The sequence below is a fragment of the Lissotriton helveticus genome, chromosome 7, assembly GCF_964261635.1.
Source record: "Lissotriton helveticus chromosome 7, aLisHel1.1, whole genome shotgun sequence".
NCBI lineage: Eukaryota > Metazoa > Chordata > Amphibia > Caudata > Salamandridae > Lissotriton > Lissotriton helveticus.
This window is the reverse complement of record NC_136068.1, coordinates 1035015199-1035159377: the sequence shown is the minus strand read 5'-3', so window position 1 is coordinate 1035159377 and position 144179 is coordinate 1035015199. Positions and strand designations below refer to the sequence as shown.

General features: G+C 46.1%; 1 protein-coding gene across 1 annotated transcript; it reads right to left on the bottom strand.

The window, feature by feature from the left end:
* Positions 1–31543: 31543 nt before the first annotated feature.
* On the bottom strand, positions 31544–140627 carry PYCR1 (pyrroline-5-carboxylate reductase 1). The gene is made up of 8 exons (XM_078653792.1): positions 140499–140627; positions 120215–120336; positions 110964–111034; positions 110513–110692; positions 102583–102804; positions 45102–45194; positions 44836–44999; positions 31544–33635 (listed from the first exon to the last, which is right to left on the bottom strand). The coding sequence occupies exons 2-8, from the start codon at positions 120279–120281 to the stop codon at positions 33473–33475; spliced, it is 960 nt and encodes a 319-aa protein (XP_078509918.1). The 5' UTR covers positions 120282–120336; positions 140499–140627; the 3' UTR covers positions 31544–33472.
* Positions 140628–144179: the final 3552 nt, after the last annotated feature.

The following is a 144179-nucleotide window of genomic DNA, read 5'->3' as shown; positions in this document are numbered from 1 at the left end:
TGTTTGACTGAAGGCTGTAAATATTTGTCCAGTAATTGACCGATGGGCTCATGTAGGCTGCCTCTTGTGGAAACTATCGGCCGGAGTGGTGGGTCCAATAAGTTCTTGTGGATTTTTGGAACCATCTGTAGAGTTGGACTTCTGGGATTGTCTTTAGTCAGGAATTTCCTTGTTTTGTCGTTAATGATCCCCATGTCATATGCTTTGTCGATGATGCCTTTCAGAGTTTGCATGAAATCAGTCGTGGGATTTCGCTCTAGTTTCATATATGTATTCTCATCCAAGACATGTGCCTCTACTTTTTGTTCGTACATCCTTCTGTCCATTACAACTATAGCATCTCCTTTGTCAGCTTTGGTGCAGAGAATATCCTGGTTTAGAGACAATTGCCTTAGGGTGTCACAATCTTTTTGTGTTATGTTCTTTTTGCAATGTTGTTGACATTTGATTTTATTGAGATCCTGTTTAACCATTTGTTCAAATATGTCAAGGTCTTGTGGCTCACTGGTGCTTGAAATGTACTCGGGGATCTAAGCCCTTTTAATTGGTCACTTTCCACCACTGTTGCTTTTGGCACTATGTTGTCGAAGTAATGCCTTAGACGAATTTTTCGCATGAGTTTAAAGAAGCTAACCTCTAGTTCTAGATTGTCAGTGTTGTACGTTGGCACGAAGGAGGTTCCCTTTTGTAGGAGCTGTTACTCGTAGTCACTGAGCCACAAGACCATTGACATATTTGAACAAATGGTTAAACAGGATCTCAATAAAATCAAATGTCAACAACATTGCAAAAAGAACATAACACAAAAAGATCGTGACACCCTAAGGCAATTGTCTCTAAACCAGGATATTCTCTGCACCAAAGCTGACAAAGGAGGTGCTATAGTTGTAATGGACAGAAGGATGTACGAACAAAAAGTAGAGGCACATGTCTTGGATGAGAATACATATATGAAACTAGAGCGAAATCCCACGACTGATTTCATGCAAACTCTGAAAGGCATCATCGACAAGGCATATGACATGGGGATCATTAACGACAAAACAAGGAAATTCCTGACTAAAGACAATCCCAGAAGTCCAACTCTACAGATGGTTCCAAAAATCCACAAGAACTTATTGGACCCACCACTCCGGCCGATAGTTTCCACAAGAGGCAGCCTACATGAGCCCATCGGTCAATTACTGGACAAATATTTACAGCCTTCAGTCAAACAGATGAAAACCTATATAAAGGATACCACAGACTTTATACTCAAACTACAAATGATCAACATTGACCGTGAAGAGAAATTGATATTATGTACCGCGGATGTACGTTCCTTATATACTGCAATACCACACGCCCTAGGCATTGAGGCAATAGAGGCAGCTCTAATGGACACTGATCTAGACGTCACCTTTCAAACATTTCTAATGGAGCTGATGATTTTCTCCCTCTATCAGAGTTACTTCAAGTACAATGAAACTTGGTACCAGCAGCTCGTGGGCACGGCCATGGGAAATTCAGCTGCCCCGGTATACGCTAATCTTTTTATGAAATCTTATGAAGAAACGCACATACTGTCTCAAACCAAATGGCAAGACAACCTAATGTTATTTATCCGTTATATTGACGACATCTTCATTATCTGGAAGAGTTCAAAGACAGAGTTAGAAACAGCGCTCACCGAATTCAACAATATTGATGAAAGAATCCAGTTAACATGGGAAATGTCAGAAACAACAATTACATTTTTAGACGTCAGAGTGAATCGCACTACCACAGGTCTTGAAACTGAGCTCTATACCAAAAGCACAGACAGAAATAATATGCTATACTACTCCAGTTTCCATGAACACAGTCTGATAAAACATCTACCATTTTCCCAAATGGCTAGAATAAAAAGGATCACATCTACCCCAACAAAAATGGAACAAAAAACTTTGGAAATGGGCACTAAATTCAAACAAAGAGGGTACCCTCTACAAATTATAGAAGAAGCAAAACGGAAAGTCAACCAGATAAGTAGAGACAAACTGTTACAACCAAGCATTTCAGGATATTCTCTGCACCAAAGCTGACAAAGGAGGTGCTATAGTTGTAATGGACAGAAGGATGTACGAACAAAAAGTAGAGGCACATGTCTTGGATGAGAATACATATATGAAACTAGAGCGAAATCCCACGACTGATTTCATGCAAACTCTGAAAGGCATCATCGACAAAGCATATGACATGGGGATCATTAACGACAAAACAAGGAAATTCCTGACTAAAGACAATCCCAGAAGTCCAACTCTACAGATGGTTCCAAAAATCCACAAGAACTTATTGGACCCACCACTCCGGCCGATAGTTTCCACAAGAGGCAGCCTACATGAGCCCATCGGTCAATTACTGGACAAATATTTACAGCCTTCAGTCAAACAGATGAAAACCCATATAAAGGATACCACAGACTTTATACTCAAACTACAAATGATCAACATTGACCGTGAAGAGAAATTGATATTATGTACCGCAGATGTACGTTCCTTATATACTGCAATACCACACGCCCTAGGCATTGAGGCAATAGAGGCAGCTCTAATGGACACTGATCTAGACGTCACCTTTCAAACATTTCTAATGGAGCTGATGATTTTCTCCCTCTATCAGAGTTACTTCAAGTACAATGAAACTTGGTACCAGCAGCTCGTGGGCACGGCCATGGGAAATTCAGCTGCCCCGGTATACGCTAATCTTTTTATGAAATTCAATTTCAAACAAAGAGGGTACCCTCTATAAATTATAGAAGAAGCAAAACGGAAAGTCAACCAGACAAGTAGAGACAAACTGTTACAACCAAGCACCAAAAAGGAACAAACAAGGATAGTAGCAGTATCAAAATACTCAACATCAAGTGATAAATTCAAAAAAACCATACGAAAACATTGAAGAATGTTAACGTTGGAGCCAGACTTTAACAATTGCTTTAAAGACCCTCCGCTATTTGCCTACACCAGAGCGAGAAATGTGGGAGAAATGATCAAATCTCAGACTACAATCATTGAAACATACAGAGGAACAAAGCCATGTCTGAACTGTGGACATTGTAATAATGTACAGAAAGGAAACAAAATAAACCATCCAATGAGAGGCAACAGTATCAAACTTAAGGTGAATGGGACATGTGACACTCCCAATGTAATATATGCTTTGAAATGCCCTTGCGGGAAGATATACATTGGCAAAACAGAACGTCGGATAAAAGTGAGAATCACAGAACATAAGTCCAACATCCGATTGAACAATGCCAAATCATCGGTTGCAACACACCTCAAAGAAGCAAAACATAATATTTCCCAACTCAGATTGTTAATTTTGGAAATCATAAAGAAAACTGAAGGCAGAGACAATTCTAAACAACTCTTACAAAGAGAGAACTTTTGGATATACAGACTCGGAACACAGAAGCCGAACGGATTAAATGATCGCATTGAATTTGCATGTTATCTATAAATTGCCCTGTACGTGCCACATGGTACAACTGTGCCAGTTCACAAATAATAATGTTATAAGTATGGTCAGTGATACCCTTATGTTAACCAAATGCTCGTAACAGCTTAGAGGTTAGAAGCATAGACTCCCAACACATCAACCTAAGGGTTCGAACCCACCCTCCGATCTTTCACAGTTAACATGCGCCCATATTTTGCACATTGAGTTTTATTTCTACATTCACAACATTACTTATTTTTTAGCCGACAACGATTTCGCACACTATCTTTAGAATATTAATCACTATTCCCTGGCAGAACACGAATGAATTAAACACCGGCAACACACACCATAACGGCGTTAGTCTGTCTTCAGCCTCCATTGATCACATGACCGCAGCCCGATCATAAACATCACAGTCTAATGGCGCGCACACAGCCGAGTGGCGTTTTCCGAAAAACGAACCCGATGGAAGCGAAGTAAGACCATCCAGCATGGTAATCAGGTCAGTTGAGCCAGAGACACTTATTGACAAGATCCCATGTGGCTGATGTCAGCACCAAGTTACATTTTTTGTTCGTTTGTTTGTTTTTACCCCAGCGGTTAAACTTCACAAGAAGCAACTCAGGCATGTGAGTGACCAACCTCTTATTTTCTTCTTTTTATAAAAACAGTTGAGGCATCTTATACTTCTAATAACAGTCTAGCTGGGTAGGACACCCGTATAACGTTTTGTTCTAACATCAGAGCACTATTTGGTCATAATAAGAGAATGAGATAGAATGACAGAAGGTATTTTTCAGATCATGTATATAAACCAGCTACATTATTATTTTTTACAGCTATGTCATTCCCTGATGAAGGGCTATCCTAAAGCCCGAAATGCATTGGATATATTAACCAAACATTGATGCCATACTGATTCATGAATGAAATGAGTTAAAAATGAAAATCGAATTGGAATTGAACTTATTTTGAATAAACGTGTTATTGAACATTTATGAACTTTGTTGGAAATCCTTCTCACAAGGAGACAGGCGAGTTCTCTTAGGGATGGTCCCAGTGGCCCACTGGTACCACGTGTTGGAATTATACTACAAGGCGTATTAGGGGTGAAGACGCCACCTAAGTTGAACCAATCAAATACTCTACAAACTAGAACACATACAAGCTGTGCATCCTGCCAATCGACCTTCTTCAAATCTCCATACCTCTCTAGGACGGATAGCACGCACACATCACAACATGAGTAATTACGATGAAATATCGAGAAGCACAGAGGCCAGAGCCTCCACATTTGCATTCAAATCTGAAGAAGCAGACAGAATTTATGCTTTAATCAGGGATGAACTCTCACAGGAGTCCAACGTACGTACTGAGGAGCAAAGTATAAGACATCTAATCTACCTATTCAAAAGGAAGATCAATCAACAAATGCATGCAAGCACATTGATAAAATACCATAAAAATTTGCGCATACCACGAGGCTTAAGAATCGCCCTCAAACCGTCCCTATGTAAAAACTCAAAGAAATTCCAGGAAAAATGGTACGAAATCTTGAACAAGTGCTCACTTGATCTTATCCTCTTGATCATAGAGGAGCTATCTGAAATCTTAGAGGAATTGACCAAGGAAATACAGGAAGTTTCCACAGAATTGTCCGGATTAATGTCCAAAGAAGAATTGACCAAGACACTGGATGACATTCAAACCCAAATGGACAAACACACTAGGGACATAAATGAGAGAAAGATTCGTAAATATAAAAGAGACACCTTGGATTACCGTCTAGGAGAAGTATATACATGGGCAGAGATATATGCCCGCAAACGAGTAAACAAGACCTACACATCACACACTGAGACCTCTTCATCTGATAGCGACTCCACACAAAGAACAAGACAAGTACCAAAAACAACTAAACCCACGGAACAGCCCACTACAAGCGATATACAACCAGTGATAACAATAAACGTTGACGAGACTGAGCAACCAACTACTATGACACAAGCAGCAACGAGCCATTTTTTAGACCAAGGCCAGTCACAAAAAGGCGACCCAGGAGAGGAAAGAACAAAAGAAAAAGAGAGGGAAAAGGATGCGCCAACCACGAGGAGCACATCAGGTGCCACGAAAGACAAGGACAAGAAGAAGACAGTCAAAACCAACTAGTGATCAACATCAGCAGCCATCAACTCAGTGACTACGAGAAACAGCTCCTACAAAAGGGAACCTCCTTCGTGCCAACGTACAACACTGACAATCTAGAACTAGAGGTTAGCTTCTTTAAACTCATGCGAAAAATTCGTCTAAGGCATTACTTCGACAACATAGTGCCAAAACCAACAGTGGTGGAAAGTGACCAATTAAAAGGGCTTAGATCCCCGAGTACATTTCAAGCACCAGTGAGCCACAAGACCATTGACATATTTGAACAAATGGTTAAACAGGATCTCAATAAAATCAAATGTCAACAACATTGCAAAAAGAACATAACACAAAAAGATCGTGACACCCTAAGGCAATTGTCTCTAAACCAGGATATTCTCTGCACCAAAGCTGACAAAGGAGGTGCTATAGTTGTAATGGACAGAAGGATGTACGAACAAAAAGTAGAGGCACATGTCTTGGATGAGAATACATATATGAAACTAGAGCGAAATCCCACGACTGATTTCATGCAAACTCTGAAAGGCATCATCGACAAGGCATATGACATGGGGATCATTAACGACAAAACAAGGAAATTCCTGACTAAAGACAATCCCAGAAGTCCAACTCTACAGATGGTTCCAAAAATCCACAAGAACTTATTGGACCCACCACTCCGGCCGATAGTTTCCACAAGAGGCAGCCTACATGAGCCCATCGGTCAATTACTGGACAAATATTTACAGCCTTCAGTCAAACAGATGAAAACCTATATAAAGGATACCACAGACTTTATACTCAAACTACAAATGATCAACATTGACCGTGAAGAGAAATTGATATTATGTACCGCGGATGTACGTTCCTTATATACTGCAATACCACACGCCCTAGGCATTGAGGCAATAGAGGCAGCTCTAATGGACACTGATCTAGACGTCACCTTTCAAACATTTCTAATGGAGCTGATGATTTTCTCCCTCTATCAGAGTTACTTCAAGTACAATGAAACTTGGTACCAGCAGCTCGTGGGCACGGCCATGGGAAATTCAGCTGCCCCGGTATACGCTAATCTTTTTATGAAATCTTATGAAGAAACGCACATACTGTCTCAAACCAAATGGCAAGACAACCTAAAGTTATTTATCCGTTATATTGACGACATCTTCATTATCTGGAAGAGTTCAAAGACAGAGTTAGAAACAGCGCTCACCGAATTCAACAATATTGATGAAAGAATCCAGTTAACATGGGAAATGTCAGAAACAACAATTACATTTTTAGACGTCAGAGTGAATCGCACTACCACAGGTCTTGAAACTGAGCTCTATACCAAAAGCACAGACAGAAATAATATGCTATACTACTCCAGTTTCCATGAACACAGTCTGATAAAACATCTACCATTTTCCCAAATGGCTAGAATAAAAAGGATCACATCTACCCCCAAAAAAATGGAACAAAAAACTTTGGAAATGGGCACTAAATTCAAACAAAGAGGGTACCCTCTACAAATTATAGAAGAAGCAAAACGGAAAGTCAACCAGATAAGTAGAGACAAACTGTTACAACCAAGCACCAAAAAGGAACAAACTAGGATAGTAGCAGTATCAAAATACTCAACATCAAGTGATAAATTAAAAAAAAACCATACGAAAACATTGGAGAATGTTAACGTTGGAGCCAGACTTAAAAAAATTGCTTTAAAGACCCTCCGCTATTTGCCTACACCAGAGCGAGAAATGTGGGAGAAATGATCAAATCTCAGACTACAATCATTGAAACATACAGAGGAACAAAGCCATGTCTGAACTGTGGACATTGTAATAATGTACAGAAAGGAAACAAAATAAACCATCCAATGAGAGGCAACAGTATCAAACTTAAGGTGAATGGGACATGCGACACTCCCAATGTAATATATGCTTTGAAATGCCCTTGCGGGAAGATATACATTGGCAAAACAGAACGTCGGATAAAAGTGAGAATCACAGAACATAAGTCCAACATCCGATTGAACAATGCCAAATCATCGGTTGCAACACACTTCAAAGAAGCAAAACATAATATTTCCCAACTCAGATTGTTAATTTTGGAAATCATAAAGAAAACTGAAGGCAGAGACAATTCTAAACAACTCTTACAAAGAGAGAACTTTTGGATATACAGACTCGGAACACAGAAGCCGAACGGATTAAATGATCGCATTGAATTTGCATGTTATCTATAAATTGCCCTGTACGCGCCACATGGTACAACTGTGCCAGTTCACAAATAATAATGTTATAAGTATGGTCAGTGATACCCTTATGTTAACCAAATGCTCGTAACAGCTTAGAGGTTAGAAGCATGGACTCCCAACACATCAACCTAAGGGTTCGAACCCACCCTCCGCCCTTTCACAGTTAACATGCGCCCATATTTTGCACATTGAGTTTTATTTCTACATTCACAACATTACTTATTTTTTAGCCGACAACGATTTCGCACACTATCTTTAGAATATTAATCACTATTCCCTGGCAGAACACGAGTGAATTAAACACCGGCAACACACACCATAACGGCGTTAGTCTGTCTTCAGCCTCCATTGATCACATGACCGCAGCCCGATCATAAACATCACAGTCTAATGGCGCGCACACAGCCGAGTGGCGTTTTCCGAAGAACGAACCCGATGGAAGTGAAGTAAGACCATCCAGCATGGTAATCAGGTCAGTTGAGCCAGAGACACTTATTGACAAGATCCCATGTGGCTGATGTCAGCATCAAGTTACATTTTTTGTTCGTTTGTTTGTTTTTACCCCAGCGGTTAAACTTCACAAGAAGCAACTCAGGCATGTGAGTGACCAACCTCTTATTTTCTTCTTTTTATAAAAACAGTTGAGGCATCTTGTACTTCTAATAACAGTCTAGCTGGGTAGGACACCCATATAACGTTTTGTTCTAACATCAGAGCACTATTTGGTCATAATAAGAGAATGAGATAGAATGACAGAAGGTATTTTTCAGATCATGTATATAAACCAGCTACATTATTATTTTTTACAGCTATGTCATTCCCTGATGAAGGGCTATCCTAAAGCCCGAAATGCATTGGATATATTAACCAAACATTGATGCCATACTGATTCATGAATGAAATGAGTTAAAAATGAAAATCGAATTGGAATTGAACTTATTTTGAATAAACGTGTTATTGAACATTTATGAACTTTGTTGGAAATCCTTCTCACAAGGAGACAGGCGAGTTCTCTTAGGGATGGTCCCAGTGGCCCACTGGTACCACGTGTTGGAATTATACTACAAGGCGTATTAGGGGTGAAGACGCCACCTAAGTTGAACCAATCAAATACTCTACAAACTAGAACACATACAAGCTGTGCATCCTGCCAATCGACCTTCTTCGCATGGAAAGTGACCATAACCCTTTGAGTGCAAAGTTCAATCTGGGTATTCATATAGAGGCCGATCCTCATGTAGGGCATACTCACCCGGATTTGGTCATGGCAAATGATGAGCACCACCTTAAATGGTGTCAAGTCGTAGAGCATCAGGAAATACTTAGCAATATTGAGGGAGACCTGGAAGGGGCCCTAAAGGCTATGGAGGAAGTCACCCGGAATGGATCTCCCCCTTATCTTTTATTAGAGGCACATAATGGGCTCTTTGTAAAACTGAAAACTTACTTCTGTAAACCTAGCTTAGGAAAAAGAAGAACTCAAACTAAAAAACCAGAAAGCTGGTACGATGGTTCCTGTCGCCAAGCTAGGAGAGAGTTGGGTCTAGCCCTAAAGTCCAAAGATATGGGTACAATAAGACTGGCTCGTGCGAACTATAGGCTCAAGGAACATACTGCTAAAAGGGATTGGAAGAGTGCCTGTGGCAGGACTTGAAAGTGGCGTGCTCTGCTAAGAATCCCAAACTTTTCTGGGAAATTTTTTAATGGGATTGGGGAGGACATCAAGAGAGCCCCCATAATAATGTTGACCGTAATTCTTGGGTTGACTACTTTAAGCCCCAATATGCTGCTATTGCTACTGGTATTAGCGAAGGAGCTTTTGTTCATACTGTGTATAAGGAGCCTATCTTCTCTCTGAGTGAAGTGGATAGGGCATTGGACCAGGTCACGGAGGGTCGTGCTACCGGCATGGATTGTGTCCCCGCAGATTTATTTCTGAACATCAGAGGGCGTTGGGGATTATATATTTTGTATGTGGCAAATGCCATAGCCCAAGGGATGGAAGTACCTACCTCATGGAAAGGGGCAGAAATAGTGCCGGTGTATAAAAAGGGTGACAAGTCGCTCGCAGCCAATTATAGACCAATAGGTCTAATTGACTGCTTACAAAAAATCATGGGACGGCTGGTTTTGGGCAGAATCCAGACCTGGATGGATAATGACAATATTTTGAGTCACCTACAGGCTGGTTTCCGCCCCAAAACAAGTACCATAGACCAGGTTTTCCGGTTTATTATGTTATACTGGCATACCGTGGTCCTGGAAAAGGGTACCTTGTATGCCGTTTTTGTTGACTTAAAAGCCGTAATTCTTGGGTTGACTACTTTAAGCCCCAATATGCTGCTATTGCTACTGGTATTAGCGAAGGAGCTTTTGTTCATACTGTGTATAAGGAGCCTATCTTCTCTCTGAGTGAAGTGGATAGGGCATTGGACCAGGTCACGGAGGGTCGTGCTACCGGCATGGATTGTGTCCCCGCAGATTTATTTCTGAACATCAGAGGGCGTTGGGGATTATATATTTTGTATGTGGCAAATGCCATAGCCCAAGGGATGGAAGTACCTACCTCATGGAAAGGGGCAGAAATAGTGCCGGTGTATAAAAAGGGTGAAAAGTCGCTCGCAGCCAATTATAGACCAATAGGTCTAATTGACTGCTTACAAAAAATCATGGGACGGCTGGTTTTGGGCAGAATCCAGACCTGGATGGATAATGACAATATTTTGAGTCACCTACAGGCTGGTTTCCGCCCAAAAACAAGTACCATAGACCAGGTTTTCCGGTTTATTATGTTATACTGGCATACCGTGGTCCTGGAAAAGGGTACCTTGTATGCCGTTTTTGTTGACTTAAAAGCGGCTTTCGACCTGGTCCTTCGCAATATACTATGGAAAGTCGTAGCGGAGCTGGGGATGGCACCTGAACTGCTGAGCTTGATTGTCCGCCTGCATGAGGACACCTTCGCTCGGGTCCGGTGGGGTTTCCAGGGGGAGGTTACGGAGCCCTTTCCGGTGGAGCGTGGAGTGAGGCAAGGTTGCGTCATGGTGCCAACCTTATTCTCGCTCTTTGTGAATGGGGTTGCGGATTTCCTCTCCCTGGTCCCGACTGATGCCCCTGCGATGTCTGGCGAGCGGGTCCCGATCCTCATGTTCGCGGACGACACCCTCATCATTTCAAAGACTCCGAGTGGACTCCAGCAAGCATTGAAGCGGTTTGAAGATTTGTGTTCGAATAGGGGCCTAGAAATAAACACGACAAAAACCAAGTATATGGTCCTGACCGGCCGTAAAACGTGCGGGTCAAATAGACCTTTCAGAGGACTGATCAATATGAACGGTTGTCCGCTGGAGCGGGTAGATGCTTTCACATACCTGGGGGTTACCCTTCAGAGAGACTTGGGGTGGTCTAGTCAATTGGACATTGCGGTGCTAAAACTCCGCCAGCAGGAAGGTATCCTTTTGAAAAAAATCACCTCTTCAACAACAAAGCCTATTAGCCCCTTATTGGAAGTATACGGGATGAAGGTCCTAGGCTCGGCCCTTTATGGAGCCGAACTTTGGGGTTTTGAAGATCTGAGAAAGCTAACGCTAGCAGAAAATGAATTTCTGCGAAAAGCTACTAGCGTTCCCATAAGTACCCCGTTAATACCGCTAATGTGGGACCTTGGAAAAAAGGCGGTCCAGGATCTTGCCTTTCTGTGGCCATTACTCTATTGGCGCCGTTTATGGACCACAAAAATATTACAGCACTATGCCCAGGGACTAAGGGAGATAATGGCTAAAGACCCGTGCCATAGAATACATTGGCTGAAGGCCATTAGATCGATACTCTTCAAACTGGGAATGAGGGAACTATGGGAGGACCCGGAAAACGCCCAATTCCCCTCTAAAAAATCTCTAAAAGAAAAGTATTGGGAGATGGTGATTGCAGAAGAGAGGTCAGAGGGTCTCTCCTCGCACTTAACTGGTCGTTTCATGGATATTAAAGCCCAACCACAACTGGAACAATATTGGGACATTATTGGTAAACAACAGGACCGTAAGCTTTATTTCCAGCTTAGGGTAGGATCACTACCAGTAAGATCTTTTACAGTAAAATGGGCAGACAAAAATGGTAACGGCAGATGTCCCAAGTGTGAGGAGGAACAAGAGTCATTAAGTCACTTTTTATTTTTTTGTCCTCTGTATACTGCCCCCAGAACGATGTGGATCAAGCCTATATGTAAACTGCTTGGGATACATAGGCATGGTGAGGCTCTGAGAACTCTATCTACAGACCCGACGCCTAAAATTGCTGTTGTCGTGGCTAAATTCTTGAGATGGGCTTGGGTAATCCGCATAAAATATACAGCGGTAACTATATGAAGATTAAGCTGTTTTCGCCTATGTATACTAGGGTTAACTCTCGTGAATTTCTGTGCAAGTCTCCTCGAGACAAATGTATATTGATGAAATGATTTTAAGACTTTTTTAAATTGTAATTCGGCAATAGTCTATTGTAGTTTAATACTCTTTTTAAATATTTATTGTATGGCTTTTTTAAAAGATTTTTTTAATTAACACTTGTGTATTTTATGTATACTTTTATGACTTAATTGTCGAATAAAGTTTATGAAATGAAATGAACTGCCAAGCCATGCCTTCCAGAGCGCAGCGATTCACGTCAGAACCTGATGGCGAAAAAAAACAATCTAACAATGGAGTCGATGCCCATGCGCACTATTGCCAAAAGGAGTTAGCTACCTGGTGCCTGGAAAAGACTTCTTCGAAGGAAAACAAAGTGCAAACATCCGGACCCAACACTAGATGGCAGGCTTATGCAAAGCATGTGATGTACAGCTCACATGCCTCGAACAAAATGTTTATTGTTAAAATTTGCAAATTATGCAGCAGATGATGGATTATGTGGTAAATCAATAATTATGCGAAAATCGTTGATCCCGCACAATCGCATAATTCCAGTGGGCTGCCTATGTTGAATCTGAATCTGCTACAATGTGGGTGCCTACACCACCGATCTTTACAAAGCATGTGTGCTTTTTCTCAAGTTTGCTGCTGTCAAGAACATTCAATAACTCTCTCTGGCATTCAGGACATCAGTACACTCCTGAGCATTCTCATCACTTGATATATTATCCACATTAGCCACACACTTCACTTTAGGAACACTGTTTGTTCAAACACACATACCCACACACACACACACACACAATGTCCAATTCTTCCACACACCCCATTATGTTTTTTCCAAAGCCCGGCATTTTTAATTTACATCAAGTGATTTCTACTGTCACACCTATAACAATTTCTTGCTTACCAGTTTGTTTGTCCCTCCTCCCTTGTTACCCTGCTTTGAATGTCATAAAGACACCAGATTTGTCCGAACGCACTTAAGTAACTGTCTCTTTCCTTCATCGTTTGTTAGAGCGATTTTCTCTTGATTCGATTCGGCTGTTGGGCATGGGCAGCTTGTGTTTTGAGCTGTTTTGTGTGCTTCCTTTTCTGAAAATGTAATTCAATATTGTAGGGCGTTGGGAGGGTTTGAATTAGCTGAAAAAAGTAAATCTATTCAAAGCTGTTCCAATAAAAGGAACCCTAAAATAAGTTTTGGCCAGACCCCAAAAGTCTAAGATGGCACTGGGTGGTACAGGGTGATCACTGTCCACTGGGAGTTTAAGATAATGGTTCCCCATTGCTCAGCTATACTGTACTCTATGGGAAGTTGGTGTGTGTTGCATGTCAACCTTCACTAGGTGTTGAATAGTTACAGTCAAACATTGCCCTGTTTGTCCTATATGTGCCCCTCCCTGCACTTACAACCATACTGTAAGATGGCATTTTCCTCATGGTTTCACTAGTCTAGAGCTTTAGGGCCATGCCTCAGTGTTTCCTCCTTCTGTGGGAGCCTAAATCATCTTCCTTTCCTGCCTTTACGTCTCCAGCATGGACGCAAAAGCATCTTGTATGCCACTTAGACTAACAAGCATGTATCTCTGCATTTTCAGAGCGGCAGTGGAACAAGTAACAGAAAAACAGAATAATTCAGGTCAGATTTTGGTTGAAAGGTATGTCTTTTTGATGTTTAAATCAGTACATTTATACAGGAATGGTTGAGCAACAGAGCTATGTGTGAAACAAACCAAAGAACATAAGTCTATTTTGACCTGTATTTGTGTTGGTCACCTATTAACTTATACTTGTATCGGTCATCCATTTAACTTATTTTTATATTATTGCTTGACCAGGTGGATTTGTCAGTAAAATTGACTTTTTCTGTATAATAATTAGTCCTGAATTGTGACCCTTTGTTCTGCATTTTAAGAGTCACTGCCCAGAATTTACCTCCAAGCCAAAATTAACAAATACAGAGAGAGACAAATATTTGGGCAGTGGCACATTGACATTTTTCGGGTGTGGCATAGTCTTTAACACCAGTGTTGTTGAGGGTATTATCTCTCAACCCAGCCAGGTTGCAAAAAACCCTAATAATTACCGGCAGGTAAATAAACATTTTTCATTAGGAGGCCATTGTCTTAAACACAAAATGTATGTAGGTAAAACGGGGTAAGACCCTAAACGATGGTCACTTGAACGGTATGAATACATAAGGTTTGCAGATTACTCCAACTCACTAAGGACACAATGCTTCTTCAGTCGTAGGCTTTCCTTCATCAGACCATGTTGATATAAGTTAGAACTACAACTACCAGCATTGATCTATGAACTAAATCGGAGAGATTGTTGTCCAACGTTACTCTTTTTCTAGCTGAAGCAATCAACATTTATGCCATAACTAAAATTTCAACAAAAGCGATATTTTGGAATTTTCGAGAAGGTCCTTGCCTTGTCACCTGGTACATTTTTTTTAAAGGTTTTATATAGCACGAATAAGACTCTTACGAATATCAGAGCGCTTTACAAGACAAATGTAAACAAGCATTTACAATGCAATGGTTTCGCCTTTGGAAAAGTTAGAGCTATTGGCATTGTAAATGACAAAATTTGTATTTATGTGTTGGTTTTGAAAACAGATAAATAAATGGCATTGTCATTTACATTGCCATTAGCTTAATCTCTGCAGTCACTCTGCAGTCCCTAGCACTCCATAGCACTCCTTAGTCACTCTGCACTCCCTAGTCACTCTGCACTCCCTAGTCACTCTGCACTCCCTAGCACTCCCTAGCGTTCCATAGTCACTCTGCACTCCCTAGCACTCTGCACTCCCTAGCACTCCCTAGTCACTCTGCACTCACTAGCACTCCCTAGCCCCTCTGCACTCCCTAGCACTCCCTAGCCACTCCGCACTCCCTAGCACTCTGCAGTCACTCTGCACTCCCTAGCACTCCCTAGTCACTCTGTACTCCCTAGTCACTCTGCACTCCCTAGCACTCCCTAGTCACTCTGTACTCCCTAGCCCTCCCTAGTCACTCTGCACTCCCTAGCACTCTGTACTCCCTAGCACTCTGCACTCCCTAGCACTCTACACTCCCTAGCACTCTGCAATCACTCTGCACTCCCTAGCACTCCCTAGTCACTCTGTACTCCCTAGCACTCCCTAGTCACTCTGCACTCCCTAGCACTCCCTAGTCACTCTGCACTCCCTAGCCACTCCGCACTCCCTAGCACTCTGCAGTCACTCTGCACTCCCTAGCACTCCCTAGTCACTCTGTACTCCCTAGCACTCCCTAGTCACTCTGCACTCCCTAGCCCTCCCTAGTCACTCTGCACTCCCTAGCACTCTGCACTCCGTAGCACTCTGCACTCCCTAGCACTCTGCACTCCCTAGCACTCTGCACTCCCTAGCACTCTGCACTCCCTAGTCACTCTGTACTCCCTAGCACTCCCTAGTCACTCTGCACTCCCTAGCACTCCCTAGTCACTCTGCACTCCCTAGCACTCTGCAGTCACTCTGCACTCCCTAGCACTCTGCACTCCCTAGCACTCTGCACTCCCTAGCACTCTGCAGTCACTCTGCACTCGCTAGCACTCTGCACTCCCTAGCACTCTGCAGTCACTCTGCACTCCCTAGCACTAACACTAGTACACGTTATACAATATACTAATGTAAGGTCTCCACCAGGCTTAGGTTTAGTAAATATAATCTAGTTCCAGTGGGACTAGTAGGGGGAGGAAGCAGGTGGATGGTGTCCCCTATTTCTAGAGAAAGGACGCCCATCCCACTGAGCCCAAGGAAATGATGAAAGATATGAACGTATTGTATGAGTCATGCACAGATCTCACCAGTTTGCATGCAAATGTGGCCTCACAAGGTGGTGTTGTTTTTTTGTTTTTTTAACTCTTCCTGCCAGCAACCTCTTTGCCTGCTGAATGGCCCACTGAGGTAGTCATTTTGGGGCTCTTTTCTGCAGAGGGAAGAGCCCACCAGTTACACTATATTCAACGAAGTACGACTATTTTCAGCGTACTGCGAGAAGTACTTTAGTGCTCGAACTGGAAAAATGAAGATCAGTAGGACTAACCCCAAACGTATTCATGAAGTGCCAGAAAGTGAAAGCAGCACTTTTTGGTTAGTTTTTAAATCAATCTACCTTTAATATCAATCTAAGTTTTATTTGTTATTAAGAATTTGATCTAAAAGTGTTTCTCACAGTCCTAAGTGCTATTACATATAGTTACTACAAAATCACCGAGCAACTGGTGGTAGGTGCGCTATTAAAAAGGAAAATCTTAAACGTAGACTCAATTAATGCCTAAAGTTTTCACAGACAAAAAATGATGTTTGAATGTGCGTTTTGGTTTTTAATACATACATTGTATACATGTAAGTACATAATGAAATTATATAGAAAAAAATTATCACTTGGATGATAAAAGAGACAGTTAACATTTAGAAAAAAAAGATACTAGTGGAATTAATGTCGATGTAAAAGTGAGTTTAAACTTTTGGATACCTCTAATGTAACCATCGTCTTCCTAAGCAATAAATAGCCCAAGGCCGCCTAGTGAGAAGTTCCAACTAATGTTCTTACTACATTATACCTCACGAGAAACAGTGTACCTTCTGATTAACAGATTTCGGTCACGTTTACTTACCAGAAAATAAATATATAAATACTACTTGTAATGGCCTAGCATAATATATGGCCTCCAGAGCTTGCCACATAACTACTGTGACCGACCTACGAAGACGTCGGTTTTATGCGGCTCGAAAGAACGAAGAACGAAAGTGACCACTGCGCCTTTCAGTAGGCCGGGTCACCCCCCTGGTTCCAGCCGCTACCTGCTCCTGCCGATCCTGCTGGGACTCCCGCCCGCCTGCTCCTGCCGCCGCTGCCCTCCCTGCACCCGAGCGACCCAGCCACAGCTGAGCCGCACGGGCGCCAGTTTTTCCCGCCGCTGACCCCCTGCGGCCCCGCCCACCACCAGCCCATTGGCTGCCCCGCTCCCGCCAACCCAGCTGACCCGCCCTCCCGTCCCCCTACTTAAGGGATCGTCGGGTGTGCTCGGGAGTGACCACTGCGCCTTTCAGTAGGCCGGGTCACCCCCCTTGTTCCAGCCGCTACCTGCTCCTGCCGATCCTGCTGGGACTCCCGCCCGCCTGCTCCTGCCGCCGCTGCCCTCCCTGCACCCGAGCGACCTAGCCACAGCTGAGCCGCACAGCCGTCAGTTTTTCCCGCCGCTGACCCCCTGCGGCCCCGCCCACCACCAGCCCATTGGCCGCCCCGCTCCCGCCAACCCAGCTGACCTGCCCTCCCGTCCCCCTACTTATGACGCCCCCTCAGCGACCGCGCGCAGTGCCAGGACCCCTGTCTCCCGCAGACACCAGCCCACCCGCCGGACCTACGACGCCACCGAACTCTACGCACTCAACGCCAGCCGAATCCCGGGCTGCTATCGAGCCACCCCGAGACGCACCCACGGACCCTTCTGCTGCCACTCCTGCAAGTTCACCTGCATCCGGACCTGCAACCACCAGCAACCACCTCAAGTGCATCCTGCTCAACACCCGCTCCATCCACAGACACGCCGTCGAGCTCTGGAACCTGCTCGACACCACAGCCCCAGACGTCGCCTTCCTCACGGAAACCTGGATGAACGCCTCCTCAGCACCCGACATCGCCATCGCCATCCCGGACGGCTACAAGATCATCCGGAGGGACCGTGTCAACCAGACAGGAGGAGGCATCGCCATCATCCACAGGAACACCATCCGCATCACGACCAATAACGACGACACCCTCGCACCCGCCGAACACCTGCATTTCCAGATCCACATCAACCCCAAGACCCCCCTCAGAGGCACCCTCATCTACAGACCCCCAGGACCACGCACACAATTCAGCGAAGACATCGCCGACTTCATCAGCCCGCACGCCCTCCTTTCCGCTGACTACATCCTCCTCGGGGACCTCAACTTCCACCTGGAGAACAACAACGACCGCAACACCACCGCCCTGCTGGACAACCTCGCCAACCTCACCAACGACCCCGCCACAGCCAGAGCCAACCTACATGAAGGGATGACAGACGTAGCCAAGTGGATGATGAACAGCCGTCTGAAACTGAATTCGGACAAGACGGAAGTCCTCATCCTGGGATATTCACCCTCCGCCTGGGACGACTCCTGGTGGCCCCCCGCCCTGGGCAGCGCACCCAAACCAACAGACCACGCAAGCAACCTGGGCTTCATCCTGGACTCCTCCCTCTCCATGACCAGACAAGTCAACGCCGTCTCCTCGTCGTGCTTCAACATCCTGCGCATGCTACGTAAGATCTTCCGGTGGATCCCCACCGAGACCAGGAAGACGGTCACCCAGGCCCTCGTCACCAGCCGCCTGGACTACGGCAACTCCCTCTACGCCGGAACCACCGCCAAACTCCAGAAGAGACTCCAGCGGATTCAGAACGCCTCAGCACAACTCACCCTGGACATCCCCCGACGCAGCCACATCTCCGGACACCTGAGAGACCTGCACTGGCTCCCGGTCAACAAGAGAATCACCTTCCGTCTCCTCACCCACGCACACAAAGCCCTACACAACCAAGGCCCAGGATACCTCAACAGCCGACTCAACTTCTACGCTCCCACACGCCAGCTTTGATCGACCGGCCACGCCCTCGCCTCCGTCCCCCGCATCCGAAGAGCCACCACAGGAGGAAGGTCCTTCTCCTACCTGGCCGCCAAGACTTGGAACTCCCTCCCGACCCCCCTCCGCCTGACCCACGACCACCTTGCCTTCAGGAAGCAGCTCAAGACCTGGCTGTTCGAGCAGTAGCGGACCCCCCCTCCCCTAGCGCCTTGAGACCCTCCGGGTGAGTAGTGCGCTATATAAATGCCTTGATTGATTGATTGATTGATTGAACATGACACAAGCGCCTGGATATTAACACAGCCTCCGCAGCAGGTGCCGACACCTGTAGGTGCACCCATCAGACCTTACAGGAGACACATTCTAATATTCAGCTGCTGGGACACCCACGGAAACTCATAACCTGCACTCCACACGCAGCGCCGGTAACAAAAGGTCACGACTGAGCATCTTGTGAGAAGAAATAAGAAGTTTGGAACTCGGCAGATTGTAAGGAATGGCGGAGACGGTGACCCTTTAGGAAACACTCGCGGGACCTGCACCCCAAAGACCCCCGAGAGGAGCTATGAACACCCCGCGCTCAGTGGTGAGGAGTAGCGCTTACCTCGGCAGGACGCAGGTCGAGGCGCTTCAGTCGCTGTGCTGGGCCAGGGGGAATGCGGCCGGTGACGCCAGCAGGGCCGAAATGAAGGGAATGTGGTAGGCCGAGATAAGTGACACTTTCAGCCCAGGTTGCCTAGCTCTGGCGGCCCCACCCTCTGCGTAAAGAGCAGCGGGTGAAAGGCCACCGGGGAGTTTAAACACGAAGACTGGCAACAGGCCCCACCCTGCCCCCACCCCGGGAAGCCAAAGATGGAGAGACGGCGTCCAAGGCACAGAAACCCTGAGCAAGAACCAAAGCAGCTGATTCACCGAGTGCTGCTTGCCAGAGGGAGGCCCGAACACGTCAAGTCAACACATTCTTTTTGAAAAGCTTAAACAAACGCTCTCGGTCTAAAAATGCTACTATCCCTACAAAATGCGTAACTTTCACGAAGCTCCCTGTCATGCGTGGCACCTTAAGCCCCCTCTGCTTTTTCACATAACGAAATGTTGCACTCTTGAAATGGGGTGTTACGGTGTTGGTGACCTACGCCGAGGCAGGGAATCACCAGCTTTAGTTTCTGACGGTAATCTTCTGTGTGTGGATCATATTTAGGTATGCGGCCGAGCAGCTGTATTCATGTGCGATATTATCTGGAACAGTGGCAGTACTCAGAGCAGTGCACAGCCAATAAAAGTATGATTCATTCAAAACAAGTCAGGTCCCGGGCAGGCAGCCAATCACAGCGCGGCCCGGGAAATGACGTCACGGGGGTGTCCCGGGCCGGCAGATTCGGGGGCGTGTTTTTCCTGCTCTCCCCTTCCCATTGGCTGGAAGGTAAAATTCCAGCCAATGGGAAGAGGAGAGGGCGTGACTTAAAAAAGACACGGAAACGCCCACGAATCGCGTTTTCACGGGGAAAGCGTGATTGACAGCCAATCTCTTCCAATGGCTAGCCTCCATTTATGGAGCTAGCCAATGGAAGACAGAGGCGGGACTAAGCCCTATACTGTAGGACATAAGATTTCGCCCTGGGCGGAGCACCTGCTTCGCAGGTGCTACGGCCAGGGCGAAACCTAAAAAGAAACCGAGGGGGCGTGGCCAAGCGCGGACAGAGATGGCTGCGTAGCGAGTGAGCTCCACAGTCAGTGAGCCCGCTCGACTATCCTGTGGTCCAGTGTGCCTCCCCGGGTGACGGATGAAAAGCCGTGCCGGGTCCGCCTGCCCTGGAGTCTCTGGCGGCCTCCATCGCGACGCGGGGTCCAGTCCTGCAGGTGGGCCTAGACTGGGCCTTCAGCCGGGGCCCGCAGTGAGGAGTGGTGCCCGGGTGCGGGCACTTCCGGCGGGCCGGCTCTTGGAGGCTGCGGCGTGGTGATCACCTGAGTGACGGCGGGTGAGAGGATCCGCTCGTGGATGCGGGGACCAGCGCTCTGCTATCACATGGGAGCGCAGGCAACGGAAGGTGGCTGCAATTGGAGAATTTTGCTTGCTCCGGCGGCGGCAAACTGCGGCTGGACGTGAGGCTGCGGGACCTGGAGGAGCGGTTAGCGGCGCCCTGCGATCGACGGAGCAGCCGTCCCTCCCCCCGCCCCTCATCGGCCCTGGGAATTTCGGCTCGATAGTGAAGTATTTTCACGGTGCATTTTAATGGGCACGAAGGAGGCAGTGGTGAAGAGCTGGCATTGGCTGGGAGTTTGTGAGGCCTCCAGGGGTGATTAACTTTATGCCTGCAATAAAGAACTGTAGCTCTCCATGACGCTGAGGCTGAGGGCCATGATCCTTATTTCTTGCCTGTGAGGAGGTGTGGTGATAGGCCCCCCTGCCTCCCCTCTGTATTTCTTGCCTCTGTACCAGGGCCGGGCGCTGAAGGCATTGGGGCTGCCCCTATTGACTGCACCAGAGTTCCTTGGCTGGAGACGGAGGGACACCCTGGGGTCGACTGGTCAATGCTGCTGCCTCTGCGGTTGAAAACTTGTGAACCTTTGGAGATGTGCAGGTGGTGACCCCCCCCCCGGAGTAGCTGTCTGTTGTAAGAAGCGGCCCCTTTGGCAGTTCAGTGCGCTCTTTGGTGGTTCGAACTTTGTAGCGCGGTGCTGGGCGTCCTAGTGGTCTGGCTTCGGTGACTGGCCCCCGTCTTGGTGCTGCAGCTTGAAGGATGGAACGGGTGAAAGGAGCTGGAGCCAAGGGCCCAAAACCGGTCCAAGCAAATAAGTTGGATCGATACACGATCTCTAAGGATGCTCAAAAGGGGCAGCTTTCTGAAGACCCGGCGAAGGGGACCCTGTCTGGGGAAGAACCTGAGCTTTCTCTAAAAGATGTCATGGACGCGATAACGGGGGTCAAGGCCTCTCTCGAACACAAGATGGACTCCATGGCTATTGATATTACTTTGATTCGTGCGGACATGGGGAAGCTGAGTGAGAAGGTGAAGCAGGTTGAACTCACTACTTCCAGCCTGGTGGATGATGTCTCCCAGCTGCATATGGAGGTTATGTAATTGCGAGACTCCCAGGCGGATATTTTCCTCAAGCTGGATGACTATGAAGGCCGCCTCCGCCGCAACAACTTACGCATCTTAGGTGTGCCGGAAAAGTCGGAGGGGCAGGCCCCTGACCTCTTTGTGGAGGATCTTATACTTAACCACCTGAAAATGAAGGGCCTCAGTAAGTTCTTTGTTGTTGAACGGGCACACAGAGTCCCGGGCGGCCGTCCCAGATCAGGCGCTCCCCCGCGGCCTATGTTGGCCTGGGTCCTTAACTACCGAGACAGAGATGCTGTCCTCCAGAGCTCGAGGGCCAGCGCCCCTCTTAAATACGAGAACACCGTCATCTCTTTCTTCCCGGACTTTACGCAACGAGTTCAGAAGCAAAGGAAAACCTTTTTGTCTGTGAAGCGAGACCTACGGGAGAGGGGCCTGAGGTACTCGATGCTGTTCCCTGCCCGTCTCAGGGTTGAGGCGGAGGGCCGAGCATGGTTTTTCGAGCAGCCGGAGGCGGTACTGGAGTGGCTCGAGTGCCGGAGCTCTCAGGCCCCAACAGACGGAGGAGACGGCGGTGGAGCGGACTCTCAGCCTTCCTGAACACACGGCCAGTGGGGTGTTTGAGGGGTTCCTGGGGGGTGGCGGGTGGGGTTGTGTGTGGGGAGGGGGACATGTCACTGATATGATTGATGGGTGCCGTGGATTATATTTCTCCACAAGTGGACATAACTCCGGACATGTTTTGGTACTGGATAGGGTGCTGACCGGGGCTCATGGACTTCAACCCCCTAAGTACATTTTTATTGTTCTTTCTTTTGAATGTTCAGGGCGACAGGCACTCTGCAGGTTTCAATTGGCAGTTCTAAGCCTAATGGGCAGGGCAGCGGGGTGGGGGGGTTTTGGGTGGGACGTCTTGTCTCATTTGTTGGGTGGTTTGTTAATTTAGTCAGCACATTGCATTTGAGTGTTACGCAGATTACAGAGAATTGTCGAAGGTTTTATCAGGATGATGGGGGGTAGAGAAATCAAGATTTTGAGTTGGAACGTGAATGGGTTGGGGGACAAGATTAAGCGTGGTGTTGTCCTTTGAACTCATGCAAAGCCCTGCATAGGATGGGGTATGAGCTAATGGCACATTCAGGTTTCACGTCGGGCTCCAGAGGGGTAGGCATCCTGATTCGTAGAACGTTCCCCATGGCAATTAATTCCGTATGGGAGGGTGACAGGGGGAGATATGTTGGGGTCACGGGCAAGTGGGAAGGACAAGACATTACCCTTCTGTCGATTTATGTCCCGCCGGGGCTCCAAGGCGCCACATTTGCAGATCTGGGGAAGCTCTTGCTTACACTCCCGGAGGGACTACTGATATTGGGGGGCGACTTTAATGCGGTCGTCTCTGGAGTTCTTGATAGGCATCCTCCTCGGGACATGGGGGGAGCTATGCGGTGGTTGCCTGATTTTATGGAAGCGTTGGGTCTTGATGGTTGGAGACTACTTCATCCTAATCAACAGCAATACACTTTTTACTCTGGGGTACAATATAGCCTTTCCAGACTTGATTACTGTTTAGTTCCTGCTTCACAAGCTTTCTATCTAACTGCTGTCACACACTTGGCTAGGGGGATTTCGGATCACTCGCCACTGTGGGTCCAATGACAATCACCCGGGGTACGGCTGGTAAAGTCGCTCCCATTAATCATTGGTGTTTGCGTAACCCCATAATACTTAAGGACCTCATTAAAGCGTTGGATGACTATTTCCTTCTTAATGTAGGGTCTGTATCCTCCTCGCTGTCCCTCTGGGAGGCCTTCAAAACAGTTATTAGGGGTCAGGCCCTTATACTTATAGCGGGCTCAAAGAAAGAAAGGAACAGGGAGTTGGTGGCTCTTGAGACTGAGATTGGTTGGCTTGAGGGGGAATTGAAGTAGGAGTTACACGGGCCACACTACATCGTCTGAGCCTTAAACAGCATGATTATAAGGCATTGGCAACTGATAGGGCTAAGACGCTAGGCAGGGAACAGCAGGGGCGACTTTATGACCTGGGTGATAAAGCGGGGAAACTTATCGCCTGGTTGGACAAAAAGAATTGAGCTAGTCGCCTGGTCCCTGAACTCATCACGAAGGAGGGAATTTCGCTTACAGACCGCAGGATATAGTGGACAGGTTCGCTGCCCATTTCAGACTGTTTATACTGCTGTCTCGGCCCGGTCGGAGGATGATTCGCATCTGCTGCTTCGGGATATTCAGCTCCCATGTCTCTCATCGGAGGATCGGAACTTCATGGATAGTGCCCTGACCTCTGATGAGATTGCGCAAGCTATTCGCTCCCTAAATTCCGGGAAGGCATAGGGCCCAAATGGACTTCCAATTGAACTCTACAAGCTTAAGCCAGATAAACTAGCTCCCTATCTGAAAGATATGTATGTTGAGACACGGGATAGGGTTGTTTTGCCTAGGGACCAAAGGGTGGCATCGGTGGTGGTAATCCACAAGGAGGGTCAAGTCAAAACAAATTGTGCCTCATATAGGCCTATCTCCTTACTTAATGCTGAACCGAAGATTTTGGCCAAGCTTTTGTCTAACAGGCTAGTAAAAGTGGTGACCGGCCTTATTCACCCGGATCAGTGGGGCTTCATGCCCCACAGAAACACAGCTCTTAATTTGCGCAGGCTACATGGGGTACTGGCTAGAGCCCATACTCTGCGTGAGCCAGCCGTGATTGCTTCACTCAATGCAACCATGGCCTTCGATACTATCGAATGGCCTTACTTGTGGGCGGTTCTGACTATATTTGGGTTTGTCCCTGAGTTTATCAGATGGGTGAGGCTGCTATACACTAAACCGATGGCCCAAATAGTTGTAAACAACAGGGTTTCGGCACCATTTCTGCTCGGTCGGGGCACCTGGCAGGGATGCCCCCTGCCCCCCCTCCTTTTTAGGTCTCGCCTAGCTATTGCGTAAGCAATCGCTATGCGAGAGATATAGAGGTGCTCCAGAAAAGCTTACCAAGAGGGCTTTGGAATGCGGATTATGGACAGTGCATGTGCTCCGGGCGCGCGCGCGCCATTTGCTCCCCCGCCATCAAACTTGAAAGGAAGCCGCTCGGACACACCACCATTTGTCGACTTCAAAGGCTGCCGCTCCCCGCCCATCAGACTTCAAAGGAATGCTCTCCCGAACTTGCTGGCCTCGCTCTCGTGAGCCTTTATTTACTTGTTATACAGCGCTTGTTTTCTTAACCCCTCCCATGCTCGTGAGCCTTGGGTGGGCTGTGCTAGTGACGGAACGGTTCCGTCACGGCCCGCTCGGCGCGCCTCCGCGGCGCGAATTTCACACCTGCGCTGACGTTCTAATGGGCGGGCGGGTCAGTGACGGAACCGTTCCGTCACAAGCACAGCTCACCTTAGGGCCGTGACGGAGCGGTTCCGTCACGAGCACGGGACTGCCGCGCAGCCCCGCCTCCCCCTTAGCGCTGCGGCGGAATAGCCGCCGCAGCGAAGGGGTTAATGTCCGGTGTCACCACTCACTGTCTGACAAACGTATGCAGACTCTCACAAAACAAAAGGCAGCCGCTATTTTAGTTTCAGATACGTCACGTTAAGTAGAAATTTGTTACACCGGACAGACAAGCCAGACAGCCACATGTCATGTGCAATGCATTGAGGCAGCCAGTTTCAGTTCGATAGGCAAAGCGATTTTATTTTGGAAACTGTTGAAAGACCACACGCATTAAGTCTAAAACACAAGCTTTGTCCAAAAATAGTAAATGGTGTTGGCTAAAAGTCCCAAACTGGTTAAAGGCGTGGCATGTGACACTGCGTCATTTGGCATCCCAGTGACGCAAGGTTCAACTTTTAATATCAGATCCAACTTTCTCCCAATTTTCTTCGTCCTTTTGTAAACAATATGGTAGGTGATACCACATAACGCTGACACTTCAGGCAGTGCTTCCTATTTAACCAACAGCTATTTGCATCTTTGGGGACACTGCCTCACAACACACTCTTGTGCCAACATTTTGCAATCCTATACTTTCTTTTACAAATCATTGTTTTTCAGGTGCGCTAGTCCAACTGGTTTAACAACATAGCAATCCCCACAGCCTTCTTCACGGGGTGTCCCTGTGATATTGACTGACACAAATAGTTTTTTTTTTAAAACATCACAATCCCCGAATCTAATGTGAATTATGCTTTCAGGCCACGATCGTCTGCTGGTGGCACTGGCTGCTTGGTTAGATATAATGGTGACCCTATGTCTCCAGACCACCATTTTTCCAATATGTGCTTTTCTTCCACAAACCCTTGTAATGCAGTACTTACAACCCAACTGGTTAGATAGCTTAGCAGGCTGAGTGCTTGTCAGAAGCCAATGATGGGTTTGGGCTGACTCAGTGGTGATCTTACCATAGTTCAAGTGAGCGTCAAAGAATGATGTAATGAAATAATTATCATGCAAGTACGCGGGCTAATTTTCTTCTAGGCGCCATCATCTTGTCAGCATTCATCTTCCCAAGGGTTGATAAAATGAGTGTAAAGGATTATAATTATAGAATGCAGAGTTAATTCTGTTTGGTGGACAAACTACATAACTATGTAACTCCCAGAGTGCACCATTGGGTGAGGCTGGGCACTCCATACAACTAGTTCAGCCAATGAATACTTGTGTGTGAAAAAGGCAGCTTTAATGTAGCAGGTGCACTTTGCAACCATTCATCCCTCGGAACTTAACCATACATACTACTTGAGCCCGAAATCAAGGTGTCTCGGTGGAAGGTCTCTCCCTCTAGAACTAACACCACTTCCAAATATTTACTCTCATATTTTCTTTGCAGCAGCTGATCTATTGCCCATCTCACCTCCCCTGTGCCTTGGGCACACAAGATTTTCTGACGCACAAGGCCATTCTCACCCTTTTAGATCTCAATATTTGTGACATGGCCTCCACTCATCCAGAACGTTCTATTGGAATGTATTGCCCTGGACGAATGCTTTGACAGGACACCGCCGAATATTGGTCAAATTTAAAGGATAATGGCTTCAAATATCTTGAATTATTTTCGGTGATTTGTAAAACATTAAATGTATGGGCACTCAGGACCACCACCACATCACTCAGGAACACCACCACATCACTCAGGGGCTCCACCACATCACTCAGGGACACGACCACGTCACTCAGGGACACAACCACATCACTCAGGGGCACCACCACATCACTCAGGGACACCACCACGTCACTCATGGACACCACCACGTCACTCAGGGACACCACCACATCACTCAGGAACACCACCACATCACTCTGGGACACCACCACATCACTCTGGAACACCAACACATCACTCTGGAACACCACCACATCACTCAGGAACACCACCACATCACTCAGGGACACCACCACATCTCTCAGGAACACCACCACATCTCTCAGGGACACCACCACATCACTCAGGGACACCACCACATCACTCAGGGGCACCACCATATCACTCAGGGGCGTTGTACTCTAGAACGGCGAAACCTGGTCTGACAGGGCCTACGAAGCATGCTGTTCGGATCTGGTCTGACGCTAACAGTTCCTTGGGTTGGAAAGGTAGACTGACTCTGGCCACCCCACTCTTTGACTCGTAGAAGCTGGGCAACCTTTGGAGGACAAACGGGTTCGATAAATGGGATCTGATTGGGATCTCCACCATTGGAGATGTCTGGGGAAAGGGTATGATCAAATCGTTCGCAGATATGCAGAGGGAATATAGATTGACAAACTCTTAGTATTTTCGGTATGCACAAGTCCGGCATTCGCTACAGGCTGCACTCCCCACGGACGTGGAGCCCCCTGGGGCCTCGCCGCTTGAAGACAGAATCCTTGATGGTCACCTCCCTGAAAAAACAATATCCTAAATTTACAAAAAATTAATTATTCACAGAGCTGACCCCCTCGAAGTGTTGAGAGCTAAGTGGGTCCAAGATGGTATAGAATTAGATAATGAAGATTGGCAGATGGCAGTGTCCTCTTCAAAGTGGTTGCTATTCCAGCTCTCCTGATACTGGTTCAATTAAAGGTATTGCATTGTGTCATTATCACAGGACCCCGGCTGGTGCATATGGGCTCGTCCGAATCTGATCAGTGCAGATGTCATTGTGGCCTAACTGGCTCTTTTCTTCATATTATTTGGGAATGTACACATATCTCCGAATAATGGCGCAAAATTCATGATATTATGTATAAGGTGTTGGGGATCTCTTTGAATCCGGAGGCAAGGAGGTGCCTCCTGAATATATGGGAGCCGACCGACCTAAACTCAGCGCAGACACAGTGGGCTACTTTGGGGTTCATGATTGCGAAAAGGAACATTGCCCAGCTATGGGCAGCGACGCAACCTCCCACAGTGGAAGTATGGGAGAACAACTTGGACTGGTGTATGTTTCGAGAGAAAACTGTCTATCTAGCGTGGGGACGCCCTCAGAAATGGTCACTGGTATGGGGAACCTGGAATCATTACAGAGGAGAGATTTGTGTGCCACCCAGAACTGTTGATTTTGATGTGCCCTCCTCCCAAAAAGGTCCCTAATCATGTGTTCATGTAGTCTTCTTTTACCTCCTGACGCTCTATTGGCATTATGATATCACCTCTGTACCGTGATTTTTGTTGACTGTTTTGGTTTAATAAAAAGAATTTACACAAAAAAAAGATACCAAAATGTAGCAGAACAAGAGATAGGTGCAACCATGGTACAAAACTTAAGCATGTAAAGTCAGTTATCTTGAAGGAACAAATGCCAGAAAATTGAGGACAAATACATAGATAGGTACAATAAAACAAAAGCTTGCAGTACGGTCAGGATCACGTGAATTGAGCCATGAGGATCGCTTTCACTTCTTTTTTGAAGGAGGCAGGGGATGGGTTAGTTCTTGTTTCCGTGGGCAAATCGTTCCAAAACCTAGGAGCCATACCAGAGAATGAGCGAAAGTATGTTTTTCTCTTGGCAAATCGTTGTGGTTTTAGAAGAAGTGTTTTGACACTACTGGAGGTTCTGCTGCCAGCAGAGAGCTCCAGTTTCTGAGCTAGATAGAACGGGGAATTGTGGTGAAGGGCTTTGTAAGTCATACAAGCGATTTTAAGATGAATTCTAGCTTCAAATGGTAGCCAATTGAGGGCTCTGAGGTCAGGTGATATGTGTGAGTTTCTCTTTGAGCCAGCGATGAGTCTCGCAGCAGAGTTGATAGTGGCTCTTAATGAGGCTGACGATGACCTTGGGAGACCGCATAGGGTTATAGCACCGTATTCCACTCTATGTATTAATAGGGCTTGAACAGCTTTTTTAAAATCAAAGGCTGGCAGAAAGGGTTTCATTTTTCGTAGGGTCTTCAAATGGAAGTTGGCTCCTTTAGTGGAGGCACTGATGTGCTTCTGCATCTTTAGAGTACTGTCAAGAATTATTCCAAGTGATTTAGCTGAATCGACGATGAGTGGTTGACCTCTGAGAGCTGTTAGGTGCTTCAGCCAATCAAGGATAGTGGGCGTTTTGTTAGGGGGGGCGATTAGGAGGAATTCCGTTTTGAGGGAGTTTAGTTTCAGATGATTTTCAGACAGCCAAGTTTGATGTTTTTGTTGAGTGGAGTTGAGTGATTTGATGTTATCGAGTGAGTGTATCTTGATATAGATTTGGGTGTCATCAGCATACATATGGAAATGTATCTTGGTGAAGCTGAAAAGATCAGTAAGAGGTTCCATAAAAAGGTTGAAAAGGGTCGGTGAGAGAGAGGAGCCATGTGGAACTCCAAGAGTTACAGGCAAAGGATTGGACAGGGTTTGATTGATTTGGAATCTTTGGGATCTGTTTTGAAGGAAGGAGGCAAACCAATTATATACAGTGTCATACAATCCTATTGTGTGTTTAAGGAGTTCAAGCAGGTTGTCGTGTTTGACGGTGTCAAAAGCAGACGATAGGTCTAGCAGGATAAGTAGACAAGCTTCACTTTGGTCCAGAATATTTAGAGCTTCGTCAATTACATGAGTCATGGCCGATTCGGTACTATGACCTGCTAGGAAACCAGATTGAAATTGGTTAAGCAAGTTGAATTGATCAATGTGACTGTTCAACTGCAAGTTAACACATTTTACCAAGAGTTTGGCGAACATAGGTATGTTAGAAATCGGCCGATAGTTATTTAGCTCCAAGGGGTCACCTATTGTCTTCTTTAGGATCGGCGAAACCCGACCAGTTTTCAGGATATCTGGAATGATTCCTTGAAGGAGGGACGTATTTACGATCTTGGTCCAGAGAGGTAGTAGCAGGGGAATGAAGTCTTTTAAGTAGTTAGCTGGGAGCGGGTCTGTGAAATGGTTGGAAGGTTTCAGAGAAGTTAGTGCCTCTAGTATAGAGTCTAAACTGTACGTGTTGAAGTGGTACCAAGTTGCGTTGTTTTTGAGTTTGAATTTAGGGAGGATGTTAGTTTGCGCACCAACCGGGTCCGCAGATTGATTCTTATCCTTGTCTGAGATGGATACGAGGTCCTTGAGTAAATCTGATTTTATGGATTCTGTTTTAGAAGCAAAAAAGGAGGCAAATTCTTCGCAATTGGGTAGATTAAGAGGGATGGCGTTCGGGAGAGTGGGTATGCTCTTAGTTTGGGATTTAATAAGGTCGAAAAGCTGTTTTGGGTCTATTCTTGGCTTGGTCAAGTTGTGACCTGAAGTTGGTTAGGCTTTCTGATTTTCCTAAAATAGGAGTTTCTGGAGAGTCTTATGAGCTTAAGGTGATCAACTGAGTGAGCGGCTCTCCATCGTCGATCAATTAATCTGAGAGAGTGTCTGTCTTCATTTAGCCTCCCGTCATACCAGGGTTTTGAGTATTTTGTGGAGGCTCTTTTCAGTTGGAGAGGAGTAATGTTGTCAAGAAGATTGGTTAGGGGTTACTGGGTCAAGTTTTAAATTAATGTCCAGTATGAGCTATTACTCAAAGAGACAAAGTATTACTTCTTTCACAATACTGTACATAAAATATTAGAGGGCAAGAAAAATGAGGTACACCATGATCAATGGGACAATTACCGTGTGAGGGAACAAGCAATTATTAGCAAATGCAATTTTCCGTTGTATGCTACTATACTAACTCTTCAGTTCAAGCTTGGGTCAATTTCCCTATTGGAACCTGCTGACTACACATCAAGGTACCTCTGCCTATTTCTCCCATAGGAAAATATTGTTAATTTTGTGGTAGTACGTATCAGTTTTCTAGACACAGTCCCCTTAATGCCCAATCCTTGCACTGTTCCTTAGCCTCTTTTGATCCTATGCAGGTCAGCCTAATCATGCCAGCTGGAGGTGAGATGTACAGCACCTGGTAGTGTTTGTTCCTGCATGGACTGCCAAGAGCATGTGCTGTGACTCAGCCCACACCAGTGTCCCACTCTGACTGGTGGTTTTCCACAGATGGATGCAATCAGATTATTGGTAAATGAAAGATAAAACTTTTCTACAACATCTTCTCCCAGTTGACAATGGCTGGAAAGCAAACTGACCACCAGAAATTCAGGACCTGCAGAAATAAAACAATAACCACAAAACTGTAGAACAAATCTATTTACCAAGGCTGGATCAGACCATCCATGAGTCTTTTACCCTTTTTACCACAATCCACATATTTAAGAAAAGTCAATACAAAATCAGATCAAAGTCTCAAGGCGCAAATGGGCAATGCCATCACTGTAGCCTATCAAAACTGGCAACATATGAACGGGTCAGGCAAAGGATATTTTGATTATTTCAAGACACTAAAGTGCAGTAATCCGATCTTTAAACATCACAGCCAAATCTGTGCCTGAAAATAATGCTGACCTCCAGACAGCTCCACTAATGGTAATTCTGGGCATTATGTCCTTAGGTATAAGCATGCTCCTTCATTGTGTCCACCCCATAAATCGTTATTTTGACCACAGTTCGACATTATCAGGACTAATGTACGAGTACCCATCGATCATTATTTTGGGCAGCAGTTTTACAGGAACTATATCAGGACTAATTTACGAGGACCCACTACATCCTTTTCCCTCACTATCTTCGGTGGTACAGGAACCATTGCTAGTCTCATTTACTAGGGCACTCTGGATCATGCCCAAACCCAAACGGGAAAAGAGATGTGGCCTAACCGCCTGAGCAGCTGGCTTTGGAACTGGAGAACCAGGCTCCGGTCCTGGCGTCACCTCAACATCCTGTGATTCTGGGCAAATCACTTAATCTCCTCGTGCAACACTGCAATATAATCTGGTGCTCATGTAAAACACTCTGATGCCTCAGGGCCTACTTCACGCTATAATAAACTGCAAAAATGCATTGAAATAAAAATGAAATGGCATGGCATGAACCACTGTAGTAACGTATGTGAACAGTGACAGAAACAAACTTCATCAAGGCCATGTTGGAAGATCTGCAGCCAGATGACTCCTGCCAAGTTCATAAATGTCCGACCACATATAAACAGTGCATCTGGTACAGCTGGAAAATGGAATTTCAACAACTTTAATAGCGGTCAACCTTTTTTCTTTACTCAATGTTGGTCTTATATGAGAGAAATAAGGCCAGTGGTTTTTGTGGTATTTCTGTCCATTGGTGAGAAACAAATTATTCTGCCCTCTGGGCTCACAGGATGCCAACTGCCAGGCTGCACTCACAAAGCTGGTAACAGTAAACCAAATCCAAGTCATGATGAACACTGTGTGGTTGTTCTGAATTCCATGGGTTTTTGGTAACAGACACTCAAAGTAACAGTCTAATGATTGACCGAAAAAAGAAACTGGTAACAGGAAACAAAGTTAAGTAAGTACAAGAAATAATGTCCGAATCGAACAGGGTCTGTGGATGAACGCCAGATCGTGACACAGGGAAGCTTTTTTAAGTGGTACTGATGGCACATATTTAGAAGTCTTTATAGTCTGCATGTAGCGCTCAGCGAGGGAAGCACTGGTTCAGAAGGCCCATAAGGGATGTACTGTAGGTAGAGCTTACAAATCATGTCAGGAACTCCTAGTTCTAAACCACCTTAATTGTCAAGGAATGGTCTGAAGCAAAATAAGGACAGAGCAAATTCATTCTTCCCAACTTCATTACTAAACAAGGGCTATTGAAGGAGAGTGGATTTGTAGAAAGGCACATACCAAACCTTCAGGGTAGAAGACATCGTACATTAATTTTAGCTCGGATCCCGAAAGGCCAAGTGGGGGTACGCGTCTTCCATTCATATCTATATCTCCCACCTTCCCATAATGGAAGAAGAGCCCCTTGTCAACCTCACCATAATAACAACCTTCTTTCTGTGCTGCATGTGAGCTGCAGAATGGAGAGACGTGTCTTTTTTCCGGCACAGTGACAGAAAAACCCTATATTTTAATTAGCCAACTTGGCTGAAGGAAATCATTAATAAAGGACCACCCTGCCCTCAAGAAGGAACACATTGCGGCTTCTGGCCCAGTCTTGACCTGTTTGTTGGAGTTTGGCAACTTAGTGTTTTTTCACACCAGGGTATCTGTTGTTGAATAGGCTAACTTTGGCCCCTGCTGGCGCCGTGGTGAGAGAGGGAGACTCCAGCTGCACTCTGCTCAAGGTGGTCTTTTTAATTGCTGCTGCTGGAACCTTCTCCTGGTCGGCCATGAACTGCAGCTCCCTACAGGACAGAAAAACATAGGTTAGTAAAATACACAAACACTCTAATTTACTTTGTGTAGCAGAACATTTATTGTGACTATATATTTGTAATGTAGCTGATGCGAAGAGTTTAATATGCTATTTATCAACATTGAGTGTGTGGAGGGGCCATACCTCACCACAATTGTGTCTCGAGTAGGTCATGCTGCCCCTCCTTCTCCCTCCACAACGGGAATAAATAGTATATTGCATTCAGCATATTTGCATGTATGGTTTATGCCATGCGTTTCTTTATGTGCAGTATGTATGTGCTTTGCCCTATATAGAACACAAGGTCTTTATTCAGTACAATGAAATAATATTGATTTAACTACGATGGTGAGTATGGCCCTAGTGTTTTTTTGTTGTTAAAGGTGGTTCTAGAATGCAACCTGCGAGGCATTAAAGAATGTTTTCTCAAGTCAGTCATGCTCTACTATGATAGTAATACATTTGTACTGTAATAATAAATGTGGCAATTTGTGTTGATTAGTACACTTATTCAAAGTAACGCTTTATTGGCCTACTAATATTTTCATGGCATAGATATGCCTGTTTAAATAATTGTAGTCCAAACATGTTATTTGGAGCAAGTGTGGTAACAAATGCAGATTGGGATATTCAGTACCACAGTCCAAAGGTCAGATCTCATGTTTTACCACAGTGACTCCATCTTCTGGAGCATCATGCTCTTGGATCCACACTGTTCACATTAAGGGGCAGTGCAAGGAGTTTGTGAGCTGAATCTGCTTAAATAAGTTTCTTAAACCAGGACATAACCTATATATACTGTTGCAGAGATGAACATTTTATTTATTATCATTGTTGAAGGAGGGAGGGCCTTATAGACCCACTCAAGGCTTTGCCTCTGGGTAGTCATGGCCTCACTCCACAATTGTAATAACTGACATGTTAGTTATTTAAATCTGCATATATGGTTTATGCCATAGCATTCTTTCATGTGTGTTTGCTATATCAAATGTACTTAATAAAAAGGAGGATGCACGAGGTTAAATGTGTGCTGCAAGGTAAGATCACCCTCAAGACATATCCCCACTATTAGGAGAGTTGTTAAAGCGAGTAAATTCATTTTAATATGTAATCTTTCTGGCAGTAGAACATATTTTTCTCATGTTATTTTTGCTGAACTGTGGTAATACACTTGAATGTGATCTTTGCATTGTAGTAATACATGTGTGAATGCATTTTTATTAATAGAACTGCGCTAAATAACATGCTATTGGGCCACATTTATTTTCTCTCCCATGCTATAAAGGAAAATGTTACTTACCCTGTAAGCATCTGTTTATAGCGTGTAGTGCTGTAGATACAATCTACAGCGCTATACACGAAGAATAGATCCTTATAGGGTTTAAGTAAAATATTATTTTTGTAGTATATGTTGCTGTTGCTACACACTCTGCATAGGCTGTAAAGCAGAACCCCTTCAAGTGTTGGCAAGCTTGCAGATGAAGCAGATGTCTGAAACAATGTGTAGCCTGTGGAATGGCTAAAATAGCCACACAGTAGTGTTTGGTGAAGGAGTTTGGGGCTGACCAAGTGACTGTTTTTCATGTTAGCTAATAGAATTTTATCCCAAAAAGCCATGGTTACCGCTTTTTTGCATGTAGCGTGTGAGTGTGCCCTGGGGGTAAGAGGGACAGCTTTTTTAGCTTTGCAGCAACAGGTTTGATGGCTCTTGACTATCCATCTGACAATACCAGTTTTGGAAATAGGGTGACCGTTATGAGGTTTGCAAAAGCCACATATGGCTGATCAAACCTACGGAAGGGCTTGTTTCTGTTGATGAGAGCATGCTTGACATCTAGGATATTGAGGGTTCTCTTCACTACAGACTCTAGCTGTGGGAGAGAGACAGGCAGCTCTCTAGTCTGAGTGAGGCAGAACGGGGCTAGCACCTTGGATTGGTTGTGAGAACAACCCTATCCATGTGAATATGAATGAAGGGCTCTAAAAGGGCAAGGGCATGCAGCTTGGTAATGGGTCTGTGGGTAGGTTATGGCTATGAGAACAGCCATTTTCCAGAAAAGCGACAGAAAAGGGCAAGAGTGCAAGGGCTCAAAGGGAGGACTCATGAGCCTGGTAATGACCACACCGAGATTCCATACAGGGTCAGGGGGACTATGGGAGGGATGACCCTCCTAAGCCCTCCATACATTCTTTGATTACCTGTTTGGGAAACATGGAGGAATTGTCCCTGTTTTGCATGTATGTGGCATTGGGAGCTAGATGTGGCCATATGGAAATGTAGGCGAGGCCTGACTTCTGTAAATGGTGAAGATAGCAAATTCATTCCTGGACCCTAGATGTTAGAGGGACAAGGGTATTGAAGATGCAATAGTGGGCAAACCTCTTCCACATAGCAGGCACACTTGGTAGGCCTGCTGGATTCGAGCACAATTTGTGCATTCCTGCGGGAGATGCAGGTGAATGAACTCTAGGACTTCAGGTGCCACATTCCTAGGTAGAGCTGCCTGGGGTCTGAGTGTCTGATATGGCCATTGTTCCATGCCAGAAAATCTAGCCTGGTTGGAAACTACTCAAGGGAGCTGATCGACGTCTCAAAGAGTGGTGAGTACCAAGGCTGCCTGGTCCCAGTGGGAGCTACTAGGATAAGTCAGGGATGTCTGTCGCATCTTCCGTCCTATATGTAGAAACAGTTGGAGAAACCGAAAAGCATAGGCAAATATCCCTGACCAGTTAACCCATAGTACATTGCCAATGGACTGTGTGTGGTTACCTGAAGGTAAAGCTTGAATATTTTTTATATTCTGGAGTGACAAACGGGTCTATCTTTGTGCACCCCAGCGTACGAAGTACTTGAGGAGGACCATGGGTGGAGTTTCTACTCGTGAACTTGTTAAAGTATCCTGCTGAGGAGGTCTGCAAGGTCTTGATAAGGACTAGCTTGACTTAAAGCAAGGCCTGAGAGCAAGGTGTAGGGTACGATTTGCATGTGCCCAAATTGAGTACGGACCCTAGGAATGGGGTGACGATTTGCCTGTGTCCACATTGAGTACGGACCCTAGGAAGGGGGTGACCTCCAGGGGTTTTAGGTGAGACGTGGTGGCAATTATAGTGAATCCCAGGTCATGAAGCAGGGAGATTGCAGCTTGGGTGTAAGCTGAGCATTGTTGCTTGCCTGCATTTTTGATCAGCAAATAGTCGATATAGGGGAAAATGTGGATGCCCCAAATCCTTAAGTGAGTAGTTACCACTGATGAGCACTTTGTGAAGACCTTTGGAGTAGTGGTAACACCAAAGGTGAGCACTTTAAATTGGTATTGATGACCACTTACCAAAAAGCAGAGGTAACGCGGGTGGGCGGGATGGATGAGGATGTGAAAGTATGTGTCCTGCAGGTTTAGCGCCATCATGTAATTGCCATGCCGGAACAGAGGCATGACATCCTGCATCCTATTGTCATGTGGAAATATTCTGACAGGATGTATTGGTTGAGGAGCCTGACCACGCGGTCCTTTTTAGAAATGATGAAGTGAAGAGATTAGATGCCCTTGCCCCAGTGGCGAGAAGGCACTCTTGAAGGCTCAAGTGAGGAAAAGCACCTAGACCTCTCCCTCTAGAAGGCTCAAATGTTCTCTGTTGAGGGTATGTGTGCAGGGAGGGATGTTTGAATGGGTTGTGATAAACTCTAGGTAGTTGCCGCCATGAACAACCGTGAGTACCCACTGATCTGATGTGATTTCCTCCCAGCGAGACAGGACAGCTTGCGGTCTTCCCCCTTCATATGATGTGTGATCATGGGGTGCGCAGGGCAAGTCAGTGCTTAGAGGTGGCGGACCCTTTACGGGAGCCACTTCTCCCTCTCCCTTTGTTGTTGTTGACACTGTAGGCACCTCTGGGATACCCCTACCCAGTTGCTGGAGGAAAGGCTGCTTTTGTGTCTGGAATGAGTGTGTGGGGTCAGGGGAGGTGGCCTTAGCCTCTACTTGAGGCTGCTGCCTCCGAAAGAAGCCTCTGGAAGCCGTAACCTCCCCCCCCACACACACACACAAACCCTCCCTTACACCCTAAAGGAAGCTCTGTCCATGGCACTGAGGTCCCAACAGATGTTAGTGTCCAAGGAAAATACCATCTCTAAGGCTAGCTCATTCCCCATTTTCTTAAACTCCTCAGGGAGATGCTTCACCAACTTCTGCAATTGTTCCAACAGGGATATATAAGAGCGGGAAGGGCCGCCACACAGTTTGCTTCTTTGGCCATCCTTATACCTGTTGCATCTAATTTTTTATTATCGTTGTTAGGTTGTGGGGCATTGCCTATGTCTGGAACAGAGGCTTGCTTGCAAATGGTATATAAGACCAGAGAGTTGGGTTGGGGGACATTGACTCGATGTAGACATAGTCACTGGGGGAGGGCTTATACATTTTCTCCGCCCTGGGTGTAACTACTCTAGCTTCTACTGGTGGTTTGAATGCAGGGCTCGAGTCGGGCGGTACATGCAGGTACACGGCGTACCCCCACTCTTTTCACAGGGTGGACTCCGTCCCCCCTGTCAAGAAGTTGGGCCCCACAGAAATATGCTGAACGTGTCCTGGTGTAATTTTTAGACACCGGGACACATTCAACACGTGACGTCATGAGGTCATTTGCATATTGTCAGTCCCCCCACTTCTGTTGATAGGACTTGTGCCATGTTTGAATGTCTCAGAGGAAGACTTGAGCACAAGCAGAAACTGCAACTTCCAGTTCAATTTGGAGAGCATCCGAACGAGGAAATTGCCTTCCTCATACAGGAACTGCATGGCCACCTTGTGGAAGGTGGCTGCCTGCCGGAGGAGCTTGTGGTAGGCCATAATATTGGGTGGGGAGATGCCCTATGGGTGTAATGATCGAGGTTTAATACTCCCAGGGAAGGGTTAACTTCATAGACTTCCCAAAGGTCATCTGTGGACCCTGGCTCAAAAGGTGACTTGTTAGGATCAGCATGGAGGAGGTGCTGGTGGAGGAGGCAGTGTTGGGAATGGAAGAGGAGGAGAAGCATGAGCATGAGGGGAGATAATGGTTCCCATGTCTCTATGCTTCTTGGGCATGTGACCCAGAGAGGCCTCCAATGCAGGACCCTCCTTTAATGCATGCCCCTCTATTAAGGGCAAGTATCCGTAGGCTTTGGTGGGGAGGTTTAACCAGAGTCTTTTCGGCGAAGGCATGCCTAAAGAGGTGCTTCAGCCTCACATCAAGCTCCTCCTGGGGGTCTTTGGAGGACTGGCTTCTCCAAATCCCATGGAGCCTGTCATATATGCTTTCGGCATCAACAATGGCTTCAGGGTGGATGAGGGCTTGGGTGCCGGTGTCAATGGAGCCTTTGGCTTTGAGTAGAATTGAAGGTTGTCAGTGGCGTTTGAGCATGTAGGGCTGGAAGGGATCAATGGCCTAGTCAGGTTTAAACCTTTGGAGGGCCTTCTTTGGATCTAAGGCCTTTCCTTGATGCTAACTGAAGCCCTAAAGGCTGCGGAGGCCGTGGATGCTGACAGGTCTTGTGCATGGGACTCGCCGCCTGGTTGCCTTAGAAGTGGTGCTCAACTTCAGCAAGAGCCTCTTGGAGTGTTTGGAGTGGGTGTCAGTGTTGGAATAAAATATATATCCATGTGTATTTACTACATAGATAACATAGTTAGATCCAATTCTCACTCTCAGTGTCTCAACCCACTCAGTAATCCCACTTCTCCCTGCAGAAGCTGGCAGCCATGTCCATCGAGGTGTTCCCCCCTCCTTCACAGATTGTAGTCCAGCCCTGGACCAAGGGTCTTACTCTGTCCTTGAAGGACAGCTATTAGAGGTCTTTCTCCTTTTTCTCTCCTCTGCCATGGCTTTTCTGTATCCCAAATTAGTTAGCTGAGAAAGAGAATTCCACACGCCAGGTCATAGCTTCCTTTAGCTGCTTATAATGTACACCTGTTTTTGTTCCTTTAGGTTTGTGCAGCATTTCTATGTTAGCCCATATTTGGCACTGTGCCTGTACTGCAATTCTACATGTTAGCCCATTATTGGCATTTGGCACTGTGCCTTCTTTGGTTTGCGCTTATGCTGCATACATGTTAGCCCATTATTGTCATTTGGCACTGTGCCTTCTTTGGTTTGTGCTTATGCTGCATTTCTGTACTGTATATAAAGGCCAGACTCTGGTCACTTGAGGCAGAAGGATAATAGTTGTACGGCATGCACACATGTCTGCCCTTCTCCCTTAGCTAGCCCCGCTGTGCCTGGTGTGTTCCTTTTGTCGCTTCAGGGATGTTGCCTTCGTTAGTCCCTGACAATCTAGGCCAACTGCACTTACGATCCTCAGTGAGGGGTTTCGTTGAGGGACACTAGTCCTATAGGTCGGTGGAGCCTCCTCTTCTTCCTCCGGGTAACAGGTGCTGGACAAGATGGCCTCTGGGTTTAGGCTGGTGCTGCAGAATGCCAGAAGAGCTGGCATCGCCCTCTTCCTCTGCGCTGAAGTGGTCTTGTTCGTCAAAGATATCTGGCGTGTCACCAGTGGGCTGTTGATGCCTCTTGCAGTACACCCAACACCTTTGCCTTTGGTACAGGAAGGGTTTCTTCGGCTAGAAGGCGAGGCAAGATTCACACAGTCTAGAAAGATGGAGAGTTTACATGCCTCATGATGATCCAACCATAGGCACTTGGGGTGGCCCTGGAGGCAGTACTCGAAATCCGTCCACTTCATTACCCTGTGAGGATCTGAATTCTCCGGTGTTGAAGGTTAATGGAAAAGGGCTACCGGCCCCAGGAAGGGAAGGAGGACTCTAGCATACGGGGACTTGATCAGTAGGCTTTCATCTCCGGAGAGTGTCGTCAAAGGAATTGTGGATGACAAAGGTTTTTCTGACTGTCGAGGATTCACTGAGTGGGCCCGAACTAAACATGGCCATCAAAACAAGTCTCACAGTCTTGTCGGTATACTTCCATATTGATGGCAGAAAAAAAAACGAACATGGAGTCAGAGCCCATGCACATTGCCCACGAAGGGTGGAGTCACAATTCATGCCATGTCTCGAAAGCCTTCTTTAAATTAAAACAACTTGCAAATGTCCAAGCCCAACACTAGATTGCATAAGTATGTAGAAATGTGTGTCTACAGCAACACATACTACAAACATATATTATCTATATACATAAATGTACAAATTCACGTATATTTATTACAGACAAGTGGTTACTCCTCTGTAGTTGCAGTAACATCCCATTTCGAATTGGGAAAAAACAATTTGTTTTCCTAGTAACTTTTACACTATTTGACAAATCTGCATTAAACTTCACACAACAGACATGTTTCTTATTTGTGTCGATTGCGCATTTGAATCATATGTAATTGGGATGAGGGCCTAATTCAGAGGTTTAGTGTATGAGGGGGGCACACTACCCTGCATCCAATGGGAAATGCTTGCACGACCGCACGAGCAGGGAGGCTTGGACATCCCAAACTTTGATTTGTATTACATCAGTGCTCAGGCACACTTTGCTCACTATTGGTTCCACCCCCCCCCCGTTATACCCCTCATGTGGCCACTGAGCATTGGTTTTCGGACCCTATCCCATTGGATGGTGTCATACTATCTAGAGCGGTACCTCGTGAGAAAGAGCCAACCTCAATTGATTGCACAAACGCAGCCTGGGCTCGTATTCTAGCGCATACGTCCGCACCCTACTTTTAGTCTCCACTCCTTCCTTTGACTTACCACCCGATGTGGCGTTGCTGCAAGAAGGCATTTTTAGAAACATGGTTCGTTCGCGGAATATTCGCACCTGGGGTGAACTCTTTGATAAAGGTAAATTTCGCCATTCTTATGATTCCTGGGGTGGGTCACACAGCTCCGTATGGCTACATATATCATCATACACTAAGCAATGTGCCCTACTTCCTCTATTGTCACCACACGCCCAATATGTGTTATGCAGCTCTAATGTTGTCACTGCATTTTGTGTGTCGTCAATCTTCAAATGTATTAATCCTTGCACGATGCACATGTAATTTGCTGTACCTTATGATTGCATCACTTGTACTCTGCTGACGGTTGTTTGATAAAGGAATTTAAAACTGAAAAAAAAAGTATTGGCCCACCATCTCTGGCATTGAAGTGCACTTATTTTTGCTAGATGCAAAAATATGTTAGAATAGGTAAAGTGCCACACGGACAGCACAAGGCAGCCAATAGAAGAAGTGGTCGGACAGAAGCAAAATGTAAACGACTATTGAACAAAATGATGAAAAGAGCTCGCCCAAAGCCCCTCCGTGTATTTACATGTTTTCTTTTTTTTTTTAATATATGATGATTTATTTTCATTATGTGATGGTGGCAAATCTGCTAAAACTGTCTCCAGGCCATATCTAGTGACGTGTTTGAAAGTAACAGTCAACTGTATGTTTTGCATGTCTGATAGTTCCTTGCAAATGATCATATATCAAAACTTATTAAGAATGATAAGGAATAAATTAAGTCTGTGATACAATTATAAAAAATAAAAATAAAACATTTTTGCAACATTTGGGGCAGATTCATCAAACAGGGTCAATACATTTAAGGTTATGTTGCTTCAAATGTAAAAACATATTTTCTGCCTATAACTTAGGCAAATATTGACCAAGATAAACAATATTTTGAATAGTTCCCTAGGAATCACATACACATGATTGCGTAAAATCTGGTCAATAGTCAAAGGGCTCGCTATTTCAAACACATTTTGAAGTCAATGGCTCCCGATGGGAATATTCAAACATTTTTCTTATCGACTTTTCACATCAAATCTTACCCAATTTGACATGTGCATAGAATCATGTTAACATGAAGGAAGTCAACAAACCATAAAAAGCTACGTATGTTCAATAATGAATTGTAAGGCACAACACATACCAACAATTTGCCGTTTGTAGAAGAATATCTATCATAAACTTAGTTATTACTATTCAGTTTAACCATCAAAGAAGGACTAATTAAAATTAACATTTTATTGGAAGTCATGGTCACAACGAGTGCAGGCTACAAAATTGTAAAACGTACAATTAATTATTATTATTGAAGTCTTATATAGCGCTTAGCTGCCCATAGGGCTTCCCGGCACTTAGGTGGAAGACTAAACAGCTTCAAGAATAGTACTGGAGTTATCCAAGTTTTAGGCACTTCAGCATGAAGTGGAGGAATAAAATAGCCAAGTTTTTAGCTTCCTACGGAAGGCAAGTAATGAGGAACATCGTTGAATGTAATCCGGTAGAGTGTTCCACTATCTGGGACAGCTTGCCGTGAAGGAGAGGCCGCCCACCCGGACTTGGTTGACTCTAGGAATTGTAAAAAGAGAGCAATTGCTTGAGGGCAGAGTGCAGGAAGGATGATAGGGGGTGACAAGGCTTTGCAGATACTAAGGCCCTGAGCATGAGTAGATTGTGTACATATAGCACAATGACTTAACTTCAATGCGCTTGTACACTGTAAGCCAATGGAGATCATGAAGAAGGCGGGACACAGAGGACTGTTTAGGGAGCCGGATCAACAGTCTGGCGGCGGAATTCTGAACCACCTGGAGGCGTCTGATCACGGTCTTATCTGCTCCCAGATATAGGATGTTTCCCTAATCCAGCAAAACACACAAGATGATGGACGAATGTTGCACAATGGCAAAACATTCACCCCCAGTCACAGATCTGGGTTTAATCCATCGTTATTTTGCTCACCAAGCCACCCCAGTTCAAACATGGCCATATGCAAAGCAGTCTTGACCCTGTGCCTCATGGGAACAGTCCAGCTCGAACTGCCAAGCCATGTCTTTCCTTGACCGGAATCAAGCATCCTAGGACCGGTTTCTGGCTATCAGCCATCTTCAGCCACGATAGCTTGACTCCAGTGGCTTAGTGAGCAAGGGACCCACGTCAGCCCGAACTGCCAAGCCATGTGTTTCCATAATCCAGCCTAGACAGAATCATGGCCTGTAAGACGGTTCTCTGGGCCGAAAAGGGAAGTACGAACAGGATCTTTTTGAGCCATCTCATGGTGGCAAAACAAGAGGAGGCACCTTTGGTTACTTGGGGCTTCATGGAGAGACTTGAGTCTAACCAAAAAACAAGTTCCTTCACCTTGTGAGTGGGTACAGGAGGAGTTCCAAATGAAGGCCAGTGTTGGGGCCCCCAGAGTAGAGGATTCCTACCTAGTACCATTACCTCAGCCTTGTCAGCATTCAACTTTAGGGAGCTTCAAAGCATCCAAGTGGAGACATGGCAGAGGCATGAGTTGAGATCTTCTGAGGAGCCAACCTGTGCAGACGATAAAGAGAAGATAATCTAGGTATCGTCTCCATAAGGAAAACAAAATGTGAGGCCACAGCTTTCCCCTGGGTCAACGAGAAGGCGGACGTATATATTGGAAAGCACAGGGATAAGTGCAGAACCCTTGGGGACTCCGGAGGAGAGCGGGTGTGTGTTAGGTACAGAGTCTGTAGAGAAAACCTGAAACGTGCGGTCAGACAGGAAGGAGGATAGCCAGGACAAAGCAGTTCCCTGGAATCCCAGCTGGATCAATCTTTCGATAAGATGGCCATGGGACACAGAGTCAAAAGCTGCGCTGAGGTCTAGTAGGATGAAGGCAGCTGTGAGGCCCATGTCCAGTACCCACCTCAGATGCTCGGTAACTTCTAGCAGAGTGGATTCAGTGTTATGCTCAGGACGGAAACTGGGCTGGGAGGGGAGAAGGGCATTCTGGGTTTCTACTAACAAGGTGAGCTGAGTGTTGACATGCTTCTTTAGACTTTTGGAGAGAATGGAAAGCAGAGAGATGGGTCTGTAGTTGGACCAGTCAGATGGGTGCAATTGGGGTCTTTTCAACAAGGGTAGGTAGCACCATGGCACCACCTAAGCACTTCATAAAACCAACACCACTCCCTAATTAACACGTTGTGTCATGTTGCATATTGTGCTGTTGTGTGCTACTGATTATTCATGGGAGTTATGATTTTTGTATAGCACTTTGATGGAATTTTAAAGTAAACCTTGAGCTCACATATTTCACTAACCTTCAGATTTTAACTCTGTACTCTGCACTCATTGTAACCTTAACTTAAAGGTGTTGCTTGCTGGTGTAGGGGTGCACAAACCAGTAGGCATGCACAAAGGATGAACTATGCTTGTAAAGATTTTTTAGCAGGTGTCTTACTTAGTACGGATGCAGGATGCCTCCACAGCATTAATAAGCAATGAGCGGAACCCACCACTCTCCAAAACGTGCAGTGCATGAATGGTGGCGCCCCCGGGGGAGCAAACATTGTCCTTCAGCTGACCTGGATGCTGCTCAGATTCTAACAGCATTTTTGCTGCTCCCTGGATATATAAAAAGGGGACAATGAGTAGAATTAAGCACCAGTCAAAAAGTATTAGAAGTAGGTGAACAGGGGAATAGTTAGAAAAAGGTAAATAACTGACCAGCAAGGCCTGCGCTCCGAGGCGCACAGCAAGCCGGCGAGGTAGCCCCATCTTCACCCCTCCATCAGCCAGTGCATCCAGGGCGGTGAACGCCTGTGAAGGAAGAATAACTGTGAGGTAAAGGACACACATGTAGGTAAAACAAACATTTGAGGGAGTTGATTTATTCAGGCCAGACGCATAGATAGTACAGAGACCGAACAAAAAACCCAAAGGCCTGAAAATTGCACATGAACATGAGAGTTGTGTAATCCAGCACTAAAACATGAGGTATCAGGGTTACTGCTTGCAGAATCAGAAGGCGCAAGGACATCTACGAGAGACACTTGAGGGATACAGCTACTTCACACAGACTCCGGTGTGACGGTGATACACTGACATAGACGCGTAAGGGCAGGCAAGGCACATAAAAACATGAGGAGGAAAGACTACCAAAGCATAGAACATAAAGGGCCTGTTTTGCAAGCGGCAGGGTAACTAGGCAAAAATACTTGGAAGGTGTAGGAAATGTGGTTATTAGTTGAGGGTGTAGGTGTCCACCTCAAGTAATAATCACAATCATTGTCCCGGGTGAACCACTAAAGTCACTAAATAAGCCTGAGCTCAACCCCCGTAGGTATGGCACAGAGCACGTAGACTTAACAATGTGTAAAGTACTTATGCAGTACTAAAACAATAATGACAAAAATCCAATAAGGGGAACCAGAGATATGAATTTGAAAAAAATAAGTAGAATAGAGCCAAGAAGCACAAAGTGGCAATGATAGTACATGATCGTGGTAGAATAGGGCCTAGGCACAATATGACGCTGACTGCAATGAAGCACAGGTTGGATACACCAACCAGGTTTGTCATGGGGGAAAATGTTACCTTCTTACTTAGGGCCACATGCATCAAAGTCAAGATTTGCGATTCTTAAATAGTGATTTTTAAGAAATCTGTATTTAGGAATCGCAAATCCCTATGCATGTAGGAATTGCAAAAAATATATAATTTCTACACATTCCTTAATTGCGACTCGCAATTAAGGAATTGCTTCCCATTCATTCCTATGGGCCTAGAGGCCCATAGGAATGAATGGGAATTGCATGCGCAATTTGCAAGTACCCAATAGGTACTCGCAAATTGCGCATGCAATTTCAAGGGTGCAAGGGTGTCAAAAGGACACCCTGTTGTACCCCTGAAATCTCCATGTTACCACATGTAACGCACACACATGCCCAAAGGGCAAGTGTGTGTGTAACATAGAACTTTAAAAAATGCACTTTAGTGCATTTTTCAAAGTTTTCACAAATTACCATCAAGTTTAAATTGATGGTAATTTGCCATCCCTAATAGTGAAATCGCTATTTGCAATTGCATCATGCATTGCATTTAGGGAATCGCAATTTATGATTCCCTAAATGCATTCGCAATTTAAGTAATCACAAATTATGTGATTACTTAAATTGCAAATTTGCATTTGGGTTGATGCATCTCAAATGCAAAAATACTGGTCGCAAAGGGGCAGATTCGCTACCGGTATTTAGTATGATGCATGTGCCCCTTAGTCCTTTATGTCCCAATCTACCCCATGAGTATACTTCTATAGCCCCCAGGTCCTCAGGGGAGGCGCTTAAAAACACACTTGGTCTTCAGGCAGAGGCAAACAGCAGAGTTCAGTCCAGATCCAATTGACATCGGTCAGTTGCAGGAAAAGGCCTCACTTCTTTGTTCTGGGTACAAGAGGGAGAGCAGGCCCAGTCCTTTAGGACTCTTCTCACATCTCAAACAGCAGGTTCAGTTCTCTTCTGATCCTCCATTGGTCTAGGAGTGTCCTGAAGCAGGTGCCAAATGTATGCGGGCATAAGCTAGTGGGATAGAATCACCCCTGGGGACATACTAACCAACCCGGGAAAAGGTACTCAGGGCTAACCCTATCTACCTTGGGCATTTTCTAGATGGTAAAAGTCCTTCGCTACACTAAACTTGGGCTCCGAGGGTCGGGTGTGTGTGCGAGGAGTGTACTATGGCAATTTTAGCATCCTTCCACATCTAACACTAAAACTAGGGTTTTTAGCAACCAGAGAATGGAAGCACAAGAACTGTTTTGGCATCTGGTTTTCCTCCTTTGAAGTGTACCCCAACAGCTCTACGTAAACAATGGAAAGATCAGTCAAGCAGGATTGGACACTGTAACAAGAGGCCCACTGTGATTGGAGTCTGCTTGGCTTGGGCGACAAAGGAAGGGTGCTTCCCAAGTGTCATCTAACATCTGCCTATGACAGGGAAAGCCTCCTTGAAGTGCGCCCCAAGTGTTCTATGAAATTCCCACCAAACCGGTCAAGCAGGATTTGACATTCAACCAGGATTTGGCACATTAATGTGAAAAAGGATGCTCACAGCTCCACCCTGCATATTCTGTTAGATTCAGAGGGGATATCTCTGTAAATTCCAGCTAAGTCCATTTTTGCCTTAGAAAAGGACTTTCCATCAACATCCAGAAGACTGTGGGTTAGGTCAGCAGAGGAGGGATGGGTACAGGGCCTGGACAGAGGATATTTCCATGTCGAACACTGCTTTAGATTAGCCGCCACTGGTGAGTTGAGTGCAGGCTGGCTACAGGCCAGGCCTTAAGCCATCCCCGGCTGTGCACGGCCAAAGGCCATGTGAAGTGGGGGTGACAGCAGGTTGAGAGTGGGGTGCATGGTACTCTCGGCTGCGGTATACTATCAAAAACCCTATAAAATTAACAGAAAAACACAAAGGTTAAAGTGAAATTTTGTTTGGCACAGTTAGGCACCTTACCATATGTTTAAAAAAACACATCTGAAATTAAAGTCCAGTTATGGTCATGAATTAAAACAAAAAAACACTGGAATTTGCAAGTTATGGTAGGCCCATAATCAATAACATGCAGACCACCCATGCAAATCATCACTCGCACACCAAGTGCGATGTTTAAATAATACCTAAAAGCAAATTAGCGGCCTATGCCAGGGTGATCTATAAAATGATTAACATTTGTAATTGCTTCTGTTTCATTAAGAGGGAGGTCATGAGCATTGCATTTTGTATGCCCGTTAAGGTTTCCACTGCAGTTGTAGTACCTAGGCATTGATTTCCTGTTAGTGTATTTATTGGTGCATCATGTTCAGCAGATCTGCAGTCGTTATCCACTAACTGGCGATGTTCCACCAGGAAAAAACACTTGGTGATGAAAGGTCAATCACCAAAATGTCTGCACTTGTATGGACAATTGTGATTAATGTGTGCTCCCTTGTTTCTGTAAATAATATCAAGTTGTCACATTGTCTATGCGAATAAGAATTGTCTAATTATGAATTAGATTGTGAAAGGCTCGCAGCACTGGAGATACTGCTGCAGAGACCATTGGGCTTGGATTGTGAACTGGCCTCTGTGAGCTCCCTACTAACGTGAGTGAGGCGTGTATGCTGATAGTCACTTGTGGTTGGGGATCGAGGTCCAACCTGCCCAGTAGCAAGTTTTTTTTGTTCTACTATTGTAGTTTGTGCTGAACATTGGGCTTCACCAACACTAGATTGTCCCACTGCCCAGTCACTCGTGACCATTATTTCGCCAGACAATCCAGTAGAGGGCACATGAGCAAGCATTCGTTCGAGATCAGTGCAATGCAATACACCATCATTCCTAACTATTTTACAAACATTTTCATCAACAGACACAGCAGTGTCTGGTAAAGAGCAAGCATCTTCTGAAATGCCATCACTCACTCATTGCTGGGGTAGGCCTGTCACTGTACTGAGTGTGGCTATCAGGAAGGGTTGAATTTTTTAAGGGCATAGGTGAGATTTTTTGGCATTGAAATAACATGAGGAGAAATTAGATGACTTGTTGAGTTTAAGGCAATGTCCTGGGCTGCTGATCTTTACAAGCCAGGCGTCCAAGTATAGAAAGACATAAAAGCTGTTGCAATTAAGGGGCTGTTGTAAACAAGGGGCTGTTGTGACCCAAAAGAGTAGGACTATGAATTGATAAAGAATTCCACCAACCACAAATCCTAGCAACTGGCCATGAGCAGGCTGGATGGGGATTTAGAAATAGGTGTCCTTGAGATTGATGGCACCATGTAGTCTCTGACGCAGAGCAGTGAAATGGCATCTTGGAGAGTTGCTAGTTTCAAGCTCTCGTACGTGATGTACTCATTAAGTGGTTGGAGGTAGGGTATTTGTTGCAATTTCCCATCTTTCTTGGTGATTAGAAAGTGCAGGGAATAGATTCTCCCCTTCCACTCCCAGGGGCACCAAGATATACATAATAACCTTTTTCGCTCCCTGGCCTGCTATTTTTACTCTTCGGATGTTAGGAACGGTGGGACAAAGAGGCAGGACCACTGGTTTAATAAAGAATGTAGCTATGCGAAGAGGTGCTTGATCAGGGAGGTCAAATCGGGCTCAATTCCTAGCATCAGAACAGCGAGGGAGGTATATAAAACTTTGATTAGGGAGGCTAGGGCTGAGTGGGAAGCAGCCAGGTGGGACAATATTTGAGTGGCATTGGGAGCTCGATATTTCAGGTCATTCTGGAACCTTGTGCGAGTCGGGTCGGCCGAGGGGAAGTCAGCCATCATCCCTAATCTGAGTGAAGACGCGTGGCTAGATAATTTTAAGCCCTTGTATTCATCTGGCCATAATGACCATCATGAGGAGGCCGTATTGCAAATTTGCTCTACAGAATTGGCTCTCCTGGAAGCCTCGGCTTCGGTCTGCCTAACTTGTTCCGTCCATGAAGTGCGGGTGGCTCTTGGTAGCCTGAAATTAGGAAAAGCCCCGGGCCTGGACAGGATCCCCGGTGATCTATACCGTAGCGAAGAAAAGGTATGGGCTCCTTACATCTGTGTTTATTTTAACGCCATCCTGCAGGGTTTAGAGATCCCTGAAACCTGGTTGGGAGCCGAAATAATCCCCATCCACAAGAAAGCTTTACCCATCGACCCGGCTAACTACCGCCCCATAAGTTTGATCGATGTCCTCCAGAAAATCTTCGCCCGCCTTTTGTTATCAAGGTTGCAGAGTTGGACGGATGACCAACACATCCTAACCTCCCTTCAGGCGGGCTTCCGAGCAAAGGTTTCTACTATAGACCAACTGTTTCGATTACAGTTGGTCTACTGGAAGACGGTCACTATTGGGGCGGGTAGTTTGTTTTTGATCTTTGTGGACCTTCGGTCCGCATTTGACTTGGTCAATAGGGACAAGTTGTGGGCCTTATTACTGGCGATGGGAGCCCCCCCTTATTTGTGCCACCTATTTAAACAACTGCACCAGGGCACATATGCTAGGATGAGGTATGGGAGGAACGGGGAGTTGTCGGCCCCCTTCCCGGTGAAGAGGGGAGTACGGCAGGGGTGTGTTGTGGCCCCCACCCTCTTCTCCCTCTTTCTTAATGGGCTAATAGACCATCTTTCGGGAGCAAAAGATCTGGATTCTCCTAGTTTAGCGGGGCGACGGATACCGGCCCTAATGTTTGCTGATGATACTCTCCTGGTGTCAAAACCGTCAGGGGGTATACAGCGCACATTAGAGGCATTCTGCTCCTTTTGTCATCTGAGAAATCTGGAGATCAATATCTCGAAAACAAAGTTGATGGTCTTTAATTATAAATCGCCCAATTGCCCTCGCCCGTATATGAATGGAACAGTGTTGGACCGTGTGTCCACCTTTGAATATTTGGGGGTCACACTGAATGATAAGATGGACTAGGGGGGTCCCACAAGGCTAGGGCCAACCTAAAGCTGGTGCAATCTTCGGGTGGTATTTTAAAGGTTTTTAACGACACCTCATTGAAACTTCTGAGTCCGCCTCTAGAGATCTATAAGGCCCAAGCAAGAGGGGGCGCACTCTATGGCGTAGAGTTATGGGGCCATTCATCAGCTGCCCCTTTGACGCTCACGGAAAACAGTTTTATAAGGCGTTTGCTCCGTCTTCCTGTGAGCTCGCCTCTGACTCCTCTGAGGCTGGGCCTGGGCCTGGTACCATTCCAGGAGATCGCAGCAAATCGCCCTTTATTGTATTGAAGGAGTCTCTGGGTGACTCCGGAGCTCTCGAGCTATAGGGATGACCTGAGTGACATTTTGCAGAGGGGGAACACAGGGAAAATACCTTCGTTGAACTACATCAAGCACCTCTGCCAGGCTTTATGCAGAGGAGACATGTGGTCATCTCCCCAAGATTCCTGTCCTTTGCTATCTAAAAAATTACTGAATGTAGCGCTTAGGAGGTTTCGCGACAAGTAATCCCTCGATGGGTAGGCTAACGGACACTTTCTTGAACATTAAGGCTTATCCCTGTTTTGAAGTTTTTTTGGATGATATTCAGCCCTTCTTGTCTAAAAAACTTTATACCCAGTTCAGACACAGCGCACTACCATTGAGGGCGGTAACGCACAAATGGCAGAACGCCCCTCCATCGGCAAGTACCTGCCCGGGGTGTTCGAGCGGCAGTGAGACAGATCTGCATGTTCTGCTCTTCTGCCCCACTTACCCCAGGGCTAGGGAGAAATGGATTCTGCAGCTATGTAGGGCTAGGGGTTTTAGGGATTACAGGAGGTCCTCAGGATTCTTAAATACGACACTTCCCCCCTAATAGTTTTTGCCACAGCAAGATTTCTTCAATCTATGTGGTACATGAGATGTGCAATACTAAAGCGGGAGGCTGATATTCTGTATTAAGGGCTACCTGTTAAGAGGTTTTATATTTTTCTACAATTTTATATATTGATCTTCGGTGTATTATCCGATGTTTTTAACATTTTCAGAAACTGTTTGTACGATTTTTAATATAAGGTTTTCTTGTTATTTTTTTATTATTGAGATATGCTTATTGTGCTTGTATGGCCTTTTTATGGTATTTTACCGAAATAAAGTACTTTGACTGACTGACTGACTGACAAATTCCTTTTCCTCCAGGTGTGGAGGGGCGGGTTCTATAGCTCCTTTTAGGAGTAGTGGATGTATTTCTTCAGGCAGCTGCTGTTGGTGGTATTGACTGATACTATGCCTGCAGGTCAGTATATTGGGTGATGAGGTGTGAAACTCCACACAGTAGTCTTGGTCGATATCCAGAGCACCCAATGGTCTGTGGTTATATCTTTCCACTGAGGATGGTATAACCGGATAAATCCCCAGACAGATGTTGGGTGGTTGGCGGGGTGGTGGAGGAAGGTCACTGCTTTCTCTTGTTTTCGGCAACTCTGACCTTACTGCAGCTGTTGCCAAGAAGCTTCCTCTGGTGTATGGTTAGGACATCTGACATTCTAGAAAGGGCAGAAATGGCTAATACAGTGGATGTTGTGAAGTGCCTGGTGATTTTCCTGCAACCTGTATCTGTTGAAGCTGTAACCCTAATTGTGATGGTTGGTTTTGGACAGATCCCATAGCTTTTGCCATCTTCTTTAATTTCTCAAGCATGGAGTCGACTTTTGGCACAAAGTTGTGATCACCGTAAAAAGGCAAGTCAATGAGGTGATTCTGCACCTCTGGCGGAAGGCATACCATCTGAGCAAGGAGTGGCAAAGCATAATGCTGGTAGTTTCTCAGTAGGTAGCAGCATTGAGTTCATATCGGATATTTACTTATTATTTTGCCTTCTTGGACAATTTCTTTTCCATGTTTTTTTGTAAGTGTTGGGAAGGTGCTAGGCAAGCTCCTCCACTTCCACTTCTTTCTCCTTGTGCGTTTTGTACCTGCGGAGCTGGCCAACAGACTTGGCAATTCATCATGGTTTGGCAGCCCCACAGCTACTCACTTGCCCACAGCATCAATTTTCTTGCTCTCCTTCTCAAGTGGAGTGATATCCCTATGCCCTGCAAGAAAGCCTTTGTTTTGCGCTGTGTGAATAAGGGAATCAGACGGAACAGGTTATGACTGAACATAGGGTCTTGTGGAACAGCTTTGTATTTTTTTGTCTACTGTAAGTATGGCCACTCGTAATTTCTGTTTCTTGAAGTTCTCCAAGGAGCATGTGAGCATACTTTTGACCATTGGCAAGATCTGCATGTACCACTCTGTTTTAAGAGAGAGTTTTGATGAGGAAAGTGTTGTGACTAGTTGGCTCTGCACAGTGCTCTTCAGTGTCAATTGTAGAATGCTCTGATGCAACTTTGGAATGTAGGCAAGAGATGAAACAATTGGAGATGTGGGCCTGTGTCAAGCTGTTCCTCTAATAAAGGATCCATTTCACGGCAGATTCCAGGCATCAATCTTATGATGCAACTCCAACAGATTGGTGACAAGCTGGCCTACCCCCGTACTGTATTTTACTAGTTCTTCAGAGACATAATCTAGCCTTCTAACTGTTAATTGGTCTGTGAGTATGCCATTGACCTGCCCTTCTTTTATTATCGTGTTACAGAAAACAAATTGTCTGGACTGTTCCCATGGGGCACAGGGTCAAGACTAATTTGCAAATGGCTGGGTCCAAACTGGGATGGCGTAGTGGGCAAAAGAAGAAAACAAGTTACTTACCTGTAACTTTGGTTCCACAGTATTGGTAACTTTCATAGATTCCCATGCTTTGTATCATTCCCCGTCGTCGGAATGGGAGCCTCGGTAGTATAAAAACCATAGAAACAAAAGAGAAACCTAGGCCTAGGCCTCATCTCATTTTGTATCCTATCACCCTCTTTTTGTAAAAAGAGACCAAACTTTTGCCAGGACCAATCAGAGCAGCCTCACCCTCTAGAACCTTCCTGAGAGAGCTCAGAGCCTCAGATTTTTGTAGCCGTTGGGCAAACCGCCACTAGCTCTGTAAAAAGACCGAGCTTTCCCAGGGGAGGAGGGTGGGCGCATGGGAATCTATGAAAGTTACCAATAATGGGGAACCAAAGTTACAGGTAAGTAACTTGTTTTCTTGCCCCAGTATTGGAACTTTCATAGATTCCCATGCTTTGTATCAGAGTAGCTAGCAGTAAATCACAAAGACACATTTTGCAGATACATGGCGTCACATAACCATATTAGCAATACTTACAGCATAGTAAGAAAATAAACAAAATGTGCTCACCAGGATGGAGGGATCGTAGGGAAAGCTCACCTCTCACTGAAAAAGATTCCGCAGAACTGCTTGACCAACAGCCGCGTCGTCTCTTCCTGCAGACTCTAGGCAGTAGTGTTTCGTGAAGGTATGAGTACTGCTCCACGTCGCTGCCCTGCATTTGTCCTTAATGGCGACTCCAGAGAAGAGAGCCACCGACGATGCCACAGACCTTGTGGAATGTGCACGGACGCTTCTGTCCAGTGGCTTGCCCGCCTCCTGATGGCAGAATTGAATCGCACTGGAGATCCAGCAGGAAATGCCACTCTTTGCCAAAGGAAACCCCTTCCATGGTGCACTGTAGGACACAAACAACTGGGATGATTTCCGAAAGATTCGTGTCTGCTCCAAGTAGAATTTCAAACATCTCTGAACATCCAAAGAATGTAATGTGCGTTCCGCAGGCGTAGAAGGGCGCGGAAAGAAAGACTTCAAAATCAAAGGTTAATTCAAGTGGAACTCCGACAGCACCTTAGGAATAAATTTCGGATTGGTGCGAAGAATAAGAACATCTTTTTTGAATTGAAGGAACGGATGCACTATGGAGAGGGCTTGAAGCTCACCAACTCTTCTCGCTGATGTTAGGGCTAAGAGGAGGGCAAGTTTCCAAGACAGGAATTTCAAATCTGCCTTGTGCACAGGCTCAAACGGAGCTTTCATGAGTTGAGCCAGGACAAGATAAAGCTGCCAAACTGGTGGAGGAGGCCGCACTGGAGGATACATCCGGAACAGGCCCTTTAAGAATTGTTTAACAACTCTAGAGGACCATAAGGAAGGGCCTGAAGAACTGCGCCGAAACCTTGATATGGCTGCAAGATGTACCTTCACGGACGAATGCGCCAACCCAGACTTAGCCAATGATAGTATATATGGCAGTAATTGATGAGGCAGAGATTTGTAAGGGTGGAGACCCTGTCTTTGACACCATAGGCAGAACCGCTTCCATTTAGCTTTGTAAGTCTTATTGGTGCTCGGAGCCCGAGCCTGTGACAAAACTTCCCTACATTCCTGGGAGAGATTCAGATGACGGAACTCTCTGTGTTCAGGAGCCACGCTGTCAAGTGAAGTGATTTCGGATCCGGATGGTAAACTTGTCCCTGATCCCTTGACAACAGGGACGGAATTGGTTGTAAGCGAATTGGAGGAGCCTGGGAGAGCCGCAGGAGCTCCGTGTACCAGAATTGTCGGGCCATGCGGGAGCAATGAGAATCATCTTGCATGGTTCCGCTTTGATTTTCCTGAGAACTCGAGGAATTGGAGGAAAAGCGTAAAAGAATGCGCTGTACCAGGCCATCGAAAGGGCGTTCCCCAGGGATCCCCGATGGTGAACCCTGCTTGCGTAAAACCGGCATTTGGCGTTCACATGAGAGGCAAACAGGTCGATGGTTGGCGTCCCCCAAACCGAGAACACACTCTCCAGAATGGTTTGATTCAACTCCCACTCGTGAGTTACCTCTGTCTGTCGACTCAGGGCATCCGCCTTGACATTGAGCGAGCCTGCCAGGTGTTCGGCTCTCAGAGTGATGCTGTGAAGAATCGCATAATCCCAGATCCTCTGAGCTTCTGTGGACAGAGTTTGCGACCGCGTACCCCCTTGCTTGTTGACGTAGTGCATGGCCGTCGTGTTGTCCGTCCGGACCAGCACTGTATGGTTGCGTACTCGGGGAAGGAAAGCCTGCAAAGCCAACCGAATGGCCGTCAGCTCCAGAAAATTGATATGGTACTGGCGCTGCTCCGGACTCCAGGGCCCGCTGACTTGAAGCTATCGGAGCACTGCTCCCCAGCCGTCCAAAGAGGCATCCGTGGTCATGATCAGGGGGGATGGTGAAATCCTGAACGTCAGACCTTGTGCGATATTGTCTTGTACTAGCCACCATTCGCATGCCCTTCTCATTGCTGCTGTCACCAACACCCTGTCGTTGAATGAGCCCTCTGCTTGGCGCCATTGCTTGTCTAGTTCTTCCTGCAGAGGACGCATTCGCAGCCTGCAATGCGGTATCAAAGGTATGCAGGATGACATCGACCCGAGAAGGGACTTGTACTGACGGACTGAAAGGCATCTCTTGTGGAACAGTTGGCGAGCTGACACCATCAATTTCTGTTGACGCTCTTCCGAAGGACGAGCTGTACATTGCGTGGTGTCCAAAATGGCCCCCAGGAATCTTGTGGATCTGGAGGGTTGCAGAACTGATTTGTGTTCGTTTAGCTGAAGGCCCAGGTGACGGAACAATTGGATGCAAGTTGAAACGGCTCGAGAAGTCTCCTCGAAAGATGGTGCCTTGACGAGCCAGTCGTCCAAGTAAGGGAAAACCTCCAGGGAATGTTTTCGTAGAAAAGCCGCTACTGGTGCTAACACCTTGGAGAACACTCTTGGTGCAGACCGAAGGCCAAACGGAAGCACCTTGAACTGGAAATGGCTCTTGCCCACTGTGAAGCGCAGATATTGTCTGTGAGCTGGGTGAATCGGAATATGGAAATACGCATCTTCTAAATCCAGGGACGCCAGATAGTCACCTGGGTTCAAAAGAGGAAGAATTTCCTGGAGAGTGACCATCCTGAAAGAGAGCTTGATGAGATAGGTGTTGAGCTCTCATAGGTCTAGTATGGGGCGCCAAGTCTCTGCCGTCTTCCGCACGAGGAAGAACCTGGAATAAAAACCTCCGCTCCTCTGGGAGAGAGGTACCGGTTCTATTGCCCCCTTGAGGAACAATTGATGGGCTTCGAGATGGAGTAGTCCCAGATGTTTTGTGCGGATGGCGCCCGGAGCTCTTGTTGGAGGAAGATCTTGGAATTCCAACGTATGGCCACTCTCTACAATATTCAGGACCCACTGGTCCGATGTAATAGACTTCCAGCTGTTCAGGCAAAACGATATCCTGCCCCCCACCGATGTGACTGGGAGGGAAGGAACAGTAGGTAGTGCCAGGAGGCCGCTGTTGCCGCTTGGCGTTGTCACGTCCCTGACGGTTCTGACGGCCTCGCGGAGGTTGGCGCGAGTAAGACGCCGATTGTCCCTGCCGCTGATGTGAGTATTGGTTCTTATAAGACTGCGAAGGTTGCGAGGAATATCTCTGTTGGGTGTTGCCTCTATACGAAGAGAAACCTCTGCCACGAGCGCCTTTAAAGGGGACCTTACGGTAGGTGAGTGATACCAATGACTTCGCCGTGTCTGTGTCCTTTTTTATATTTTGCAGGGCATCATCAACTTGCTTACCAAAAAGCATCTCACCATCGAATGGGAGATCCTGGATCTTATTTTGGACCTCCTGACGATACCAGGTGGCTCTCAACCAGCCCTGGCGACGTAGCACTGCCGACCCTGCTAAGGCCCGAAACGCTGTGGACGCAATATCAATCGCACAGTCGATAACTTCAGAGGAGGATTTCTCTCCCTCCATCAGGACTCTCTTTGCCTCATCCCTTGTGGAGTCAGGTAGTTGTTCCACAAACGGTTGCATGTCGCACCACATCTGGCGGTCGTATCTGCCTAGAATGGCGAGAGCATTTGCCGCTCTAACAAGCAAGCTGGCCATGGAAGAGAACCTCTTCCCCACGTTATCCAGACGTCTACCGTCCTTGTCTGGAGGCGTAGTCAAAGGTGTTGACGGGTTTTTGAACTTGCTTTGGGCGGCCTGCGAGATCACTGAATCCGGCTTTGGCTGTCCAAGGAGACATGCTGGACTGCCCTCCGGGGCTTTATACTTCTTTTCCAGTCTTGGGAGAACTGGAATAACTGTAGCTGGATTTTGCATGATTTTCATACCTTCCTCCCACACATGTTCAATTATGGGAACGGACTTGACAGATCTTCTGTATTGTTCCTTGAAGTCATAAAGGAAACATTCCGACTCTTCCCTCGTAATCGGCAGTCCAAACCTCTTTGACGCCCTCTCCATCAGGTTATGGAACCCTCCTATATCAACTGGAGGGGAGATAGAAGTATCACGACCAGTGGCGTCTGGATCTTGTAGCCCACTGTCACCCTGATCCAAGTCCGGGTCTTGCAATGGATCAGTCAAGGGATCCACCTGTATCGCCTCTTCGTCCGAAGAGGTATCCTGCTGCATAGTAGTGGCTGGTTCGGGATCCGGTGTTCGTGAACGGATCATAGGTATCACCGGTGGAGGAATGGGCACTGGCAACGGAGGAAGACCGATAACTGGCTGTGCTTGTGACAACACCTGAGGTGGAGGTTGCGCAGACTGCAATGAAGCTTCCGAAGGAAACCTGTTTCGATAGTCCTGTAGCATCATTTGTAGATCAGAGATGAGAGAGGCGGGCATGGCCACCATGTCTTGCCTTACACCAGACGGACGTCGCTCTTCTGGAACATAGTGATGAAACTGCTGACCATCTGTATGTTCGTAATAGTCCTCCGTGTCCGTCTCCTGCAATTTTACATTCAAGTCTGAGGGACTATAGGCAGCCTCATAATGACCACTCTCATCCTCATCCTCCTCCGACTCATCATCCAAAAGCATTGTCGGTGGATGTGACGAAACTCGCCGAGGGGACGTCATCTCCGGTGTAATTTTCATTTTTTGCATAGGAAAATGCATTTTTTGACCCATCGACGGTCTCGTCGACGGAGACGTCGTCGACGGTTCAGCAGTTGTCGACGGTATTATCGATGGAATCGTCGACGGTACAGTAGCCTTCGTCAACGTAATTTTGGTCGTCGGCGGAATGATCGTCGACAGCTTCGTAGAGGAACCTCGTCGTCATCACCATCAGTGTCGACGTCGAAGTCGTCGTCGACGTAGTCTTAGTGGTCGACAGCGCCTTACCGGAGCTCATCGTCGTCGACGTGGAAGATGTCATCGTCGACGAACCTGGAACCTTGAAGGACGGCGAAGTCGTCGACGTGGAGATCGCTACCGCCGACGAGCCCGTCGACGGAGCTAAGGAAACAGCGTGAATTTTCACAGAGGTAATCGTCGTCGACGTACCTGGTGTTTTCATCGTCGACGGACGCTGTTTTTTCTCCGGCCCAGTTCCTGGAGTGACAGCAGAGTGTTTGTCACTGGATTTTTCCCTTTTGGACGGAGAAGTAATATTAACCTCCTTTTTGTCCTTTGAGGCTGTAATTAATCCAGCAGCCTGTCCCTGCCTCTCCTTTTCACTTCCGTGAGGAGATTGAAGGGGACCAGCCCTCTTAGACCTATCAGAGATCTTATGAGGGGCCTTAAGAGGGGGCTCAGCTGCAGAAGAACCAGGGGGAGACCTACCCCTCTTCCTTGATCTGTGAGAGGACGCAAAAGATGTGGAATCCTCTTCGTCCGATGAGAGCACCTCCTTCCGAGTCTTCATCTTTTGAAGCCAGGTCAGAAGCCAACCTTCTCTGTCACGAAGAGTCTTGGTAGAGAAGGTCCTACAAATCTTGCAGTCTGTGGTCTTGTGGTCAGGGTATAAGCAATAAATACAGTTTTCATGCTTATCTTCCACAAAAAGTCGTTTTTTCCCACAAGAGGCACAGGACCTGAATAAGGCCTTCTTCTCCTTGTCAGACATGTCTTGATTTCAGTAGAAAAACTTGAAGAAATAACTAGAAGGTTGAGAAAACTGAGCAGAGCTCAGTGGAGACTCCCTAGCACAACGTGCGGTAGAAAAATCTGAGGCTCTGAGCTCTCTCAGGAAGGTTCTAGAGGGTGAGGCTGCTCTGATTGGTCCTGGCAAAAGTTTGGTCTCTTTTTACAAAAAGAGGGTGATAGGATACAAAATGAGATGAGGCCTAGGCCTAGGTTTCTCTTTTGTTTCTATGGTTTTTATACTACCGAGGCTCCCATTCCGACGAAGGGGAATGATACAAAGCATGGGAATCTATGAAAGTTCCAATACTGGGGCAACGATGGATTTAACCCAGATCTTTTGACTTGGGGAGAATGTTTGCATTGTCAGCATTCCGTTCATCATTTGTTTGCTGTAACACTTCTTTTATTCTCAGCACATACTTCTAAATCACTGGCTAGCACTAGTACCACATTTTTATTGACTTTTGAAATGAAGATGCCCAGTGAGGGTTTTTATTGCGCATCAGTGGCGGCTGACACGATTTAGGGGTGGCAGGGCAGAGGTGGGGGGTAAAGAAGAAAAAAAACGTACCTTCTCCCACGTCTCTCCTCCGTAGTTTGGCGCTCAGCCAGTGACTAGAAACCTGTAGTACAGCCTGGGTCGAGATCATGCAAAGTGTTCGTGACTGTTTGGCCGGTCCAAGACAGCTGGCCAAACAGTAATGCGCAATTACAGAGTGCCTACCACTCCTCACCCTGCTTTGAGAGCAGAGCAGCCCCGCCTGCTAAACTGCTGCAGCAGGAAAAAATAAAATGATAATAACAAGGTATAATTTTATTTTTCCTTTATTTACACTGCTAAAAAGCAGTGGGGCGACGCTCCTCCACCGCCACTGTTGCACATGCTCAACTGGAGTGTATGAATGGCACGCAACTCAAGCAACCTCGTATCTATTAGCTTGAGAGGAATTTATGCAGTGCCCTGCTTACAGCTCGAGTGTAGCACCATCCTCAATGCATATCTTGGCACCCTACTACCTGGGGGTCAAAGGGTAAAATGGATTTGACAATCTAACACGTTATGTGACACAGGAAGGTGAACTCATGGGTGAAGAGCAAGGAAAATTTCAAATTGCCATTAAATAACTGGAAAAATACTTTGAAGGTGAAAATAATTTGGTGGTTTACATATACAAGCTCATCACTAGAGCTCAAGGTTGAAACAAATCAATTAAAACATTTATCACCGCGCCGAAGATTCTTCCCAAAGACTGAGAGTTTGAAGGCTTCATATCCCAACTGATTAAGGATCAACTTGTTGCATAAATATTCGCTCACCAGTTTGCCCAATCTAGCAAAATGCTTACCAGCCTAAGAATAACAAAACAAAACGTTAAAGCAAAATTCATCCTAAAGCGGTCCAGGCCTTCTTGTTTTAAATGTGGTCTTTTTTCACACAAGTCCAACTTTCACAATTTCCAGCCACTGGGCACATTTGTAAAAAAGCATTTGCAATGCAATCGGTCTCGCATTTACTAGAGTTATTGGTGGTGTAAATGTTTTTTGTTTGTGTGTTTTGGTGTGGAGTGTATGTATGTGGTGTGGAATGGAATTACGTGCGTGGGAGGAGTCAGACCCCACAAAGTACAGACAAAAGACTGTTTAGGCTCAACCAAAAATGGGTCACTACACTGCATGCTGGTACTGGAATATCACAAGGCAGTCAGGCATGTTGCAGGACAGAAGAGTTAACAGCAGAGCATAGGCATAAATAACACAGTATTTGTAAAACACAAACTAATCACCCATATGGGGGAGATTAAGTGCACTATTGCCCGGAATCACATGATGCTGAGCTGATCTTCCTCTGGTGTTGGAGATCGAACCATGAGCACCACGCTCCGGAGTCACTTCGGAGTCCCTGGCCGCTACACCACACCTCTCCTGGAGCATGTACTCTGGTATTTATTTAAAGTGATCAATATAAGTTTTTCTTTCTAACAGATTCAACTGGGAGCTGTTAAAGGGCAGGATTTCACTGGAGGCGCGTATATCTTCAAGTATAAAAGAAAAGGGAAGGAACACAGGCGTGATGACCACAGAATATGTAAATCAATTTAATTACGGATACACACAATACTACAATTCTAACATTTGACAGAAGTATACATTTATAAATTCTGTGAAACGTACAAGTTGCCTTCCCTTGTACTCCTCTGCGCTAGGAGAATAAATACGTGAAGCACACCCTAAGAGCACCAGATATTAAAAAAAGCTTCACGTGGCTCTCGCATTCCTCCAACAGGAAAGTGTGGGGTGGGTTGATTTATAAACGGAGGAAAACAGGAGGAGCCGGGCAATGGGTTTTAAAAGAACAGCAAGCTGGTGGGTTTAAAAAAAGGCAGAAATGCAGATGGTGGTGGGTGTGAAGGATAGGACATGAATTTTTTTTTAAAAAGAGTTCCTGCAGGAGTCTGCAGAGGAAGGACACTGGTCACTGCCCTCATCCTCCTGGACCTGTAAGCCGCCTTCGACACGGTCTGCCATCGCGCTCTAAAGACACGCCTCCTAAAAGCTGGAATCCAAGAGAAGGCTCTTGACTGGACCACGTCCTTCCTCTCCGGCAGAACCCAGAGCGTCCGCCTCCCACCCTTCCGATCCAAAGCCACCAACATCATCTGAGGCGTCCCCCAGGGCTCATCCCTCAGCCCAACGCTGTTCAATGTCTACATGGCCCCCCTCCCACAAGTGGCCTACCATCACGACTTCAACATCATCTCCTACGCTGACGACACCCAGCTCATCCTCTTCCTCAACAAGGACCCACACACCGCCAAAACCAACCTCCACGAGGGAATGAAGGCCATCACCGACTGGATAAGGAGCAGCCGTCTGAAGCTGAACTCGGACAAGACGGAGGTCCTCCTCCTCGGACCCACCCCCTCAGCCTGGGACAAATCCTGGTGGCCGACCACACTGGGAACAGCACCAACACCCACCGACCATGCACGCAATCTAGGATTCATCCTTAACTCCTCCCTCTCCAGGTCTAAGCAGGTCAACGCCGTCTCCTCCTCCTGCTACAACACCCTCCTCATGCTCTGCAGGATCTACAAGTGGATCCCGGCCGAAACAAGAAGAACGGTGACACAGGCCCTCGTCAGTAGCAGACTGGACTACGGCAACGCACTCTATGCAGGAATCCCAGCCAAACACCTACAACAACTACAACGCATCCAAAATGCCTCCGTCTGACTGATCGTCAACGTCCCCCGCCGCAGCCACATCACCCCCCACCTGAGAGACCTACACTGGCTCCCCGTCGACAAGAGGATCACCTTCAAGCTCCTCACCCACGCACACAAAGCACTCCACAGCGCCAGACCAGCCTACCTGAACAGCACTCAGCTTCCACACCCCCACCCGCCAGCTCCGCTCTACCAGCCTCACCCTCACCGCTGTCACCCGCATCCAATGAACGACCTCCGGCGGCAGATCCTTCTCCTACCTTGCCGCCAAGACCTGGAACACCCTCCCTACCCACATACGGCAGACCCAAGACCTACTCGCCTTCAGAAGACTCCTCAAGACCTGGCTCTTAGAGCAGTAGCAGCACCCCCCTCTCACCTCAGCGCCTTGGGACCCTCACGGGTAAGTAGCGCGCTTTACAAATACTTTGATTGATTGATTGATTGATTGACCGGTGGCAGTACTTGGCCCAGGCAAGGCGCCACTGCAGGACAAAAACTCAAAGACCAGGAGGAAGACAGAGGGGAGGACAAGGTGGTGACCAATTGGATTCAAGGAAAGGAGAGTGACATAGGAACCAGCCAATGGTAAATAAAGGTAAGTAATGGGTGGGCTTAAAGCCCCCTTTAAGATTGTTTGTTTGAATACAAGAGGTTTCACAAGCCTAAAACCCATCTATGCTCTCAGGATATGGAATAGTGACCCCCCTTATCCCTGTTGCCTACACCTGCACTGCTGCACATTAGGCAAGCGTTGGAGACACACCTCTTTAAAGAAATCTAAACAGGACAGATACAGGAATAGCAAACAGGGCATGCAGTAATTAGCTCACAGACAAGGGTGGGGAGAACTAGTTTTCCATGCAGCGTTAAGAAATTCATACAAGTGACAATAGAGACAGGTTATCAAGAGACACAACATGTTTACTAAATGCTACGCCAAATGGTGTGAACATTGACAGGGTGCACTTGCTGAGTGAGAGGCACCTGGAGGCATTGATAAAGTTTGGATGCTTAAAGAAACTGACATATACATGTTGCTATGAAGCATACTATGGCAAAATTTTAATGGAATTCCGAGAACATTCATAAGAATAAAATAAAGCGATTTCGCACACTAATGCTGATTGAACATCGTGGGTTCAATGATTCAAGATTAGAAGTTTTACATCGCACAAATGTGAGTCAACCTCAGAATGTAGAACACCACACTGCAATCCATTTATAAATGGCTGGTTCTAAGTGTACAACTTTCAGTATATTCGGTTTGTTGTCCGATTGGGGCATGGCTCGAGATTTCGTTGCAGGTGATAGAGCATTGAAATAAGAACATGCTACTTAGCCAGCTAAGAGTAAAATTACAACTAATCCAAATATGCTTGCTTCCAAATCATTTATGTTATCCATTGACATTTATTCTGTGATACAGGCCAGTTTTGACTTGTGCATAGAATAACCGGTTTTGAGTTTATCGTGACTCACAGCACAATAGGTCCAGGGCTGCAGTCGATTATTGTGTTACCCGCTCATTAGTAAGCCAACACCAATCATAATAAAGTATTACCCTACGAAGTAAAGAAAATGACGGAAATGAAACCAGAACTTCAGTCACAAGTCTAAGGTTAATAGATAGATCCATGGGTGTATGTATCTATGACGTGCTCAAAACCCCTCGTGAAGAGACTCCATGGTGAACATCAGTCTGGGAATAGTTAATGTGCATGAGGTGAAAGGATGTATATATTTCATTTGTTGTAACACAGAACCGAAAACAATTTGTGGCGCAACTCACACACCTATTAACAAAAGGGGGAGAGAGAGAATTATCTTAAATTGATTTGTTCTCTCTGAGTAAGTTTTATAAACAAAAGGAATCCATTTGGAGCCGGCATAAGGGGCAGCGAAGAGGGATTCTCCTCATAGACTCGTAGCAAGGAAGCACGAGCAACCCCAACGTTAATACGGTCTCATGGAGTAGTGAACTCCTGACAAAACAGTCAGCTAAATAGCGGTTGTTCAGTAGGTACATTATTTTACCTGCACTTGTAAATTTCACTTTTTTAGCATATAAAAATTCTAAGAAAGTAGAGAAACGTGAGTAAGGTGGGGATTTGTGTACCCCAGTCCTGAAGAAGGTGTTTTTACACCGAAATATGTTGACACACACATAGGAGGTGGCGCACATAGGTTACGCCAGGACCTCCTCACTCACCCCTTTTATTAGTACCAGCCCGGGGGCCAAATAAAGTTTTTTACCCCACAAGCCAGGCACTTTTTAAACTTCACTCACCATCGAACCCCACCACAGTACTCACTTATAAATTCCCTCACCAACACCACACTTAGTCACTACAAGTGCTCCCACGCAACCGTTGGTCGCAGCACGCCGCATACCGTAGAGGGGTGCGAGGACCCCAATGATGAAGCATGACACCAAGGGGCCTGTTGGTGTGTGAGGGGTACCCAAAAACAACCAGTGTGTTCCCAACCATCATAGGGACACCCCCTTCCTCCTTCCAAATGCAACTCACACACCAACATGTGCTTCCATAATATTGTGTGCAGGTGAAACCATGCGTACAAAGCCCATGGTGCTTGTGGAGACCGTAATCACATTTACAACATATTAATGCATTGTTATAGATGTATGTTGAAACAAGGAATGCTTAGGAAAGTAAAAAAATAGGTGATCTCAGGTATAATGCTCTCACGTGAATAAGTGGTTAGAAATGGAAGAAAAGCAAATGCAAGCACTTTCTTTACCTTGCAATTGTGGGTTCATAAACAAGTACGTACGTGTATATCGTAACCATGGGGTGCTCCTTAGTTTTAACTATAACAGTGCTGGCACGCACGACCTTCTCACGTGATAATGTGTTTAGGAAGGAACTTTTGATTGGATTCAGACCCCACAAAGTAAAGATAACTGATTGCCTGACAGCGCAAGCGCTGTAGGCTCGACCGAAAAATGGGGTGAAATGTGCAATTTTAGCACCATTTGCAGGAACGGTAAAAGAATGGAAGTAAATTGATGACGCCCTCCAAATTCTGGATCGCAATGAGTCCTGCCTCCTCATCCTTCTTGACCTCTCGTCTGCATTTGACACGGTCAAACATGAGAACTTGCAGGAGCTGCTAAGTACTAGAATGGGGCTATCGGGAACTGTTCTCAAGTGGTTTTCGTCCTTCCTTCACAACCGGTCTCAGAGGTTCAAGATCGACAATGTGCTATCTACACCTGTGCCTGCAGATCTAGGTGTTCCACAAGGATCCACCCTCTCCCCTACACTGTTCAACCTCGTTATGGAACCGCTCGCCACCTTGCTTCAAGCATCCAATGTTCAATTCCATATGTACGCCGATGACACACAACTCTATCTAAAGGTACAATCCCCGGAAGATATCAAACATCTGAATTCCACGCTTATTAACACCCAATCTTGGCTGGCCGATAATCACCTCAAACTAAATGCTCTGAAAACTGAGTTCCTACTCATCTCACCCCCGGCGAAAATCTCCACCACCCAAACCTGGCTCAACAACCTAACAGCACTCAATGTCCAACCTACCATCGTGGACTCGGCGAAATCCCTAGGCATCACACTCGACGCCAAGCTCAACATGCAGCAGCACGTCAGCAAAGCCACAAAAGCAGCTAATTTCCAAATTAACACGCTGAGGAAAATTAAACCCTTCCTCCCAGCCAAAGACTTCCAAACTGCTGTACAAGCTTTAGTCATCCCTCGAATAGACTACGGAATTGCGGCCCTCAGCGGTCTCCCGCTATCCACAACAGCACCCTTAAGAGCCTCCCTGAACGCTGCCGCGAGACTCATTACTGGCTCTAGAAAGCATTCGCACATATCCCCAGACCTAAAGTCTCTAAAATGGCTGCCTTTTGAAGCCAGAATACAGCTAAAAATTGCAGTTATGACACACGCGGCCGTGCACCACAAGTCACCCAACTACCTCGCTCAAAAGCTGTCTATATCAGGAGGCTCGAGATCCAATAGGAGCACAAAAAATCTTCTCCTGAAACCTCGTAGATTCCGGAAAGTGAAAACTTACAAGCGCTCCTTCTCAGGAATGACACCCAGGATCTGGAATGCGCTCCCTCCTGAAACCAGGCTGATCTCCTCCACTGCACTCTTCAAGAAAGAGGTGAAAACCATCCTTCTGGCCAAGATCTCCTGATCGTTATAGATGTTGGTTCAGAGACTCTGCACTGCTTTGTATCACTGCTCACCCTATCCCCTGGCACTATACTATACTTGTTGGGGGCACTACTACGCTACTCTCTTACTACCGACCAAGATATGATACACGTTGGTTTACTGATCCACCTGTACACCTCTGTAGTGGGATCAATGACTTGTGCTGTCCTATATTACTTCCTTACCTGATTGTATATGGATTGGTTTTATGTATGTTTTTATTATCCATGTTATTACCATGTTATTGACTATTATACTGTTCCCATTATCTCTGTTGACTCCTACTGCCCCTTCCCTGTCTTTGTGAAGCGCTCTGATATCTGTAAGGATCCTGTTCGCGCTATATAAAACTTTGAATAAATAAATAAATAAAATAAAATAAATAAGTTGTTTTTGTACAGGATGATTCCAATGGCAGCGATGCTGGTGTCAATAAATAAGAACATTTTGTTTTAGTCATTGTTACTGAGCACACCGGCATAGTGGAAGCTTCTCAAAAATCTACTCACCCCAAACCCAAAATTCTATTACTGGAATTCCCATTGAATTTTATTTGATTCAGGGCCTTAAATAACCATCATTTTCTTAGAGAATTACGAGGGTAGCAGGAGCAATAAGCCAGTGCTGCCTCCAGATGTCACCACTGTGGCTTTGGAAGGTAGCAAGATTGACCTCTTGAGTTATTTTTTTACCAATACTACTTTCAAAGACTGTTTGATCAAGGGTAAAGTGTATGTTGCAAAAAATGTTTGAACATCGTAGGGTGGTGGCACCTGGTAGACTTTCAAATGGTTTTGAGGCATAGTGATCCTTTTCCTGTGTTTGTGGTTCGTGATGATATTATCAAATCATGGCACAGGAAATTCAAGTGTTCAGTGATCGGTTGGGTGTTGTACAAAATTATAAACATGTTATCAAGATAAAAAAAGGGGAATCACATCAGTGCACATCATAAATAGTCTCTTTCATCCATGTGCAATTCGTACGCACAAACACGACTTCTTAATCCAAAGGAATCACGTAGTGTAGACAAATTCCAATTTTTATTTCTTTTTAAAACAAGGTTCTTCACAGCCGATGCGCGTTTCGCCCCCTATGGGCTTTCTCAAGGCCGAAATCCAATTTGTACAGCACTCTATCTACCAACGCTATTTTCATTTAGAATCCCTTGGAATATAGTCTATCCAGTATAGTTCTAAATCTGATTTCACACTATTAAAGGTGAACAGTAGTCCTCATTTGTTGCAATTATGGAGCCATGATAAGTTCCAGCATAAAGCCCAAAGCATGTCTCTGACCGATACGTAAGCGTGACCAGGTTCCAATAAGCCAGTGCTGCCTCCAGATGTCACCACTGTGGCTTTTGAAGGTAGCAAGATTGACCTCTTGAGTTATTTTCTTGCCAATACTACTTTCAAAGATTGTTTGATCAAGGGTAAAGTGTATGTTGCAAAAAATGTTTGAACATCGTAGGGTGGTGGCACCTGGTAGACTTTCAAATGGTTTTGAGGCATAGCGATCCTTTTCCTGTGTTTGTGGTTCGTGATGATATTATCAAATCATGATTCAGAAAGGGGGGTGACGATGGACAGAGCATCTGAATTAAACAGAACACTCATACCCAGTCAAAAGATCAGGGCTTGATCCATCACCGTTTTTTAGCTCACTACACCATCCCAGTTCAGAACCTGGCTATATGCAAATTAGTCTGACCCTGGCCCAGTGCATCATGGGAACAGGGCAGACCAAACTTCCAAGCCAATTCTTTACTGGAAAGGAAACAAGCGTCCGGGGACCGGTTTCTGGCATTACAGCCGTCTTCGGCCCGGCTTGCTTGAATCCTGATGGTGCAGTGAGCAAGGGACTCATGTCTGAGCATACCCTGCCACTCCTATAGTGGCCAAAATGATTCAGAAAGGGGGGTGGCGATGGACAGAGCATCTGAATTAAACAGAACACTCATACCCAGTCAAAAGATCAGGGCTTGATCCATCACCGTTTTTTAGCTCACTACACCATCCCAGTTCAGAACCTGGCTATATGCAAATTAGTCTGACCCTGGCCCAGTGCATCATGGGAACAGGGCAGACCAAACTACCAAGCCAATTCTTTACTGGAAAGGAAACAAGCGTCCGGGGACCGGTTTCTGGCATTACAGCCGTCTTCGGCCCGGCTTGCTTGAATCCTGATGGTGCAGTGAGCAAGGGACTCATGTCTGAGCATACCCTGCCACTCCTATAGTGGCCAAAATGATTCAGAAAGGGGGGTGGCGATGGACAGAGCATCTGAATTAAACAGAACACTCATACCCAGTCCAGTAAAGAATTGGCTTGGTAGTTTGGTCTGCCCTGTTCCCATGATGCACTGGGCCAGGGTCAGACTAATTTGCATGTAGCCAGGTTCTGAGCTGGGATGGTGCAGTGAGCTAAAAAACGGTGATGGATCAAGCCCTGATCTTTTGACTGGGTAGGAGTGTTCTGCTTAATTCAGATACTCTGTCCATCACCACCCCCTTTATGAATCATTATCAAATCATGGCACAGGAAATTCAAGTGTTCAGTGATCGGTTGGGTGTTGTACAAAATTATAAACATGTTATCAAGGTAAGGAAGGACTGCACTTCAGTCAAGTACAGGTTATGCAATTTTCCCCAAAGTGTGCATGAAGATCTCCAGAAACATAATCAATCCAAGTTAGACAATGGTATCATTGATCGTGTTGATGCCACACTCTGGTTGACTCCTTTGGTCTTAATATGCAAGAGGAGAGCTGCATGTCTGTGTTGACCGTAGAAAGCTTAATGAAGCTTTGTGGGTTAAATCTTTCATGCTTCCCAGGACTGAAGACTTTTTAGCATGAGTTGACCTCTCCAAATGGTTTACAAAGTTAGACCTAAGGCCTGCTTATCACAAGATCCTGTTGGAGTCAGGTTCCAGACATTACACAGAACTTATTACACCCACAGGCACTTAGCAATTTTGCTGCTTACTTTTTGATTAGTCTCAGTGGTGTCTGCTTTTCAGAAGGTTATATCAAATATATTGCTTGAAATTCCCAATGTAGTGTCTTTCCAGGATGATATCCTGATTTCTTGAAAAGATGTATCTAAACATGATACGATTGTTCACCATGATTTGGAGTCTTTACAGCAACAAGGTATAACTTTACACAGTAACAAGTGTGTGCTAAGAACCTCTGAAATCAAATATCTGAGACATGTTCTAACTTGTGACAGTCTTAAACCTAAACCAGGTTTAGTTGACAAATACTTAACAGACCTTTCCCCAGGGATTATGATCAACTCATCTCCTTTCTTGGAATATGTGAATTGTATTCTAAGGTTATGAAGGGGTTTGCTGGCATGATTGTCTATTTTAGACCCTTGCTCAACAAAGGAGCTGATTGTGTGTAGTAAATCTGATATAACATTTTGTAACATTAAGAAGTTAATATTTGAAGCTCCTGTTCAACAACAATTTACTGATGGTAGCGTTTGTCATACAACAGTGGGTACCTGTGCATACAGACTAGATGCTGTACTTGCAAGTTACTGTTGAGTAACATTGCATCACGGATTTTGCATCCAATAGCCTGCATTTGATAGAACGCAGATATTCTGTGATCAAGTAAGAAATATTGTCGTGCGTGTGGGGTGTGGAGAAATGTCCTCCTTATGTTTGGGGGTGACAGTTAAGTCTGATCGTAAGCCTCTTGTAGATATATTGTCAGTTACTAAAGCTAAAAAAAATACTGTACGAAAAGCCAGATGGCCACCAAACTGTTGGAGTACAATTTCAGTATTGAGTACATCAACAGCAGGCTGACGGTTTAACTAGGCTTCAAGTTGATTTGGAACACTTTGCCCCTTGCATTGCGTAGTACCCCGAGCCTGCTGGCTTTCAGGAAGGGCCTGAAAACCTGGCTCTTTGCTCTTTAGATTCCCTGCTTTTAACAGTTCCTGCTTTTTTTCGTGGTTGTGTTTGTCTTTTTTGGGGTGTTAATAAAGCGCCGGGACACTCTTTTGAGTAGCCGTGCGCTATAAAAGACAACAAATAACATAACATAACATAACATAATGATATAGGTGATTATACTGCTGGCTCCACAGGGTTCATCATTGGCGATGGTGAGGTAAATGCTATGATTTGTGAAAATGTAGAACAGTGGGTGTGTGAATTATGGCAGCAGCCTCAACAGTGTGTACTGACCTACCCTATCCCTGCTGGGAATGCCAGGGTGGAGGTGCACCATACTGTAGCAGTGGCTGCAGGCAGGAAATGAGAAATTCGGCAACCCCGATTACTTCAGATCCCCCCAGGAGGCAGACTGCTCAGCACAGAGGTGAGATAAGAGGAGTTAGCCTTAAATACAACTGAGGGGCCCAAAGGCAATTACAGATCACATTTAGGAAAGGAGAGAAGCATCAGATCAGTGGAAAACTAATGATTGTGAGAGCCAGTTGGCACTTCTATGTGGGATTAAACTCTATTCCTCTGCATCAGCTGCGTCAACATCATTCCTCTGAGGAGGGATGTGGTGGAGAGGATGGTCTATGCAGGGAAGTCCACCAGTGGCCAGCTCATATGCAACCACGCGTTCACAGAGTCAAATTGGATTACATGAGTGGCTTCTTTGACCAAGGGGAGGAAATGACAAGCACTAATCAACCCATAACCAGCTTAAAAAAACAAGCACTGCTCTCACCAAAAAAGGATTTGATAATGTGTCAGATGGACCTAAAAGTAGACCACGAGAACTGCCTAACTAAAAAACATGGCCAAACGGATTTAAATAGTGGGAATGGCATTAAAGAGATCCAGTCCAAAATACAGAACATAAACTTGAGAGCTGAGCCGCTGAAAATCCAACAATAGATACTGTCAGAGGTAGACCAGAGCACCACCAATGCAATATTTCATCTAAAATATCACACTAAAATCCTCAGGGTGAAATGCAAGGACTTTAAAAAAAGCTCCAGAGGAGACAACACTAGCATTCACAGCCTACGGAAGGGGACAGAAGGGTAATGTGCACCTTTAATGTTTTGAAATATCTTGAACAAGACTCAAGAAACTCAGTAAGGTATTTAAGGAGCTCACAACACTGGAGAAAAGCAACCAGACCAACGAGGAAGAGGAAGGGACGCAGTGATCAAGATGTAGGGCTCCCCTCCCCCTTCCCCAAGGAGCATAAAATGCAGCAAAAGAGATAGGAGAAAGCAATACCATTCAGGGATAGTGATGAACTCCTCTTCCAGGGTTTTTCCACTGCCATGGTGGCAAGGAGAAAGGCATTTAGCCCATAGGCTTCAGTTCAGAGGCACATGGACGTTCCCCAGAGGGATGCAGGAGTACAGACAGGAGACCAATGACACTTTAATGCAGAGGACTGGCCCTCCTGATGAGATGGAAGAAACCCGAAGACAGCAAAGGGGCAGTGAGGCAGGTCCACAAGAAGGAAATTAAGGGGAGGAGGGAGATTTCTCCAAATTGTTCCATATGACTTGCAACCGGAAGGGCCAACACAGGCCCATGTTTCGAGGGAAGTGGTCCACCTTGCAGACTTGGAGGAAGCAAAGGAAGAGTAATCCTGCAATGTGAATTGTCTAAAACAATTCAGGCATACTTTAAAGAAAATGACTCCACCTACACAACAGTAGACAATCACTGTGATGCTTTCAAAGCAAATGTTAGAGAGACAATATTAGCAACAGCAGCACGGAAAAACAGGGAGAAGAGGATCTCAGACAGGCTGAATAGTTGCACAAGAACAATCTCTAAGGGTATAGGAAAGTAGCCGAGCTGCGGGGCTAGCCACAGGAATTTAACACTAACATGGCAAACCGGACCCTCCTACGGCTGAGTGAAACCTTTTATCAGCATGGCAATGAGACTAGAAGATTGCTAGACATGAGACTGTGGGTCCAATGGGGAAAGTGTATGTCAAGCAATTAAGTACTACTGAAGGGGGAGATGATAAAGGATGAAGAGTTAACTTTTTCTTAAATGCTATCATTAAAAGGAGGAAGGCGACTAGCCACAGAATAGTGATTAACTGGGGGAGTGGGATGAGAATCTTTATAAACAGAGTGAGCATCAAGAGATCTTGCAGGCAATAAGGGGCCTAAAGCCAAGCAAGGTCCCAGGCTCAGTCATCTTCAATGTGTCATTCTATGATATATTCAACTCAAACAAGTGGGCCAACGGATCACTTGCCCTCGATGAACGAGGTGTAAATCACCCTAATCACTAAACAAGTAATGCACATAGCCTACTAAACTCACAGAGCTGATTCACAAACGTAAACATACTCTTTTTCGCAATTTACAAACAAATGATTTAATACTGAGTTTATGACTTTGGAGAACCTGCAGTCAGGGCGGAGAACTCTGCGCATAATAAGATAGGCTTATCTTTTGTTACTCGGGCCCTGCGATACCAATATTCTCAGCTCAATTCTTACAAACAGCTGAGCTGTTCCTAGAGCTGCAGAAGCTATTTTATGATACGCAGCATATTAATATCCGACTCAGAGCCCTACATCTCTTTGAATACAACAAGGCCAGGTTTGAGACATTCTTGAGGATTGGTGGCAGGGAATAGGTGCCTCTCATTTCCTACTGACAGATTTAAAGTGGAAATATGGGGCAGCCACAAGCAGAAGATGGTTATGGAAGGGAAGCCTTGCGTTTATGGAAGGGAAGCCTTGCGTTTTTGTCGTTCATTTTTTATTATACTTACATGATGTACGGACCATGTCAGATTTATCAACATAACAAACAATAACCACATGTCTATACTTAAAACTTATAATAAAATGTTGATATGACGTTACTTTTATTCACGGTTGGGCCACAATACCGCTGCTGTTGGGGAAACAGACCGCTGCAGGGCCACATCATTTCCGCTGCCGGGGACTACATCCCCCATCATCCTTCGCAGCGCGCACACCGCGTCTGAAGCGCCAGGAGGCGTTCAAAAAGGGGCTTTTCATTCACGGTTGGGCCACAATACTGCTGCTGTTGGGGAAACTTAGACCGCTGCTGGGCCACATCATCACCGCTGCCAGGGACTACATCATTCTTCGTGGCACGCACGGCGCGCACCGCGTCTGAAGCGGCAGGAGGCCTTCAAGAAGGGGCCAGGGCTCCCGCAGCGCGGGAGCCCGTTACTTTCATTCGCAGTTGAGCCACGATACCGCTGCTGTTGGAGAAACTTGGATTTCTGCTGGGCCACAGCATCGCCACTGCTGGGGACTACACCCCTCATCATACTTTGCGGCGTGCACGCTGTGCATTGAGTCTGAAGCGCCAGGAGGCATTCAAGAAGGGGCCAGGGCTCCCGCAGCGCGGGAGGCCGTTACTTTCATTTGCAGTTGGGCCATGATACCGCTGCTGTTGGGGAAACTTAGATCGCTGCTGGGCCACATCATCGCCACTGCCGGGGACTACACCCCCATCATACTTCGCGGCGCACATGCTGCGCACCGCTTCTGAAGCGCCAGGAGGCATTCAAGAAGGGGCCAGTTACTTTCATTCGCGGTTGGGCCACGATACCGCTGCTGTTGGGGAAACGTAGACCGCTGCTGGGTCACATCATCGCCGCTGCCGGGGACTACATCCCCCATCATCCTTCGTGGCACGCACGCAGATGCCTGTCCGAGCCCGTCAGAGACTGGAAGAGGCTGGGCTGGGTCACCCCTCTAACATCAACTATGGTTAAGTGGAAACAACTATGCAGCCAAGACCAGGGGGGTCTAAAAGCATAAATCCCAAGAAAGTCTGCGTCCATTATCTCATATTTAACCTTGGCGGTGGAAGTATTAAACAAGCATTTACAATGCATTGGTCACAGCATTATTAAAGGTAGAGCTATTGGCATTGCTCATGACATTTTTTCTTTTTTTTAAAAACATAAGTAAATGGTATTGTCATTTACAATGGCAATAGGTGAGCATTAGAGAGTAGTAGAGAGTATTCGCGGACACAGAACCACACACATACACAGACAGAGCCGCGCACACACACACAGACAGAGCCGTGCGCACACACACACACAGACAGAGCCACGCACACACAGACAGAGCCACGCACACACACACAGACAGAGCCACGCACACACAGATAGAGACACGCACACACACAGAGCCACGCACACACAGAGCCACACATACACACACAGACAGAGCCACGCGCACACACACACACACACAGACAGAGCCACGCACACACACAGACAGAGCCACGCAGTTTCCTTCCGCCCCTTTTTACAGCACCGACTGTCATACATTAACTTTGGCATCTTTGGAAGGTAACAAAGTATGTAAATAACACTATTTACAGTTTGGCGAAGCCAGACCTATTTCCGAACAATAAATAGATTTAGGAGTACGGGAAATGAAAAGTAAATGATAAACTAGATATTAAAATATCAGCAAGTTTCCTCGGCAAGAAATTTACTATATCAATAATTTAAACAGTTGAATAACAGTACAGGCCATTTTTTGCTTTCCAAAAGTGCTATATGAAAATTTGGTGCAGCTGAATAAATATTTGACTAAATCATTACTTATAAGATATTCCAAATAAGTTATCTATAAGGAGAGTTTCAAGACTATATGTACTGCAGCCCGAGTCGGCGTTTACTACTAGTGACCTTGACTGGACTAAGTGAAATGGAATTTTACCTTTTGGAATATGCACCAAGAGATGTGGAGGTATACACTGTAGGCTTCACATTCATTTGAATGTTGGTACTTACAGGAAAGTTTAAGTTCTAAATGAAGGGCAGATTTGTAAACTCTGTAATTAAGACCCACAAATTATGAGCCATATTCTATTGTATGTCCAGCCCCGGTGGAAATAAAAAGGATATAATCCTGAGCTATGGTTTAAAAAAAAAAAAAAGAAATTGGCCACTTCTCAATTATAGTATAATACTGGTATGGGCAATATTTATTTATTTTGTAAATGCTTAAGACCTTTTAATGCTTTAATGTAAATGGTAACCTTTTGTAAAATGTTTAGCAAATAGGCTTGCTTTGAAGCCATCACTTCCTATAAAGAAAGAAAGCGAGAAAGAAAAAAAGAAGGAAAGAGAAAGAAAGAAGACAAAAAGAAGGAAACACTGAGTTACACCTTCAAAACTTTTTCACAGTGGGAAGGTTAGAACCATGTGTTTGTTAATAAACTCTTGTCTACATAGAACAGGGAGCTGAACCCAGGGAATTTTGGGAAATTACAGGACTGTAGCTGTAGCATTTTCTGTAATTGAACTCACAAAGTTGACCTGCAAAGATTGCTATAGAATTAAATTACTCTACGCCTCTTTTTTGTTTTCAGATATTTTTCTAAAAGATTGGCATGTTCTAAAAACATAAAAATCAAGATGATAAATCTATTAACTGAAACTCAAATATTTCATAATTCCAGCGGCCCTGTATACATAACATAATTAAATAGAAAAACATTTACCCATCATACATAACCTAATCATACATTCATCAACTATTCAATTTACAAATTGTTCCAATTCATGCAGCCACTTCATCATTGGCTGGTGGTATTATCTATTACTTCACATAAACTTGATAGTACATAGAGGTATAGGCAATAATTGGATTAATTGAAACAATAAACACCCGGTTAAACCTACACTCGGTTCAGAAAATTAATTCTCGCTCGTCTTTTGTGAATAGTTAACATGTACAACAAGCACTGTTATTGCCACCAGGTTTCGGTTGGATAAGACCATTTTTTCATAGGCCTTCTTCACACATAGTTTACATGAAACAGTGTACATGAGATTAGTTTCACCATGGTGAGGATGCCACAAATTCCTACCCTCATTTTCTTAGCTGTACGTATGTCTCATGATACAGCCTGTGTGTCTGAAACCAACTCACCATGGTAAGTCTGAGAGCCCCTGGATTTTAAGAGCTACTTCTCTTTTCAAGATACACTAGTGTGTTATACACCTTTTCATTTATCACTGAGGTGCTTCAAGATGTATGTAATGTAACTAAGCAAAGATGGAACTGAAGGCTGCGTAGTTTCTAACGGCAATACTCGCCTCTGTGTATTTACGTAGCCATATCTCTCAGCTTTTGCTGTCCATCAACTTGCCCCCCTCTATAACCAGAGCCACTGGAATTATGCGGCAGTTAAAGACCAATTTATGTGGCAGGCGAGATTAAACTATGTGGCAAGAAACACCTATTTTGTGGCATATTACAGCACGTCCCGCTGCCGTATTATTTCACTGCTGTCATATTAACACATTATTAACATCTGAGCAAACCTTTCACCTCTGTTACCAATTTCATAACTGAGCACATCAATTGACCACTTAAAGGTGACCAGTTAACCAGGGTCTCCATCTGACTGGCACCAAATGTGGCAACGAGGGGGGTGGGGAGCTCACGCACGCACAAGCGACGAGGGGGGGGAGGGGGTGAGGAGCTCACGCACATACGAGGGAGGGAGGGGGTGAGGAGCTCACGCACATATAACGAGGGGGGGAGGGGGGTGAGGAGCTCCCGCACGCACATGCAACGAAGCGGGAGGGGGTGAGGAGCTTACGCACCAACGAGGGGGGAGGGGTGAGGAGCTCACACACGTACATACAATGAGGGCGGAGGGGGTGAGGAGCTCACGCACGCACATACAATGAGGGGGAGGGGTGAGGAGCTCACGCACATATAACGAGGGGGGTGAGGAGCTCACGCACGTATAACGAGGGGGGTGAGGAGCTCACGCACGCACATGCAACGAAGGGGGAGGGGGTGAAGAGCTTACGCACCAACGAGGGGGGAGGGGGTGAGGAGCTCACGCACGCACATACAATGAGGGGGGAGGAGCTCACGCACATACAACGAGGGAGGTGAGGAGCTGACGCACGCACTTGCAACGAGGGGGGAGGGGGGTGAGGAGCTCACGCACGCACATGCAACGAGGGGGGTGAGGAGCTCACGCACGCAGAAGCAACGAGGGGGGTGAGGAGCTCACGCACGCACAAGCAACGAGGGGGGTGAGGAGCTCACGCACGCACATACAAGGGGGCGAGGGGGGTGAGGACCTCATGCACCAACGAGGGGGTGAGGAGCTCACGCACGCACATACAAAGAGGGGGGTGAGTAGCTCACGCACGCACATGCAACGAGGGGGGTGAGGAGCTCACGCACGCACATCCAACGAGGGGGGTGTGGAGCTCACGCACGCAGAAGCAACGAGGGAGGAGGGGGGTGAGGAGCTCACGCACGCACAAGCAACGAGGGGGGTGAGGAGCTCACGCACGCACATGCAACGAGGGGGGTGAGGAGCTCACGCACATACGAGGGGGGTGAGTAGCTCACGCACGCACATGCAACGAGGAATGGGGAGGGGGAGAAGCTCACGCGCGCACATGCAACGAGGGGGGTTAGGAGCTCACGCACGCAGAAGCAACGAGGGGGGTGAGGAGCTCACGCACGCACAAGCAACGAGGGGGGGTGGTGAGGAGCTCACGCACGCACATGCAACGAGGGGGGTGAGGAGCTCACGCACGCACGCACATACAACTAGGGGGGAGGGCGTGAGGAGCTCACGCACGCACATGCAATGAGGGGGTGAGGAGTTACGCACGCACATGCAACGAGGGGGGGAGGGGGTGAGGAGCTCACGCACTCAGAAGCAATGAGGGGAGTAGGGGCGTGAGGAGCTCACGCACGCACATGCAACGAGGGGGGCGAGGAGCTCACGCACCAATGAGGGGGGGTGGAGAGGAGCTCACGCACCAACGAGGGGGGGAGGGGGTGAGGAGCTCACGCAAGCAACAGCAACGAGGGAGGAGAGGGGGGAGATCACGCAAGCAACAGGGGGGAGGGGGGAGATCACCCATGCAACAGCAACGAGGGTGGGGGAGGGGGGAGATCACACTGGCAACAGCAACGAGGGGGGAGGGGGTTAACAAAACAAGTATTTAAAAAAAATGGCTGCAAGCAGGGAACACGGGCGGAGACGCCAAGAAAGGCACAGGGAGGTAACGAGACGGCAGGGAAGGAAAAGCCCGATTGCCATCCAGCTGGCTTGCCGCCAAGGAGCGGATTGCTTCAGCAGATGAGTGTTTCTGATGTAGCGTGGGAAGGCGCGCCGCGAGTAAGATGTCCTTACTACAACGAGGTGTGTCCTTTTGTTTTCTCTTGTTTTATGAATGAGAGCGAAGCAGTTATGCGAACATCCACATGTCTGTTTTTGACAGTCTTGAAGACGCTTGCATGGTTTCTGGAACGTAAGGCGCACATGTTATAACAAGCAGCACGGCCATCTTTCTCCGAGGCGAGGCAGAAATGCCTCGGAGAAACACACGGTCATTTTAGGATTCGGGGGCGTGTTTTTAGGTTTGAGTGACGGATGACGTCACAGGTAGAAAGAAGCTAAAAAACACACGCCTGAATCCGAAAGAGACGGGGCTTAAAGGGAGTGACACCCCTCTCCTCCAATGGCTGGCCTCCGTTTAGGAAGCCAGCCAATGGAGAAGAGGGGCGAATTCAAGCCCCCTAACTAAAAAACATAAAATCTTCGGACTCCGCCCACTACTACGCAGTGCGACGATCTTCGACCTAAAAAGGAGATAGCTAATGCAGAAAAAGAACTGGGTTTGGGCACGAGCCAAGACTCTGGGGAGAGAATCGTTGTAACTGAGTCCTTGACTATATTTCCTGTACCTCTGGAGCCAAGGGTGATGATAAATACCCAGATAGCAAGGAGTGAAGTTGCTCTGACTGGGGGCGCGGATGGCGTAACAATAGAAACTCCGGTAGACCTGGAAAGGGTATCAAAAGGACCGACTATGGGGTATTTCGGGAAAAAGAGGTCCACTAGAAAAGTTATTAAATGGGTCAAAGGCCCAAAAACGAGTAACTCTATGCTGGGGAATTTTGTGGATAAGAATATTCAATTAACACTGCGGAACATGGTGAAGGAATTATTTAGCTTGTGGTTGGAATTGATACTTACAAGCACTGCTAAAGACATAATTGACACTTTGAACACCTGTGTTGCGGGCATCTTGAATAAATGTGAATGTATTGATTCCTTCCTAAGGGAACAGAGAATTCCGCATGACACCCCAGCCTAATTAGGTTACCCTGGGCTCAATCTGAATCTAGGCCTCATAATGGTGAGAATTACCCTGGTATTCAACCCCAATTGCAATCACGGTTCAGGACAAAATCTAGATCCTTAGATAGAACAGTGGTAGCCCAGGGCCCCCATGTTGGAGGGGGGGATACCCTCCCATGGTGTTCAGACCCCTTTAAACTTGCCACTTAATGGCATGACTCTGGCGACTAGTAGGACCCCTGCCCCACAAGAGAGGAACATAAGACCGAATTGCTGTAAACGTAATCTTTCCCCTGAAGCTACCCCTTTGGTAGCGGTACTTGTAGGGGTACCTCCACTTGGAGACCATGATAATGAATCCATCCTGGCCCTGCTATGAAAAACCAAACATTTGTGTGATCAACGATGTAATGGCAATGCCGAGATTTCAACTCACATTATAATGGCTAGACGGGTGGGGTGGGTCGAAAATTTTCCCAAACAAGTTGACGGTGATTGCATCATTTTTAATTTTAATAAACGTGATATAGCTGGCAGGCTGTTCTGGGATGCTCCTGAGCTGGAGAGGAGGGGGTATTAGGGTTTGCCACTGGGTTTTTTCTATCCCTCAGTAAGTAGATTAAAAGCACCGGCTAGACCTCATATTGAAGCATACTCTAAGAGGTCCCATCAGAGTATTATTCACCCCTCTCGACTGAAAGAGCCTGAGTCCCACCCAGAAAGGTCTTGCTGGAAAGATGCAACAGCCCCACATCTATTATCCTTGCCAACAGGGCCGGAAGAAGGTGGTTTAGTTCTTACAAATAGATTTTCCCCATTGTCTCAGCTTGATGTGAATGATTGACTGGAGGCGTCCCTTGATTGTTCACCTGAACCCAGCCAAGACGCTCAGGCCCTAGATGCAGAAATTGCCCCTAATTGTAAGATCATCAGCTGGAACATAGCGGGTCTTATAACCAAAAGAGACGTTCCAAGTTGGCTGAATTTTATAAAACAATATGACATAATTGGTCTCCAGGAAACTTGGGATAGGGGGGACAACTTTTGGTTGGATGGGTTCAAATCTTATTGCTTACCGGCATGCCCTGCCTTCGCAGGTAGAGCTAAGCGGGGCCTTGTGCTCCTCTTTTCACTAAAGCTTAAAGGGTCTCCAAAGAGGTTGGAAGCGGGTTCCCATAACTGTTTGATAGTAGGGCTAACTACTCCTACTTACCCCAAAACATTATTTGTTCATTTCTATCATTCTGGGGAAAGTGATTTAATGAATCAACATTTATGCTATTTGAAATGTTTATGTTTTTTAGAAGACTATAGGCTGTAGCAATCAATTTTTTATTATATTATACTTATGTGGCGATTTTAAAATTAATTTGTGTGATTCAAATTGTTATGTTGATGATCACTTAGGGCCTGCCCACTCAGTTACACCCCTCTTTGAGCACATGCAACAGGGGGAGGCTTTGGAGGACCTCTTGGCTGGAGCTGATCTCTTCGAACCTAGCTTTAATGATCGAACTGATCGGGTCCCCACGTTTAAAGCCAAGGTGAGGGACACTGTCATTGACTATATATTCGTGTCCCTCCGATGTTAGATAGGGTAGTGTTTTACGACGCTAGGTTGTCGCCCTTCAGTAATCACAACCCAGTAATCTTAGTGCTAGATAAAGATTGTGGTCTTCTGGGAACAGTGGGAAAGAAAGTGGGAGCCAACTGTGTGGTAACAAGTGCTCAGGGGAGGAGGTTCAAATGGTCCAAGGTAATCATTGAATTCTTCCTTGCTGATCTCTGCGAGAAGGCCAAAGAAAACATTGAAAAATGTGTAGATTATACGACCCCAAGGGTTAAGGTTCTTAGAGCCTTTGAAGGTATTTGTGGCCAGATAGCATCCGATTTGACTGTAATATCCAAACCCAGAATAAAAATGGGCGAAAGGTGGTTTGATAACAACTGCTCACGGGCCCACCGAAATCTAGCTCAAGCCCTAAAAAATACTCCTCGAACCAGGGAACAGATAGCCACTGTAAGGAGGCAGTATAAGTCTGCGGTCCATACACAGAAAAACAAGATTAAAGAGGAGGCCTGGAATGCAATGTTATATGCTGAAGTCCTAAAGGATAGTTTGAGATTCTGGGCTATTGTTAATGCACCTTTTTTTCCGGCATAGAGAATGACGCTCTGGAAAGTACATTACAGAGGTGCAGTGGCTCTCTCATTTTGAGGCAATCTATGGTTCTAATGTGACCCTGGACCCTTTCCGTAGCTTAGAAAATGAAAGGGTTTTACCTCGGTTGGTCTTTAAGGAGGAGGGTACTGAAAGGGCAATAATAGAGACATCTAGTAATAAAGCACCTGGCCCTGATTGTGTCCCTGCAGATCTGTATAAATGTGACCCTAAATTCTGGGCTAAGATATTAACAAACGTTTTTAATGCTTCAGGTGGTCAGGGGTTTTCTGTATCTTGGTCCCTGTCGACAATTATACCAGTTTTTCAAAAGGGACAGAGAGGGGATCCACGGTGTTACAGACCAATATCATTGATCGATTCTGCAGTCAAAATCTTAGGCAAAGTGATCCTAGCTAAAGTCATGGACTGGGCGAACGACAATGAGGTTTTATCCAATCTACAATACAGTTTTAGACAAGGTAGAAGCACTATGGATCAGTTACTTAATCTATATTTATTAATAAGCAAATATACCATAGCCAAAGAAGGTTCCCTGCAGATGGCTTTCATGGACCTCTCCTCAGCGTTCGATCTGGTTAACAGAATGAAGCTGTGGACTATATTGCTTAATATAGGCATTGATCCTTGCCTAGTTTATTTTCTGGCAGATCTACACCAGGATCCCTCAGCAACAGTTAGGTTCACTCAGGATGGTAAATGCACAAGGCATTTTAAACCAGGTAGAGGCATCCGACAGGGGTGTATATTGCACCACTACGTTTTACCCCTTATATTAATGCACTAGATAAAACCTTACATCAGGCAAGCTTGGACATTCCGCGTGTAGGAGAAAGGACTATTCAGGTTCTTCTATAAGTGGACGACGCTGTGTTATTAGCTCGTACAGCTATAGGCCTCCAGAGGCTTCTGGATGCCTTTGGGCCTATATGAAGTCCTTGGACTTGATAGTGAACATCTTGAAATCATATGTCATGTCAATGGGTCAACAGAAAAGCAAAATTGGTTTTCTGTAATGTAGCATAGGTGTCCATGGTGACCTCCTTCACTTTTTAGGGGTTCTTATTTGATGATAGATGTTCCTGGGTCCACCAACAGAAAGCTAAAAAAACAAGCATTGGAAATGCAATAGGTCTCGCATTAGGAAAGTTTGACTTTTTATTTATGTGTTGGTTTTGAAAATAGCAAAATTAATACCTTTGTCAGTTACAATGTCAATAGTTTTAACTTTCGCAAATGTGACACCTATAGCATTTGTAATGCAATGTGTGTTGTATTTACGTGACTTAGATGTATTGATATTACAAATAACAATGGCTTTTAATTTTGTAAATAATTATTACTTAAATAAAATTTATTGTAATTTATAATGGCAATAGCTTAAACGTTTGTAAATAACTTTTGTGAAGATTATGTTCAGTGTATTTTATTGTGACGAAAATCCAAGAACATTGCATTTGCACCTACACACACACAGAGCCACACACACACACACACACACATATATAGATGTGGTGGTGGTGGATCTGGGGGATATGGTGGTGGTGGTGGTGGTGGTGGTGGTGGTGGTGGTGATGGTGGATGTGGTGGTGGTGGATGATGTGGTGGTGGATGTGGTGGTGGATGTGGTGGTGGAAGTGATGGTGGTGGGTGTGGTGGATGCGGTGGTGGTGGATGCGGTGGTGGTGGTGGATGCGGTGGTGGTGGATGCGGTGGTGGTGGATGCGGTGGTGGTGGATGCGGTGGTGGTGGATGCGGTGGTGGTGGATGTGGTGGTGGTGGATGTGGTGGTGGATGTGGTGGTGGATGTGGTGGATGCGGTGGATGTGGTGGTGGACGTGGTGGTCGGTGTGGTGGTGGATTTTGTAGGTGTGGTGGATGTGGTGGTGGATGCAGTGGTGGTGGATGTGGTGGATGTGGTGGTGGTGGATGTGGTGGTGGTGGATGTGGTGGTGGTGGATGCAGTGGTGGTGGATGCAGTGGTGGTGGATGCAGTGGTGGTGGATGCAGTGGTGGTGGATGCAGTGGTGGTGGATGCAGTGGTGGTGAATGTGGTGGATGTGGTGGTGGATGCAGTGGTGGTGGATGTGATGGATGTGGTGGTGGTGGATGTGGTGGTGGTGGATGTGGTGGTGGTGGATGTGGCGGTGATGGATGTGGCGGTGGTGGATGTCATGGTGGATGTCGAGGCGATGGTGGATGTGGTGGTGGATGTGGTGGATGCGTTGGATGTGGTGGATGTGGATGTGGTGGATGTGGTGGTGGTGGATGTGGTGGTGGTTGCGGTGGTGGTGGAAGTGGTGTTGGATGTGGTGGTGGGTGTGGTGGATGTGGTGGTGGTGGATGCGGTGGTGGTGGTGGATGCGGTGGTGGTGGATGTGGTGGATGTGGTGGTGGATGTGGTGGATGTGGTAGGTGTGGTGGTGGATGCAGTGGTGGTGGATGCAGTGGTGGTGCATGTGGTGGATGTGGTGGTGGTGGATGTGGTGGTGGTGGATGTGGTGGTGGTGGATGTGGTGGTGGATGTGGTGGTGGATGTGGTGGATGTGGTGGTGGATGTGGCGGTGGATGTCATGGTGGATGTCGAGGCGATGGTGGATGTGGTAGTGGATGTGGTGATGGATGATGTGGTGGATGTGGTGGATGTAATCAGCCCAAACAATACTAATGTAATTTGCAATCCACATCCAATAAAAAAGCATCTTGAAAAGTAAGTTCCAATGCTGTGGAAGTTGTCAACAAAATACATGTTTTAGCAGTGATAATCTTAACAGTTGTGCTAATGTCATCTTTTATATAGTGTACCTATCGCCTGGTACCAAACTGCAAAGTATACAATGTTGTCTCCGGACTGCAGACTCCTTGTCGCATCCTTCTCGCTTTGAATAAATGTAAGGTGTAAGCACATTACAAAGTGATTGCTTGAGAAAAATAGTCTTAAGGCTTTAAAATACAGAATTGACCCCATAAGCAACTTTAGAAATTGCCTAAGAGTAAATTTGCAAAGGAGGAAGCCTGTGGTGGTGGGACACGGAATAATAGTGTGTAGCTGTGCTAAGCTGTAAAGATGGTTATAATCTTTCTAACCAGCATATGTTTTGTATTGCCACATTTGTCTGTAAAGGTTCTCAACCGCAAACGCATGCCAAGGGACAGTGGAAGGGGGTGGGGGTGTAAGAGGGAAGGAAATGACAACGTTGATAGAGTTTTCTATAATTAATGTAATTTAAACCTTTTGAGTTTTGATGAAGGTTACATCGCAAAGAATAAATAAACCAGCCAGGCGTGTTTTCTGGTGTAGCTGCAATGAAGCAACTCCACGGAGAGGGGAGAGGGCCAGAGAGAGAACAGAAGTAGCCTACAAGGAATTTACCTTGCACTTTATTCAAATAGTTCTAGTAAATCAGCCCTTTAAAAAATGCTTAAAGCACAGCTTTAACTCTTTGTTTCTGGGAAATGCAACAGAAACGGAAGCACCACTTAAAGTAAGGCACAGCAGATCTCAAACATTTATTTCAACTAGGGGCAATGCTGGCTGCCTTCAACTTGTTACAGCTACGTTCACACAAATGCAATCAGCAGGAGGGAAGGCACGGTGATTAGAAGAGGCGAGACGGCTCCCCGGAATTCCAGGTCAGACGAGCAGCTCTTTAAGGGAGTTAGAAAGATACAAGCGTTTTAAGTTCTAAACAATTAAGATTACAGCAGAAATCGCACACACATGCATAGAAGGGGAGAGCAGTGGGAGAATTAACAAGTCAAATAAGGAGACACGGCCGGCCAAGCGGATGTAAACTGAAAGCACGGCCGGCCGGCCGTGAAAGCCAAGCAAAACAAGTCAAATAAGGAGACACGGCAGGGACAGTGGAAGGGGGTGGGGGTGTAAGAGGGAAGGAAATGACAACGTTGATAGAGTTTTCTATAATTAATGTAATTTAAACCTTTTGAGTTTTGATGAAGGTTACAGCGCAAAGAATAAATAAACCAGCCAGGCGTGTTTTCTGGTGTAGCTGCAATGAAGCAACTCCACGGAGAGGGGAGAGGGGAGGGGGGGGGGGCCGAGAGAGAACAGAAGTAGCCTACAAGGAATTTACCTTGCACTTTATTCAAATAGTTCTAGTAAATCAGCCCTTTAAAAAATGCTTAAAGCACAGCTTTAACTCTTTGTTTCTGGGAAACGCAACCGAAACCGAAGCACCACTTAAAGTAAGGCACAGCAGATCTCAAACATTTATTTCAACTAGGGGCAATGCTGGCTGCCTTCAACTTGTTACAGCTACGTTCACACAAATGCAATCAGCAGGAGGGCAGGCACGGTGATTAGAAGAGGCGAGACGGCTCCCCGGAATTCCAGGTCAGACGAGCAGCTCTTTAAGGGAGTTAGAAAGATACAAGCGTTTTAAGTTCTAAACAATTAAGATTACAGCAGAAATCGCACACACAGGCATAGAAGGGGAGAGCAGTGGGAGAATTAACAAGTCAAATAAGGAGACACGGCCGGCCAAGCGGATGTAAACTGAAAGCACGGCCGGCCGGCCGTGAAAGCCAAGCAAAACAAGTCAAATAAGGAGACACGGCCGGCCAAGCGGATGTAAACTGAAAGCACGGCCGGCCGGCCGTGAAAGCCTTTGATCCGGCAGGGGGTGGAGCGGCACCAAGCTGGGCAACAGATGGCTGGCGATTTGATGCTGTGCACGCGCATTTTAGGTCTATGCGCTTGCGCATTGACCTAAAAGCGCACGGGCACAGCACCAAATCGCCAGTTAGTTAAACTTTGTTTAAAGCCCTATAGTCTCGCTTCTCTCAATGCGCATGCGCATTGATAGGTCACGAGACCTAAAAACGTAGTAGTTAGATCAACAACAGCTTTACTAGGATTTGCACAGCGTTTGGGGGCTAGGCCTCTTGAAGTCATGCTTAACATATATAGATCCAAATGCCTGACTATTGCTATGTATGGCTCTGCCATTAGGGGGTTATAAACAGCTGGAAGGGGTGCAGACAGCAGAACATAGATGTTTACGTACTCTTCTGTCCGTACCTCAATCAACCCCAACTTTTGTTATCCATCAGGAACTGGGGCTGGGTTATGTGTCTGATTTGTTGGGATTAGCCCGCTGGTCTGCTGGCTTAAAACCTGTCTTAACCCAGATTTAACTCTGAACCATCAGATCATGTGGGACTGTGTTACCTTGGATAAAGTCAGTAGTATTTCGTGGTTGTCCTACGTTAAGTCTATGTTTCTTAAACTGGGGCGCCCTGAACTTGTTATTGCCCTGGACAGGATCAAAAAGGAAGACGTGAAGTGGGTTAAATCTCAATTTTTTAACATTTCGATGATTTATTTATTTATTTATTTTCACATTTGTAGAGCGCTCTGTTACCCGGAGGTGTCCTGGCGCTGGCTGCTAGTGCTAAGATGAGTGTGTGCGCTTAGTGGGTGAAAAGCCAGGTTTTGAGCTCTCTCCTGAACAGCATCAGGTCCTGAGATTGTCTAAGCCTGAGCGGGAGATTATTCCAGGCCTCGGCAGCCCCAAGGGAGAAGCTTCTGCCTCCCCAGCGAGCTCTTTTAGTTCTGGGGACCGTGACCAGGGCCTGTTCCCCTGATCTCAGCGTTCTTGTCGGTGTATGCCATCGGAAAAGCAGTTTCATATATCTGGGGCCCATTTCATGTAGGGCTTTGAAAACTATGCATAATGCCTTAAAAACATAAGATTTTTGAAAGCGAAGAGCTGGAGTTTCTAACGGCAATACTCGCCTCTGTGTATTTACGTAGCCATATCTCTCAGCTTTTGCTGTCCATCAACTTGCCCCCCTCTATAACCAGAGCCACTGGAATTATGCGGCAGTTAAAGACCAATTTATGTGGCAGGCGAGATTAAACTATGTGGCAAGAAACACCTATTTTGTGGCATATTACAGCACGTCCCGCTGCCGTATTATTTCACTGCTGTCATATTAACACATTATTAACATCTGAGCAAACCTTTCACCTCTGTTACCAATTTCATAACTGAGCACATCAATTGGCGACTTAAAGGTGACCAGTTAACCAGGGTCTCCATCTGACTGGCACCAAATATGGCAACGAGGGGGGTGGGGAGGTCACGCACGCACAAGCGACGAGGGGGGGAGGGGGCGAGGAGCTCCCGCACGCACATACGAGGGAGGGAGGGGATGAGGAGCTCACGCACATATAACGAGGGGGGCGAGGGGGGTGAGGAGCTCACGCACGCACATGCAACGAAGCGGGAGGGGGTGAGGAGCTTACGCACCAATGAGGGGGGAGGGGTGAGGAGCTCACACACGCACATACAATGAGGGCGGAGGGGAGTGAGGAGCTCACGCACGCACATACAATGAGGGGGGAGGGGTGAGGAGCTCACGCACATATAACGAGGGGGTGAGGATCTCACGCATGCACGCACATGCAACGAAGGGGGAGGGGGTGAAGAGCTTACGCACCAACGAGGGGGTGAGGAGCTCACGCACATACAACCAGGGGGGAGGAGCTCACGCACATACAATGAGGAGGGTGAGGAGCTGACGCACGCACTTGCAACGAGGGGGGTGAGGAGCTCACGCACGCACATGCAACGAGGGTGGTGAGGAGCTCACGCATGCAAAAGCAACGAGGGGGGTGAGGAGCTCACGCACGCACAAGCAACGAGGGGGGTGAGGAACGCACGCACATGCAACGAGGGGGGTGAGGAGCTCACGCACGCACATACAAGGGGGTGACGGGGGTGAGGACCTCATGCACCAACGAGGGGGTGAGGAGCTCACGCACACACATACGAGGGGGAGAGGGGTGAGGAGCTCACGCACGCACATGCAACGAGGGGGGTGAGGAGCTCACGCACGCACATCCAACGAGGGGGGTGAGGAGGTCACGCACGCAGGAGCAACGAGGGAGGAGGGGGTGAGGAGCTCACGCATGCACAAGCAACGAGGGGGGTGAGGAGCTCACGCACGCACATGCAACGAGGGGGGTGAGTAGCTCACGCACGCATATGCAACGAGGAATGGGGAGGGGGAGGAGCTCACGCACGCACATGCAACGAGGGGGGTTAGGAGCTCACGCACGCAGAAGCAACGAGGGGGTTGAGGAGCTCACGCACGCGCAAGCAATGAGGGGGGGTGGTGAGGAGCTCACGCACGCACATGCAACGAGGGGGGTGAGGAGCTCATGCACGCACATACAACTAGGGGGGGAGGGGGTGAGGAGCTCACGCACATACAATGAGGGGGGAGAGGAGCTCACGCACGCACATGCAACGAGGGGGGAGGGAGGTGAGGAGCTCACGCACGCAGAAGAAATGAGGGGGGAGAGGGGTGAGGAGCTCACGCACGCACATGCAACGAGGGGAGAGGGGGAGAGGAGCTCACGCACCAACGAGGGGGTGAGGGGGTGAGGAACTCACGCACGCACATGCAACGAGGGGGGTGAGGAGGTCACACACGCACAAGTAACGACGGGGGTGAGGAGCTCACGCACGCACATGCAACGTGGGGTTGAGGAGCTCACGCACATATAACGAGGGGGACGCGGAGCTCACGCACGCACATGCAACGAAGCGGGAGGGGGTGAGGAGCTTACGCACCAACGAGGGGGTGAGGAGCTCACACACGCACATACAATGAGGGCGGAGGGGGGTGAGGAGCTCATGAAAAAAGAGAGTACTCCCAAATATTTTGAGGCCCAGAGGGGGGAGACAAACCATGCAACAAGGAGACAGAACCTCTTGAAGGGCCTATATTTCTTTCAACATTGAATATATCCTAAATGTTTAGTCAAAAGATGCCAAAAAAAGATCTTTGAAATGTTATTCAAACATGGAAAAATTTTATTAGACTATTTTGTCATTTTTTTTATAATAAAAATGTTTTTTAAAGACTCATATATAAAAAATACATTGCATTATCATTTCACAAATCAACATTTTACATACATTTGGTGATGGTCCTATCATACCAAAAATGCCCTCTAGTAGCAATTGATCCTATTGATCAGAGACACAAAAACACACATTTGTCACACAATATCAAAATATAATAATGAACATACCTAACAAATACAGCTAAACAAAATTATACAAGACATTGACTAACATAAGTGGTAGCTCTAAGGTGTATTTGAGAGGGTACGTATAGGAACCTAGATGGAGTGGTTCTGTTGGTTATGATGTACTTGACCAAAGCGTATCCAAGACAGGGGTGTTGGGCCGACGTACGTTTCGGTGGAAAGCCACCTTCCTCAGGGCCAAAGACAAAAGACTAACAGGCAAGTGACACAAAATCTTTAAAATATGAGGGCAACATACAAAATTCTATGTTTTGAAGAGGCTGCATATATAAATGTTTAAGATTCTTGCTGGACTTTTTTGAAGTGTGTGCTCAGAATGAGAGGCCCATGCCTCAAGATTTCCTTAATTTTTTGGAGCCACCCGGGGCGTTTTCTCAGGGCAGTGAGGTAGTTTCTGTTAGGAAGTACACGATGTATTGTCAGTAAAACTTTAGGGAGCTTCGTTTAGGGCGCCATGATCTGATTAGTAACGTTGTGTTTCTTGCATGCAGCGCTTCCAAGGGTTCAGTTCTTCAATAGGTGGATGACCGTGTCTTCTTCTAAACGAGCTACTGCCACGACCGGGGGTTCTGTGGAAAAAGTTCCGCTGACTTTTTCCACAGAACCCCCGGTCGTGGCAGTAGCTCGTTTAGAAGAAGACACGGTCATCCACCTATTGAAGAACTGAACCCTTGGAAGCGCTGCATGCAAGAAACACAACGTTACTAATCAGATCATGGCGCCCTAAACGAAGCTCCCTAAAGTTTTACTGACAATACATCGTGTACTTCCTAACAGAAACTACCTCACTGCCCTGAGAAAACGCCCCGGGTGGCTCCAAAAAATTAAGGAAATCTTGAGGCATGGGCCTCTCATTCTGAGCACACACTTCAAAAAAGTCCAGCAAGAATCTTAAACATTTATATATGCAGCCTCTTCAAAACATAGAATTTTGTATGTTGCCCTCATATTTTAAAGATTTTGTGTCACTTGCCTGTTAGTCTTTTGTCTTTGGCCCTGAGGAAGGTGGCTTTCCACCGAAACGTACGTCGGCCCAACACCCCTGTCTTGGATACGCTTTGGTCAAGTACATCATAACCAACAGAACCACTCCATCTAGGTTCCTATACGTACCCTCTCAAATACACCTTAGAGCTACCACTTATGTTAGTCAATGTCTTGTATAATTTTGTTTAGCTGTATTTGTTAGGTATGTTCATTATTATATTTTGATATTGTGTGACAAATGTGTGTTTTTGTGTCTCTGATCAATAGGATCAATTGCTACTAGAGGGCATTTTTGGTATGATAGGACCATCACCAAATGTATGTAAAATGTTGATTTGTGAAATGATAATGCAATGTATTTTTTATATATGAGTCTTTAAAAAAAAATTTTATTATAAAAAAAATGACAAAATAGTCTAATAAAAATTTTCCATGTTTGAATAACATTTCAAAGATCTTTTTTTGGCATCTTTTGACTAAACATTTAGGATATATTCAATGTTGAAAGAAATATAGGCCCTTCAAGAGGTTCTGTCTCCTTGTTGCAGGGGGTGAGGAGCTCACGCACGCACATACAATGAGGGGGGAGGGGTGAGGAGCTCACGCACATATAACGAGGGGGGTGAGGATCTCACGCACGCACATGCAACGAAGGGGGAGGGGGTGAAGAGCTTACGCACCAACGAGGGGGGAGGGGGTGAGGAGCTCACGCACGCACATACAACGAGGGGGGAGGAGCTCACGCACATACAACGAGGGGGGTGAGGAGCTGGCGCACGCACTTGCAACGAGGGGGTGAGGAGCTCACGCACGCACATGCAACGAGGGGGGTGAGGAGCTCACGCACGCAGAAGCAACGAGGGGGGTGAGGAGCTCACGCACGCACAAGCAACGAGGGGGGTGAGGAACGCACGCACATGCAACGAGGGGGGTGAGGAGCTCACGCACGCACATACAAGGGGGCGAGGGGGGTGAGGACCTCATGCACCAACGAGGGGGTGAGGAGCTCACGCACGCACATACAACGAGGGGGAATGGGGGTGAGGAGCTCACGCACGCACATGCAACGAGGGGGGTGAGGAGCTCACCGCGCACATCCAACGAGGGGGGTGAGGAGCTCACGCACGCAGAAGCAACGAGGGAGGAGGGGGGTGAGGAGCTCACGCACGCACAAGCAACGAGGGGGAGAGGGGGTGAGGAGCTCACGCACGCACATGCAACAAGGGGGGTGAGGAGCTCACGCACATACAACGAGGGGGGTGAGTAGCTCACGCACATACAATGAGGGGGGTTAGGAGCTCACGCACGCACATGCAACGAGGGGGGAGGGAGGTGAGGAGCTCACGCACGCAGAAGAAATGAGGGATGAGGGGGGAGAGGGGTGAGGAGCTCACGCACGCACATGCAACGAGGGGGGAGGGGGAGAGGAGCTCACGCACCAACGAGGGGGGGTGGGGGTGAGGAACTCACGCACGCACATGCAACGAGGGGGGTGAGGAGCTCACACACGCACAAGTAACAACGGGGGTGAGGAGCTCACGCACGCACATGCAACGTGGGGGGTGAGGAGCTCACGCACATATAACGAGGGGGGCGCGGAGCTCACGCACGCACATGCAACGAAGTGGGAGGGGGTGAGGAGCTTACGCACCGAGGGGGGAGGGGGTGAGGAGCTCACACACGCACATACAATGAGGGCGGAGGGGGGTGAGAAGCTCACGCACGCACATACAATGAGGGGGGAGGGGTGAGGAGCTCACGCACATATAACGAGGGGGGTGAGGATCTCACGCACGCACATGCAACGAAGGGGGAGGGGGTGAAGAGCTTACGCACCAACGAGGGGGGAGGGGGTGAGGAGCTCACGCACGCACATACAACGAGGGGGGAGGAGCTCACGCACATACAACGAGGGGGGTGAGGAGCTGACGCACGCACTTGCAACGAGGGGGGTGAGGAGCTCACACACGCACATGCAACGAGGGGGGTGAGGAGCTCACGCACGCAGAAGCAACGAGGGGGGTGAGGAGCTCACGCACGCACAAGCAACGAGGGGGGTGAGGAACGCACGCACATGCAACGAGGGGGGTGAGGAGCTCACGCACGCACATACAAGGGGGCGAGGGGGGTGAGGACCTCATGCACCAACGAGGGGGTGAGGAGCTCACGCACGCACATACAACGAGGGGGAATGGGGGTGAGGAGCTCACGCACGCACATGCAACGAGGGGGGTGAGGAGCTCACCGCGCACATCCAACGAGGGGGGTGAGGAGCTCACGCACGCAGAAGCAACGAGGAAGGAGGGGGGTGAGGAGCTCACGCATGCACAAGCAACGAGGGGGAGAGGGGGTGAGGAGCTCACGCACGCACATGCAACAAGGGGGGTGAGGAGCTCACGCACATACAACGAAGGGGGTGAGTAGCTCACGCACATACAATGAGGGGGGTTAGGAGCTCACGCACGCAGAAGCAACGAGGGGGGTGAGGAGCTCACGCACGCACAAGCAACGAGGGGGGTGGTGAGGAGCTCACGCACGCACATGCAACGAGGGGGGTGAGGAGCTCACGCACGCACATACAACTAGGGGGGAGGGGGGAGGAGCTCACGCACATACGAGGGGGGTGAGGAGTTACGCACGCACATGCAACGAGGGGGGAGGGAGGTGAGGAGCTCACGCACGCAGAAGCAATGAGGGGGTAGAGGGGTGAGGAGCTCACGCACGCACATGCAACGAGGGGGGAGGGGGAGAGGAGCTCACGCACCAACGAGGGGCCAGGAGCTCATGCACCAATGAGGGGGGAGGGGTGAGGAGCTCACGCACGCACATGCAACGAGGGGGGTGAGGAGCTCACGCACGCAGAAGCAAGAATGGGGGTGATGAGCTCACACACGCACAAGTAACGACGGGGGTGAGGAGCTCACGCACGAACATGCAACGTGGGGGGTGAGGAGCTCACGCACATACGAGGGGGGGAGGGGGCGAGGAGCTCATGCACCAAGGAGGGGGTGAGGAGCTCACGCACGCACATACAACGAGGGGGGAGGGGGGTGAGGAGCTCACGCACTCAGAAGCAATGAGGGGGGTAGGGGCGTGAGGAGCTCACGCACGTACATGCAACGAGTGGGGGCGTGGAGCTCATGCACCAATGAGGGGGGGTGAGGAGCTCATGCACCAACGAGGGGGGGAGGAGCTCACGCAAGCAACAGCAACGAGGGAGGAGAGGGGGGAGATCACGCAAGCAACAGCAACGAGGGGGGAGGGGGTTAACAAAACAAGTATTTAAAAAAAAAATGGCTGCAAGCAGGGAACACAGACGGAGACGCCAAGAAAGGCACAGGGAGGTAACGAGACGGCAGGGAAGGAAAAGCCCCGATTGCCATCCAGCTGGCTTGCCGCCAAGGAGCGGATTGCTTCAGCAGATGAGTGTTTCTGAGGTAGCGTGGGAAGGCGCGCCGCGAGTAAGATGTCTTTACTACAACGAGGTGTGTCCTTTTGTTTTCTCTTGTTTTATGAATGAGAGCGAAGCAGTTATGCGAACATCCACATGTCTGTTTTTGACAGTCTTGAAGACGCTTGCATGGTTTCTGGAACGTAAGGCGCACATGTTATAACAAGCAGCACGGCCATCTTTCTCCGAGGCGAGGCAGAAATGCCTCGGAGAAACACACGGTCATTTTAGGATTCGGGGGCGTGTTTTTAGGTTTAAGTGACGGATGACGTCACAGGTAGAAAGAAGCTAAAAAACACACCCCTGAATCCGAAAGAGACGGGGCTTAAAGGGAGTGACGCCCCTCTCCTCCCCTTTCACTGGTCCGTAGCCTTGCCACCTCTGACCGTGCTGGTCTCTCCCCTGCTCCTTCACAATCTTTCTGTCATTCTCTGAATGACTATTTCATCAATAAAATAATCACCATTAAGGCCAACATCCCGATCGTGCCCCATCTTGACGTGCCGGATCATTCCCCCCTCTCCCCCTCTGTTTTGGACCACTTCAAACCCATTACACCAGAGCTCTTTCTTGACCTTTTGGCTAAGGTCAAGTCTGGCTCCCCGGCAGACTGTGCTCCTGCCCGTATTCATAGAACCCTTTACACTAGTTGCCCTACCCCCCCCCTAACCTTTCTCAATTCTTGTTTGGCTTTGGGTTCTGTCCCTTCTTCTTTTAAGTCTGCCATCGTGCTTCCTATCCTGAAGAAAGCTGGCCTGGATCCCTCCCTTCCATCGAATTTTAGGCCGATCTCCCTTCTTCCCTATCTAGGGAAAATTCTTGAGAGCTACGTGACATCTTGTCTCTCATCCTACATAGAGGAGAATAACATCCTGGCCTCTCATCAGGCTGGCTTTCGTCCCGGCCACTCAACTGAGGGTGTGGTCCTTGCGGTCCTGGACGAACTGAAGGGCAAGGCCGATAGTAATCTTCCCCAGGCCTTAGTCCTTTTGGATTTGTCCGCTGCGTTTGACACGGTCGATCATGCCATCCTTCTTGACCGTGTCAGCGCAGCGGGCATCCAGGGCTCTGCCCTTTCCTGGATCGCGTCCTTCCTTCAGGGACGATCGCAGGCTGTTCACCTCTCTGACTTCTCTGCACCCCCCCTCCCTGTCACATGTGGGGTACCCCAAGGCTCTTCTCTTTCCCCTCTTCTTTTTAATCTCTATATCCGCCCTCTTATCACCTCGCTTCTTGAGCTGGGGGTCTCGGTGTATAACTACGCAGATGACCTCCAGCTCGTCTTTGATCTATCTTCCCCCACTTACTCCCTTCCTAAGCTCAGCTCTACTCTTGTCTTTATTTCCCAGTGGATGAGCTTCAATCACTTGAAGCTCAACCCGGACAAGACAGAGCTCGTTCTCACTGATGGCCCCTCTAATCCTTGGTCTTCAGCCCATTGGCCCCTTTCTTTTGGTTCCCTTCCTGCCCCTGTCCCCTCTGTCCGGACCTTGGGCATCAAGATCAGCAATGATCTTTCTATGCATGCGCACATCAGTTCTGTTGTATCCTCTTGTTTCCTTTCCCTCCGCCTCATCCGCAAAATTTCCCGGTTTTTTTCTGTTGATGCCCTCAAAGTCATCATCACTGCCCTCATCACATCCCGCCTGGATTATGGTAATGGCCTGTATGTAGGCATTCCTGCCTACGAGACTCGTCGTCTCCAGGCCATCCAGAACCAGGCGGCCCGTCTTGTTCTTCGTCTTCCTAAGTTTTCCCATATCACCCCTGCCCTCAAAACCCTTCACTGGCTCCCCGTTCATTTCAGGTCCCAGTTCAAACTTGCTTGTTTGGCCTTTCGGGCGCACGCCCGCTCCGCTCCTCTTTTCATTAATTCGCTGATCTCCTCTCACGCCCCTAGTCGCTCTCTCCGGTCTTCTTCCCTCTCTCTTCTTCACGTCCCCCGCTTCCGCAAATCCCGCACTGGTGGCACCCGCTTCTCTGTGCGGGCTCCTCAGATTTGGAACACTCTCCCTCTTTCTATTCGCTCCATCCCCTTTTTTTCTCACTTTCGCAAAGCTCTTAAAACTTTCTTCTTTCTTCAGGCTTTTCCTGGCTAAATTCCCTTCCGTGTCCTCTTGGTAGATATGGATGTGATCCTCAGCGCCAGGAAGCCGCTTGGCCGCAGTGCGCTCTATAAGTTATTTTTTCATTTCATTTCATTTCATTTCAATGGCTGGCCTCCGTTTAGGAAGCCAGCCAATGGAGAAGAGGGGCGAGTTCAAGCCCCCTAACTAAAAAACATAAAATCTTCGGACTCCGCCCACTGCTACGCAGTGCGACGATCCTCGACCTAAAAAGGAGATAGCTAATGCAGAAAAAGAACTGGGTTTGGGCACGAGCCAAGACTCTGGGGAGAGAATCGTTGTAACTGGGCCCTTGACTAAATTTCCTGTACCTCTGGAGCCAAGGGTGATGATAAATACCCAGATAGCAAGGAGTGAAGTTGCTCTGACTGGGGGCGCGGATGGCGTAACAATAGAAACTCCGGTAGACCTGGAAAGGGTATCAAAAGGACCGACTATGGGGCATTTCGGGAAAAAGAGGTCCACTAGAAAAGTTATTAAATGGGTCAAAGGCCCAAAAACGAGAAACTCTATGCTGGGGAATTTTGTGGATAAGAATATTCAATTAACACTGCGGAACATGGTGAAGGAATTATTTAGCTTGTGGCTGGAATTGATACTTACAAGCACTGCTAAAGACATAATTGACACTTTGAACACCTGTGTTGCGGGCATCTTGAATAAATGTGAATGTATTGATTCCTTCCTAAGGGAACAGAGAATTCCGCATGACACCCCCAGCCTAATTAGGTTACCCTAGGCTCAATCTGAGTCTAGGCCTCATAATGGTGAGAATTACCCTGGTATTCAACCCCAATTGCAATCACGGTTCAGGACAAAATCTAGATCCTTAGATAGAACAGTGGTAGCCCAGGGCCCCAATGTTGGGGGGGGGGATACCCTCCCATGGTGTTCAGACCCCTTTAAACTTGCCACTTAATGGCATGACTCTGGCGACTAGTAGGACCCCTGCCCCACAAGAGAGGAACATAAGACCGAATTGCTGTAAACGTAATCTTTCCCCTGAAGCTACCCCTTTGGTAGCGGTACTTGTAGGGGTACCGCCACTTGGAGACCATGATAATGAATCCATCCTGGCCCTGCTATGAAAAACCAAACATTTGTGTGATCAACGATGTAATGGCAATGCCGAGATTTCAACTCACATTATAATGGCTAGACGGGTGGGGTGGGGTGGGTCGGAAATTGTCCCAAACAAGTTGACGGTGATTGCATCATTTTTAATTTTAATAAACGTGATATAGCTGGCAGGCTGTTCTGGGATGCTCCTGAGCTGGAGAGGAGGGGGTATTAGGGCTTTGCCACTGGGTTTTTTCTATCCCTCAGTAAGTAGATTAAAAGCACCGGCTAGACCTCATATTGAAGCATACTCTAAGATGTCCCATCAGAGTATTATTCACCCCTCTCGACTTAAAGAGCCTGAGTCCCACCCAGAAAGGTCTTGCTGGAGAGATGCAACAGCCCCACATCTATTATCCTTGCCAACAGGGCAGGAAGCAGGTGGTTTAGTTCTTACAAATAGATTTTCCCCATTGTCCCAGCTTGATGTGAATGATTGACTGGAGGCGTCCCTTGATTGTTCACCTGAACCCAGCCAAGACGCTCAGGCCCTAGATGCAGAAATTGCCCCTAATTGTAAGATCATCAGCTGGAACATAGCGGGTCTTATAACCAAAAGAGACGATCCAAGTTGGCTGAATTTTATAAAACAATATGACATAATTGGTCTCCAGGAAACTTGGGATAGGGGGGACAACTTTTGGTTGGATGGGTTCAAATCTTATTGCTTACCGGCACGCCCTGCCCTCGCAGGTAGAGCTAAGCGGGGCCTTGTGCTCCTCTTTTTACTAAAGCTTAAAGGGTCTCCAAAGAGGTTGGAAGCGGGTTCCCATAACTGTTTGATAGTAGGGCTAACTACTCCTACTTACCCCAAAACATTATTTGTTAATTTCTATCATTCTGGGGAAAGTGATTTAATGAATCAACATTTATGCTATTTGAAATGTTTATGTTTTTTAGAAGACTATAGGCTGTAGCAATCCACTTTTTATTATATTATACTTATGTGGCGATTTTAAAATTAATTTGTGTGATTCGAATTGTTATGTTGATGATCACTTAGGGCCTGCCCACTCAGTTACACCCCACTTTGAGCACATGCAACAGGGGGAGGCTTTGGAGGACCTCTTGGCTGGAGCTGATCTCTTCGAACCTAGCTTTAATGATCGAACTGATCAGGTCCCCACGTTTAAAGCCAAGGTGAGGAACACTGTCATTGACTATATATTTGTGTCCCTCCGATGTTAGATAGGGTAGTGTTTTACGACGCTAGGTTGTCGCCCTTCAGTAATCACAACCCAGTAATCTTAGTGCTAGATAAAGATTGTGGTCTTCTGGGAACAGTGGGAAAGAAAGTGGGAGCCAACTGTGTGGTAACAAGTGCTCAGGGGAGGAGGTTCAAATGGTCCAAGGTAATCATTGAATTCTTCCTTGCTGATCTCTGCGAGAAGGCCAAAGAAAACATTGAAAAATGTGTAGATTATACGACCCCAAGGGTTAAGGTTCTTAGAGCCTTTGAAGGTATTTGTGGCCAGATAGCATCCGATTTGACTGTGATATCCAAACCCAGAATAAAAATGGGCGAAAGGTGGTTTGATAACAACTGCTCACGGGCCCACCGAAATCTAGCTCAAGCCCTAAAAAATACTCCTTGAACCAGGGAACAGATAGCCACTGTAAGGAGGCAGTATAAGTCTGCGGTCCATACACGGAAAAACAAGATTAAAGAAGAGGCCTGGAATGCAATGTTATATGTTGAAGTCCTAAAGGATAGTTTGAGATTCTGGGCTATTGTTAATACACCTTTTTTTTCGGCATAGAGAATGACGCTCTGGAAAGTACATTACAGAGGTGCAGTGGCTCTCTCATTTTGAGGCAATCTATGGTTCTAATGTGACCCTGGACCCTTTCCGTAGCTTAGAAAATGAAAGGGTTTTACCTCGGTTGGTCTTTAAGGAGGAGGATACTGAAAGGGCAATAATAGAGACATCTAGTAATAAAGCACCTGGCCCTGATTGTGTCCCTGCAGATCTGTATAAATGTGACCCTAAATTCTGGGCTAAGATATTAACAAACGTTTTTAATGCTTCAGGTGGTCAGGGGTTTTCTGCATCTTGGTCCCTGTCGACAATTATACCAGTTTTTCAAAAGGGCCAGAGAGGGGATCCACGGTGTTACAGACCAATATCATTGATCGATTCTGCAGTCAAAATCTTAGGCAAAGTGATCCTAGCTAAAGTCATGGACTGGGTGAACGACAATGAGGTTTTATCCAATCTACAATACAGTTTTAGACAAGGTAGAAGCACTATGGATCAGTTACTTAATCTATATTTATTAATAAGCAAATATACCGTAGCCAAAGAAGGTTCCTTGCAGATGGCTTTCATGGACCTCTCCTCAGCGTTCGATCTGGTTAACAGAATGAAGCTGTGGACTATTTTGCTTAATATAGGCATTGATCCTTGCCTAGTTTATTTTCTGGCAGATCTACACCGGGATCCCTCAGCAACAGTTAGGTTTACTCAGGATGGTAAATGCACAAGGCATTTTAAAGCAGGTAGAGGCATCCGACAGGGGTGTATATTGCGCCACTACTTTTTACCCCTTATATTAATGCACTAGATAAAACCTTACATCAGGCAAGCTTGGACATTCCGCGTGTAGGAGAAAGGACTATTCAGGTTCTTCTATAAGTGGACGACGCTGTGTTATTAGCTCGTACAGCTATAGGCCTCCAGAGGCTTCTGGATGCCTTTGGGCCTATATGAAGTCCTTGGACTTGATAGTGAATATCTTGAAATCACATGTCATGTCAATGGGTCAAAGAAACAGAAAAGCAAAATTGTTTTTCTGTAATGGAGCATAGGTGTCCATGGTGACCTCCTTCACATATTTGGGGGTCTTATTTGATGATAGATTTTCCTGGGTCCACCAACAGAAAGCTAAAAAAAAACGCAGTAGTTAGATCAACAACAGCTTTACTAGGATTTGCACAGCGTTTGGGGGCTAGGCCTCTTGAAGTCATGCTTAACATATATAGATACAAATGCCTGACTATTGCTATGTATGGCTCTGCCATTTGGGGTTATAAACAGCTGGAAGGGGTGCAGACAGCAGAACATAGATGTTTACGTACTCTTCTGTCCATACCTCAATCAACCCCAACTTTTGTTATCCATCAGGAACTGGGGCTGGGTTATGTGTCTGATTTGTTGGGATTAGCCCGCTGGTCTGCAGGCTTAAAACCTGGCTTAACCCAGATTTAACTCTGAACCATCAGATCATGTGGGACTGTGTTACCTTGGATAAAGTCAGTAGTATTTCGTGGTTGTCCTACGTTAAGTCTATGTTTCTTAAACTGGGGCGCCCTGAACTTGTTATTGCCCTGGAAAGGACCAAAAAGGAAGACGTGAAGTGGGTTAAATCTCAATTTTTTAACATTTCGATGATGGAACGCGAAGAGCTGGAGTTAAAAAAATCTTGTGTTAGGGCTCATTATTTGATAAAATCGTCTCCATTAATTGAGACATATCAGAGGATAGTGACTAAGCCCTTCCATCACTGGCTCCTGATCAGGTTTCGTTTGAAGTTAATTCACTTCTCGCTTAGTAACTTTCCGGGGTGGTGTAAACCAGAGGATATAAGCCTGTGTCAGTGCGATAACTTCTCACCACAGGACACACTGCACTTTATGATGTTTTGTGATTATTACAATGAAATTCGCAGGAGGTTTTTAGTCCCGCTACTGAGGGGAAAGGTTTTTTTTTACAGGTTAGACCAGCATTAATTTATCTTCAAATGCTTGATAATACATGGGATATTTTTTAATATTGCTAGTTTTCTAGTCGCAGCTGTACGCCTTAAGAAACGAAGATATCCTTCGTTAAATCATGTATGAAATCTCATATTTTGTATTTCTTTTTATCATCGCTCATACGTATTTATTGATATTTTGTGTATTGTACTTTTATGATTTTAAATAATCGAATAAAGTGGTTTGTCTGTCTGTCTGACATTTAAAAATAACTTCCTCCAAACCATCAGTATCTAGAGTACATAAGTGATAGTAACATGTCTGGGAGATGGCTCTTCTTAAAAACATCAATCAACAGGCAAATGTTGACCAGTTACATTTTGCAATGTCAGGAGCTGCATTGAATTCCATGTGCCACATTCTTACTAATGTTTAATACTTCTGAGTTGAAAACATTTCTGTTGGCAGAATAAAACACGTACCACAAATATTTAGCAAATGTAGGAAGCCCACAAGAACGGATTTACTATGGATGTGAAATAACAGAATTTCTGCAGTCTAATCCTCGACCAACTAAGTTTCACTTTACACCATCTTTAAAACAAGACATGTCTCTAGTTCCCACTGCAGCACTCTTCAAAGCCAGCTTCCTTGACCATACCTTTAAAGTCCACCTCTTTAGTTATTTTGCTGAAAAACAGATACTCACATAAGCAGGCCCACTCCCACTCAGCCCGGTCACTGCATCTATTAGATCCTCCTCTACTTCAGTGCAGAAACCCACACTGGCCATGAGCTGCTCCAGGAGACGGCCATCTTCCACCTCTGCATGTGTCCCTGTGGCATAGACGGTCGCACCCTCACGGACAATTACCGGAGTGTTCGTCATGCATCGGACCACCTTCGGGGCTGGGTGAAATATGCTAAGTTTCTGAAAGACAAGACAGAGAAAGATTCACGTTCCCTAGAGAGATTCCAAGTGATGCCAACAGAAATGTGGGGGATCCTACTACGCAGCAATTCATCGACCACCCCAGTTTAGAAGGCAACAAAGACCTCCAACAGCAAACTTACTGCCTCTTCGTAGTGCTCTCAGTAGACAACTGACACAGCAGTATTAGAAATACTTCATCTGGCGCCTCAGCCATTCTGCCTCTTAATACATCATCACACAAACCAGGGCTAATCCAGGTCATTCACAGTTTCAAATAGCCCACCACGAATCGCTGCTCTTGCCCTGCGCATTACTAAGGACACACATCCCATAATTCTCACCACTTCAAACCATACATGTCTGCTTCCAGCAGTATAAAACCACACATTTTACTGCCCCATATCTTATGAATTTGGCAGATCTAATAATGTCGGAATTTGAAACACCCTACTTCCAAAGATCTACTCTCAGCTCCAATACATGTGCGAAAATCCTATGGTGCCCCTTGGAATTACAGAGCCCCTTAGGCTTCCACCAGACATGCATCTGGTAGTTCAATAGGAGTCAAGTTGCACATCATTGATGATACTCAATATAACTAAAAACTGTTCGGGGTTGCTTGTTTTCCTATTCAGGGGTGGGCCTTAAAATATAAATAAATGCAGGAAGACCTGATCTAGAACATACAATTATTTACTGCACCTAATTGTAAGATGAATAATCCATTATCAGCAAACAATATACATTTGTTTTATTCAGTACAAAAACAACGTGGCCCGATGGAGGTCAGATTTAAACATATTTACTGTTATGACTCTAAATTACATTTTTGCATACACTAGCAGTTCTTTATTGGCCACCACCCGCCGTCGTAAAAACGTAACATGGCATGTTCTTAGGTCCATTCGGAGAAGGGCGTTCTTCAAAGCACAATTATCAGTTCTTAGACTGTGCAAACAAGTGAGCAGAGCTGTGGCAGTACTTTGTGCACTTTGCTTGCTTCTCAGACGCATGCACGGAAAGGAGAAGTCGAGAGGAATGTCATAATAGGACGGATGGGTGTGATGTTAGACACCCCCAGCGTATTCCATATGGGAAGACTCTGATTCTATTTCTTGGGTTTTGCACTTGTTCAGAATGATAATTATTTTTGGAACTATATTCTTCTTCCTCAACTTTATTTTCCACTGCACTTGAAACATGGTTCAGTACCTTTTTTCCTCTTGAATAATAATTCAATCAAGACTCTTTCTGTTTGGATTTGTCTTATGGACTAAGTTCCTACGCTATTGTTTTGAAGAATATATCTTAAATTACACATATATTGTATCAAGCTTTTGAATGATTTTATTCTACACTGATGTCATCTCTGCTTGAGGTCCACATAGACCAGAGGTATCCAGCACCTGAAGCCTGGTTGAACTATATATCAGGTGAGTGATAAAGACCAATGGCAAGGGTGGTTGGTTACTCTGAGAACCACCTTAGATACTCACATAATCTCCTACGTCTTGTCAGCTTACCTTTGGTAGCCTCGTCTAGTGAAGTACTCGTCAGAACTCATCCCAGAACTGGATATCATATTCGTGTTGACCTCCTACACACTGCTGTGCTTTGGGGATGTTTGTTATGTTTCATCTTGTAGACTTATATTTGTGAACATCAGTACATCATTTATTGAAAAGAAAGAGTAAATCAGTTCTGGAAAGATCTCTTGCCCTAGTTTTCAGTCAGCCCAAGGCATTTCAAGTACGTCCAGGATTCGCCAAACTGACCTGCTGACTTTGTGTCATCAGGACATAACCTTTCCCCTCCTGTGCTTTCCTTTGAAAATTCAGAGTGTTCAAACGTTTTAGTCCAATAGACTCAGCCGAACTAAAATAGGGAGAAAATGCCCAGAATGCACCGGTTTCTTAACTGACAGTCCAGAATTGGAAAAGATGTGTCCTATGGCATCAAACCGTCTGTCAACCCTACTCCTTATAACTTTAAAAGGTTGAGTAAGGCTGCCACTATATTTCATGTCAGAACTGAAGCATTCTGACACTTGAACCTATATTTGCTTCAGTTAAACCAACTAGAAAGAGCTGCCCTCAAAAGACTAGAAGTGCACACACGGTGTTCTGACAAATTGCGTCACTTGTCAACCTTAAGGATGAGAACTACAAGCGACTATTTATGGGCAGGTCAGTTATGAAAAAGGAAGATTGTTTGGTATCCGACGGACAGTATGTCATTTACGTGGACGTTTAATTTTCCAAACTTTTGGAAATGGTGAACCGAGTTCATTTAATATCTGCATTCCTTGCTTACTAACAAAACAAATGACATACTGTTGCGTGACTGAAGTTCCCCTTTGTAGCCAGATGTTTAGGACAAGCAGGGATGTGCACTCTCAGCCTAGGGATGTAGACTACCACATATGAGAGCTGGCAGTCCTGGGATGTGCAATGGAAGACTTGTGATGGACCCAGGGAGCACTGGGATGAGCACTAAGTGTCATTGAAATTGCAATGTCAGGCCAGGGACGTAGACTAGAAGCCCTGTTTTGGGCACTAGGGGCCCTAGGTGTGTACTGTCAGCTCAGGGACATGTCTGGAACTCTGGGGTGTGCAATGGAAGCCCCGTAAGGGGCATAGGGAGCCCTGTGAATTGCATTTTTAGGTCATGGGAAGCCCTGTTATAGGCACTAGAAGCCCTGGGATGCGCACAATCAGCCTTGGAACGTGCACTGGGAGCCATATTATGGGTGCTGGAAGTCTTGGGATGTGGGTTGCAGCCCTGAGATGTGCACTGGAAGCCCTGCTATATGTGTTGGTATTCTTAAATTGTACAAAGCCAGCCCTGAGGTGTGCACAGGCAGCCATATGATATGTACTAGTCGATGACCTGATGGGCACAGTCCGGTTCACCATCCCTTTGGTGTACACTGGCATCCCTGGGCTGTGCACAGGGTGCCCTGTGCTAGCTTAGCACTGGAAAATTCAGTGTTTTGAGTAGGGTGCGTTCCTGTCATGCTCTCTGTGCATCACACTGCCAAATTTACTATACTACGATTATAGTTGCTATTTCCATTCCGCTGCATCTGGTTCTTGCACAGTTGGCACAATGTTACCCTCTTCCAGGCTGCATATGGCGTGGGGAGAGGAGATAGAGTTGGTGGGATAGCTCACTGGGTTAGTACGCCTCCTTCAGAGAACTACTTCAGACTTAACAGTTACAATTTCAGTAAGTAACTTAGTGGAATGATGTACGAGATGCAGAGATCTGTGCGTGACACCTGCAGGTCACAGGCCACGACTACTTCAGTAACAAAGAGACTGCTCAGCAAGTAAGGCGCCAGCTGCATAGGTGAAGGGATAAACTAGAGGGAACATTTTTAATCCTAGTAAGCAGAGAGACCAAATGATTAATGGGTCTACAGCAGAGATACAGAAATCAGAAAATTATAAATGTAATAGAAGAAAGATATCTTCATGGATAAAGACACCTTCGGCAACGACCCATGGACATCTCCCCTTGTCAACATTTGAGCGATTGAGCGTCAAGTACTCGCATCCTTGTGTGGATCTGTGATTTGTGATCTTTGCTGACAGCCTATGAAAACAAAGAACATTAGCGTGGGGGGGTGAAACCTAAAAAGGAAAGGTTATTACTACTGAATTTTGGATTAAACTCTGTGATCGATATAAGAAAAGGGATTGCGCTATGTGATGATGAACCGGGTAGGAGGGAGTTTGTGGTAACAAAGCAAGACTGCCTAATTAGTAGTATCCCAGCAACCTTGTGATATGCCAGAGCACGGAACTCTATTATGTCACCTGGAGTGGAGTGGCGTGCTCAGGTGAGAGAATGTGTGTTTGTTTGAAAAGATATAGCAGTTGCCAGAGGAAGCAAGGTGAGGCTCTATGCAACAATCTCCATTGGAATGATTGCAGTGACGCAGTAGTTAATAGCCTCAAAAATTTCCTTAACGCTTCTGACCTCACTCAAATTTGCAACACCCCGACACATGACAAAGGCTCTATCCTCGACCTGGTCATCTCCAAAGAAGGCACCACTCAACTTGACTCAATCCAACCTTGTGACTGGTCAGACCACCATATTATCACATTCCTTATCAAGGAAAAAGTAAAACTCATCCCGGTGCAATACTCCATGCCCAAAGTTTGGAAAAGAGACATGAGGAAACTCAATCCAAACTCTCTACCCCCTAACAGCTGCAATCTCCTACTCCCCCCTACCAACGTTACTGACGTTCAGCACCTAACTGACCACTATCTCAACTCCATGGCCTCAATAATCAATGAGGCCGCTCCAATGTAACTGAAAAGAGTATCCACTAAGATATCCAACCCCTGGTACAACGGGAGTCTTAATGAAGAGAGACGGGCTATGCGAACGGCAGAGCGCACCTGGAGATCAGTTCCTTCGACATTGCATCTTAATACTCTGAGGAAAAAGAGAAATGCATACTTCAGGAAAATAAAACGCTCGAAGTCAAGAGTTCTTCAGACTCCAGCTAGACCAAGCAAAAAACCGTCCAAGTAAATTGTTCGAGCTAATCCGATCTCAATCCAAGGAACAACCCCCAGCTGTCGACATTATGAGCACCACTCCTTCCTGTGAAGATTTTGCAGCTTTCTTTAACAAAAAAACTGACAATATAAAGAGCGACCTCCTCAATGAGGCAAGCCTTTACTCAATACCTAACTGCATAACACCCAATAAACTAAAAAACAATGCGACATGGTCATCCTTTGACACCTACTCTGAAGAAGAAATTGACAGAATACTCAGCACCCTGAAACCATCCAATCACCTCACTGACCCTCTTCCTGCTAATGCCGTAAAAGACTTCATCCCTTTGCTACTCCCACTCTGGACTAAAATTATCAATAGCTCACTACAACAAGGAACCATCCCGGACTCCCTTAAAGTTGGACAAGTTACACCGTTACTGAAGAAACCAACAGCCGACCCCACTGATCTAAGCAACTACCGTCCAATTACCAACATTCCCACTCTTGCCAAACTGTTAGAAAAATGCGTCCAACTACAAATGACAAAGCACATAGAACAGTTTGATCTCCTCAACCCACACCAATCAGGCTTCCGAGCAGGGCACAGCACCGAAACAGCTATGACTCACATAATTGACGACGCCATCCAAATCTTAGATCAAAATAATACCTGCCTCCTCATCCTTCTTGATCTCTCTTCAGCATTCGACACAGTGAAACATGAGAACTTACTCGAACTCCTAAAGACTCAAATGGGCTTCTCTGGGACTGTGCTTAGCTGGTTCACTTCCTTTCTACACAACAGGTCTCAAAAATTCAAGAGCAAAAACCTGATGTCTTCACCAGTACCGGTATCGTTAGGTGTCCCTCAAGGATCCTGCCTATCCCCTACTTTGTTCAACCTAGTTATGGAACCTCTCACCACCCTGCTACAAGCATCCAATGTACACTTTCACATTTACGCCGATGACACTCAAATATATCTCAAGTTACAATCCCCCAAAGACATCCTGAGTCTGAATTCAACTATCAGAAGCACCCAATCTTGGCTGGCCGATAACCACCTCAAACTCAATGCTATGAAGACTGAGTTCCTCCTTATCTCACCTCCCACGAAAATATCTTCCGCACAAACATGGCTTAAGCACCTAACAGCACTCAATGTCCAACCGACCATCGTGGACTCAGCAAAATCCTTAGGCATAACACTTGACACCAACCTCAACATGCAGCAGCATATCAGCAAGGCTACTAAGGGGGCGAACTCCCAAATAAATACCTTGAGGAAACTGAAACCCTTCCTCCCAGCAAAAGACTTCCAAACAGCAGTACAAGCACTAGTCTTCCCTCGCATAGACTACGGCAGCGTGGCCCTCTGCGGCCTCTCCCTTACGACAACTGCACCCCTCAGAGCGTCACTAAATGCGGCAGCAAGACTCATCACTGGATCAAAAAAACATTTGCATATCTCCCCTGACTTCAAAGCCTTGAACTGGCTGCCCCTTGAAGCCAGAATACAGCTGAAAATTGCCTGCATGACGCACAAGGCTATACACCTGAAATCACCCAGCTACCTCACTCATAAGTTAACAATTTCCGGTGGGTCCAGAACTACCAGGAGAACAAACAATCTTCTGCTGAAACCGCGAAGATTCCGGAAGGAAAAAACTTACAAACGCTCCTTCTCTGGTATGGCGCCCAGGATCTGGAACGCACTTCCTCCTCAAACGAGGCTCATCTCCTCCTCCCTTCTTTTTAAGAAAGAAGTCAAAAATATCCTTATGGCTAAATACACTTGAACAATTCGTTTGATTGACATTGCGTCGAACAGTATTACCAGTATTTTATTATGATATAGCCTTTATATTCCTATGCACGTGTGTTTTGACTTATATTTCTGTATTATTTACATCGTTCTGATGACCTACGCTCCAACTATGCCATGCTACCTCATACCTGTACTATACGTAATATTTTTGCTATGTACATGAACTTGATGATCTACCTCCCTACTATGCCCTCTTGTTCCCCTACCCCCCCACTTGCCTGTGTAAAGCGCTCTGTTATCTGCAAAGATCTTGTTCGCGCTATATAAAACTTTCAAAATAAAATAAAATAAATAAATAAATGCAGCTCCTTGGAGAGAAAGGAAGAGGCTGGGTCGGTCTAACACCCTAACCCTATGGTGGAGACAAGGTGTCTTCCAATTTGGGAAATGGGGCCCTCACAAACCAGGCTGGGTGTCATGCTTCATCTCTATGAGGGGCTCTTTATCAGAGGTCTTTTTGTCCCAAGCCGTCGGGTGCAGCGTGGGTATAGGGCCTTGTGGTGTAGATGTGAGTGAAAGGTGTGAGGAAATTCAGCAGGAAGAGCTAAAATGAGGCTCAGTGCTGTTCCAAATCCAATTTAATCAGTGAGCCCACTGGTCCCAATTAAAAACAGCAGAGGTGTGCCACCGTTGTGATAATGAACAGTGGTAGCTACGGAGTTGCCAGAGGAAGCTGCCTGCTGCAGGATGGATGGGATCTTCTCTCCTGAATAAAGGAACTTGGATTGACAAACTAGCTGTGTCCTGGTTCATCCTTACACACCTTCCTTCAACTGTCACAGGGTTGCTGTGTGAAGTAACATGACAGGCATGAGGAGGTTCCAGTAGTAAAATAAATGGGTCCAGATTGGAGACCAAGAACACTTTTCAGAGTACATCACAATATTGGCCACAGATTCTGCCACAATCCCCTACAAGTAAAAGATATACTAAATATGAAAAAACGTTCAATATAGACCATCTACGTGAAATAGCTGACAAAGCTTCATGACGTGTCACTCTGTCATTTTCTGTGCTTGACTTGGGAGTTTAATAATGTACCCACACATTTAAGTAGGTATGATTGCAGCTGTAGTCCTTTCTTTTATTCACACATAATCTGATTAAGAGGGAAAAGCATATCCTCCAGGAAAATCCATCACTAAGAAGAGTGTTATAGAAGCAATCAATGGAGATCATGTCCAATACTTAATGCTCAGCAACTCTTCTGTGGCACACTTCTTTGTCGATAGTCTACTGCACTGCAGCACGTTATCGATACATCCATTTCCAAATGGTCCCTCGACCCACAAACCCCTCCTTTAGATCTGTCACTGTGCTTTCTCATAAATTGAAATGCATTGCCTCATTGTACCTTTTCAATGGAGCCAATCGTCACTCCGGCTGCACATGACACCACCATATGCCGATCTTCAATATCTGGCCCAATCTCATCCAGCACGAAAGGTATTATGTGAGGTTTCACAGCCAGAAAGAGCACGTCGCTGTTCTTCACTGTGTCCTTGTTGCTTGTGGTGAAGTTTATACCGATTTTCTGACATTAATCAGGAAAGAATGGAAAAAGCAGTATTAAAAAATACTGATGAAAAGCATTCCATACAAAGTCAAACAGCCACACCTCTCACTCCAGTACCAGCCTATCGTTCATCTTTTGACCCTATGGTTCATCTTTCTACTCGGATACAAATCTCATGCCTTGATGTCCATCTCATGCCAAACTGCGCCTGCTCATCACACTGCTCCATTTCACTTGTAGTCACATCTGCCCCAGTGACTAACCAAGCATTAGATGATAACTGTCTTACCCTCAGCAAAGCCACAGTGGGAAGGTCTGTGTCCGGAGAACTTGCCAAGATCTTGTGTGATGCCAGGACCCCTGGAACAAGAAAAAATGGATGAAGTAAATCCCACCCATGCTCCAATCCACCAGACTCACTCAGTGTTTTCACCCACCTGACTGCTCTGCAATGAAAGTCACACACCATTATCCAACCTATTGCAGATCACCCTGTGTTGGGTACTTTGCAGAGTAGTGCAACCTTGAGGCAGTGCAGAGAAGGTGCACATAATATGTACATTTCACAAACTTTATATCCACTCAACTTCTCTTGAGTTTCTAGATATGCTCAGTTTAAACAACCTATTGGATCCTTTGTCTTGATTCATTCCCCCCCTTTTTCTCCACACAGTTGTTCCTTGAACTTAGATCCCAAGGAAGCCCTGTGTACAAAATAGTATTGTAAAGATGAAGGTGTACATCACTTGTTTACACTGCTTTCACACGCAAGGAATGAACCTGCAAAACAGGAGAGTAAAAAGGGCTAATCTATGCAGATGATTCTAAGAGGAGAACCACAGCCATACAAAAGATCAAATGATAAGCACCCAATAACTGCTTGTAAGAGAACTCAGGAGCACAATGAAATGAGATGCACAGATGGGTGCGTCTATTGAGTCACATCTATAACGCATGGCTCCTTAGAGCCGGGAGGTCGAGTGGAAGATGGTATCCCCTACACTATTTTGTGAGTATAACTCTCACATGTGCAGACTTGGAGTACACACACTGAAAGCTAGTAGGAAATAAGGAACCAGGTCCACACAAGCTTATCCTAGAGGTTCCCACTTTCTTTGAGACACAAGTAGGAAGACGTAGGCTGAGACTGATGTCAGGTATGAAATAAAATGAGGAATTTATAAAGCGTTACACTGACCCGAGGGCATCTGGGCGCTAGTTAGACAGGTGGACAGGACGGCCAAGGGGGTCCAATTACCTGGTAGGTTGATAGAGCCAGGTTTTCAAGCGCTTCCTGAATTGCAACAAATTGGGTTCATTTTTGAGAGGAGTAGGCAAGGAGTTCCAAAGTTTGGTGGTGGAGTCAGCAAAACTTTTTCTTCCCCATTTTACTTTGTGTACCCTAGGAATGGACAGGTGCCACTGTCTGACGATCTACGTAATCTGGCCGGAATGTATGGTTTGAAAAGTTGCAACAGTCGCAGCGGACCGTTGCCGCGTGTAGCCTTAAATGCAATGCATAGGGCTTTGAAATGAATGTTTTTTCTGACAGGCAGTCAATGGAGCTCAGGGAGGGCTTTGGAACAAGAGTCAAAGCGAGTGAGCCCAAGCAGGACTCTAGCGGCGGCATTCTGCGTCATCTGGAGTTTATGTATATTACGCTTGCTTGCACTTGTGAGAAAAGCGTTGCAGTAGTCCAGCCTAGACCCGATTAAAGCTGTGACCACTGTTTTTCTTCGCTCGAAAGGAATGAAAGGAAGTACTTTTTAAAGAATTTTGAGGATGAAGAAACAAGCTGATGTAGTGCAGTTAATCTGTGGTTCAAAGGAAAGTTTGGAGTCAAAGAGAACTCAAAGGATTTTCACCTTACTGGCTGATATGGGTGGAGGGCCCATGTCGCTTGGCCACCAGCTACCATACCAAATGATTGGCGAGATGCCAAAAAGCATGACTTCCGTTTTAGATGTGTTCATTTTAAACAATTAACCTGCATCCACTTCCCTATATGGCTCATACAGTCTTGAAATTGAGATGCAGTATCTGTGAATGGACTGTTGATGGACAAAATGATCTGAGTGTCGTCAGCGTATGACACCAGCGTGAAGCCGAAGCTTGGCCAAAGGGGTGACGTTTAAGTTAAAAAGAGTGGGGGTCAATGAGGAGCCCTGTGGGACTCCACAGGGAATTGAAAAGTCGGGGAAACGAATACGTCATGATCCACTGATTGGTATGACTGGTAGTAAGCAGGCACTAGGGCCACACTGGCAGGTGTTCTGTTATAAATAAATATCTGGTAAGTAAATATCCCTCTCTCTCAATAGTGGCCTGCTAGCACTACTCTGCGAAGCAGGAGAACTGGTCCGAGGCTCTAAAAGAGCAGCAATGATTTAGACATTTCTAAAATCTGTTGCAATTTTCTGGAGACTGCAGTTCATTTGTAAGACTGTTCCAAAGCACTGCAGCAAAGACAGACACGTTAGGCCTACCCAGAAAATATTATTCAATTTCAGTGTCACACCAAGAAATTTAGAAGTTGTGCAAAAGGATGTCATTTGAATGCCATAAGGGAATTTCTTCATGAGGAATTACAGCCCTAAGCAGTAAACGTATGATGAACCCTGCAATTGACAATGAATGACAATCTCTTACAATGGACATCTAATGCAGTGAGTAGAGTCGAGTCTCATTTATTAAAAAGATAAACAGATGCATTGTAAAGTCTCTGTAGATGATACAAGTCTCTGTAGATGATACAAGAGAATCAATCAGACTTCACTGCCTATAAAGTGAATGACTGTATCTCAAAGGCAAGAACTCCGATTTAGTGAGGTTTAGCTTGACAATGTTTAAGGACATTCAGATGTTTCTACGTCCACAAAAATATAGAGATTCAGATAGATTAACCTGAAAAGACTCAATATTTCAGCCCCATTACTAGGTCACACAACTTGAAGACATATATTTGATGGCTACATGATTCATGGCCTATAGCCAAATGGTGAGACTGTCAACAATGTTTCAAACTAATAAGAATCATTATATCTGATACAGTAGAGACACGTGGCATAAAATATAACAATCACAAGTCATCACAAATTGATTGCCTATAAATAAACCAGACTTTTTGATGTCTCACTCATAACCATAGTAGACCACTATAAAAAGCATGCAGGCATTTCTGCCTACTTTTACTATCATGCACTGGGCAGTTTAAAACTATGAACTATGCTTCTCTAAACTGATTTTGATTGCTACCTGACAGATGCCAACATGAAAATCCATTGGTTTGCTTTCACAAGATCTGTCTTACACTCATTTGCAGTGGTGGTGTTGGGATTGGAATGCTTTGTGTTGATAATCGTGCAGAACAGGGAGAAGGAAAACATGGGGATGGTGTACAAATACTATTAACATTTGGTATTATTTGTCCAGGCAAAGTTAACAGATGTCCATTGAAGTAGACTGCACTTACTCAATGATTCTTATCTGTGTCTGGTTCCCCACAAACTGGGTATATTGTATTTATGTAGCGCTTACTACCCCATATGAGGCGTCGTAGCTCTTTTTGGCAAGTAGCACACTACTCCCGAACCCATAAAGGATTAGTGGTGAATTAGTATAGTGAAAATATGAAAGTAATTTGAGTGGTGGATATGTTAGTTATTTGGGTTGAGAAGGATAGTGGAGGGATAGAAGCGGTAAAAAGGTTTGCATTTATATAGAGCTTGCTACCCTTAATGAGGTGTTGGAGGCGCTTTTTCGGCTAGTAGCACGCTACTTCGGAACACATATAGGATTAGTATATAAACACCATGAGTTATGTTTCCTGGCATTTGTCTCTGCAGCGCCCTTTAAACCTAGCTTGCAGTTGCTACAATATTGAATGAAAATTAAAAACATTACAAAGACAATGGTTTCTTTTTGTGATTCTCTTTTACAGATGGCTCAGGAGCCATATCTGATTTATTTCTGCTCTTCACATTTGAGTTTCCATTGATGATATTTGCTTGGAATCTAACAGGTCTTTTCTCCTGGTTCTGAGTACATTTTGTTTATCAATGGTGTCAGGGAGCCTTTTTATTGCTCCAAAATGCCAAAGGCTCCTATTGCTTACTTATTTATTTTTTATTTTATAAAGTTTGGCTCTCTTAGGCAGTGTAATAGAGCAGAGTTAGAGCAGTCCAAGAAATCTCCATAGTAGCTATTGGTTACAAGCTCAGAGACAGTGTGACACAATAACAAAAAAAAAACACAGGTCAATGTCGAGGTATAGTCATAGGACCTGATTTACATTTTAGTGGAGACAGAGTACCCTCTTCACCAAACTGAAGTACTTCAGTATGTTATAGATGGAGACTGCTCTGTCGCTGACATACACCTCCAACAGCCCATATCCAGTCGGATTGGCCATGGTGACAGCTTGCTCAATATAGGTTGGAAGGGCAAATGTGCAGTTTAAGGGCTGTAAGGGGCAGTGACAACTGCTAAAGGACCCCTGCACCATGGAAGACACCTCCCAAGGTGTGGGGTCATTAGTTTTTTTCCCTTTCCAATAACAAAAGCCTACTTTGGAGTATTCATCTTTGAAAAAAAAAAAAACTGGTTAAAAGGTTGATGCTTGGTACCGTCGTGTTGAAGGAGGCATCCATCAAACGTTTACTACATTGACAGGAACTACAGTGACAGTGGAGCCTGCCAATGTAAGAGATGTCTGCTGGGCCGGAGGACATCCCTAGATTCAGAGGACAGGTATTTCTTCTAGGGTGACATAGACTTTCACTATGTTGCCCTGACAAAGTAAAGCACATCCTCCACGGTCTATATCAGGCCCTCACTTTGGAAAACATAAATATTTGTATTTAAAAAATAGATTAATAGTAAAGTAAACATTAGGCTTATTAAAGTCATTTTGAAGGTACTGGAACCTTACTGGGGTGAGACATGAACCCAATGTTATGGCTTTCCCTCCTCTGAGTGCTACACTTAACTAAGGAAAATGCTGGTAGTACTGCCATATGTTTAACGCAATAGTCGCTTATTCACAGCATTTCACTCAACACGAAGGAGTTTCCAACATCTGTGCAGGTCACATGAAATAAATAAGTCTTAACAAACCTGGCTTCACGTGTGATATGAATAACAGTGAATATCGTGTAGAGTTCCCGGTCAAACCACCGAGGGCCAGATGTAGGTCACCAAATACCGGTCGGTAACGGCTGATTTCGGCCGTTACCGACCGGTATTTGGTGATTGAGATGTAGGGGGCCTATATTGTACAGAATCGGTAAATTTACCGATTCGGTAAATTTACCGATTCTGTAAAATACGGAATCGGTAAATTTACCCAATTGGTAAATCTATATGTAGGTGGCACTGGAAACAGTGCCACAGGCGCCTAAGAATTTGTTATTTACCATGTAATACTATTGCATGGTAAATAACGAATTCCTGTGTACATGCACATCTGTGCATGTACACCTGTGCCATGTGGCACACATACATGCATGGCACACAAGCTTGAATCAGGGGTGCAACAGGGTGTCAAAGTGACACCCTGTCCCCCTTGTAAATTCGGTAATTTTACCGAATCTGTATTTACCGACTCAGTAATTGACATTGGTTCCTATGGGCCTCAAGGCCCATAGGAATCAATGGCAATTACCGAACCGGTAAATACCGATTCGGTAATTACCGAATGTTACAGATTCGGTAAAAAAATCGGTAAATATACCTACATAGCATTTACCGATTTGTAAATACCGAATCGGTAAAATTCGGTATTTACGAAATCGGTAAATGCAATTTACCTACATCGGGCCCCAAGTCTATTGTGTCAAGGAATGACGAGACCCACTTCCGTTAAGTTTGATATGGGGTGATGGGTATTTGCAACAAACCTAATCTTAAATCAAATGTCAGGACACAATTTAGCGCCTCTGCAATCCGAACTAAAGAAGTGAAACCCCATGATGCTTAGGTAAAGTGTAATAAGGGGTTACCCTAAAGATGTTGTGGGATACATTATAGATTAAGCGTACCATGAGCGCATGACATCTAAAGACGTCTGATCCGCCAGGGCTCCATGGAGTGGAGGTTCAGGATATAATCCTGCCACTTCCAATCCATGCTTGATCACCACTGGGGCACCAAGTTAGGATTGCACCAAGCAGATTTACAAGTGAGCATCATCCTATGGTCGCTCCTATGTAGGCCTCTCTTTTAATTATTAGTATTCTTGCCTTTTGATTGCACCATACCAGATAAAAGACTGCCCCATTTTCTTGAGTAAGCTCTTTCTCTTTAAGCAGGTCTTCATGGCAGATCTTTATCAGCAGGGCCACTCGTTTTCTTCTACACATTAGGGGGAATTCCTCTGCAGTGAGGGTAGGCCACCTCCTCTCCATCACCGTAACGTAGGTCAACTGGACCCTTTGTACAGCCTATTACTGGCTGTGAGGGTCTTGAAAGTGGGGTCCATATCCTCACTGCAAGCTGAGATTTCATCTTCAGAAGTCAGATAGGAAGTAAAGCACTTTCACAAGGATGCTAGCATTCATCATAAGGTTGAAGGTACTGGAGGGAAAAACAGTACCGAATTACAGGGCTGCCTATCATTTCAAAGGTCATCCCACGCAGTATGAAACAGGGAGAAGAGAGGGTTGAGCTGGAGGGACTTAACATCCTACTGGTCCTAGCCACTGGCTTCAGGGATTTAGACATTCTCAGCACTTAGTATGACCGCAACCTGTTCATGTTGAACAACGTAGAGTTCGAAACCGACACTCTAGAGAACCTAAGTTGTGCTGACTGTCTCCACCACCAATATGGAAGAGGGAGGCATTATGTGCCCAAAGAATACCTAAAATGGGTAAAAGACTGACCCCTACATCATACTTTTTTACCGGTTCTTGAAAGGGATGTAGATTGGTGGCAGATGGAAATCAATTCTAGTGGTATCAGTCTTTTCCGCAATATCCCTCATTGATGAGACAAGTTGTCACAGTAAAGGCTGATCAGTTTCTCCTGGTGAATCTTGTATGTTCTATGAGTTGTGGGTGTATGTGCAGTGTAGGTTGCATTAACAGAATATGTGGTATCTTTTAAGTAAGGCAATGGGAGAGCTGTGTAGTCTGAAAGCTGGCTTCCACTTTTTCTTCGGATGTGCAATATTGTCAGCAGAGTGATTTGAAAGGGTGCAAATAAATCAGAAAATCCCAATGCTAGGTGAATCTTTAAGGCACAGTAGAGTGACACTACTTAATTACAGGTTGCGTTTACATGGCATTCCGCCATACTGAACAGCAGGGGGGCTGCTATTCAACATGGCTAAAAGACATTGGCATTGGCAGCACCATTAGCTCGCGGATTGCTGAGACCAATTTGCTTTGCCCATGCTTGTGATATCTGGGCAGCAGAGCAGCAGACAAGACTAAAACCACTGGATGCACTCTTACATTGTCACTGAGATGTGACAGAATAGGGCAAATCATCTTATTTGAGGCATCCACTATACTATATGACTGATTATAGACAGGGCTCCAAAGTAGAGGTAATTTGCAGTGGAACTCCTTAAGTCAGTTAAAGCAGACTGAAACTAAGCAGTTCAATCACACTTTTTCGGCTACTTCCTCCATGTTAATCGAGTAAATATAGTCCCACAGTTATTCAAAGGCATTTTTGGGAAAACCACTGAGGTCATTTGAGACCAGAAAGGCTCTCATCGGAATTCAGGTAATGGGACTCCCCAGTCCGGCACTGCCTGGACTTTGACATCAAAAGGTAGGATCTTCCCATACTCCACGTGTCGCTAAAGGGAAACTACTATGATCCGTCAACGTGGCACATATTTGCATTTATGGCCTGTGTGGCTCTTTGCAAAGCCTGCATCACTATCCCGAAGAACCAACGGGATTTTTATCCAACTGGAAATGAAGACTATATTATCTAGTTGGGTGACACAGAAATTCTCTAGTTCAGCTGAGACACTATGTCATACCTTCTAGGAAGTGCAGGGGCATTATTTAACCCAAAGGTCAGTATCCAGAATTCACACAATCTAACTGATGTGGTGAACACCAACCGGGGTAAGGTCATTCTGCCAGCACACATCTGTCAAAGGACTCTTGATCTCCTAATATTTCCAACAACTCATCTGTTTCAGTGGGCGTGGGCAATGGTTTTTGTTACACGATTCAAGTCACAATAGTATACATAAGCATACAAATCATCAGTCCCTATAGGGCCTCATCCATGGATTAAGTGACAATTTTAGAGGATTAGGTGGTGAAGAATTGTTATGGCCAGGGATGGAGTGGAGTTTAGGATGGTGATTGGTTTTAAGGATTCAGAAATTGGTGGAGATTAGATGTAGAGGTTTTTTAGGGTTCACGGATGATGATTTAGGATGATGAGGAGTTTTAATGGGTCATGGATAGGTGGTGCGGGTTTCTTAGGGTTCAGAAATGGTTGGAGTTTGGGTGTGCAGAGGTGTTTTAAGGGGTATTTAATGGGTGCAGTTTAGGCGTAGAACGGGGTTTTAGGGTTCAGGAATGGATGGAGTAGGGATAGTAAGTGATTTTATGGTTCAGGTATGGTAGATTTTTGAGGTATAAAGAGCATTTATTTAGGCTTTAGGGATGAGTGTAGTTTAAGTATGGTGAAGTGTTTTAGGGGGCAGGGATTGATGGTGTTTAGGGGCGGTGATGGGATAGAGAATTAAAGCATCCAGAGTAACTGTAATACAATGGAAAAGATATAAATATGAAATAATGTCCCCTGAAGTAAAGCACTGAAATAAATTTCTCCGACCAAACTGTTTCTGAAAGTAAGCCCTACAACCATTACATTTACAATTAAAGAATAAGCATTCAAAAGACAATTTCAACGAAACAGACATTCTATGAAAGGTAAATGCCATTCACTCTGAAAAGTTCCATAAGCAGTTTAGATAAAATGGCTTCTCAGTAATGGTATTCCATTACATTGTTTTTCAATTAAATCACATACAACCGTTTGAGGCATACAGTGTAATATGTGTAGGACATATGAACTGTGTTGTGTGACAAGTAAAACTTACATGGAAAAATGTGAAAGCAGTGCGCTACTTACTGACAGATGGATGGGTAACAATATGAGCAGTTTGCATTGCAATAAATTACTTTAGACTCCGGTACATAAATCCATCACCTGTAAGAATCACTAATGCTCAAGTATCGTGATATTTACATCAGTGTTACTGACAGTATTTGTAAGTTCAATTCTGTACAATGTATTTATTAGCTGGTATTAGAACTATAGGAAGAAATGTAAAACAAGTCTGCAGGCCTGGCTCCAACTATGAGGCATTGTGTTACTCTTTTATGACCACTGAGGAGACTTTGCCCCAGGAAAGCTGATGCCCTGCTGAATCTTAAATGTTCAATTATTCTAATGCCCCCAATGCAAAAATTACAATAATTCTTTAGTGATTGATGAACAGAGCTTGTAAATCCTTGGGTGTAACTGGTGCTCTACAAATCCCTTAATAAGAAACACAAATACCTGCAGCAGTGAAACCCCTCACCAGGGCATAGGTTAGCTGGCCCGCTCCAATGAAGCCGACGCTCATGGTTACCACGTGCTACGACCAGGTGCAACAAGTTGAATGGGAAGGACAACCAGCACTGCAAAGGGGGAAAAAGCAATATGTGAATCAGGGTATCTTTTGCTCATCAGGTGATCGTCATGGTCAACACAAAAAGGGTGTGTTCTCTACTCATTATTCACATTTGAAAAATAGCCTTCCTGTTTTCCAAGATCATGGGTCCTGACACTGTCACGTTAGCCATATCTCCTGATGCCTGTTGCCTCAAGGGTTTTGAGCTGGGTACTGTTTTGCCCAAATGGTGTCTGTTTTTTTTAACAACTTTACTTTTGGGGTTTACAATGGTTTGCAAGGTGCGCAGAAGAATGAGCACTCTGTCACATTTATCAGTTACATCGGGATATCTTCAAGACAATGACATTGCTAGATATACATTCTTACTATGACATAATTACACAGTGGCTAAGTCATGCATGTATGTGGGGAACAGTACAGGTTGTGGTCAGCGGACTTCATTGTCTTCTTGATGGTCATTATCTGGGTGAGACACCTTACAGATGCCTGAGTCATGCAATATCTGAGGCATGACCACTGTGGCCCCCCCCCCTCCCCCGGTGTTGACAATTAAGTGCTGGTGCCGAGCACCGGAAAAGCCCAGCTCAAATTAGGCACTGGATAAGGGACATCTCTGCCTTGTTTTCGTTGGCCTGACGATTTTTAATGAAGCATGCCTGATAAGGAGAAACTAGGTGGAGCCAAATATGATAAAGGTGTTGTCCCAATATAGGGGACATATTTTCACATCGCAATTTAGGAGGGCTATCGGTCTACACAATGTGCAGGCCATTGGGTCTTTACTTGGTTTTAGGAAGGAGGAGAAGGTGGGATCCCATCATCGTATGCATTACCCTCCCTGTCGCCAGAAAATATTTCAATACTTTTGCGAGGTGTGTTGGCAAAAGTGAGGCGTTTCCTTTATAAAAGGTGACCGTAAAGCCGTCAGGTCCGGGGATTTCCTTGGGGATAAGCTTTCTATTGTTTTGTGTACATAGTCTGCCAAGATATCATCTTTCGGGACTGTAGATTGTCTGCGTTGACTGGGGGATGAAAATCTCCAAGCTATTTGTCTTGGGATTGTGCGTCTAGCTCCTGTCTGTGGTATAATATTGAGTAATAGCAATGAAAGATAGTTTGAATTTCTGCGGTCTCCCCCCCCGTACGACCATCTTCATATTTCAGTACTTTTATGTGATTCCGAGTAACGACCTGTAGGAGTTTGTAGGCCAGTAGAGTGTCTGCCTTTTTCGTAATAGATTTGATACATATAGGAGCTTCTTTCTTGCCTCATTCATTTGAAGGTGGTTCAATTCACCCCTAAGTTTATGCAATTCTATCAGAGTTCTGGTGAATTCCCCTTGCTTATGCCTCTGTTCAGCTTAATAGACCTGCTGTTCCAAATCTGCTAGTACATCCCACATGGTAGAGAGGCTAATCTCTCCTGGGTAATTTTCTGCAAAGTTATTTTCTATTGTGTCCTTATTGCGGTCCCTGAAATATGGGAATCGCAAGGCTATTTTATTTATTATACAGGGTCTTCGGAAAGGTTTCCATGGTGTAAGGGTGTTTATCCTAAGCCAGATGGGTGCATGATCGGACAGAGAATTGATATCGATAGACGAGTCCACCAGGTTGGGAATATAGGATTGAGATGTTAAGAAGTAATCGATACAGCAGTAGGTTTTCTGTACGTGAGTAAAATGTGAAATCTTTCTCAACAGGATGGTGGTGGCACCCTTGGCTAAAAATCTAAGTTCAGTGATATCCTGAAGTAGTGAGTGTGGTGTTTGAGTGTCTACATGCCTAGTGTAGGATCGGTCTTATAGAGGATCCAGTGTGGTATTGTTATCGCCTCCTATCAACATTTTGCCAGTGAGGATGTGAGCAATTCTAGGGACAAGATTTCTATAAAAATTCTCTATGTCTTTATCTGGATCATATTAGGAAATAATAGCATGCCAGATCAACTTGAAAGATCCCAAATGCTCATCAGCGGCCAACGTGGTCCATATAAGTGTTTTGGACCTGGAAGGTGAGATCACATCGAATGAGTATGGCTACCCTAACTGGTTTTAGTGTGTAGACTAAATGGAATTGTGTGTAATACCAATAGGATCGCAGACATCCGAAGTTCGTCCTTAGTGGAGGGGTTTCTTATAATAGTGCCACGTCAACCTCTTTAACTTTAAGCAATTGGTGCAATGCCCAGAGCTTTATTGGGGAGTTTATTCCATCTATGTCAGTGACACAATTGACAAGGATGGCATGATGTTGTTATTGAGGTACCTAACGTGGAGAGATTCCAACTAGTCTGGGCTGAGTTTAGTGGTGGTGGCGGCCAACATTGGATGCTTGCGGGGGCAAGGCCCGTGTGGTACATTTTCAGTGGTGGTCATATGTCTCGATAGAGTATAAGAAGCGTTTAGCCATTCTTATGAAGCGAACCAGGTCATCTGGGAAGGATACGATTGGGAAACCTGTGGAAAAGGGATAGAACAAATTGGGGACTCAGGTGGGGCTGTAGACTGTGGGTACAACATATAAAACTGTAAAATTGAAGTTAACATAATGACTATCAAGGAAAATAGGGCTAGCTACACAGGTGGTGTCAAAAGTTATTCCCCCTATTCGTGGAATACTTGGAAAAAGGTTGCCAGCATGTCGCGTCGCCCATGTGTGTTCAAGCAATGTTCTTGGTACCAAAAGACTCCAGTCTCCCTACCTCACGACAAATTCTTTTCTCCTGAGGATGATGGGCAGTGCTCCTTGTCTTTTTGGTGGCGTTGCTTTTGGGCAGCCTTCCTTCTTAGGCAAGAAGATTGGAAGCGACATCCCCCTCCTTGGTCCGTCAGATTTGTGGAAACTTGGCCCTGGTCCTAGGATGATGGCAATAGGGTGGGGAGCCCCAGGATCGCTTGCGCCTCCTGCAGAGTCCTCGCCACATGGCACTTTTCTAAGTGAAAAGAAGCAGGAATGGAAAACCCCAGCTATAAGGTATTTTTTTTTGAAGATGCTGCATGATTTCTCATAACTCCTTGCACCTCACCAGTATTGTAGCCAATAAGTCGTTGAAGAGGCGTTGCCCCTGAAGGTTAAAGATTTGGGCTGGTATGCAGCCTTTAATATTTTCTCCTTAGTTTGATAGTAGTGGACTTGAGTGAGCATGCTGGAGGCCAAGTTCTGCTGCTGGAAGGCAGAATATACTCTATGAGTACGGTCAAGGAGGATAGGTGCATCATTTGCGAGCTGGAGCAGGTGCCCTTCCTTCAGGACCGCAGCAAAGACTGATGCTGCTATACCACAAATTCAGATGTTATTGTGGCGCAAGCAAGTGTTCAAGTTGTTGAGCTTGTCCTGCAGGAAGCTTTGTCACCGTTCTTACGCTTCTAACCGTGATGTGCGTTCGTTGAGTTCTTGCACTTGGTCTGTTACGGCAGCCTCCACATAGTCTAAATACGACTCCATGTGGTGCTGGGATTGGTCAAGGTCGGTTAGGGCTCTGCTGAAGTCTTGTCTGAGAGAAACAATGTCCTTTCAGAACACCACCAATAGTGTTTGAAAATCCTCTTTGGTGGTCGCCCCTGGGTGTCGGGGGCAATGTTTGTCTTGGATGTCAAATATGCCTCACGGTGGACACGGTGGTGGTGGACGTAGTGGTGGTGGATGTGGATGTAGTGGATGTGGTTTTTAAATATTTAATACTTAAATAAAAGCTATTGTAATTTATAATGGCAATAGCTTAAACTTTTGTGAATAACTTTTGTGAAGATTATGTTCAGTGTATTTTATTGTGACAAAAATCCAAGAACAGAAGTGAAATATTAACATATTTTTGTGACTTTTGTAATAAAGCTTGAAACATTTAGAGAACATATTTGAACCAGTTGTTGTTGAATGGTTGCACAGATTGATGCTGTGGTGGCGTTGAGTGATGTTGTGGTGGCGACGAGTTATGCTGTGTCGTTCAGTGATGCTGAGGTAGCGCATAGAGATGTTGTGATGTCCCTGAGTGGTGCTGAGTGATGCTGTGGTGATGCGATAGAGTGAGTGCGATAGATAGAGGGAGGGTGATAAGAGGGAGGGCGATAGATAGAGGGAGGGAGAGCGATAGATAGATAGATAGAGGGAGGGCGATAGATAGATAGAGGGAGGGCCATAGATAGATAAAGGCAGAGTGATAGATAGATAGAGGGAGGGCGATAGATAGAGGGAGGGCGATAGATAGATAGAGGGAGGGCGATAGAGTGAGGGCGATAGATAGATAGAGTGAGGGCGATAGATGAAGTGCGACAGATAGATAGAGTGAGGGCGATAGATAGAGTGAGGGCGATAGGTAGATAGAGTGAGGGCGATAGATAGAGTGAGGGCGATAGACAGATAGATAAAGTGAAGGAGATAGATTGATAGAGTGAGGGCGATAGATAGATAGCTAGAGTGAGGGCGATAGATAGAGTGAGGGCGATAGATAGATAGAGGGAGATAGATAGAGTGCGGGCGATAGTTAGATAAAGGGCGCTAGATAGATAGATAGACATATAGATAGAGTGAGGGCGATAGATGGATAGATAGAGTGAGGGCGATAGATAGAGTGAGGGCGATAGATAAATAGAATGCGGGCGATAGAGTGAGGGCGATAGATAGATAGATAGAGTGAGGGCAATAGATAGAGGGGCAATAGATAGATCGAGGGCGATAGAAAGATAGAGTGAGGGCGATAGATGGATAGATAAAGTGAGGGCGATAGATAGAGTGAGGGCAATAGATAGATAGAGTGAGGTCAATAGATATATAGATAGATAAATAGAGTGAGGGCGATAGATAGAGTGAGGATGATAGAAAGAGTGAGGGCGACGAATAGAGTGAGGGCGACAGATAGATAGAGTGAGGGCGACAGACAGATAGAGTGAGGGCGACAGATAGATAGAGTGAGGGCGATAGATAGAGTGAGGTCGCCTCGTGGTGGTGGCCGTGGTGGTGGACATGGTGGCGATGGACGTGGTGGCGATGGACGTGGTGGTGATGGACCTGGTGGTGGTGGACCTGGTGGTGGTGGACCTGGTGGTGGTGGACCTGGTGGTGGACGTGGACGTGGTGGTGGTGGACGTGGTGGTGATGGACGTGGTGGTGATGGGCGTGGTGGTGACTGACGTGGTGGTGGTGGACGTGGTGGTGGTGGACGTGGTGGTGGTAGACATGGTGGACATGGTAGTGGTGGACGTGGTGGTGGTGGTGGACGTAGTGGGGGTGGACATGGTGGTGGTGGACGTAGTGGTGGTGGACAAGGTAGTAGTGGACATGGTGGTGGATTTTGTGGTGGTGGTCGTGGACGTGGTGGATGTGGTGGTGGTGGATGTGGTGGTGGTGGGTGGTGGTGGTGGACATGGTGGTGGTGGATGTAATGGTGGTAGTGGTGGAGGTGGTGATTGTGGACGTGGTGGACGTGGTAGTGGACATGGGTGTGGTGGTGGACATGGTGGTGGTGGACTTGGTGGTGGTGGTGGTAGTGGATGTGGTGGTGGTGGTAGACGTGGTGGTGGTGGTAGACATGGTAGTGGCCTCGTGGTGGTGGACATGGTGGTGGTGGACGTGGTGGAGGACATGGTGGTGGTGGACTTGGTGGTGGACATGGTGGTGGTGGAAATGGTGGTGGTAGTAGTGGTGGTGGACGTGGTGGACATGGTGGTGGTGGACAGGGTGGTGGTAGTAGTGGTGGTGGAGGTAGGTGTGGTGGTGGACATGGTGGTGGTGGACGTAGTAGTGGTGGATGTGGTGGTGGTGGGTGTGGTGGACATGGTGGTTGTGGACATGGTGGTGATGGACGTGGTGGATGTGGTGGTGGTCGTGGACATGGTGGTGGATGTGGTGGTGGTGGTAGTGGTGGTGGACATGGTGGTGGGCGAGGTGGATGTGGTGGTGGTGAAGGTGGTGGTCCTAGACGTGGTGGTGGTGGACGTGGTGGTGGGGGAGGTGGGTGTGGTGGTGGTGGACGTGGTAGTGATGTACATGGTGGTGGTGGACACGGTGGTGGTGGACGTAGTGGTGGTGGATGTGGATGTAGTGGATGTGGTGATTGTGGACGTGGTGGTGGACGTGGTGAAAGCAGGAGTGGTGGATGCGGTGGTGGTGGATGTGGTGGTGCCCAATGTTCAGAGGGGACTGGCCCCTTCACGCTACAATAGTTGTGTTTACACAACAGAGCTGCCGGTTTCTCCGTCAGTTGTTGTCAAGGATTGTTTGGGGTTAGAAACCGGTTCTGCATTGGCATAGCCACTAGGTCTTGCTTTTGGGACTTTATAAGTATTTAGTTATGCAGCACAATATCCTTGGTGCAACATCAACTGTTGCATGGCTAAACACTTATAAGGTCCCAAAGGCGAGACGTATTGGCTATGCCAATGCTTGTTGTGGCTTGAAATAGCTTGGATGCAGTGCGTCCTGCTGCACCCAGAGAGCTGGGCAGGGATACACCCTGCACTGGCTTGGGTGCTGTGCGTCCTGGTGCTAAAGAGAAACGCAGGGAATATTTATGCCCATACTGTAAATGTGGTAGCATGTGTGTGTGTTGACCTGCGTTTTGGTGCCGTTCTGTGTGTGTTTGTGTGTGCCTGAGTCTTGTATGCGTGATTGTGAGTCCGTATAGGTAAGTGTTCTGGCATAATTGTGTTTATTGTATATATAAATATATTGCGTACCATTGTGTGCCTGTGTATCCTTGGTGCTTGGGTATGTATGGTGTTTGTGTGTTTCCTATACTTGTTTCTGAGTGGTTTTATATGTGCGAGTGTTTGTGCTTTCTGTGTGTTACTAAGTATGTGTTAATCTGCGTGTCTGTGTTTGGTTACGTTCCTCACATATGTTAACTCCAGCTGTGGTGGACAAGGAAACCCCCTTTTTAGGCAAAAATGTAGAAACATATTTTTTTTTTACTTTCTCAAGCTAAAACAGCCCCATCAGTAGATAGGTTAATATTATTATTTCTGCAACTTCATATTTCTGAAACGTGCCGATAACTAGCACTACACCACAAACACTTAGTGTACCTTTGCACATAATAGTTAGGACTCCGTTTACCAGCATTGGAAGGATGAAAGGTTGGTCTACCCATTGGTAGCTAGTAAAATAGTATGGAAAAATAAGTCCTACGACTGTACAGAGTGGTATGTAAATAGGTTCATGTCATAGATGGACGAAATTGAAACAAGTTTTCAGATGTATAAACAGCCCGGAGAAATGGGGTGGTGGGGGCTTGGAGGAGAGAAGATGACAGCATATGCTAACGAGGGTGTGGACTTGAAGAGACGGGAAGATCCTGAGGACTGACTATGTGTCAATGATAGGGAAGGCGAGAGAGCAGAGTAGGAGAGGAAACGGACAGAGAAATGAAGCAAGGAATTGTGGAGTGGGAGAAAAAGAGAACAGAGAAAAGTACAGAGAAGGGAGGCAGAGATGCGAGGAAAGAGACGGAAGATAGAATAGAGAGGTGAAAAGAAATAACAGATTGAGAGAAAAATATAGAGAGGAATTTGCATTTGCACCAATTCTGCAAGCAGCCACAGGTTAGTAAGAAGGATGCATAGCTTGAAAGAGGTGGCAATGCCTGTTAGTCCGGTAATCGCAATCTATTTATTTAAAGATTTCTAAAGCGCGTAGTCACCCAGGGGGTATCCCAGCGCTGAACCTATTACCACCAGTGGAAGATAGTCGGGAGTGGGAGGGATGGCTCAGGGAAAAAGTAGGGTTTTGAGGGCCTTCCTAAACCTTAGAAGGTTTGGTTCTGATCTGAGGCTCAGGGGGAGTGTGTTCCATTTTTTTCCCGTATTGACCGAAAAGCGACGGCCACCGAACCGGGCCTTCCTCACCTTGGGGATCGTGATGAAGTTCCCATGTTCGGAACGGAGCGCTCTTGTGGGTCTGTAAGGTGTGATCCAGTTCCCAAGGATCGGAGGGCCAGCATTGTGCAGTACCTTGTGGGCCAGACAGAGGGCCTTGAAGGTTACTCTTTCCCTAATAGGGAGCCAATGCAGCGTCCTCAGTGCGGGCTTGGCAGATGTTCTTGCCGGGGTGTTAGTCAGGAGTCGGGCTGCGGCATTTTGGGCTTTTTGAAGAGTTTGGAGCGTGGCTTCTGGAGATCCTAGGTATATGGCGTTACAGTAATCCAGCCTCGATAAAATTAGGCCTTGGATCAGCAGGAGACGCGATTGGAAAGGCAGTAGGGGAAGTACCTTCCTGCACGATTTCAATAGTCCGTAGCAGGTGCCGGCAGTCTTTCTTGCCTGTGTCCTAAAGGTGAGATCCGTCTCTAGCCATACTCCGAGACTCTTGACCTCAGTCTTGGGGGTGGGGGGTTCACCCATGCAGGCGGGCCAGATGTTCGGGGGGAGGCTCGTGATGTTATGCCCTAGGAGCAGGATCTCTGTTTTGGAGCCGTTTAGTTTCAAGGCAGAGTCACCCATCCACTGATGTACACTGGTTAGACAGTCGTGGAGATTGGAGGGCTCTAGCTTGGGATGGGAGAGCGTTACCACCAGCTGAGTGTCGTCAGCATAGCTAACTATAGATATTCCAAAGGGTGACACCAGTTCCTCCAGTGGGGCCATATACACGTTGAACAACGTGGGGCTCAGGGAAGAGCCCTGAGGCACGCCACACTGGAGGGGAATGGAGGGGGAGCGGCTTTCACCTTCCCATACTTGGAAGGAGCGTCGGGAGAGAAAGGATGAGAGCCATTTTAGTGCCCTGTCTTTCACCCCGATATTATCGAGACGGTGAATCAGGACCTGGTGACTGACCGTGTCAAAGGCCGCACTCAGGTCCAGGAGGACCACTGCCACTGATTCTCCTGTGTCGATAATTTCCCTGGCCTTTTCTACTGCTGCCAGGAGGGCGGTGTCCGTACCCTGACCTGGTCTAAAGCCCGTCTGGGAGTCATTGAGGAGATGGTTTGACTCCAGGAAGTGTGATAGTTTTTTATTTGCTAATTTTTCCGCCACCTTGCCTATCCAGGGGAGGAGTGAGATGGGTCTATAGTTGGATAGGTCGGCAGGATCTAGCGATGGTTTTTTGAGGAGTCCTTTGACGATAGCCTCTTTCCAGTTCGAGGGGACTTCTCCTAGTGCCAGTGAGGTGTTAATGAGGGCTGTCAATTGAGGGACTATGGCCTGAGGGATGGTTTTGACGAACCGTACGGGCACTGGGTCACTGGGGGCTCCACTCTTAGTTGAAATGAGTGCGGCCATCACTTCCTCTTCTGTGACTGGGCCGAGCGCCGCTAGATGCGGCTTATTGGGTGGCAACGATGACTCCTTGGATCTTATTGTGATGTCAGGTTTAGTGGCAGGAAGGGAGGTGATGATTCTTTTGATTTTTTCGTCAAAGAAGAAGGCCAGATTTACGCATTTTTCCTCCGCTGCTTTGGGGTCCATGGGTTTTTGTGGGGGGTCGGGGACATGGAGGAGCTCTTTAAGGATGGAGAAGGTCTCCTTAGCTGAGCAAGAGGAACCTTTTATTTTTTCCTCGTAAAAGGCACTCTTTGCGTCGCGAAGGGCTCGTTTGTATGCTTTCATGGATGATTGATACGCACTTTTCTCCAGCGTCGCCTTGTTTCTCCTCCAAGAACGTTCGGACTTTTTGCACTCCTTCTTGAGGGCGTTGAGAGCGGGTGTGTACCAGGGAGCGGGAGTGGTCCGTTTGACGTGTCTTAGGGTACTGGTGAGAGGAGCGAGACTGTCTAGGGGAAGGGCTAGCCAGTCGTTAAATTCTCTGTCAGCGGAGTTGGGGTCCAAATCAAACTATTGATAAACAGAGTGGAACCTTTACCCCCTTTACCCCCTTCTGAACGAGTCTTCCATCATGATCCATAAACCATCAATGGCAGGCACTCTGGGGTCACTTGTGCCTGGTAAAATGAATCAGTTTATCAGGGAAACTAATAAAGCTGTGAGAATTGCCACAAAACGACGTCTGCACTCAAGGGAGGACCGCGTCATCTGTCCATTCAGAACAACCGTCGTGTCAAGAATGTCCTGGCAGTATCAATGCAACCCTAACTGACTCTTTGATGCGAACGTGCCCCAGGGACGGAGACAATAAACAGGCAGCCGTGCGTTACCTACAATGACCCGGTACATGGACGTTATAGCTGTTTTATTACTTGCGCCGTGACACTAACAGAATGAAAACCACATACGTTAATATTGCATCTCTGCTAGCCTTGAGTCTGCCGAACTACCACTGCATGTGCCAATCAGTTATAATTAGAGAACATTAATTAGCTTGATGGACATCTCGCATCTCGGCATCTGCTGGGTATGAGGAACACACATATTCAACTTGAAACTGCTGCTGCCAGGGACAGGGTTTGGGCAAACAAGGGAATCCTAAGGGGAAGCTCCTCAGTAACGCCTACCTGACCAAGCTCACACACAGAACGGGGGCTGCAATAACAGAGCCAACTGGGTTGGGAGGTGGGGGAAGCGAAACCACAACAGCCACTACACACTGAGCAGGAGAGTGCAGGGATGCTAAGTGGCAGAAGGGACACACAGCTTAACAAGCACTGGCGTTGCCAATAGGTCTCGCAGTAGGAAAGTTGGAGCTATTGTTTTTGTAAATGACAAAGCCCATTATGTTTTTAAAATGAAAACAAAAATAAAAGGCATTGTTATTTGCAATTGTAATTTGCAATGCAATAGGTCTCGCATTAGGAAAGTTTGAGGTATTGGTATTGTAAATGACACAATTTTGATTTATGTTTTGGTTTTGAAAATTGCGAAATTAATAGCTTTATCATTTACAATGCCAATAGTTTTGACTTTTGCAAACGTGACACCTATAGCATTTGTACTGCAATATGTGTTGTATTTACATGACTTAGATGTATTAATATTACAAATAACAATGGCTTTTTTTAAAAATAATTAATACTTAAATAAAAGTTATTGTAATTTATAATGGCAATAGCTTCAACTTTTGTAAATAACTTTTGGGAAGATTATGTTCAGTGCATTTTATTGTGATGAAAATCCAAGAACAGAAATGAAATATTAACATCGTTTTGTGACATTTGTAACAAGATGGCAAGAGAGAGAAGGAAGGGGGGAGAGAGAGAGTGAGGAGAGGGAGGGAAGGGGGAGGGGGAGAGAGAGAAGGAAGGGCCGAGAGATGGAGGGAGGGAAGAGGGAGGGAAGAGGGAGCAAGAGAGAGAGAAGGAAGGGGCGAGAGAGGGTAGGTAAGAAGGAGGGGGAGAAAGAGAGAGAGAGAGAGGGGTTGGAGGGAGGGAAGAGGAGAGAGGGAGAGAAAGAAAGAGAGGGAAGGAAGAGAGCAAGAGAGTGAGGGAAGGAGGGGCGGGAAGAGGGAGTGGGAGAGGGAGAGAAAGAAGAGAGGGGGGGGTCTAAAAAAATGACTCTCTCTCTCCATCAGAAAATACTTAGAAGGTCCCAAAAGCGAAACCTATTGTCTATGCCAATGCTTGTTTTATTTTCAGTGGGAAGAGGCTCAGAGGAAGCAGCGATGGAGGAGCTGGGTGTTGGGGATGTAAACAAATGGGGGGGGGGGAAGCATTTGGTTGGAAGAGTAACATAGAGAGCGGGGGCAGGGATGTGAATGGGCAAGCAGCAGATGGCGAGGAAAGAGCAAAGCCAGAATTGCAGAGGAGCATACGAACTGTCCCTGAGGTGAAGCCGGGCACAGAACTCTACCATGTTTTGTCACAATCATCATCTAAGCTGGGTAGCAGTGGTTATTTATGGCGCTTAAATAGGGAGAGTCTTGCACCAGCGTTATATGTAAATACATTATTCTTTCTATAATGCTTGGTTACCGCCGGCTTCCTTTGTTAACACAGAGCACACTGTCTGCTCGTGTGCAATGGAATATTTACTAACTCATCTCATATAAACATAGCGTTAAATTCCCTTTCATCAACACATAGAAGCTGTTTCATAGGAAGCGCCTAGAAAGCAATTTTATCCATGCAAACTCTGTTTCAAACATACTGTATTTTAGATTGTCCTTGCTGCCTCTGGGCGCTAGCAGGCGAAAGGAGATAGCTGATCTCTCTACCTTCTCCCAACCTTCCTTATATCCATATGTTGACGAGTCGTAAAAAGCGCCTAAGGTTGTCTTTAAGGCGGTTTGGGGAAGAGCGCTTGTGTACAGCTCTTCCCACAAAGAGCAGCGGAATCTGGCATTGCTGTGGGGAGGGGGCGGCCGTGAAGTGTGAAACAGTGGGTGGGGAAGCAGATCCCTTTGAAGCTCTCGGAGGCAGGAGGGGGGGGGGGCAGGGATGTGAATCGGCAAGCAGCAGATGGCGAGGAAAGAGCAAAGCCAGAATTGCAGAGGAGCATACGAACGGTCCCTGAGGTGAAGCCGGGCATAGACACACCAGTCAGTGTGGGGGGTGTGGCGTACGTGTATTGAATTAAAGCGCTTCAAAGCCATGCCAGGGGTAGCGAGCGCTATATCAATGCAATTACAATACATGTACGTAGAATCAAATGCTGCTTTGTTTCAAGCATTTTAAACATGTACAATAACGTCGTACTGCAGGTGTGAATTATAAAAAAAGCCTGTAGGGTACAGGGTACTTACCTCCGGGTTGCAAGCCTCGCTTTGGCATTGCCCCTGTAAGGGCCTTTATGCTGTGGTGTAGCGCTCTACATATGCTCGCCTTGGAAGTTAGCCGCCCATTTAAATGGAGGTATAAAGTGAGGCCATTCATTCGATACTGGCGTGCTATTACCCACCTCGCGCCCACCGCCGTAGGCGCACAGTACAGTTGTGCTGGTGAGCTAATGGCCGGGGTCGATGTAATCACAGTATACGCTGACCTCTGGGGAGTGCAACGGGAGCCCCTCTAGGATTGTGCGTTGCTGACCCCAGTAATTACAGGAGGTCAGATCTCGGTAGCGGTGAGGAAAGAAGTTGAAGGCTGTGCTTAAAGTGAGCTAGCAGCTCGATCGGACCGACAAAAAAATATAAAATGTAAAGAAAAAAACTAGCGCTGCGCGCCTATGGATGCAGGGTCCCGAGGCACCCAGATTCCTTATGTTGCAGCACCACTGACCCATCCTAGACAATCCCTAGTGTGGGGTTGTCTTGCAGCTTGGTGAGCAGAGACCTCCTGTCTCTGTGTGTGTTGGGCTTTACCTCTGCCATGTGCAGTGCACTGCACGGCTCCGCTGTTGCGCCCGGTGCACACCGGATAACTTTATCTCTGCTAATAATTGTTGCCTTTTTATTGCGGCGCTTTCTATGACTTCCTGTTTCCTCCTCTCCCTGGGGCCCTGTCTGCAGGGCTTCTTTCAGTGACCCTGTCCAAGCAACAGATGGCGAGGAAAGAGCAAAGCCAGAATTGCAGAGGAGCATACGAACTGTCCCTGAGGTGAAGCCGGGCATAGACACACCAGTCAGTGTGGGGGGTGTGGCGTACGTGTATTGAATTAAAGCGCTTCAAAGCCATGCCAGGGGTAGCGAGCGCTATATCAATGCAATTACAATACATGTACGTAGAAAGGCTGTGTTTGCGGGGAGAGAGAGGGGAGGTGCTGGTTTGGGAGGGGGGAGGTGCTGGTGTGGGAGGAGTGCTGCTAGGGCAAGGCTGTGTTTGCGGGGAGAGAGAGGGGAGGTGCTGGTGTGGGAGGGGGGAGGTGCTGGTGTGGGAGGAGTGCTGCTAGGGCAAGGCTGTGTTTGCGGGGAGAGAGAGGGGAGGTGCTGGTGTGGGAGGGGGGAGGTGCTGGTGTGGGAGGAGTGCTGCTAGGGCAAGGCTGTGTTTGCGGGGAGAGAGAGGGGAGGTGCTGGTGTGGGAGGGGGGAGGTGCTGGTGTGGGAGGAGTGCTGCTACGGCCTGGGGGAAGCTGGCTGGGGAGGGGGGGGAGAAATGCAAGTTTATGGCCCAAAAGCGCGTGCCTGTGGCCACGTGAACTTCATGAAAACCGCAGCAAAAAGCTAGTGGTTTCATGAGGATTTTGAGCACTTGAATTCTCGATCCCTCAATGCGCTAGTGCGCATTGTAGGTCACGAGACCTAAAAAGAGTCACGGGCTGAACCGCCTTCGCTTCGACGTGCACACACTGCATGGGGGCTGTAATGGCAGAGCCAAGGGCAGGGCGCTGTAATTGGCAGAAGTGACACAGCAAGGGAGGAGCAGTGTAGCATGCACAAAAAGTCAGTGAGGGCGGGGCACATCTTTAGAAGTCGTGAAAAGTGCCCTTATAATAAATGGCAGCGCTTGTGAAAATCGCTTATAAAAAAATGCCAAAGTAGTCTCGAACTCTGCCAAAGTACTACGACGCCGTTGTCCACTTAAACACGGTGCCGTCTAGCAGAGCACGCTGCTTCTTGGATGCTCGCTTGCAACAAAGGGAGTAAAATTTTTATCAGACAGTGAGGCAGTGTAATGGTCACGCAACAACCTGCTGACAGAGGCTGGCGACAATTGGGTGCACCATCTCATGGTCCGTCGCGGGTCTCCACTTGTTCACACAGCCTTGTGGCAAAGATATGCACACACACCACTCTGCTTTAAGAGAAGGAAACTAAAAGAACAAGTCATTCAAGAGCGGTGTCTGCAGCGTCAGGGACTGGGGGTGAGCATCACGGCTCGGAACCCTGAGGGAGACAGTATAATAGCAGGCGGGGGAGGGGCTTCACGGAGAACAGCCGGTGGAGAGAATTCGGGATGGGGTGGGAGCAATAGTATCAGTAAAAGAGGGGAAGAGAAGGGGCAGAGTAAGCCTGATGTGACGAGGGGAGGGCACACGAGCCAGGTGGGGGAAGGGGAAGAGAGGTGAGCAGAAGGAGGGGGGACCGGAGGAGAGACATTGTGGGGTGAAGGAGAGATGGGACTGGTTGCAAAACGGTCTGAGACGGAAGAGAAGAGACAGAGAACGTAGGGGAAGAGTGGAATGGATTGGAAGAGGAGCGCGCAAACAGGGAGATGACACGAGTGGTGACAGAGAGGACAAAGTGATGAAAGGAGGTGGGGTGAAGAGCAAATTAAGAGGGAGGAGGGAGCAGGTAAAATGAGGGTGCGAAACGGGAGTCAGTGGTGAAGCTGGAGAAAACAAGCTCTCAGCATTGCGTGGCGTGGGGGGAGGGAGCGGATTCCTTTGAAGTCTGATGGGGGGGGGGTGGCGGGGGAGCGGATTCCTTTGAAGTCTGATGCCGAGGCTCAGACATATGATGTGCGATGTGGCTGGCGATGTGCACGCGCCTGGCTCACATGAACTGTACCTAATCCACAGTTTGGGCACATTTTTGAAAGCCTTACTATAATCTCGCCAAACAAGCATTGCTAAAGCAATGCCTGAGGCTCGACCTAAAAAAGAAAGGGAGAGCAGATTTAAAAGAATGCTTCAGAACAGAGTCCACAGATTTGTTGTGGGACTGAACAGAAAAAAAAGCCCAAAAAAGGGAACTAATTCATTTTGTGTGCATATCCAGGAATCTAGTCGAGCATTCCTTTAACTAACAGGGGTGAAGTAAAAGTTTGCCTCAAATCAAACAGAAAAGTTAACGGAGTGAACCAAAGAACAGGCATGATTATTCCAATGGAATTGAAAGTCATCAAAAAAAAAAATATATATATATATATATATATATATATATATATATATATAATGTGATGCAGCGAGATGAGCAGACTATCTACGAGAATAGCTTTGCAAAAGGAAAAATGTGAAAAGAGGGCATACAAGTTGGGGAAATGGACAAGTATTCAAGGGAATTAGAAGCGATTTAGCTAAAGAAAATGCATCTGATATATCAGGGCTACAGAAATTGCAAAGTCAAGCATGGCTGTTTATTTGGCTTTGAACTAAGTAACTGAAGCACAATGTAACATCAAAAAATATATAGAAACAATATCAGTTATAGCTACAGCCTCATGTATTGTTGGAGCAGACTGCTCGTCCAACTCTGTGGCTTGACATATTAGGGAGTGGACTATAGCAGTGTCTTCATAAGAAAACCTGACTCTTTTGCATACTTGGGCCGTTATTTTAATCAAGACCTACTGCCTTGCTTGAAAGTTGACAATGCAGTGCCCGTACAAATTAAGTATGTCTACTTGGAAACCTCTGACCACCGTCCTTCTGTCAAAATTGTTGTCTCATTTCGTAAATTATTTTTCTTCTTAGGCATTACTTGTAGTAGAGAAAGTTACCTGATGCCAAAAAGCTGAGGTAATGACTTCAATATCTACCAAAGAAGTAAAGCCCACTGTGAAAAATACTAGTCATAACAGGGTTCCAGACTAACACTATCTTTGGAGCCAATACTTATGAAAAAGTATTTGCTCTGTTGCTGACGTGCATTAGTTGCATTACTGTATTTGACCTACTCAAGTACCACTGACAAAGGCAAAGGAACATATGAGCATTTTCCTGAGCTACTACTGTGTCACTACATGAGCAGCATTACACATGGTTAGAAACAACTTGTTGGGTGCATTTGTGTAAACAGTTGTGTGAGAAATTGTCTTCAATTGTGTGCTAAGTATTAGAGCTAATGGGGTATCAAAGATTACTTATAAAGTTACATTAACAATATTAAATAAAATGTAAAATCATGCACATTCCTGCTATGGTATTTAGTTTCTATATATATATATAAACTCAAGCAGAAAGAAAAGCACTATGGCACAGATAATGGCAGGTTATAATTCTTCATTTAGTGCTTTGAGGACAACGAGGATCAAACAAGAGAAGATACAAGGTTTATAATTATAAAAGATGATGAGTCTTAAGCCTTACTATTTTATTTCATTTTCAGACAATCAGCAACTTCTAATTTTACATAGTGAGAATACAGTGGGAGAAAAGAAAATGGGTGAATGGAGATCATGTGAGTTGAGACAGTACAACAGTGGATGGGTTGGGAAAGCTGATGTGGAAGCACGCGCAGGTACAGGGTGGCTATGGATCAGAAGGGAAATAGTGAAGACTGAGTGAAAAATGTGTAAAAACATTAAATGTATATAAGGACTAAAAGTAAAATTAGAGAGTGAAGCTGGTGTTGATAGAGTGAACACAGAAAAGAGGGAGGAAGCAAGTTTATCAGTGGGGAGAGAAGAAAGGGCAGTGGTGAGACGTTGAGATCCAGGGGGTTAGACAGTGATTTACAACTTTTCTCAGCAAAATGCGCAAAAATTAGCATAGGACTTATTTGTCTTGTTTTTATTATATAAAAATGAGTTTGCCAGTTCTGGTGACTTAGTGGACTAATACATCCACTGCAGGGGCCTGTGTTAGACCTCATGGTCATAGGTTCAAATCCTGGCGGGTCCACTCAGCCTCATCCATTTGAGGTCGATAAAATGAGTACCATTGAGTTGGGTAACAATAAACATCTGTTATTCAGCGCCAGGACACCTTCAGGTAATCGTGCGCTTTACAAATACACCTGTTATGTTAAATGTGTGCATTAACTTTGAAGCTTTCACTCAACTGAAATTAGTAACCCCCCACAGTTAGGTTTTGTACCTAAATATTCTGGCTTGGGTGCTACTGGCTCCTGTACCACATTTAAGTCTGGAAACCTGCATTTGTGGCCTCCAGTATAATGTAAAAATAAACAAGAATGACACTTCCTAGATCACCTGGAGAGGAAGGTATCAAGTAAGCCTGATCTATCTGCACGTGGGACTACGGAAAAATGTGAGGTGATTCATTAAAACAGGTTTCTCCAACGAGTAGTACTAGAGCTACTAGTAGCCCTCCAGCTATGTGTAAGTAGCTCTCCTGTGTGCAGCCCACCCTACTAAAGTGGAAACTTTTGTTTGGTTGAATTAATATAGGTATACCAAAATTGAGAGTATGTATTAAGAGATTAAAATTAGTTTATTTTCATAACTCAAAGCAAAATGGCTGAATTTCCAAAATATATTTAAAGCTAATATTTGAGTGATAAATCATGTGGTACTGAGGTGACTTTTTTGCAAATGTTATTACCTTGGTACCACAGGCATTGCTGCTATGACTGTTATGTATTACCCATGTAGAGGCATTCCAAATTGACAATGCCTTTTTTAATTACATTGCTGCTGGCAACCACACCTGATCGCTTGTAGTAATCTTTCAAATGATGGCCACTGATGTAACATTGTCTGATGTGGACACTGTTACAATACTAATAACATTGGTAGCTTCCGAAGAGTTTCATTGAACGTAAATAGCTTGCATACAGCATTAAACCATTCCTTAGGATAAAGTGTTGGGCACATAATAATCCGTTTCTTTTTATTTCTTAGGGGACTATGACGTTCTCCCCAGCCAAATGTATCATCTGAGACCCAGGAATGAGTTTTTTGTACCAGGATATCAAGGACATGGTAACTTATCGGGCAGTCACCATCTTCCATCCTACTGATAAATGAAGTGCAACTGAGGAGGAAGAAGCAATGATAGAGTGAATTAGAACTAATGGAGCTTGTTACCTCAACCGCTACGAAGGAGGCCAGGTGCTGGACAGAGAACATAATCCGGGAAGGACATTTTGCATGTCTAAGGCTGAGACCTTCCACAAGAAGACAATAGTCATTGTTTGGAGAAATTATCACAAGCAACCTGTATTGAAGGTAAGCAATCCACAAGATCATGAAGAAGTGAATTAATCATGGAAAGTCTAACTCGGAACCAAAGTCAACAACACAACTGTAGCAGACAGTAGCCCTTATGCTCTCCATTAACAGGGAGGGAGGCAAGTTCCTAGATGCAAACAGGATAATGAGAAGAAAAGTGGGCCTTGTTTAAACAATGGAAATGGTAGCACCTGCTGATTAGCAGGCAAGCAATCCAAGCATTATAACTGAAAGAGGCACTCAGTAGAGTTTTAGGCTTCACCCCAGAACATCAGTGAAGCTCAAGGATTTCGCCACATCGACAGTCCCCCCAAAAACTGCACATTTAGCAGTTGGATGTGTTCTTTTTTTGCTGCTTAGAGAGAACTGTTGTGTACTGAACACTGTAATAGCAGTTCCTTAAGAACAGCCACACGCAGCTCAACAGTCAGTGTAGATGAGACTATCTGGGCAGGGGCAAGCATTCTTGACGCCCAGTGTTGCAATGTGTGAAGTTCTTGCTAAGCTGTCACCTGTAAGTTTGCAATGATCGATCACTTGGCCTGGGGCTCCCAATCAAACGACCAGATACAAACGATTTCGACTGTCTTGAATTTGTGGCAGACAACCAACTGTTCCAGAGAAAAATCCACTTGATAGTTCTTGTGTTCGGGGGTGTTAAGTAAGGGAGTAAGTTTCAGAAGGAGAGCTAATAATTTTCCTTTTGGAATTTCAAGCGGGGACTGCTGTCTACGTAAAAATACAACGTCACATGTGCGTCCTTTAATATCTTCATTTATTATAAAGTGACAAATTCGATTAACTACGCTGTTCTTGCTTGCACTGCTAAAACAATGTAAAGTAATGTGAACTCCGGAGGCCAAGAATGTAGTAAACGCACCCCATTTTTAATTATATATTTTTATTAGAACACACACGATCTATATATTAGTCACGACAGCAAAGTATAGCATCGACGTCCTTGTTTTAATTTTAAATATGTTTGCGTTCCACTATCCTATTTCTTTCCAAGCCTTTTCCGATAATACACATGCAATAATAAAAAGGTCACGAACGAGGAAGCTCAGAAACTTGGCAGAAAGAACACTGTTTCAGCGAGGCTTACATACAATACCTAAATGGAGTTCGAACAGCATGTGGATAGTAAATACATTATTTCCATAGTCCTCACAAGATTATGTGTACCAATCATATGGAGAGACAGAGCATGCTTTAAAAAAAAGTTGGATTTTAAGTCCTGCTATTATTATCTTTTGATTACAGTTTCTACTTTTGTCTATTTTTTGGAACCACGTACACACAAAGGACGGTGCTGTGTGTGTGGACTTAGTTACTGTAATACATTTGCTAGGGAGTGATAACTAGGTGGCCACAGAGCCCACACATGAGATAAAAGTAGTGTACACTCTCAAACCAGGTATCCCAAAGTCCCCGTAGCAATTATGCCACGTATCCTGCTTGACACTGTACCAAGGCTCATGATTTTATATCCAAATACACCCTCTACAAACACCATATAGGGATTGCCCCCCACGTGTTCCACTGTGCCCCGCTCCTTGTCACATGCCAACTTTCCTGACATAAAACATTTTTTAAAAATTCGATTACCTCTCTGCTTTCCACTCGCACCAGCTGCAAGTGAAGGCAACGAGAGACAATCGGAAATCTGGTCAACTCTGATTGGCACGCTGAGGCACCGTGCTATAGGAAGAGCTCGATGAACATGCAACATGAATGCTGCCATTGGTTACAAAATAGCCCACCCCGGCAAGATGACACGCCTTGTTCAGAAAAACGTCCCTCGTCTGTCGACGCGGAAGTGATGGCCCAGCTGCTAGGGGGCCGATACTTTAGTTACATCATTCGCTGGCGGTTGCTTGCACCTGCCACGCGCTTGAACCGAAGCTTTGGAGCAGGCTGGTTGGGGAGCAACGCCATCTGCTGGAGGAAGACGAAAGAGAAGAGCAACCGAGTGTGAGACGTAGCAGAGCATTCGGGCTCTCAGTCCACAATTTTGTGAGGGTTTAAATAGTTCGAACTAAAAATGTATATAACAACGTTGCCAAAAAACGGAAGCCAATAATTGGGTAAGGAGACCGTAGCAATCTGTTTTTTTTTACCTTCACACTGACATAATCGTAAAGGTTGTCTTATTTAAGTAACAATGTCCCTTTTTGAGCAAAATATGCTTTTATTTTGGGGTTCTCTTTATTAAAAATGTCGTCCTAAGCATAGCTGCCAAGTTTTCATTGTACGTATGTCTGACATGTCTAGGTTTTCAGTGTGGTTATGTGTCATGTCAGTGGCTTATGTGTGACAGTTTGAGTGGCAATTTATCACGAGTAGCCCAAATAAGTCATAATTACGTAAGTATCTGAAGTTCACAAGGGAGGGTGAAGTGAATACGATGGAAACAGGATCATTTGTAGAGTAGCTTCTTTATTATGACAACCCCGAGCGCGGCCCAGGCAAGCACAGCCAATCTACAGCAACCAGCGTCTGCCCCAACATTCTACCATAACACAATAAATACAAGGAACACTCTGGATTGTTCTGATTCTTAATTCCTAAAACTGAGAACAATTCCAACAAGGCATAAGTACAAATCATTAAGAAGAAACCCGAATACTGCAGAGGGACCCCTCTTTGTGCACTGGAATACACTGTGAACGGGCATAAAATAGTTGCAAGACCGCTGCAACCTACTTCACTTTTCTAATCCCAACAGGATTATAGCGAGAACTTTTATTGTACCAGAATAAACAATTTGTAAGTACTTACAGCAGTGGGAAAAGTGAGGTGTGAGTTCACAGTTCGAGAACAGCATGTCAATAAAGCTTTTTTGAATGTTATTGTATTATCGTATTACCCTGCAGGCTGCACTGTAATGTTGCTAGTTGCCACTAATAAGGACTCAGGAGCCAGGTTACATTAACTGCTTTTTATTTGTAGTCACACTCCTAAAGAGCGCCGAGCCTCGCTGGTTGCCGGCTCTGCTCTCCTGTTCGCGCTCTTTGCGCCACTCGCACGCATCTGCGCGCGCAGCCAATGATGGCCGCCCACACGTCACGTCGCCGACGTGACGTGCATAAACTAGACCGTCACTACATATCTCCCTTTTTTTCCACACAAACGTTTGTAACTTACAGTCCGTCGCTCAGATCATAGTCTCTGAACCTCGTGGGCTTCATCACCACTCTGCCACTCCGAGTCTGTCTTACTGGGGTGGTGTGGTTCTCTTCCTCACTGTTCCTTCTGCTTCCTCTTGCCTCTTCCTGTCCATTCCTGTCACTGCCATTCTCATCAGCTCTCATCTCCTTCTCGATGCTCCTCGCTTCCACTTGTCGCTGTTCTTCTCCTCTCAGGGCAAGTTCATTCTCCTGATGTTCTTGTTGCCCGAGCTCGTTCTCTCCTTCTTCTCCACCTACTCTTCCGTAGTCCCAAGTTAGAATCTTATTGCATCTAGCCATGCGGTCCTGTGACCATATGTTACCGTCACTCAATCTGGCCGCTCTACCCTTGATTTCCTTCACCTGCATGGGCTTGCTGTATTTGCTCTCTCCCTTCCTTTGTAGTGTAGGCAACTTTACTCTCACCCATTCTCCTTCTTTGAGTTCTGTGTCTCGCACATTCCTCCGCTCGTTGTAATGTCTAGTGTATACTGCCTGAGCTTTCTCTATGTTGGCACGCACCACTGCAGGGGACCATTCGCTTACTACCGTCTTTTCTTTCCACACCCGATTGTCCTGGGTGAATGGTTCCCGGCCACGCAATAATTGAAAGGGGCTATAGCCAGTGCCTGTGGGAGTGATCCTGTATGCCCACAACATGTGCCATATGTCCTTCTCCCAATCTTTGTTGTCCGAGATGGCTGCTTGGATTGATCCCATCACTACCCTGTTGAAGCGTTCCACTTGGCCATTCCCCGCCGGGTGGTAAATGGATGTGTGGTTCGCCAGGATGCCATTTCTTTGCATGAAGTTGTCCCATTTTTCCGATCTGAACTGGGGCCCATTGTCGCTGAGGTTGGACTTCGGGATGCCCTCCCTCACAAAGGTGTCTACCAAAAATTTTACTATTGTTTCAGCGTCCATGGTTTCCTTTATCTTCACTTCTGGCCACTTCGAGAATTTGTCGACTAGGACCACACATACTTCTGGACTCCTTGTGTGTCTAGGATCGGGCCTAGGATATCAACTGACAGCTCTTCCCACGGATTTCTTGGCGTTTCGAATGTACCCAATGCTGGGCGTAGTGGTTTGAGTGTCTTGTCTGCACCTTGGCACCTCGCACACTCCCTTACATGCCGTTCTGCTCTTATATCCATTCCTGGCCACCAATAGTCTTGCTTGGACCGCAGTTTGAGTTTTTCGATGCCCAGGTGCCCTTCGTGTAGCATGTCCAGCAGTCTGGGGATGATGCTTGTCGGGGGAACAACCTTCTCACCTCTATACACGAATATTCCTTGGTTGTCCAAGGACAGTTCTTCCCTTACTTCGAAGTATGGGTTGAGTTCTCCCCGGGTGTGTCTCTTATCAGGCCATCCTTGGGTGATGTATACCTTCACCTCTTCCAATGTCTGGTCTTCCTCATACGCCTGTGTCCATTCTTGAAGGCTGATGACTCTTTCGTGGTCCTCCATTAGTGCCACCCATTCTTCTGTACCGGCCTTATCTTCCTCACTTGGTTCCATGGCCGCCGCTCGGCTCAAGTAGTCTGCGACCTTGTTTTTGCTGCCTGCTATATGTTCCACATCGTACCTGAATTCAAGAAGTTTTAGTGTCATTTTCGATATGCGGGGCGTGGCATCTGCGTGTCCACTCGATGTTAGCACTCTCAGTAACGGTTTGTGATCAGTCCGCAACTGGAACCTGGTGCCCCACAGGAATTGTCTGAATCTCGTGGTGGCCCACACCACCGCCAGCATCTCTTTCTCTATCACGCTGTATTTCTTTTCTGTTTCGCTCAGTGTGCGTGAGGCGAAGCTAATAGTTTCCAACTGTCCCTGCCCTCGATCTTGCATGAGAACAGCACCCAATCCTTTATCGCTGGCGTCGGTGGTCAATACGGTTTTGCCTTGAGGGTCAAATCCTTGGAGAGGTATAGCTCCTGCCACTTCCTTTTTGATGACCTCAAATTCCCTTTGTGTGTCCTCTGACCAGCAGAATTCCGTGTTTTCTTTTGTCAGCTGTCTCATGTGATGAGTCTTTGAGGCAAAGTGCTGCACAAATTTCCCATAGTACTCTGCCATTCCCAGGAATGACCTGACCTCTTCCTTGTTGGTGGGGG

Coding starts and splice junctions, on each gene's coding strand:
- PYCR1 (XM_078653792.1), bottom strand. CDS start 120,281: ATGAGCGTCGGCTTCATTGGAGCGGGCCAGCTAACCTATGCCCTGGTG. Junction 111,035..120,214: donor GAGGGGTTTCACTGCTGCAG/GTATTTGTGTTT, acceptor TTCTTGTTCCAG/GGGTCCTGGCATCACACAAG. Junction 102,805..110,512: donor CGATTGGCTCCATTGAAAAG/GTACAATGAGGC, acceptor CTTGTCTTTCAG/AAACTTAGCATATTTCACCC.